The following is a 115,180-nucleotide window of genomic DNA, read 5'->3' as shown; positions in this document are numbered from 1 at the left end:
ATGGGTGTCAGTGGCGGCGCTCGCGCGGCGCGGTGATTGATGCGGAGAGAGTCATCACTCTCCGATAATGACTCGCCGTGTTTAATCATCGTGGAACCGGTCACTGTTTTAAGCACTTTAATCGCCACCGGCTTTCTCCTCCCTCAGCACAAATGCATTAATTAAGGCCCATTCCTGAATCGGAAAGTGGATATTAAATAGTGGCCTTCTGCCCGCATTAACTCGCGCGCGCGTGCGCGTATAATCTGTGCGCGTGTGTGTGTGTGTGTCTGCGCGTGTTTTGTGTGTGTGTATTTCTGTGTAGTGGTGAGCACAGCTAATGGTGAGCACAGCTAACCACTACACAGCTAACCACGACACAGCAAACCACGACACAGAAATACCACGACACAGGATGGGTGGACGGACGGTGCTGCCAGCGACGTGAGCGTCGGGGTCGAGGCGACGCACATCAGCTCGCCGTGTCGACAACGAAGTGACGACGTATTTGCGAAACGACGTGAAGGGGGGGGGGGGGAGGAGACATAACCCGGGGTATCGCTGGACAATAATAGGAGAGAGAAAACGAATACATATATATGTAATGTTCACCCCGCCCCCACCAATGACTCCTCGGCATTAATGCTGGAGCACAAAATCACATTTTCCGGTGGGGAGTGTGTGGGGAGTGGGGTGTTTGGTGGCGGGTGCCGGCAGTTTCAGGCCACTGTCAATTCAATTTGTTTTGGGCCGTGTAAAGATTGCGAGCGTGAGCCCGGCACGCCAGAGAGAACCGCCGTCAGATTTTTATTTTTTTCAAAATGCATTTCTCAGAGAGAGAGAGAGGAGGGTGAGAGAGAAGGGTGGTGTTGGTGGTAGTGGTTGTTGGGGTGAGCGGAGAACGGCGTGGAGAGAGAGAGAGATGCACACACGCTCGCTCGCACGCTCTCACACACACACAGAGAGACTGCAGCGGATCGCAACGGGCACTCAACGGCCGCACGCGAGCGCTGTTGACGTGTGCACGCTGCTGCTGCTGCTGCCGCTGCCCTTTGCAGTGGCGGCGTGTGCTGGCAGGGTGTTAATAATGCAGGAGACCCTGCCACGCGCATCAGCCAGCCCGTGTACATCTTTCTGTCCGTTCGTCCGTCCGTGTGTGTCACGTTTTGGTGTGTGTCTGTGTGTTTCTGTCGGTGTGTGTGTCTGTGTGTCCGTGGCGGTGTGTGTGTGTTTGTGTGTGTCTGTCGGTGTGTGTGTGTGTGTGTCTGTCTGTGTGTGTCTGTGTGTTTCTGTCGGTGTGTGTGTCTGTGTGTCCCTGGCGGTGTGTGTGTGTCTGTGTGTGTCTGTCGGTGTGTGTGTGTCTCTGTCGGTGTGTGTGTGTCTGTGTGTTTCTGGCGGTGTGTGTGTGTCTGTGTGTCTCTGTCGGTGTGTGTGTGTGTCTGTGTGTGTCTGTCGGTGTGTGTGTGTCTCTGTCGGTGTGTGTGTCTGTGTGTCTCTGTCGGTGTGTGTGTGTCTGTGTGTCTGTCGGTGTGTGTCTGTGTGTCTCTGTCGGTGTGTGTGTATCTGTGTGTCTCTGTCGGTGTGTGTGTGTGACTGTGTGTCCCTGGCGGTGTGTGTGTGTGTCTGTGTGTTCCCTTCCGTTGTGCGTGTGTCTGTGAATCTCTTGTCTGTATGTTCACCTGGCCTATCTACTTCGTCCTCCTGTTTGTGTATCCACGTGTGTCTTTGTACCGTGTCTGTGTGTGTCTGTGTCTGTCTGTCTGCCGATATGGCCACTTATCTGTATTCTTGCCTGTATGTATATGTAACCAAGTGAATGTCTGTATGTGCCTGTTTGTGTTGGCGTCCATAGGCGCTCGCTAACAGCACTTGTCCCAACAGTCTGTTATGGCCAATGGGGGTTGGGCGATGGGGGGGGGTGAGGGTGGCTTTCTCTTCGTCTTCAAATTTTTCTTCATGTGTGTGTGTGATTTTCTGAGTGTCTCTTTCATCGCCATCGGCATCAATCCGTACGCAATTCCCAACACCCACGAAGAGCGCCTGGACTGAGAAACCTTAAACACGAGCAGAGTTGTTTTCGCCCCTGACCGGCGATGTGAAATTTTATCATCATCATCATGATAAAAAAAATGAATTCATTACATCCATTCCGTTTTTCAGTTTTAAAGCAATGCGACGTATATGACGCGATGAAAACAAATACGCGACATATGATCGAGTTGGTAAAAAAAAACGTTGAATACATTGGTTTTACAAGTACAAAACTAAAACTTTGCAGGTATAAACAATTATATATTTTTTGAATTTCAGCCAAAGTCGCAAACAGACTTGAAGCCACGTCTTGCACTGCAGCCAGATTACCACCCCCCCACCACCTCCGCGTCGAGGAAGCACTCTGAAGCGTCAGTTTTTAAACGGCACCCAAACACGCGGAAAAACAAACATTCTGCAACAACAAAACCACCGTCATATCCTGAAGAACTGCTTGCATCGTTGGGTTCCTCTTGTCTTAGATCATCCGTCACAACAGATGGGAGCAAATGTGACCCAACCGACTGACGCAGCAGTGATGCAGCGACAGACGAAAAAAAACTGTTGACGGGGTTGTTTTTATTTAGTTCCCCCGACAAAATCGGGCCTCGTCCACGCCGTGCGGTCACCGCAGCGCTCGCCGCTGCCAAGGAGGGGAAGACGGCAGGACGGCAGCTTTCACGCGGGGGGCCCCGCTCTGTTGTTAGGCGAGAAATCACGACGCGTGACATCGACGCGGCGACCGAACATCGGCCAGTCGCATCTCCCCTCCTCCAGAGCGACGGTGGCGCAACTCCCGCACAAGTCTGCCCTCTGGGAAGCGAGTAGTGCACGGGCAGTCCCCGCTTAGCGCGACCTCGCAGAACGCCGATTCGTTGTAGCGCTCTTTGTCCTCGATAACGTTGTAACCACATTTTTTACTGGTAGGAACCTCCTGGTTACACCAGCCCACAGGGGATTATTGTGTCCGTCGTGCAGGGAGGGGTTGGGTGGGGAGGGAGGGGCTGGGTGGGGAGGGTGGGGCTGGGTGGGGAGGGTGGGGAGAGGCTGGGTGGGGAGGGTGGGGAGGGTAGGGCTGGGTGGGGAGGGGCTGGTCACCCCGTGGTGCCCTTATAAAACTCAACGTTTAACCTACTCACGCCGGCTTGTGCCCGCCCTCACAGTCGTGCATATTTGCGGAATACACCACGCCGCCGTTGACCCTGGCCATTGACCGAGCAACCCAACCTTCCTACTAGCTCCCTCCGCAGGAGGAAATGAGTTTTTTAAGAAAATCAAAGCGTATACTGACTGCCATGTGGAGTCCCCCACAAGCAAACTGTGGACTCCATGAGCTCGGCTAATTCAGAGGGCATCAAGCGAACCGAGCAAAAGCTCAGGGCTCTAAACGTACGAAGAGGCCCCGCGTTCAGAAAAATTGATAAAAAATTATAGGTGTGCACAACATATCATCACGAATTGGAATCCTAATAAACGTAACGAGCGGAGTAACGATTGAAATGAATCCAATCACTGTCATCGCTTCTTGTCTCATGCCACCCTCCTGCCTCGTCGACATTTCTCACCTCGACGGATCTACGAATCTCTTTCTCTGCCTCTCTTCCATCGTCTCAATGCCGGGAGTTTATAGCAAAAATTCTACATTTTAGTTTCGGGCCACCATTGGGTTGGCACTACCACCATGCTGCCCCCCCCCCACCCCCTATGGAGTTCCCCGCGGGGGGGGTGAAGGGGGGCCGGTCTCGCGTGAGCGCCGTTCCCGCGCGACGGGAGGGCCAACATAATTACGCGTTACGCGATCGTCACGGCCCATTAGCGTGGGGCCCACGCCGCGGCCGCCGTGATTGATAACGTTGACACGCGCGCTCGTGGTGACGGTTGTGGCGATGGTCGTGGTGACGGTGGTTGGCGGTGTTGCTGGTGGTGATGGTCGCAGTGGCATCGTGGTGGTGGTGTTAGCGGTGGCGGTTAGGTTGGTGGTGGCAGACTTTGTGGTGGTGGTGGTACCATCCTTCATAGGTGCTACTCGCTAACAGCACTCGCCCCAAAAATTCTGCTTAAGGCTATATGGGCGACCTTTGTTTTGGTTGCTCATGCCACTGCTGGCAGAAGGGCCTCCACTAGAATGGGGGGGGGGAGGGCACTAGAGACCCCTTCTACAGCGTATTTGGCCTACTTTTCCACATTGGGGGGCAGACATCGTGCAAGAGTTGCGAAAATCCGCACGTGGCAGGCCTGCCTGTCTGCCTGCCTGCCGAGCGACTGACTAACCGACCGACCGACTCTGGGGAACCCATTCGTACTGCGGGGACAGACGGCGGCGAGGCACATTGAAGGAAACCTCTCCTCCGTGTTTCCAACTGCCGCGCCGGAAGAACGAATCGATCCGCCGACATCTGGATGGCCGGCGGTGGCATCGACGTACACAAACGCAGCAGGATGTACAGCAGGTGACAAGCGCATTTTGTCTTAAGTAAGCAATATAGGTGATGGAATACACTTCGAGTGTAAAGAAGCGTATAAAGTCATTTTTTTTCTTCGCACAGCCGCATGCGGCTTCGGAGCCACGGGTTGCCCCCCCCCCCCACCGCCCCCCCCCCCACCGCCCCCCCCCCCCCCCCCCCCCACGTCCTGCAGCGCACGAGACGCTGATTACGATTCCGCGCGGGTCCAACGACTCGTCACCTGGTGCCGGGCCGCCCCCATTAGTCGATCTCATTTCGGGCGGAGCGCGCGGGGAACGCGGCGGCCTGATGCGGAACGATGATGCCCAGGGCACGGATTCATCCGTAAGCATCAGCGTCTGGCAAATAACAACGCGCGGACACAAAGCGATGATCGGCTGCGCCCCGTTTACGCTCGCCGGGAAAATTGGCGGCGGCGATTAGATTTGCGGCGTGGCTGAAACAAAGCCCGGATAGCTGTTACGCATTTTGGAGTTGATTTCGATTGCCCCGTTGATCCGTCACTGTTTGAATTCGAGGTGAAATTAAGTGACCCCTGGGGAGCCCGTAATTGTAACAGCATCGGGTAGAATAAACCCCGGAGAAAATGAACCACGTGCTGCTTATAGGATTTTGAGGGCCCTCCAGCAACATGCGAGTCACCTCTGACCCAGCGTCATGCGTGTTGGGAGAAGGGGGCGGGGGGGGAGACGGTGGTAGAGGGGAGGGCAGCGAATGAATCCACAGCCCGGCGTGGTGATGGTGGCTGAGGTGAATTAGTGGGTGTTGTAAAATGTGGTGGTTGTGGCGTTGTGTGCAGATGGATGAGTGGGGAGCGGTAGTGCGGTGTCGCGGTTAGCGCTACGCTGCGCTACGAAGCGGGCGACCCGAGTTCGAATCCTGCTCACGGCCAACACCAGTGACGATTATCCGAAGCAATCCTGAGCCTCCCATAGGTCGACTCAGCCTCAAATGAGTACCTGGTGCAGTGTGTAAAGATCGCCACCGGGAATACAAAGGCGGCCGGGCGTGGTGCTACCCACCTCCTCGTGTGCCGTGCCGGCCTTCATAGGTGCTACTCGCTAACAGCACTTGCCCAAACAGTCTGTTAAGGCTATACGAGGGATATTTGTCTTTGTAGAGAGAGGTGGTAGTGGTGACCGAGGTGGTAGAGGTGGTGTGTGTGTAGATGTGGTGTGTGTGTGTAGATGTGGTGTGTGTGTGTAGATGTGGTGTGTGTGTGTAGAGGTGATGTGTGTGTGTGTAGAGGTGGTGTGTGTGTGTCGAGGTGGATGAGTGTGTGTCGAGAAAGGCAGAGGTGGTGATGGTGCTGGGAGGTGGATGCATGGGAGCAGAGAATGTGGTGGTGGAGGTAGTGATGGGGGTGGCGATGGCAGGTCGTGCCATCATCTCGCGAAACAGCAATCCGTCTCGCCCCTGCACACGAGCTGATTTCACCGCTCCATCTCGGCGATTGACGTGCTCTCGGGCTTGAAATAACAAACAAAAGAATATATAGACACACGCTACAACGTAGCATATCCGACCGTAGCGTGTCCGACGTGACCAATTAACCGCCTCCACCCCGGTGCCGCATGTGCGCTGTGGCTATCCTGCTCTGTCGCTGTTCAGACCTTCACCTGCAGCCCGCCCCAGCCCAGCCCAGCCCAGCCGGCTATGGGATGCTGTGCGGTGTGGCCCAGATGTCTTGTGACCCCCCCCCCCCACCAATTAATTGACCCCTCGCGATTTCTCCTCACCTTTCGCATATTAATTTCTGATTTAAATAAACCTTACTTAAAAAAAAACACGTTCAGTTTTTAGAGTATTAATTGGGGGGGGGGGGGGGGGGGGGTCACGAGACATCTGGACCACCCTGTACTAATACTGGACAGTGTTTTGTAGCCGCAAATGCAAATCCCCGACTGCCGCCTCCTCGTCCGCGCACAGCCCGAGGGGGAAACAAACCTCGGGGGCTGCGGCACGCGAGGCCGCCTCCCCCCGGGGGGCTGCGAGAGGGTGGGGGGGGGGGGGCTTCGTGTGAGTCCAGCCCGGGGGGCGGGGGGGCGAGGGGGGGAGGGGAGGGGGGGTGAGGGGGGGGGGAGGAGGTTAGGGGGGGCGAGGGGGGGGAGGAGGAGGTGTGGGGGGGGAGGTGAGGGGGGGACGAGGGGGAGAGGAGGCGAGGGGGAGCGAGGGGGGGAGGGAGGAGGTGAGGGGGGGGGGAGGTGAGGGGGGGGGCGAGGGCGGGGAAGAGGTTAGGGGGGGGCGAGGGTGGGGAGGAGGTGAGGGAGGGGCGAGGGGGGGGAGGAGGAGGTGAGGAGGAGGTTAGGGGGGGGCGAGGGGGGGGGGAAGAAGGTGAGGTGGGGGAGGCGAGGGGGGGCGAGGGCGGGGAGGAGGTGAGGGAGGGGCGAGGGGGGGGAGGAGGAGGTTAGGGGGGGGCGAGGGGGGGGAAAGAAGGTGAGAGGGGGGGGAGGGGGGCGAGTGGGAGGGAGGAGGCGAGGGGGGGGCGAGAAGGGGAGGAGGTGAGGGGGGGCGAGGGGGGCGAGGGGGGGGAGGCGCGAAGGGTGAGAGGCCTGGCACGCCGCTGGCTGCCACCAGCGGCTCTCACGACGCCGGCGGTCTGTGGAGGCGCACGCGCTCCGCTTCATCATCGCGCAGCCACCCGCCCGCGCGCCGCCGTCGGTGATTACCTCTGGCGAGACCTGCGTCGGGGCCCTCGCGTTTCTCACGCCAGAGAGGGGGTCGCCGGTGAACTACAACTTTAATAGCAGAGACAGGGCGGTGAACAAATTGACGCGTACATGGGCGCAGCGGTGAACCGGGTGCGCGCGCGCGCTGCAGACCAACCGAGGCAAATTGGAGCTCGGTGCTCGGCCACGGCGAACGCGTCGGTAGCGAATGAGATCCGGACCGGTCATCGCCCCTGAGCCTGCAACCCACCAGCCCGCACCGACCGGCCTTGCCGAGGTGTGGTCGAACAACCACCGCGCAAATCGACTCGGCGTAGGTGGGGGGGGGGGGGGAGCAGCCTTCACCCACCCGTGGGTTGACAAATCCATAGACTACCACTTTTAGTCTTCTTTATATCAGTAAACAATTACATGTGCCTCGGTCGGGGAGTTCTCAATTCTGCTCACGGATGACTTCACTCAACACCCCTCCCTTATCCCCCCCCCCCACCCCCCGCCGCAAGCTGACGTGCCAATAACGCGTCGCATAAATCCGTCGCAAGTCTTGCCACCGCGCTTCCCTAAGGAGATGCCGCACGCGCATTTCATTTGCAGCGTGTGCCGAGACGCGCGTTGGCAGCACGTCGCCAGGTTCTCGCTCGCGGTCGTAACCTGCGCGCCGTCGCTCGGCGCGACGTCCGACGTTTCGCTGCACGTGCCGGAGCAAGCCGGCGGACCTCCGTATTCGTGCTGGTCCCATGTGCTAGCCCATCCCGAGTTTCACTGCACGTGCTGGGAGCTTAATTCAGGATCGCCTTTTTCATTTTATCGGATGCGAAAATGCGCTCCTCTGGTGTGTTATTTTTATTCTTCGTAATCCAGCGTATATTACCCGTCCCGGGTGGTGGCTGGCACCTTCTTATTGAGCCGCTGCTGCTGCTGCTGCATTTTGCCAGGGAGTTCCCGAATTATACCCCTACGATGATGCAGGCGCGGCGGTTTAAACAAAATCGACAACAAAAAATGGCGTGGATGACAAAGGTCACTCGGGGGAGTTTCACAAGCAGTTCTGCGATATCTTCTTCCGCGGGCCATTCCCTAAGATGGTGGGGTGCTGCACACGGGAAACAATACAATTCGGTGGCCGAAGAAGCTTCCAGCAAGCAGCACGTATTATTATGGTTTGGTTTGCCTTTGTGTATCGTGCATCCTGCTCGAATGCTAACCCCCCCCCCCCCCCATGTATGCACGTTAAATTTCTTCTACATCGGAGGTGCGGGGAGCAGGACAACAAATGGTACGTGAATCGAAACGTCGCACAGATCTACCGGTACGATCTGGCGCCGCCGTGAGATCCGGCGAGTGGCTCTGGAGGGTAAAGCGCCGGGGAGGGGGGGGGGGCTCCTGTCACCCAGACGTCTCCACGGAGTGTCCGTAACGCGTCCTGGCCCTCCGCGCTTTTCATATTAATGAAGTTATTTAATTATCGCGAGAGATTAACAAAGCGCATGTGTGATGGTAACCTCGCGTTGTCACCCCGAACTGATGTTAACAGCTGTGCGATTCAACAAAATTGACAATTTTAAAGATTAATTATCCGTGTGTGAGTGCGCGCCGTGAATTAAATTTCCTTTTATTGGGTTTTTTTTTTCCCCCCGTCGGGTTTTGGCACGAGAGACTGAGATGTGATTTCTGGTCCTGGCAAGCAGCGCAATGCGGGAGATTTGTGCGACACAATAAAAGTAATGCCTCCTGATGGTATATGTATTTTTTTTTTATTCCAGTGCCCCTTTATATTCACTGACACAGCGGTTGTGTAGAAATATTCCTTCGCAGGGAATATCGCAGTGAACGATTGCCAGGTTCTTAATTTTTCCCTCTTTGGCAGCGGCTGGCTGCGTATGGAGCGAAAGAAGTTAAACGCACACACGCACGCACGCACGCAAGCTGTATGTTAGTGATTTTCTGCGCACTTCCTCCGACGTGGAGGCCCAGGGCTCAGCGTCCTTCACCGTGAAAATAAAGGAAGCGTCGGCACCCCGTGACCGCCTGCGAACGGCACCCTCCTGCACGGCCGGCGTCATTTTAATTTTAAATCGAAAACTCATTTCTTTTAGAGCTGCTCGATTCGCACGGTTAGCTGTGTACGGTGCTAAAGACGTTCAGCATACGTACTTAGGGGCCATCCATTTAGTACGTACTCAAGGAGGGGGGTTAACCCAAATGCGTACGCTTGCGTATGGGGGGTCTACTGACACAATGTACGTACGCATAGGAAACGGGGGGGGGGGGGGTGGAGCCTCGATAATAATTTGTCTACATTGGCCTTTAAAAGAGTTAGATAGTCCAGCGGTGTGGACTATTTGTTTGCTTAAACAAGTTAATATTATTAATCCTTGATCGTTTCTGCATGGATTGAATATCGGCCGTTTTATAGGATTTGGGGCGGGGGGGGGGGGGTGCGTCAGGCGTACGTACGCAGGTGGGGAGGGGGGGGGGTGTGTAAAAGTACACGTGCGTACGTACTAAATGGATGGATACGTGATTGTGGCCTTACCTTGGCCGTCCTTCGTGGGACCGAATTGATGGAAAATCTGGCAGTGCCAGATCTATAAAACTATTTTTTTTAATTTGGCCAGGTAAGGCCCACTTAGCTATACAGCTCTTTTTCAGAAGCGACCTCTCCACGCATGAGAGCTCAACGCAGTGGCTTATGATGGGGGAATTTATCGCAGCCAAATAATCAAAGGAGCGAAACAGGAGGATTTCTCCACAAGTCTGGCTGTCGCCTGATAATGCTGGTTGTAATTACTGGCGAAACGTCGTACTCAGATTGTAAATGTTGTGGCTTTGCTCTCCAACACACCGGTGTGCTCTACTACTAACAAATTAACACGTTCTGTTTACGTGATAAACCGTACTAATTGGCTGTGTCGGGTGGTGGCGGGTTTTAACGACACATTTACATTTCTAAGCGATTTAACCCAAAAAAATTGGATTATCAATCTAAACGCGACCACGGGGTGAGAGACACGCAAACTCCAAATATACAGCAGCAGGCGTCAGGGTCGGGATCGAACCCACGACCTCCCGCATACCAGGCGAGGTAGTCAACATCTCGTCACCGGAGTTTGACGGCAGACGTGAGGCGGGTGCTGTGGTCCCCGGGGCTTTTGAGCCACGAACGCAGTCGACCAACAGGGTTCGATTCCCAGCGACGGCTAACATCAGTGGCGAGCGATATCTAAACCGATCCTGGGCGTCGCATGCCCCCTTCCACCCCTCCCCCCCCTCCACCCACGGAGCAATCATCGCGCCCGACGTGCGGCATGTGGTGGGTGGTCTTCATCCAGCAGTGACGCGACGTTGGGCCCTTAACCGACGTAATTAATTTATAGAGTATCGCATTCTTCCCCCCCGCCCCCGCGCCCTCCCCCACCCACAAAAAAAACCGTGTATATTTATTTTCCTTGCTTACTATCGTAACAGCAGCCGTTTTTATGGTTCCCTTGACATTTTTTTCCTGGTCATTAAAGATTCATGGTCCGGCTGCCGTGCGTTTTAAATGGTTTCTGCCTACTTGGCCGTTAATACCGCGAGCTCGCTCAGGAAGCTTCTTCGGAACCTATAAATAGGCGTTGATTTTCGGGGGCTTGCGTGAAGACCGCTCAAGTGTGGCAGTGGTGGAGGGAGGGAGCGTCTTATTAAGACGCGGCGTCGTCATCGTCGTCATCGTCATCATCGCCGTCATCGTCATCATCGCCGTCATCATCGTCATCATCATCGTCGTCATCGTCATCATCGTCATCGTCGTCATCATCGTCATCGTCATCATCATCGCCGTCATCATCACCGTCATCATCATCATCGTCGTCGTCGTCGTCATCATCGTCATCATCGTCATCGTCGTCATCATCATCGGCATCGTCGACATCGTCGTCATCGCCCTCTTCGTCGCTGTAATCTTCATCATCGTCGTCATCGCCGTCGTCGTCATCATCGCCGTCATCATCATCGTCGTCATCGCCGTCATCATCGTCATTATTATCATTGTCGTCATCATCGGCATCGTCGTCATCATCGTCATCATCATCATTGCGTCATCATCATCGGCATCGTCGTCATCATCGTCATCATTGTCGTCATCATCGGCATCGTCATCATCGCCCTCTTCGTCGCTGTAATCATCATCATCGTCACCGTCATCATCATCATCGGCATCGTCGCCATCGTCGTCATCGCCCTCTTCGTCGCTGTAATCTTCATCATCGTCGTCATCGCCGTCGTCGTCATTGCCGGTGCAGCGTGAGTGTGCCTCCCCTAGGTCGACTCGGCTTCAAGGAAGGACGTAGATGAGAGCGAGGCTCCAGCCAAAACAATCTCCCTCGTGCGCCGTGCCGACCCTTCACGGGTGCCTGCCCCACGAGTCTACGTAGACTACACGGTGGGGAGTGGGGGGGGGGGTAAGGTGGTGGTGGTGGGGGGGGGGGCGGTCTGCACGTTCTGCGTGACGACGGAGCGAGGTCCTCACCGAGGTCACTGCGGTGCGGAGAAGTCCCAGAGGCGCACGGTGCCGTCGCGACACCCGGCCACCAGCAGCGCCACGTGACCCGCCACGCTCGTCACGCCCGCTCCGTCTCCCCGCAGGGAGTGCACGCGCGGAGAGAGCCTGCTCGCCTCGCACCCACCACCACCACCGTCGTCACGATCGTCGTCGTCAACATCATCGTCAATGTCATCATTGTCACTTTTGAAGTCTACACCCCTAGGCCCGTCATCATCATCATCACGGTTACCACCATGATCATCATCACCATCATCATTGTTACAGTCACCATGATCACCACTAGCATCAGCATAATATCTACCATCATCATTAGCACGTTCATCATTATTGTAGCCTTCACCATCATCACCACTGTCATCACTATCATCATAATTCTCACCATCTCCACCACCACCACCACTACCATCACCATCATCATCATTATCATCTCCACCTCCATCATGATCAACATCGTTGTCCTCAACCACCTTCATTCCAACGTCCACCAACACCACCGCCATCATCCGATCTCAGCTCAGCAGGTTTGAGCCTGGCCCATGCTTTGATGGGCAAGGACCAGGCACGGGCAGTGCCGGGTTAATCTAGTGTGGGGCCTGTAGCATATCTTATAAAGGGGCCCTAAAAAAACAGAAAATATTAAAACACGCACATTTTTTACTTGCCTAGTAAAGTATTTTTTTATTTCCTATACAGCTAGATAATACGACAAATGGCTAACCTTAAACACCCAGTCGTTCATAAAAGTTGAAGGCAGTATAGTACTATAGTAATAGAGCAAGTGCAGAATCACTGAACCGGAATTGATAGCTTGAAAGCATTTAGCGCGGGGCTCTTGAAAGTGCGGGGCCCGTAGCTACATCATATGTAGCAGCTACATATGTAGTAGCTACATATGTAGCAGCTACATATGCAGCAGCTACATATGTAGCTACTTTTGCACCGAGGATAATCCGGCAGTGGGCGCGGGTTGTCCTAGACCGGGGGCTACATTGTGGGCAGCGGATGGTCAGTCCAGCATTGCTGTGGTGCACTCTGCTGCCACACCTGTGCGCTCCGCATCTTCGCCACGGTCAAACAACCCCCACGACCCGCACGGCATCGAGAGAGAGACCCTCATCCGGCGGTGGATTGACAAGGGGGGCGACCCGCGCACACAAACACGTGCGGCAGATGAGGGGGAAGGCGCCGACCATCCGTGACGGATGAGCAACAGATGAGAACGGCCAATCGCGCGCGTGATGCCCGACGTTTCGCTCCACATGCCGGGAGCAGAACGTCAGACACGCCGCTCGAAATCGGTCGTTCTCCTGTGCGGGGGGGGGGGTGGGGGTGGGGGGGTTGATGAGGGGGGGGGTCGGAGTGGCGCGACGCGCTTGGCTGGTCACGAAATTTTAGTTTCCCGGAACAAGTTGCCGGCAGCACGTGGAGCGGAACGTCGGACGTCGCGCGCCGAGTACCACGTGGCACCACCCGCGAATAACCTGCGCGGCGGAAAGGCCGACTCGTTCTCGCTGCCCCACTCACCTTGCCGACACCACCTCCCGACTGTCCGTCCGGCCGCCTCCTTCATACCTCCCTGACCGCCCCCCCCCCAACTCCTCACCCTCCCCGCACCGGCACGGCGCTCAATTTGTGCGGGGATTTGGAGTCCGTGCTCGGCCGCTGATCCATTACCCCGCGACTCCGCGGCGATGCTCCACCGGGACCCGTCTGGACAGGAAGCCCCCCCCCTACTCCTCCTCGTCCCCTCTCGTGTTTGACGGGAAGGGGGTTTGAAAAGGGGGTCCCCCGGGGGTGCGCTCGCCTCCTCCCACGCACGCCTCCCCGTGGCCTCGGGTTTACACGGCTATGCCACTTATCTCCTCCACACAACAGCTTCCGTAATCCACGGCCGTTTGAGGCTTGGCTCTATCCCCCCGCCCCCCGTCTCTCCGTCTCTTGTCTGTGTTTGTGTCTGTGTGCGTCTTTGTCTCTTTGCGTGTGTGCATCTTTGTGTCTGTGTGTGTGTGCGTCTTTGTGTCTGTGTGTGTGTGCGTCTTTGTGTGTGTGCGTGTGCGTCTTTGTGTCTGTGTGTTTGTGCGTCTTTGTGTCTGTGTGTGTGTGCGTCTTTGTGTCTGTGTGTGCGTCTTTTTGTCTGTGTGTGCGTTTTTTTGTCTGTGTGTGTGCGTCTTTGTGTCTGTGTGTGTGCGTCTTTGTGTCTGTGTGTGTGTGCGTCTTTGTGTCTGTGTGTGTGTGCGTCTTTGTGTCTGTGTGTGTGCGTCTTTGTGTCTGTGTGTGTTTGCGCCTTTTTGTCTGTGTGTGTGTGCGTCTTTGTGTCTGTGTGTGTGTGTGCGTCTGTCTCTGTGTGTGTGCGCGCGAGTGGGGGAGCAGTGGCGCAGTGGTTAGCGCGCCGCGCCAGGAACCCCGGCGAGCCACATTCGATTCGCGCTCGCGACAACCGTCGGTGACGGATTGTGTATCCGTACCGGTCCGGCACTTGCCCTTACAGTCGATGAAGGCTACTCCGGGGGTGGCGGGGGGGTGGGAGCAGGGATCTTTGTCTTGTCTGCACCGAGCCTCGAGAGCAAATGTGTGGCTGGGTGACATTTTCAGGCACATTCAGGCCGGGGCGCCGTGACGTTCGCAGTCTTCGCTGGGATGAGGCAGAGATGAGGGGGCAGAGATGTCTGCTGCTGCTGCTGAGTGGTGGTGGTGGTTGTGCGGATCATCAACGTAAATGTACGCCGTGAGAAAAATCGTTTGCCCGCGGTCCGCCGTGTTGGTCACAGCGCCAGCCTTCGAGTGCTGTCTGTCCTCGTCACTAAGTAGGGGTGAGCGCTCATCCTGACCCCAATGACCCAGTGCAACTGTGGTGTTAATAAAAAGCTATGCTGTGACCTATGACCCCTGACAAAATAAACACTGACTGGATTTTTTCTACCCCCATGCTCAAAAAAAATATTCTTGTCGCTTATTTTGTAGTTTTCAGTTGGCATGATATAAAAAAAAATCAGTTAACATCAGCGATACGTTTTGTTCACGTCACAACCCTTACTCATTGGCTGTCTCCGGTGGGTGGAGGTGGGTTTACGACACATTTACGCGATCCGACCCAAGAAAAACGTGAATAATAATATAGGTCGCGAAAGCGTACGCATTAACACGAGCTGTACTTTTGCTCGACTCGACAAGGGCAAACGTGACGGGGTGGTGGAGGGCACAGCCTAATGGGGCTTCAGTTCGCTCCAGAAAAAAGTTGAGTTGAGAAGAAGATTGACCCCCGTCCGCACGACTGGGCCGGCTGTGACTCGTGATTGATTCTCTCGGTCTCGACGACAGCCCCGTGAGTCGCCCGGCGAGATGCGATTGCGATTCGTTGCTGGGGGAAGACCTCAATTCCGGTATGTATATAGGGACAGTTTATGTATTTGTTTATTTAAAGATTTCGTGACTGCAGGGATTCATATTATTGGTTATTTCGGTAAAGTCACGTAGAAGAGAAATAATAAAATAATATAAATATAAAACAATAAAAATTCTCACGACGATTCGACTGCAACACAAGCAGCCGTCATCAGGTGTGAAATCCACGGCAAGAAAATTTGAAAAGAATTTGAAAAAGAAAAAACTTTTCAAATTTTATTGCTGTGGATTTCACACCTAATGATAATTGCTTGTATTGCAGTTGAAACGTCGTGAGAATTTTTATTGTTTTATATTTTTATTATTTTATTATTTCCCTTCTACGTGACTTTACCGAAAGAACCAAGAATATAGTTTATGTATTTTTTTATTTTTTTGCTAAATAGCTCGTGGTCTTTATTTTCTTTCACGTTTGAGCTTCGGGCTATGACGCTCCTGCGCAGTGGCTCGCTCTTGACGATCGTGTCGGGAGTGCTCGCCTGGTACGCAGGAGGTCGTGCGTTCAATCCCTACCCTGAGGCATGTATATTTGGAGTTTTCCTGTCTCTCTCAGCGTGGTCACAGTGGATTTTTTGTCCGGGCCCTCTCCGTTTTTTCCCCCTCCACATTTAGAATCAACATGCATTCAGAAGAGTATTTGACTGCAATACATTCCCCACGTGACAAGCCGCTTCGTTGAGCTATCATTTGTGGCCAGGTCGCTTCTGAAAAAGAGCTGTAGAGCTCAGTGGATCTTACCTGGTAAAATAAAAAAAAATAGTTTAGAGTTTAGTTTCAGTTGATGCATGTCTGGCAATCCAGCACTGCGGAGCCAACCCAGGGTCAGGAATAATTGGAATTATGTAAGCGACGTTCGACGGAATTACATTCACATTGCCACTGTGAAATAAGCACCACTTACAATTGTGTTTCACCCCCCCGGGAAGTCTGCTTTGGAGGCGAGGGTCGGTGGATCGTGCAGAGATCGAATGGGTCCAAGGGTGGTTCACCAACATGACGGAATGCCACTGCCCGCCTGCCAATCCCGGATGCTGGGGGGCTTGAGCCACCGAGCGGCCTGCAGGCGGCAGTACGGCAGTGGATTCTCGTGTCCATCTGTGCAGAGCTCAGAATGCTAGAGCCCCTTCGTACGTGCGGGCTTTCCCGAGGTAACTCCGGTTTCCTCCCACGGAGGAAGCCAAACACTCGGTCATGGGGATGAGCCAAACATCCAAACGCAGGACTCTCTTCGCGAAGAGTCTTGGCACTCCCCGAGGCTCTCGCGCTCAGTCAGGCCGTGCTCACGGGCAAAGTTAAAGAGATAAATAAATAGATGAAGAGGTGCAGCCCATGCAATTGCCTGCTCATGCCATTGCCGGCGGCAGGGGCCTCCCGCTATTGCTGGCCTCCTCTTCCACGCCGGCTGGAAATCCCGGTGGTTCAAATAACGCCGCATATGAATGTACAATCAACAGGCACCCGCGCAGTGGGAATCAAACCTATGTCGAGACGGGCGGCAACGGACGGCAGCAGCAGCGATGTGACTCGGCATGACAGGGCGCTATTAGTCGCCGAGCCAGGCTTTTGACTCGCGTGCCCCATTGTGTGGCCATTAAGTAAAATCATCGGGTGCGCCGTAATCCATCGCGCTCGGCACAGTGCACGGAATTCATCGCTGACCTATAACTGGGAACGCTCGCCCGCCCGCCCGCCTGCTCGCCCGCCCACACTCTCGCTCTCTCCCAGCTCACCCATCACCGGCGGCGTTTAGTTACGCCTGGGATGGACCCGCGGCCGAGCCCGTGAGGACCCCCCGAACACCGTTCGTCTCCGCGGCCCGCGGGGCCGATCGATGCCCGCCACGTCCGGGCGCTCGTTATCCACTTTAAACTCTCGCTCGCTCGCTCGGAGTGCGCCGGGGAGGCCGGCGCCGGGGGAAAAAGCGTGCGCGCGCTTGCAGGCGTGGTGTCGTAGACGCACGAGACGTGCACACACACGCACGCATGCAAGCGCGCACGCGTATAAGTGCACGCGTGTGTGCGTTCCGACGCGCACGTACGCACACACGGACTTATCGAAATGGAGATGCTTTCAATGCACTCGCACTCGTGCATGCACGGGCGTGAGAGTGCAGACATGCTGACACGCGCATACACGCAGAGGTACACACGAACTAGTATGCATACACACACAGTACCACAGATATGCTTACGTAAAAAAGACAAAGGTTCCCCCATATAGATTTTAACAGATTGTCGGGGCAAGTGCTGTTAGCGAGCACCTATTACGGCCAGCACGGCACACGAGGGTGTGGGTACCCAGCACCACGTCCAGCTGTGTCTACCCAATGCTGATGTTTACCCACCGCAGCACGTACAAACACGTACACATCGGCACACATACTAATGTGCGCGGGCACTTGTGCCAGGTTAAGTGCACTTTGACGCCATGTGGTGTCGACATCTTGCTGGCAGGAGGTCACGGGACAGACCTGGGTGTTAGCTTTTTGACTGAGGTGGCTGACAGTTGCACCACCTGCGCTCCCCGCTATGCCAGCTTGCCGTGTTTTCACCGCCCGGTACTCTGCTCATTGATCTGTTACCTCCTTGCCTCCTGTCGTTGCTGGAGGGTGACTGCCGCCACCTGCCCAGTAGCGTCTTTCACGAGCCCCCTTCCACAGAGGCCGATCTTAACACTGCCTATGCCACTTGCCCCATCGGTTCGCTCCCTTCCATTCCATTCCCCCTCTGGTGTGACAGCCCATCGTTTGTCTATCCCAATGTCGTGCCCGTTTAACCTCCTCCCTTCGGCCAGACGGAAACTGCTTTGCATGTGCGGTGGCTGGGGCACGTGAGCCACACGACGCAGCCAATGAGCGTAGCCTCGCCTGCCCGGCGGAGCCCACTGATTGAACCTTGTCCCAGACCTTTCACGTGTCCGTGAGCCCGTCTCGCAATCTAATCTGGTTAGAACCCAGGATGGATTGCAGGCGGCACATCCTCAGAGACCCAGCGGGCTTCACTTGGTCAAGTTAATGGCTGCAGACGGACTGAATGTCACGGCTCACGGCCAACGAGAACCCTCTTTTAAAGTCCGTGATGAACTATCGCAACTTCGTGGCAAACCATTGGCGGCAGTCGTCATCGCTGGCGACGTGTTTGCCGCAAGCAGCTGCGGGAGCTCGGCGCGGCAGGTCGCGTGGATTGACGGACTTCCTGCCAAGCCGATTGCCGGACGGCGTGTTTCTCCGATGGAGGAAGGCCCCTTGCACCGGCGCGAGACGTCTCAGCAGGCAACCTGCGAGCGCTGCGACGCGCTCGCCACTGGGAAGGATGTTTGACTTTGGTGGACGGACACCAAGAAAGAAGAAGACCCCCAACGCGGGCACTGACTATGCACGTTTGTTGCATATCCTATTGCATGGAAACTATAAACTATGAAAGTAAAGATTTGTGTTATTTTACGAGGTAAGGCCCACTGAGCTCTATAGCTCTCTTTTCTCAGAAGCGACCTGGCCACAAATGGTATCTCGACGAAGTGGATTACCGCCTGGACATTGCAGCAAAATGCTCTCAATTCACGTTTCTAAATGTACAGGCAAAAACCGAAGGACCTGGAGAAAAATCCATGCGACCGCGGGGAGAACACGCTGGTGTCAGGGTCGAGATTGAACACACGCCCTCCTGCACACCAGGCGAGGCATTTGACATCTCGCCACCGTGGCGTCCCGAGTAGATTATGCACGTGCACCGACCGCCCATAACAGGTAAGAGATCAACATTGTTTGGGACCGAGTTAGAATCCAAGCCGGTGGTCATGGGAAAATGAAACGAGACGGAACGCAAACTGAGCAAGTGTCCCGCACTCTACGTTTGGACATTGCTCCGAAAAGTAAGGGATTTAGTTGACGACGCACGGACGAGGGTTAGAACTTGTGTTGCAACACAAATGAGGAGGGATACCCGTATTCTAAATTTAAAATAAAAATTCTTAACACGCATTGTTGGCTCCGAGGGGACGAGATGGGGCAACTCAAGTTCAAGTTCATTTATTTGGTGTAGCCCTGTGAGCCATTCGGCTCTTGAATCGGGTGCAACCGCAACAAACAAAAAACAAAAACATGAACAAAAAACATCTTAAAGTGAATATGTGACTAAGTGCAAACAGAAAATCCAAGAAAAGACAGCAAAATATTGCAGAAAAAAAACACCGTACACCAACGCTGTGTGCAAAAATCCCAGTGGGATGCAAGTCAAACAACAACAACAACCCCAAGACAACTAACATGCGGGGATGAACGCTGACGTTCTCTGACACAGGAAACAATTTCCCCGTCGTTTCACGACCTTTAAAGGGGGGGGGGGGCGGGGGGGGCGGTCCGCATTTTGCGAGCGTAGAGAAGACGGCACGATTACCAGTGCCGGGTGGCCCCGCTGGCGTCGGTCCATCACCGTAGCACCGCCGCCACCGGTGATGTGAAACAGGAGGAGGAGGGAGGAGTAGGGGTGAGGGTCGGGGGTGGGGGGGGGGTTCATCGCTCACCCGTCCAGGTCGAGGCTGTGGCACCACACCTCTCCGTCGGACCAGGCGCTCACCAGCTCCAGCGGCAGCGGCGGCGGCGACGGCGGCGTGAACCCATCCTGGCACGGCCCCGGCCTGGCTCCGCAGACAAGGAGCACGCTCGTCACCCTGTCAGCACCAGGGACAGCGGCAAACACGCGGACCGGGTGACGCGCGGAGCCACGTACCGGCAGAAGTGGGCGCCCCATCCCCTGTGGTTGATCCCCGTCGCGAGCCCACGTGGGCTTACTCAGAGACATGAGCGCACTATCATGGGGACTTCGATTTGAAGCTTTCGTGACTGCAGTGATTCGTCTTCTTGGTTCTTTCGGTAAAGTCACGTAGAAGGGAAATAATAAAATAAGATCTGTCTTTCCGACAGCCCTGTTCTTCACCTGAGGACGGCTGCTTGCGTTGTGGCCGAAACGTCGTGAGAATTTTATTTTATGATGTTTTATTTTTATTATTTCCCTTCTACGTGACTTTACCGAAAGAACCAAGAAGATATCATAGGGACCCCAACTTGATTCCGTGTTTATGTATCCCCCCCCCCCCGCGCACCACCACCACCACAACGCCTTCCCTCGCTATATTACAACTGTTCTGTCAGTGTCGTGTTACGGCACACGGACAGCACAAAGCCGTTGATGTTCCCGTGCTCCTACATCTATGCTTCCCAGCGGCCCTTCGCCAAACCCGCGTCGACCGCCAGCGTGGTGAAGTATGGTCACCCATAGCCGCCATGACCTGCCCGGGTGTGGCGAGGCAGGGAGGGTGGGGCTTCATCCAGCAGTGGGCTGACGTAAGATTGTCTGTGTACGTGAACATCCCACGCGAGTAACATCGTCGTTGTTAACAACATCCGTGTTGGGCACGGATGTTGTTTGTCCATACCTCATTCCGCTGGTCACCGCGTGTTGGTGAAGGGGGGGGGGGGCACACAGGCACGGTGGAGATCTCAATCGCCAATTGATGTTATCCATGGCCAGGATTTACAGTGCAGCGCGCTAACCACTGCGCCACCACCGCTCGACCTTCCATCCATTATTCGATGAATGGGGAGGCTCTCATCCATCAGCGGATTGACAAAAGGCTGTCATCGTTATTTATATAATTATTGTATAATATGATTGGGGTGGGAAAAAAACGGTTTTTTATAGCATTGTGGTTCATGCAGCACCCACACACACGCGCACAGGATCCACACACGTACAAAGAAAAAGATCCCCCGTATAGCCTTAACAGACTGCTGGGGCAAGTGCTGTTAGCAAGCACCTATGAAGGCCGGCACTGTGGCACACGAGGGGGTGGGTGGCCAGCACCACGCGCGGCCGCCTTTGTCTCCCCAGTGGCGATGTTTACACACCGCACCAGGTACTCATTTGAGGCTGAGTCGACCTCGGGGAGGGCCAGGACCGGTTCAAATAATCGTCACTGGTGTGTGCCGTGAAGGGGAATCGAACTCGGGTCGCCAGGTTCGTAGCGCAGCGCGATAACCGCGACACCGCCGCTCCCCACACGCACCCACGTAACAAAGACAAAGATCCCCCGTATAGCCTTATCAGACTGTTGGGGCAAGTGCTGTTAGCGAGCACCTATGAAGGCCGGCACGGCACACGACGGGGTGGGTGGCCAGCATCACGCCCGGGTTCGTAGCGCAGCGCGATATCCGCTACACTACCGCTCCCCACACGCAGACACACACACACGCGCGCACGCATCCACCACACACACACACGCGCACGCATCCACCACACACACAACGCACAAAAGGAATTTCTCGCAACCTGAATTCAGTGTCGGCCGTGACTCGCTCGCGTTTTGCGCTGACGCTGCCGCGCGCGTTTGAGTTATGTTCTACAGAGCCGCCCGTGTCACGAGCGTGTGTTTAAACCCTTTTGTGCATTCGGGCTCCGTCGTGCCCGTGACAATTTCTGTGAACTGCGCGTGACACCCGGGGGCCCTTTTATTTGAGAACTTTCAGTTCCGTGACAAAATACAAAGGGGCCTTTTAAGTGAGAGCGTTTCCAGTCGCGCTGTTATTCACGTGTATTACGGCGTGCACGTGTGCGTGTGTGCAACGTGGGGAGCGGTGGCGCAGCGGTTCGTGCGCTGCGCCGAGAACCCGGCGACACGAGTTCAATGCCTGCTCACGGCCAACACCGGCGATGATCATCTCAACCGCTGCCGGGCCTCCCCTAGGACGAATCAGCATCAAATGAGTACCTGGTGCGGTGTGTAAAACATCGCCACTGGGGGAGACAAAGGCGGTCGGGGGGGGGCGTGGTGTCGGCCACCCACCTCCCTCGTGTGCCGTGCCGGCCTTCGCTAATAGCACTTGCCCCAACAGTTTGTTAAGGCTATACAGGGAGGCTTGGGGATCTTTGTCTTTGCGACATGGGGCATGTGGTTTAGTGGTAATGAAATTAAAGTTGGAGGGGTTACCAGCCCCCCCCCCTCACCCGTCCAGCGCTCCCATTGGCTGTGAGTGCCATGAGGTGAACAGCTGTCTCCAATACCAGCCTTCCCCCCAATGGCATTGCTACTTGGCGGAGCCAGCAGGGAGCACAGGTGGTGCGTCTTACAGTCATCAGCCCTGGCACCTGGGCCTGTCCCGTGGTCTCAAAGTGCACTTAGCCTGGCACAAGCGCCGTGGTGGTGACGTCGCCACCACGTGGGGGCTGTGGAGCAGTGGATAGAGCATTGCGCCATAGACTTGGCGAGTTTGATTCCTAGCCATGGCAGACTTAAGTCTCGAGTAATATCCGAACCGGCCTTGCCTCCTCCACCCTTTACCAACCTTGCACTGACCAGTGTGGTGAAGTATGGTCAAATAGCCCCGTTGAGTGACACGGGCGTGATGCCCCCCCTCCCCCGCCGTGTACCCTTTAATGGGTTGTTGTGGCAAGTGCTGTTTGCGAGTACCTATTAAGGCCGACACGGCGCATGTGCTGGTTGTAAGGCGAGCACCACGCCCGGCCGCCTTTGTCTCTGCAGTGCTGGTGTTTACACACACCGCAGCATGTGCTTATTTAAGGCTCAGTCATCCTTGGGAAGGGCCAGGATGGGCTCATACAACCACCACTGGTGGTAGCCGTGGCCGGGAATCAAACCCAGGTCCGCTGTGGCTCGGGCGCCGCGGTGACGGGATGTGGGGGTCGTGGATTCGATCCCGACACTGACGCCTGCTGCTGTATATTTGGAGTTTGCATGTTCCCTCTCTCTCCGTGGCGGCGTGGATTCTTCTCCGGGTCATCCAGTTTTTCCGTCCACATTTAGAATCGACATCACGCGTTCAGAGTGATTTGGCTGCTCTGAATTTCCACGTGACGAGCCGCCTTCATTGAGCTATCATTTGTGATAGCCAGGTCGCTGGCTCAGTGGGGCCTTACCCGGTTAAAAAAACATATTGTAGAGTTTGTATAGTTAAAGATTAGGCCGTTGTATTGCCACGGTCACGGTTGTAAATTTCCCACATTTGAGAAAAGACCCCGCAAACGACTCGGCCGCAACACACGCAGCGGGCAATCATTGCCGCCAACTGCAAACGCAAAAAACGTTTGGCAGGACCCTCCTGAAAACGGAGTCGCGAGACTCGCTGAGGCCTTCCCAGGTCAACGAACAAAAGCAACAACGATAACAACAACAATAACAACAACAACAACAACAGATGAGCCACCGCCCAGCGTAGCTGCTGCGAGCGCAGTGGCCCTGCACGAGAGCGGTCGGCGCGAGGGTTAAAATAATGAGCCGCAATTCATCAGGGAGCACGGGACGGGAGATTAAACGGTCCCATTGTAGGGATGAGCGTGCGTGCGCGACACGCTGTGCATCAAGCCTCACGACCGCCGGAAGGACGCGTCCGTACACCTCGTCCAGCACCCCCACCCCCACCCCTACCCCCACACCTACCCCCACACCCCGAGCCACCCCGAGCGACCCCGCGCGACCCCAAGGCGAGGACGTGGTAGGCGTGCGGCGCAGGGAACCCGGCCACGTGCGGCGGTCGATTCCGGTAAATATTCCAAATCCTTGGTGGCGAGTGATAACTAAATCGGTCCAATCTAGAGCCGCCCTTCGCTGGCTTTCACTGGCCTTCTCTGACTTTCACTGACCTTCACTGATCTCCACTGGCCTTCACCGACCTTCACTGGCCTTCTCTAACTTTCACTGGCCTCCACTGGCCTTCACCGACCTTCACTGACCTTCACTGGCCTTCACCGACCTCCACTGGCCTTTTCTAACTTTCACTGGCCTCCACTGGCCTTCACCGACCTCCACTGGCCTTCACCGACCTTCACTGATCTCCACTGGCCTTCACCGACCTTCACTGGCCTTCTCTAACTTTCACTGGCCTCCACTGGCCTTCACCGACCTCCACTGGCCTTCATTGGCCTTCACTGACCAGCGTTGAGCAGGAGCCCGTGAGGCTTCCTTTGGGCAGGTGTGAATGGCATCAATCTGAACGTGATCCGGACAACTCGTACGCGAACTCTCGACCACAGTTAACCCGCGCAGAGACGTCAGTGGCGCACGTGGGTTACCCTGATGTTGTCATAGAGACCCATGTTGTCAACTACAGACCCAAAGACTCGTCGACGCGTATACCCATACTGAGAACCATCGACTCGCACAGAGATACCCATAGACTCACGCAGAGACCAATCAATCCGAATAGAGACCCAAAGACTCACAGACACATATGCTCATACTGAGAACCATCGATTTACACAAAGATACCCATAGACTCACGCAGAGAACAATGAATCCGAATAGAGACCCAAAGACTCACAGACACATATGCTCATACTGAGAACCATCGATTCACACAGATACCCATAGACTCACGCAGAGACCAATCAATCCGAATAGAGACCAAAAGACTCACAGACGCGTATACTCATACTGAGAACCATCGACTCGCACAGAGATACCCATAGACTCACGCAGAGACCAATCAATCCGAATAGAGACCCAAAGACTCGTAGACACGTATACTCATACTGAGAAATATCGACTCGCACAGAGATACCCATAGACTCACGCAGAGACCAATCAATCCGAATAGAGACCCAAAGACTCACAGACGCGTATACCCATACTGAGAACCATCGACTCGCACAGAGATACCCATAGACTCACGCAGAGAACAATCAATCCGAATAGAGACCCAAAGACTCACAGACGCGTATGCTCATACTGAGAGCCATCGATTCACACAAAGATACCCATAGACTCACGCAGAGACCAATCAATCCGAATAGAGACCCAAAGACTCACAGACGCGTATGCCCATACTGAGAACCATCGATTCACACAGAGATACCCATAGACTCACGCAGAGAACAATCAATCCGAATAGAGACCCAAAGACTCGTAGACACGTATACTCATACTGAGAAATATCGACTCGCACAGAGATACCCATAGACTCACGCAGAGACCAATCAATCCGAATAGAGACCCAAAGACTCGTAGACACGTATACTCATACTGAGAACCATCGACTCGCACAGAGATACCCATAGACTCACGCAGAGACCAATCAATCCGAATAGAGACCCAAAGACTCGTAGACACGTATACTCATACTGAGAAATATCGACTCGCACAGAGATACCCATAGACTCACGCAGAGACCAATCAATCCGAATAGAGACCCAAAGACTCGTAGACACGTATACTCATACTGAGAACCATCGACTCGCACAGAGATACCCATAGACTCACATAGACACTCATAGATGGACACAGAAACCAATAGACTCGTACAGAAAACCTTCGACTCACATTGAAACCCTTTTCGTCTGCTTACGACTGCCCGTTGATAAAAAAAAAACGATGAACTATTTTTATTTCAGCAGGTTAGGCGCACTGAGCTCTCGAGCTCGCTTTCAGAAGCCACCTGGTCACAAATAAGAGCTCAACTAATTGGCTTATTTGCATGAAAAACTTGTTGCGCTAAATGTGTCCAGCTTCGCTGGTCGGCTGCAGTACGTGGCACGTGGACAAGGAGTCACAGCCACGGTGAGATGCACTTTTTGTTCGCTATTTTTTATTTTACCAGCTAAGGCCCACTGAGCTACGTCGCTCTTTTTGTCAGAAGCGACCTGGCCACAAACGATAGCTCAACGAAGTGGCTCATCATCACGTAGACATTTATAGCAGCCAAATACCTCTAAACGCGTGCCGTCGATTCCAAATGTGGAGGGGAAAAACCGGAGGGCCCGGATAAACATCCACGCGACCACGGAGAGAGAGAGAGAGACACACACACACCGCAAACTCCAAATACAGCAGCAGGCGTCAAGGGTCGGGATCGAACCCACGACCTCACGAATACCAGGCGAGGGAGTTAACATCTCCTAGCCACCGCGGCGCGCCCCCTTCAAAAATGACCACCGTGTCCACATGGCACCCCGAAGACGCCGCCTCCGCCGCACCAGCTACTCAAATAGGAGCTCGCAAACAGCCGAGCGAGCACGTCTCTATCCGCTGGCGTGCCGCGGAGCCATCTGCTAGCCCCCTCCAACCCACACCCCCCCCCCTTCTTTATTGACCCTCAGAGCCATTAGCATAGACACCTTCGAAATGAAAACGAGGAAATGTATTCATATCGGCTTTAAATATCGCACGCAGCCAAATTGCATGCGGGCCCACTCGGCGGCGGTATAATTATTCCCGGAGCGTCTGTAAGCAAGCGAGCACGCACACACACACACAGACACACACACAGACACACACAGACACACACACGCACACACACACAGACACACAGACACACACACGCATACAGACACACACATAGACACACAGACACACACACACAGACAGACACGCGCACACACGCATACAGACACACACAGACACACACACAGACACACACACAGACACGCACACACGCATACAGACACACACATAGACACACAGACACACACACAGACACACACACACAGACACACACACGCATACAGACACACACACAGACACACACACACGCACACAGACACACACACAGACACACACACACAGACACCTTCACCACCCGCAGCCACTACTCTCCTCTCGCCGTCTCTCTCTCTCTCACTCTCCGCCTGTGTTCCTTCCTCTCTCTCCCGGTTTCTCAGCTGGCTCTCTGTGCCTCCGTGTCTCCCCGCGTTCCTATTTCGCTGTCTCTCTCTCTGTTCCTCGCTCCATTACTTCATCCGTTCCTCCGTCGTGTCTCCGCTGCTTCCTCTGTGTGTGTCTCTCTCTCTCTCTGTTGCTTCCCCTTCCTCTGTGCCTCTGTCTATTATCCTTCCCCCGCGTCTCTGTTCCTTCCTCCAGTCCAAATACAAATTCTGATTGTGTGTTCGTCTCTTTCCGTCTCACTGTGTCTCTGTGTGTGTGTGTGTCTCTCTGTTCTTCTCTGTCGCCGTTCCTTCCTCTCTTCCTCTCCGTGTCTCTCCCAGACTTCACTCGGCCTCTTTTTTGTTTGATTGAAAATTAAATTGGACGCACGCCGCGGCACTACCCGGACCGACAAAAATTGTTGAAAGCGTCAAGAGATACGCGGAGTTCTGAGTCACAGAGGGGGAGAGCGAGAGAGCGAGACAGACAGAGGCATCGTATGGAGTTTAGGGTTCATAAAAGAAAGATACACGGGGGAAACTTTTTTTTATTTAAATAACACTCAAACGTTAATGGGGAGCGGTAGTGCACTGCGCTACGAACCCGGTCGCCCGAGTTCGATTCCCGCTCGCGGCTAACACCAATGTCAATTATCTAAACCGGTCCTGGGCCTCCCCTAGGTCGACTCAGCCTCAAATGAGTACCCGGTGCGGTGTGTGGCAAACATCGCACCACTGGGGAGACAACGGCGGCCGGGCGTGGTGCTGTCCAGCCACCCCCTCGTGTGCCGTGCCGGCCTTCATAGGAGCCGCAACTAACAGCACTTGCCCCCAACCGTCTGTTAAGGCTACACGGGGGATCTTTGTCTTTGCGATTGTTCGGAGGGTGCGACCGGGGGGGAGGTGGGGGGGTGGGCTAAAGTGGCGGGTGAGCGGCACGCGCCCCCATACATCACCCGCTGTTATTCCGTCTCATTCCAGAGAGGAGGGAGAGAATTCGCGCTGCGATGCCTCCGACACGGCTGCCCGTGCCGGTGATCCATCTTGTTGCTCCAGTTACGCGGGGGCCCAGGTGCCCCCCCCCCCCCCCCCGTGCCTTAATTTATTGCATATATATATACTCCGTGGCACGCTCGCGCGTGCACAGCTTCATACGACTATCCCGAAATGTTACCACCATCGTAAATAGTTGTAATGTAGACCGGGATTTTTTTGTTATATATATTTGTGTGTGTGTGTGTGGATTTTCTCCGCTGCTGCTGCTGCTGCATCGGTGGAGGATTACATCAAAAGTGCTCGCGAAGAGCAACGTGTAACGAAAGAGTAACGTTCACAATAACGATGATGGTACCTCTTATTTGCCCAGAAATAATAACGTCCTTTATGTTTTGCACAGCCCCTTTCGTCAATCCCCACTGCTGGATGAAGGCCTCCCCGCATCGTGCACGATCGTGGGGCGCTGTTTGACCATACTTCGCCTCGCCGGTCAGTACGGCTCGGTGAGGACAGGTTCAATTCTCAACTCGCCACCGATGTTAGCCGTGGCCGGGAATCGAACCGAGGTTTCGCCGAGTTCACAGCGCAGCGAGTCGCTCACACACTGAGCTCGCGGCTTCACCGCAGTACGACGCCCCTCCGGTATTGTTCTGTTGACACAACGGAGGCACGAGAGAGAGAGACTTCTTTTCGGGACGGGGGTTGCTGCTCCATTGGGATCTGCGGATTCCGTGTCGGAGAGCAACACCGCAGCACTCGGGAGACAAGCTCCACGGCGCGAGCGCGAGGAAGGAACCACACCGACGGAGTGGAACTGACCGGATGCCGTGGTTTTCAAATTAGATTGCCCCCGAAATAAAATGTGATGAACGTGGCGAAACGACGTGGCTAAATTCTTAAATGTCGATTTATGATTTTTTTTTTTTACTAAATTACTAATCCACTGCATTGGTCACAAGTAAGATGGAGCAATTCGGTCCCCTTGCCGATTCGATATCTGGAATCCAGGAAAATGTGTTCATTCATAAAATCTATCATTTTTGCTGTGGATTGTAACCGCCTCTGCAGTTGCTGCAGAGATGACACGCATGCCTCCGATACATATGCAACATATTAACTCGTATCTATTGTCTAGCGCGTGACTCAAGAAGGTCCGTTGCCCAAAACGTCGCCTATTGCCGGCTATCGACTAACGTGTTGAGTTTTGGTTGTTGGCTGCGCTTGTGCACCGCTACCGACACAGCGGCAGCCGCAGCATCGCCAAACAATTCCCCGTTATCACGATCGATTTACAGACTTCATCGTGATTCGACGGTGGCAAGGAGATGTTATCTCCCTCGCTCGGTACGCAGGAGGTTGTGGGTTCGATCCCCGACCCTGACGACGCCCGTTGTATATATGCGTGTTCTCTCTCCCCTCTCTCTCTCTCCCCGCGGTGGGCGCGTACATCGTACTTTGGGGCCACCGGTTTTGCCCTCCGAATTTATATTCAACACGCTTTGAGATGATTTGGCTACTGCTGCTGCTGCAGCTACTACAATTCCCGCATGTGATGTCGGCCACTTTGATGAGATATCATGTGTGGTCAGGTCGCCCCCTGTAAAAAAGAAAAGAGCTCATTGCTCAGCGGGCTTTGTCTTGTAAATAAAATTGTTTAGTTTCGTTTGATCTCCACAACGTGATGGATGCATCATTCCACACAAGCCGAGCCCTGAGCGCTTCACTGTAGCTTTGTCCACTGGTCATTTTCTCTCGCATTACCCCGGGGCTCCCTTGCAAAAAGAGATTGCTGCTGCAACTGCTGATGCTGCATAGGTCAATCTATGGCGTGCACCGACTGGACTTGCAGTCGCATGCCAGACACCACGTGAGATCCATGCGTCCAAGCTGCATCGGACTGTACGAGTGGGTAATTTGCCCCGTTTAAAACAGAGCTTTGACCGAGATGCACGCAATCGCACGGAGCATAAACCACCGTCACGCGAACTCCAGGTCGTCATGCTCGCAGCAGCGGCAGGTTCTGGCTCGGCCGTCGAAACCAAGACGGAGGTCACCGCATCGCGCGGCGCTTTCAGGTGCGCTTCTGCGGCAGTCTGGAACGCTCTTCCATCCGATATTAGGAAGCCACTAGAGCTATGCACTTTGTAAATCGTATACATTGACAAACTTACGTCTTTAAAACTGCTTTGTGTGTTTAGTTTGTTGTCCTTCCCCTGTAGCACGATTGGCTACGTAAGGTGCGAAAGAAGTTCCACATACATACAATACAAACTCACAGGCGTTTTGTCAAACACCCACACTTTGCCCCACTATATGCCGCCTGCCCATCGACTAACTTGTGGCCTGCCCCATTTATGCCACCGGGTAGACAGATGCGTCAGGATTTAAGAAACCTGCACCACACTTTCGACTTAAACTAAAATAGAGGTCGTTTTCAAAAGCGACCTGGCCACAAATGATAGCTCAACGAAGCGGCTCATCACGTGGAAATTTATAGCAGCCAAATACTCTAAATGCATGTCTCTAAACGTATGTAGAACTTTCGAACCGTACGTAGCCAACCGTGCTAATCGGAGGTGTAGATGGAAAAACCGGAGGACCCGGAGAAAAATCCACGCGACCGCGGGGAGAGAGAGACATACAAACTCCAAATATACAGGCGTCGGGGTCGGGATCGAACCCACGACCTCCTGCATACCAGGCGAGGTAGTTAACATCTCACCACTGGAATAACATGCAAACTCCAAATATACAGGCGTCGGGGTTTGGGATCGAACCCACGACCTCCTGCATACCAGGCGAGGTAGTTAACATCTCACCACTGGAATAACATGCAAACTCCAAATATACAGGCGTCGGGGTTTGGGATCGAACCCACGACCTCCTGTATACCAGGCGAGGTACTTAACATCTCGCCTCTTGGGTTCACTCCGTCGCTCCGTCTCATCCGACCGCTATCGTTCCTTCCACCCCGCCACGCGCTCTGCCCAAAGCCCCCTCTCTGATTTTCTCCGAGCAGCCCAACGCGGCGCTGCCTACGACCCGCGCCGGTTCTCCGATCCCACGTGTCCCCCCCCCCCCCCTCCTCTCCCTTCGTCCCTCCGTTGTAACAATTCTGCTCCAACAACAACTCGGACCGGCGAACCGGCGACCTCTGGGTTTGCAGGTCCAGTGCACTGCTGACCGCTTCACCGAGACAGCATACAATTAGCCCCCCTGCCTAATCTCTCTTGTCCAGGGATCCCGTCCGCGCCGGCACCCTGCAGCCGGCTGGGGTCCCGCGCGCACACGTGAACTTCGATTGTCTCGGCTTAACCTCTGAACCCGCGCGGCAGTCGTGCCGAGTACATACACGGAGGCGAGAAGGCGTGGAAACGTAATTACGGTTTGAGTGGAATGAAAAATGATTACGGGAACCGAAAGTGATACGCAATTGAAATATAAAATGTAAAGCTAATTGACACGGAAGTCAAATAATCGTTAAACGCGCTGGCAGAGGAAGACTCAAAGAGACAGCCGGGACAGGCCCTGGCAGCGTTAAGAGCGCCACTGGTTTAATCGAATGTGCTCTTGGAAGACGTCTCAACGCCATCGAGCTGTGTTTCGTATTCAGGGGGCTTTGTTTCGGCGGGAGGGGGTTGGAGGTTGTCCCTTTGCAGTAGGAGATTGATTTTTTTTCTCTTTTCCTTTCCCCCTCTTTCCTGATTGGCATGGTAATTTATCTTTGTTGCAACTTTCCCGCGCCGCATTCACGAGTTTCCTTCGTCACTGGTGTTGGCCACGCGCGCGAAATCGCCAAGCCCCCGTGGCCCGTAGCCGCCGATGCCCTCTCGCCGCAAGCTCATCGCCAACGCCTCTCCCCGCCGCTTTGCCAGACCCCGCAGCCGCTGCACAGTCACACAGACATGCGAGGGACCTCCAAGATCAGCCCCGAACACTCTGCGCTAAACATATCGTTGTTTCTAGATTTGAAGCTTTCGTGACTGCAAGGATTTATATTCTTAGGGTTTTTCGGTAAAGTCACGTAGGTAAAAAATAAAAATTAATAAAAGTAAAATAAAAATAAAAATCACGACGTTTTGGAGGCAACACAAGCTTCCGTCTTCAGGTGGAATTGTCACAGCACGATAGCTGTATGAAGTGAGGACTCACTTATTTTTATTTTACTTTTATTAATTGTAATTTTTTTACCTACGTGACTTTACCGAAAAAACCTAAGAATACATATCGTTGTTGGTGTTGTTGGTTTTTAACGAAACATTTTTTTGTTAAATTCTCGTTTGCCCCTTTTTCCCCCCATAACGCCTGGTTATTTCGTGAGATTTTTTGGGAATCCGTTCGGAAATCTCACCGAGCAGCGCGGCCACCGCGTGTCCGAGAGGGGTGGCGAACTTCTTCTTGAAAACCCTCTGGGTGGCGTTTATATCTGCTACGCTACAAGCGGAGGGGGGGGCGGGGGGAGGAACGGGGGGCACGCGCTCGCTTGCTTGCTCTTTCCCTACCCGCTCTGCCGTAAGATTCATGACGGACGGACCGTTGTTTTTTTTTGGTTTCTACCCTTTTCCTTTTTTGCAGATTTCAGAGCTGGAATTTAGCCACCTCAAGTTCGAAGCCAAATGAGACGTGATGGAGCTGGTGGGTGGGTGGCGGGGTGGCGGGGGGCTTACTGATCGTTTGGCTGTTTCGTTCTCGCCGCTGCTCGTCCACTCTGCCGTGCACAAGAGTTATTGGTATTCTTGGGTCTTTCGGTAAAGTCACGGAGAAAGGTTCAAAGTAAATAATAATAAAAAATAGCAGAAAACTACGAAGTTTAGATCGCAACTTTACCGAAACACCCAAGAATATGAATTCCTGCAGTCACGAAAGCTTTAGGTCAACATTTCATAGCTATTGATTTCCTACAAAGCGGTCCTCATTGTATCGACCATGGAGGGATAATGATGATGGTTATGGGCTAAAGTAAACCCCCCCGACGGCCAGGATTAAAAACTCACATCCTACCAACCGCGAGCCGCTCACTCTACCACTGAGCCCCCGTTTGTAAATCCATTACATACAACATCTATGTTTTTTTTTTTAAATCGACTCTAAATGCGTGTATCACCTTCTTCATGAACCGACATTGATTCTTGGAATCGGTGCATCGTAACACCCGATTGTCTTGGCTGACGCTCGTAAGCGGGTCGTGAGCGGAAATTCCACATTCCTATGGCTGTCTCAGTCACTCACAGAACGATCTGAGATAAAGGAATTGGCAGTGCACTTTTTTGTTTTACCATCACCTTCATCATGCCGGACGGCCCAGCAAGAATATAATTTTCTTCTTTTCCCCTCTCTCGGTGATAATGTTCGGTAATAGTGGCTCGTAACACTTATCAAACTAATTGAAGCAATTAATGGATTCATTACCTCCAAAGGTCTTAACTCGTCAGTCTTCAGACTGTGACCGTCTGTCCCTGCCGCACAATGCACACGCACACAATGACAAAGATCCCCCATATCGCCTGAATAGGCTGTTGGGGCAAGTGCTGTTAGCAAGTAGCACCTATGACAGCGGACACGGAACACGAGGGGGTGGATGGCCGGCACCACGCCCGGCCGCCTTTGTCTCCCCAGTGGCGATATTTACATGTCACACTCGTTTGAGGCCCAGGACCGGTTCAAGTAATCGTCACTGGTGTTGGCCACGAGCGGGAATCGAACTCGTGTCGCCAGGTATGAAGTGCGGTGCGCTGACTCTTACACTTCCGCTCCCCACATCACTCACACCGACACAAAGACAAAAATCCCCCGTGTAGCCTTAGCAGACCGTAGGGGCAAGTGCTGTCAGCGAGCGCCTATGAAGGCCGGCACGGAACACGAGGGGGTGGGTGGCCAGCACCACGCCCGGCCGCCTTTGTCTCCCGAGTGGGGATGTTCACCCATCGCACTCATTTGAGGCTGAGTCAACCTAGGGGAGGAGGCCCAGGACCAGTTCAGATAATCGTTACTGGTGTTGACCCTGAGCAGGAATCGATATTTGGGTCACCAGGTTTCGTAGCCCAGCGCGCTAACATCGCTCACACCCACACACAAAAAGACAAAGATCCCCTGTATAGCCTTATCAGACTGTAGGGACAAGTGCTGTTAGCGAGCAACTATAAAGGCCGGCACGGCACACGAGGGGGTGGGTGGCCAGCACCACGCCCAGCCGCCTTTGTCTCCCCAGTGGCGATGTTTTCACATCACACCGGGTACTTATTTGAGGCTGAGTCGACCTAGCGGAGGCCCAGGTACCGGTTCAGATAATCGTCACCGGTGTTGGCCGTGAGCGGGAATCGAACCCGGGTCGCCAGGTTCGTAGCGCAGCGCGCTAACCGCTACACCACCGCTCCCCACCGACACACACACACACACTCAGACACACACTCGCTCACACACTCGCTCAGACACACCCGCACGCAAGCACGCACGCACGTCGCACCCCAATCTACAGCCGCTTATTTTTGTCAGAAGGTAAATTGCTCCGAGTGCAAAAGGTGTGGCTGTGCATTCACGAGATTGGTGAGCGTTTAATGTGTTTTGACGGAGCCTCGCTATGTCGCGGAGAAGATGACAATGTTCCACGCGAACCCTTCCACCGAGACACGGCGGGTTTTCGGCGCACGGTGGGATTTTACGAACGGCGATGGGGCACAGGTGACTGATTATATTGCAATCCTTATTGTATTTTGAAAAACTAAGTAATGTTTTATTTTATATATATCAGTGTCATCAGCAAACTGCAAAGGCAAGCCTCGGTAATGCGACTGTGGCCGTGCAATCCAAACCATGGAGTCTGAGCTCCTTCAAGGGAGGAGGCGCATTAAAGCCACGAGAGTTTTCTCTCCTGAAGCCCTCTCGTCGCAGCCAGCAGACCTCGACATTGGCACTTAGCTCCTGAACACACTGCCATCATGAGCAAGCATAGAATATGAATGGATTACAATGCGATACATAAATCACATTTTTCACATGCAATACAATTGCAATTTGGATATAGTTGTCGAATTGGGACCGCTTCATTTCAAGACAGAGGAAATATTCATTTGTATATTGAGGAGAGAGGCAATCAGTCATCGTGTCTCCATGTGAGTCTGTTTGAGTCCACGGGTCTCCTCCGTGCGAGCCTACACAACACAATTACAACGTGGATTTATGTAGCGTCCAAACGCGACTGAATCTCAAGACACCGTGCGGACACAGCGGGGATATTTATTTCACAGAGGGGGGCGGTCAGTCATAGGCCTCTGTGAGGCTATGGGTCTCTGTGCGAGTCTGTACTTTACAATACAAAATGGATTTATGTGCTGTTTAAATGGGCACTGCATCTCTCGACGCTGGACAGAAATCGAGAGGAAGAGAGAGAGAGTGGCGCTCAGTCGGCCACAGGCATTGCCGCGCTCATAACAACACAGAAAGTTCTCGCCACAAATGACCCACAGTACTTCGCTGATCTGGTCAAGGAGCATAAACCATCAGCAAGCGAACTCCGGAAAACATTCTCGCAGAAGCGGCTTTTGGTTAGCCGCCGTCGACCAAAGACGGCCACCGCATCGCTCGTTTTTAGATGCGCCTCTGCGGCCGTCTGGAACGTTCCTCGTTCCGATATTAGGAAGTGCACTTTAAATCATCTAGATTGAAAACTCGTTTCTTTAGAACTGCTTTTTGTGTTTAGTCCGTTGCCCTTATCCCCGCACGTCATATGAGCACAGTTGGTTACGTACGGTACGAAAGAAGTTCTACATGCATCGGAGATAAAGGCAAGGCCTTGAGTCGAAAGCACGGATGGGGAGGGGGGGCAGTTCCAAACTAAGGGGGCAGCAGAGGAGAATGAGTGACCTCCCACTGGTTAGAGTGCCCAGCGGGCAATCAGAAAGTCGCGAGTTCAAATCCCAGTCTGGGTTCTGACTCGACACATCATCCTTTCAGGGTCCACAAAACATCTACCACTTTGTGGAAATTCAACAGTGGCTGTCATACGGGTGGATCTGTCACCACCCTGCGGGCGTCACGGTGGCGAGATGTTGACAACCTCGCCTGGACTACAGGAGGTCGTGGGTTCGATCCCAACCCTGACGCCTGCTGGTCGCGTGGATTTTTCTCCGGGCCCTCCGGTTTTTACCTCCACATTTAGAGTCAACATCACGCGTTTAGATTATTTGGCTGCTCTAATTTTCCACAGGATGATGAGCCACTTGGTCGAGCTGTCATTCGTGATAGCTAGGTCGCCTTCTGAAAGAGAGCTGCTGTATCGCTCAGCGGGGTCAAATAATAAAACAATTGCTCGTAGTTTATTTTTTATTTTTAAACATGGAATTTCCAACGCTGCCCGAGGACCACAAACACTCTCGCATTCGAGCGGGAAGCCACCTTGACTTCATTCGGGGCGACTTACTGCTTGGTCGACGCGGCGGCGGTGGAGGACCACACGAGTCGGCGAGTGGGCAGGTGGTGCAGCCGGAGCGTCGCGCCGGCACCGCTCGCCAGCCACTCTCCGGCACAGCTCACGGCCGACACCGCCGCCCCCGCCGCCCGGGGCTGCCGGAGCGCCGGCGGTGCTGCCCGACGTGACGCGTCGCTGCCCGTTGCGCCGCCGTCCGGTGAGGCTCTGCCGGCGACGGTGGCGGCGGTGGCGCTGGTGGAGGCACCGGCATGAAACGTGTGCAGGCAATGCCCCGTGTCACTGCTCCACATGCGCACCGTCTGCCGGTGAGAAGCAACGGAAAGTTGTTTTTTTTGCCGTGGCCGCAACTCTGCTCATGTGCCAGTGATGATGATGATGAATCCTCCCCACGCACCGTCACGATCATCACCCTTCGTCTCTTGGAGCTCACGTCAAGCCACGCACGTGTCGAGCCATCGTGCGTGGAACACATTCGCCTGCTGGAGCAGCACCGGCGGCACTTATATGAGACAGCACGGCAAGTAGGTTTGGTGGCGAACCGTCTGAATGTCAGCATCTCCCCCCCCCCCTCCACACCCACGGGCCAAGTGGCGGTGGGGAGGTGAAAATGCCTTTTGTTAGTTTTGGGCGTCGCGTGTTGATCTCGTCAGGGAGCATAAACCATCACGCGAACTCCGGACATCCTCATCAGTGGCGGCTTTTGGCTAACCATCGAACTAAGATAGTCTTTCAGATGCACTTACGCTGCCGTCTGGAACGCTCTTCCTTCCGATATCAGGAAGCCACTGGAACGATGCACTTATAAATCTAGATGGAAAACGAATTTCCTTGGAACTGCCTGTTCGTGTTGTCGTCCTTCCACCGCACCTCCAATTAGCACGGTTGGCTACGTACGGTTCGAAAGAAGTTCAACGCACACGCGCATTGTGCAACGGTTGTTCCGACATTGCCTTGTATTCCTTTTAGGGCAGCGTTTGTTGTTTTCGTTTAATTGCGCCCGTCCACTGCGGTATCACAAAAGACACGTCCGCTTTCCCCACCACTTCTGCCATCCTGGCAAGCGCCAATCTGCTGTCTCGGCAGGTGACGCACCCCAATCTCCTTGAGATCTACCAACCCCCACCGGTTTTTTCCAATCCGCAGCACTTCGGCGGTGGCCGCTTCCACTCCACCCCCCCACCCCACCCCACACCCACCTCCCTCCCACTCACCGTGCCCAACCCCGTTATCTGTAAATAAAGAAACGCATCTGCTCGCCTTCAAAGATAATCCGGGGATGCGCAATTACCTTGCAGGCGGAGCAATTATTTGCGTCCTGCCGCTGCGACGCGGGACAATTTGGCTGTCGCCCCGGTGCACGTGGTGTCGCGCTGAAACGCTGAGCGCACTTTGCCTCGCATCGCGCGCTGATTTGTCAAAAACAAAAAAAACCTCGAGGGATGGCGACGGCACAAAAAAAAATCATTACGATTTACGATGATTGCGAAATATTACGTGAGATATCGGATGCGATTTACAAAGCCGGTCTGTTTATAAAACGACGAAAAATTCTGACTTTTTCCTTTTGTCCGTTTTGCTCAGTTCGACGAAGCCACCCATTATTTGCAACGGTTGAATTACTGGGCGCAATTATTCAACGCCCCTCTCACCGCCCGGGGCCCCACGCAGCGGTATCGTGATGACCTCGCCGCTGTCGGGCGATCGGCCCGGTCGCGTGCGGTGCAGCCAAAAGCGTTGGTAGCTACTCCCGCCGGCTCGGCGTGGAGGAGTGAATCGGCCACCAACAATACCCGCCCCAGGGAAAGTGGCCACCGGGGGGGGGTGGGAGGTTGGTTGTCTCTTTGAGCTTCTCATAGTGGGAATTCCTCCCACCGACTGCGCAATGAGCCAGGAATTGCAGGGCTGCTCCTTTATCCGTACCCGAAGCCACCCAAATGTAATTGCCATTTAAAAGAAAAACAAATAGCCGTAGCTTAGATTTGTTTCAAGGCACGTTGCTTTGCCGCGCGTTTAAAAAAAAAAATCTAAACACATCTTTTTACCGGTCGCATCTTTGTCGAAAGCGTTTGATGCCACCGTGCAAGTCGGCGGTCGAGGCATCGTGGTAATTATCGCTCGCGCTGCGTTGCGGCTATTCCTGCACTTCCACGCGACCGAAGAGAGGAACAAAGCACGCCTGCATCTCCCCCCTCAGCCCCCCGCTGCCCTGCCCACCCCTTTGTTAGTTTCCATTCCAGCAAGGCCAGCCCCAAATGTTTAGTCGCGTTGCATTGTTGCGCGAGATATCGGCTGTGCCCTTCGTGCCTAACCCAGCAACAGCGAAGCCAAGACAACAACAATAACAACAACAATAACAATGATGACAATAATGTTCCCGCGGCCCACAAGACGGTACAATGAGGCGCACGTGACGACAGAGCGTCAACACGCCCGTCAGTGGCATGGCCCTAAAGAGGAAAATAAATTACAGGTGAAGTTGTGGGCAATGCCCCTTTCTTCATAGCAGAGAGATCAAATGTCTGTGTCACTCGCCACCATCCGGTTTTTTTGTTTTCTGGTCGTCAAATTAATTTGAAATGACAGTCAATGACACCCTGACCGGCGAGATGTCCCCACTATGAAGAAGGGCCATTGCGCCGCCCATTATTTAAACCCACACATTTTCCTGCTGTCGGGCAGCGATATCGACGGATGTGTCGAGTGTTTTTGATCCGTCGTTGCGTGTGCCTGTGCACCGCTGCCCAAACGCATCGGAGTTTATCAGCACGGCTCAACGGGGTGGGGCAGCTCACAAACGGCAGGGGAAGTCACGACGCCCGTGACGGCTCGTACGCTCCCCGCGTGACCCGCACGGCAGCACGTGACAACGCTCCCAGCCCTGTCTCAGCGACAATGCCACAACGCATTTTCACCAGAATATATTTATTCTTCTTATTACGGTGACTCAATGGCGTTCCGTTGTCTCGGCCAGACAGGACGAGGATCTTGAGATTCCCAGAAATCAGCCGGGGGGGGGGGGGGGGGTGGTGAGGAGGTAGAGGCGGCCTCCCTCTCTAAGAGCGATGCGGCAAAGCGTCAGCGCGCTGCCACGAACCAACCGAGTCCGCGATGTGACGGGGGCCGTGGCCGACTCCCAGAGGCCACCCCAGCGGTGGCAGCAGCAGCGGCGGCTGCGACGGCGATTATAGCGTCTCAACCGCCTTGCGGGAATTATCAAAGTTTCCCCTGTCTGCCTGCCCGTTCGCTCGCCCGATACCGCTCACCCATTTGCTCGCCCGCTCGCTTTGCCGTTTGCTCGCCCGCTCGCTCGCTCAGCGCAGAAGTAGGACATCGTTGGCCGTGTGGGGGGTGGTGGAGGGTGGGGGTTAGTGGGGGAGGGATGAGGTCACGGCCAAATTAACCCTCCCAGCGGCACACGGCGACCCCCGGCAAGACGAGCAGAGCCGTCCGTGCAAACGAGCGGCGCTCCGCTCATTATCCCAGGACCGTGCCAAGATTTTTCACACATATATTTATTTTTTTACTTCCAAATAAATAAATAACGCTGATAACAAACGCGCCGAGGGAGATGCACGGCCGTGATGGAGCGTAAGATGCCCACCGCTGGCCGTTTGTTCTGCTTCAGCCGCGAGCGGCAGGGGCCCCCTGGTACGCGTGTGCCGGGCAAAGAGCTTCATAGCTCATCGGATTTCTCCAGGACAAATGAAGATTCTGATTCCACACTGGGTGGAAGTGCACGCGCACGCATATGGGTGCCCACGCGCGCTGCGCTACGAACCCGACGACCCGAGTTCGATTCCCGCTCACGGCCAACAAGCAGAGCCGTCCGTTGGGTATGGTGAATTGGCACGACTGCCCCGGGCCCCGTGCTTTGGGGGGAAGGGGGGTCTGCACTTCGATGTCACGGTGTTCAGTGTAATACATCTGGTTTAAAACTAAACGAGTTTTATTTTACCAGGTATGGCCCATTGAGCGACACATCTCTTTTTCAGAAGTGACCTGGCTATCAGAAATGGCAGCTGAACGAGGGGGCTCATCGCTTAGAAATTGATAGCAGCCAAATATTCTAAACGCGTGACGTTGATTCTAAACGTGGAGGGAAAAACCGGAGAACCCGGAGAAAAATCCACGCGACCACGGGGAGAGAAAACGTGCAAACTCCAAACATAGAGCAATCGTCAGGGCCAGCATCGATCCCACGACCTGCTGTATACCAGGCGAGGTAGCTAACATCTCGCCACTGCGGCGCGCTTAGTTTGACGGTGTCTGGGGGGTGGGGTAGGGGTGACACACAGTGCCAGGATTATCCTAGTAGCAAAAGTAGCTACATATGTAGTAGCTACGGGCCCCGCACTTTCAAGGGCCCCGCGCTAAATGCTTTCACGCTATCAATTCCGGTTCAGTGATTCTGCACTTGCTCTATTACTATAGTACTATACCGCCTTCAACTTTTACGAACGACTGGGTGTTTAAGGGTAGCGATTTGTCGCATTGTCTGGCTGTATAGCAAATGCTAAAATACAATAACTTTACTGTGCAAGTTGAAAATTTGTGTTTTAATATGTACGTGTTTATTTTTCATTTAGGGCTCTTTCCTAACATCATGCTACAAGGCCCCGCACGAGCTTAATCCGGCACTGGGACCACGTGGTGTGATTTGCCCCCCCCCCCCCTCTCTCCCCCTTCCCATGGCACTATTGAGAACCGCCGCCGTCATCATGCCGCGCAGCCGAGGTCCAAACTGATCACTCACACCAAGTGCCACTTCGTAGAGAGGGGAGGCGGGGCGGGGGAAGACATTAGATAGGGAGGGGGGGGTGGAAATGAGACCGGGGGGGGTGTGGGGGTGGGGCGCAAGAGGGGGGGGGGTCACGGCGTTGTGTGTGTGTGGGGGGGGGTTCTACATTTTTCATGCTCATTAATGTCCTCGCGGTAGCCGTGCCCGCGGCCTCCGTCCAGGCATTTTGCGTTAATGTGTCTCTCTTTAGAGGTCCCCCAATGCCGATAATTGATAGCTGGGAGCACGGCGGGTGACATAAATCCAGTTTCCATGGCCTCCCACGGGCAGCTCTTGCAACCCACCCACTCTCCTCCTCCCCAGTGGGCGCGGGCGGGTTACCGGAGGTGTGAACAAGGTGCATGCGCGTGTGTGTGTGTGTGTCTTGTATGCGAGTGTACGTGTGTATGTGTGTGTAGCGGTTAGCGCGCTGCGCTATGAACCCGGCGACCCGAGTTCGATTCCCGCTCACGGCCAACACCAGTGACGATTATCTGAACCGGTCCCGGGCCTCCCCTAGGTCGACTCAGCCTAAAATGAGTACCTAGTGCGATGTGTAAACATCGCCGCTAGGGAGACAAAGGCGGCCGGGCGTGGTGTTGGCCACCCACCCCCTCGTGTGCCGTGCTGGCCTTCATAGGTGCTCGCTAACAGCAATTGCCCCTACAGTCTGTTAAGGCTATACAAGGGATCTTTGTGTGTAGGAGCGACGCTCACAACAACGAGCGGAGCGCCGGGTGGCTAAAGCACAGCAAGTTGGTACAGTAGGGGGCACAGGTGGTGCATCAGCCAGTCATCTCGGTCATCTCGGTCAGTCGACCCATGGCACCCCTGGATCTGCCCCGTGACCTCCTGCCAGTGGGCGTTCGACACTTCACGTGGCCTCAAGGTGCACTTGGCCTGGCACAAGCGTCGTGGTGACGTCACCGCCACTTAGTGGCGTATGGCTGTTGTTGTTGTAGGTGCTGGCTAACAGCGCTTGCCCCTCGAGTCTGTTAAGGCTATCCGGGGTCTTTGTCTTTGTATGTGGGGAGCGGTCGTGCCCTCAGAACCCGGCGACCCAAGTTCGATTCCCGCCCACGGCCAACACGAGGGTGACGATTATCTGAACCGGTATTGCTCCTCCCCTAGGTCGACTCGGCCTCAAAACTAGCACCCAGTGTGGTGCTGGAAACCCACCCCGTCACGCGCCACGCCAGCCCTTAATAGGTGCTCGCTAACAAGAACTTGCCCCAACGTTCTGTTCAACCAGACGGAGCATGTTTGCGAGGGGGGGGGGGAGATGGCGAGGATTGGACAATGGCTCTGCCTGCTTAGGCCGTCCAACCGAAACAAAGGGTCATGGGTAAATCACTGCAACGATAACTTTCGGCATCGATCGGGCAGCGCTGTTTGGCCTTGCGACCCCCCCCCCCCCACCGCCCGTACCCCCACCCCACCATGAGCAGGTTTACCCCAGGGAGGGCAGCGATCGTTGGGAAGAAAGGGAGATCGGTAAAATAGGCTTGGCGACGCTTCGCAGTGGGAATGGATCCCACGGCCGGGGAGGGCAGAGGAGGAGGAAGGGGGGGGGCAGTGGCGGGGGGGGGGCAACGCCTAAGATTTTGTGTGGTGGCTCTGGAATAAAATCAACAGCCCAACAAATAATAACGAAAAAGTGAAATCAACGCGCGCTTAAAATGTTAACGAACGAGCGCCCGGTGTTTGTGTGGGGATGCGGCGGGAAAGGGGGCCGCTGCCGCTAAAGACGTTTCTAATTGAGCTGGCCAAGTGGGTCAAGGGTCAGAGATACAGAGTGGGTCAGGGGTCAGGGGTCAGAGAAAGCGAGCCGGCACCGCCGAGACCCTGCGTTTGAATCTGGGTTTCAGGCGCCCGTGATGAAACTGGCTTCTCAAATTGTGCGACTTTTGTGGCCTCGGGCCCGGACACCAACAGTGGCCTGGAACAAGTCGTCACGCTCACTTTCGACGTAATTTGGCTCGTTTCTGTCTCTTGCAGACGTTGAAAACCGCGTTCGCATGGCTTGCAATGGGCACGAGATGTGTCGTTTTATCGCAGGACCGTGACAAGAAGGCCGACGGCTTGGCTTGGAGGGGGGGTGGGGGGGGGGTGGGGGTTTCATCCAGCAGTGGATTGATCCTGATCATAGCCAAATGTTAACAGCGGAACCCTGAAATCTACTCAGAAAAGTCCCACCTGGGAGCCGACGTTATTTGCCAAACGATTGGGAGTCACGTGGGCAGATTTATTGCGCCGCTCCCTGCTATCCATGTCTGATCGTTACCTCGTTACGGCTCGACCTTTGACCCCCCCACCTGCCCGCCTCCCCTCGCCCATGCATGTCGGGGCACGGCTCGGCCCAACTCTCTGGCTCGCGATGCCGAGTTTGGCGATTGCTCCGATGCCTCGGAGGACGAGGACTGATGGGGGGGGGGGGGGCGGCAGGGGAGTGGGGTGGGGGTCTCGTGAAATGCGGTCGCCAGACGCCGGCGATCGCGAGCCGTAATTATTGGAAGCGCGGGACATTAGACGTTAATTAGGGTAGAGCCAATGTTCATGCTCGCATAGCGGCAATTATTGAATTACGCACTCCCGGCAGACGGAACGAATTTCTGCAAGGCGCTGATCATTAACCGATGAAATGAACCAAAAGTTTAATTTGCATTTGAACGAATTTGTCTCTTCCCCCCCCTCCTCCCCCCTTGTGTGCATGCGATTATTATTATCTTTATTTTATTATTAGAGTGACTGGCATTGTCAGAATTCCGAATTAGATATCTGGATTTGAAATTATCTTCACCATCATTGTTATGGTCGAGTAGAATAATTATTACCGTACAATTGTTGAGATCCGCGATTTTTTCTTGTTTTTTTTTATTTACGATAAATCGACTGTTATGCGGTGCACAGATGTGAGCACTAAGAGAGCAAAGAAGGGCACGGAGCCAACCCATGCTATTCGCAGGTAAACATTCATGCTGAGATGGATGTTGGAAACGTCTCTCCTGAAAAGGAGGAACTGTGGGGAGGTTCGAGCCTTAGCAGGAAGTTACTCGTCTTGCCGAGAAGCTAAGGGAGGCGAGGCTTTGCTGGTTTGGGCAGGCGTTGAGAAGAGACAACGACGATGCAATTAGAAGGGCTGTGGAGATTCGAGACCCACAGACACACACAGAGACCCACAGTCTCGCACAGAGACCCACAGACTCGCACAGAGACCCACAGACTCGCACAGAGACCCACAGACTCGCAAAGAGACTCACAGACTCACACAGAGACCCACAGACTCGCACAGAGACCCGCAGACTCGCACAAAGACCCACAGACTCGCAGAGAAACCCACAGACTCGCACAGAGACGAGACTCACAGACTCGCACAGGGACCCACAGACTCGCACAGAGACTCACAGACTCGCACAGAGACCCACATACACGCACAGAGACCCACAGACTCACACAGAGACCCGCAGACTCGCACAGAGACCCGCAGACTCGCACAGAGACCCACATACTCGCACGGAGGCTCATAGACTCGCACAGAGACCCACAAACTCGCACAGAGACCCACAGACTCGCACAGGGACCCACAGACTCGCACAGAGACTCACAGACTCGCACAGAGACCCACAGACTCGCACAGGGACCCACAGACTCGCACAGAGACCCACAGACATACACAGAGACCCACAGACTCGCACAGAGACCCACAGACTCACACAGAGACCCACAGACTCGCACAGAGACCCACAGACATACACAGAGACCCACAGACTCGCACAGAAACTCACAGACTCACACAGAGACCCACAGACTCGCACAGAGACCCACAGACACACACAGAGACCCACAGACTCGCACAGAGACCTGCAGACTTGCACAGAGACCCACAGACATACACAGAGACCCACAGACTCGCACAGAGACCGACAGGTTCGGTGGATCGAGATGTGAGGAGCGTGCACGTGAAGAGAGTGGAGGCGCGGAATGAAAGCTCACGGCGAAAAAAAGTGTGCAGCCGACCCAACGCAATAGCGGGACTCTCTGGCATTGAGAAAGAAGCGGTAGACTTATTATAAGCGCTGTATATTATCGCTGTTGCTATTAGTAGCGTTGCTTCTGTCAGTATTGCCCTTTATAGAGGTCACGCAACCAGTTTACAAGTCCTGGGGGGGGGGGTGGGGTGGCGGGGGGTCAAACTGATTCTGCAGGGGGTGCTGAGAGGCACGGTAGGGGGCCGGCCGAGGGGGGTGGGGGTGGGGGGGCGAGTGCTATTATATTTAATCTTTAAAAAGAAAGCAAAGCAATCTCCTGCGTGGAGGAGTTGTAGCCGAGGGGAAGGCCACAGGGCAAGCTTCCTTTGACGCGCGGACGACGCTGCCCACGGCTCGCAATGCTGCGCTCTGCGAAGTCGCCCCTCGGCTTCGGTGCCTCTCCCACGCTGCTGAGCGACGCTCGGAGGCTTCAGGTGTTTTAGTGGGGAGCTCAAAGTATCTTGGTCACCCTCCTAAGCTGTGGGGAGGGGCAGGGGGGCGGGGCGGGCACGTGACACTTCCCCCACGACCTCCCCTGTCGTGTCAACTGTGCTCCTTCATTCAGCGAGGTGACAAGTCGTTAAAGAGCATCAGGTGTGCAATTGTTGTTATTGTGACGTCCGCCAAACGGAGGGGACGGATGGTCACAACGCGACGGCTTGAGGGTTCTTTTTTTTTTTACGATCAGTGGAAACAAGAAGATGCTCGGTGTAGTCGGCACTTTGCTTCGTTCATAATTTCGTTAAAAAAAATTTACTTTGCTTTATGTAAACCCCCACCTCTCGCTCACTCTCTCGCTCACTCTCTCGGTCACTCTCTCGCTCACTCTCTCGCTCACTCTTTCGGTCACTCTCTAGCTCACTCTTTCATCCGAAAGTGGATAGATCATGCCTACTGCCGCCGCCACAGCTGATGATGATGATAGCAATTCATATTGTCAGTATCGGTAGTGGAGGTCTTAACGTGTAGCGTGCGGCCCAGAGAAGCGGTCGGCAACCCGGAGAAGGGACATGCGCCGCTCTTTAAGGACCGCTTGTTTATTAAGGACCACCACCGACTCGTGCTCACATCCACTGCGGCTCTTGAGATATTGAACAAAAATTTAACGAGTTCCAAAACAAATGTCTCTTCTTGTTATATTGCTTGCCAACCTCTGGTGCTCTCTTTGTGTCTCTCTCACTGTGTTTACAAACGGCTGAACCGCTACCAAAATATATGCCTGTGCAGAGTCGCGAGCGTTGGTGTCACTTATAATGCCGCGTAGCTTTGCATTTATAAAGCGTCCGTGTGCAGCGGCGCCCCGCACAAATCGCGAATATATTCGGAAGTTCAACACACATACATCGTCCTGCGAGAGACGAGACAAAACAACAGACACAAGTGGCAAAATTTCCCTTTCCTCTGCTGCCACCCTCCCCCCCTCTCCTCGGCTTCATTTTCCACGCAATTGATTCCGGCGCAGAATATCTTTTAAGAATCCGCATCGGGACATTTTTTTTTTATTTGTGAAATGAAATGAGTTTGAGCTCATTAGTGGCGGCGGCGCTTGGAGACAGCTCTGTGTACTTGCGTGTCTCAACCATCACCTCTACCGTCTCCTGTCTCCTCTCTCTCTCTCTCATCTCCCCTCTCTCATCTCCTCTCCCATCTCCCATCCCCCATATCCACTCTCACGTTTCCCCTCTCCCCTCTCCCGTCTCCGTTTCGCGTGCAGCGAGTGAAACCACGAGCGTCTCCCGTAAATAAGCCACGCACTCCGAAGCTGAAGATAATTGCGTTTCAAAGTGACGTTGGCGCGTCAGTGTTAAGAGGTTCGTTTTGAATTGGTGATTGGAACGCGTCCCTCCGTGTTCACTTACCCCCTCCCCCCCAGGCCTCCCCCTTTCGCTGCTTGCAGAGAATCGAGAGCCGCCGACGGAGCGGACTGCCCCGGAATCCGTTGGCTGATATCACATGGCCTTCGCGCAAGCTAAGCGAGTTCGAGCCTGGCTATCCCTCGGATGAGGAGACTGCCTGGGAATCGCAGATATTTGCAGGCTTCGGCCCTCCGCGAGGTTGTCACGGGAGATGGCGGTACAGCGGTAGATTGTTGAATCCACCTGTGCGGAGCTTCCCTTCCCGAGAGCGATTCATAAATGTTAGCCCGTGACGTCGCCTAATTTGCGGAACCGGCCCTGTTCAGATGTTTGTTTTGACGGATGTCTGCTCCGTGTAATATCACCGCACGCGTTGTGGCCACGGGCGTGCCACGCGGCATACAAATGATGCTACTCGCCTGCCTGCCTGCGTGGCCGCCCGGGGTGGGTGTTTTTTTCGGTTTGTTTTTTGTTGCAGCAGCAGCAATGCAACGGCAGCTGCGGGCGGATTCGTCGGCGGGCCGTTGGTTGCCCGAGCCCGTCGACCGGACGGCCGTGCGTGAAGACGCGACGCGCACGCGGGCACGCGGTTATCGCGCTAGCGCTTTACTCACCGCTTGCGAAACCGACTTCGATTAGGCGGCCACGGCCAACATCGGTGGGAGATTCGTCCGAAAACCGGTACCGGCCCTCCCTTTAGGTCGGCTCAGCCATAAATGGGCACCCGGGCGTGGTGCCGGCAACAACACTGCCACCGCCCGCCCCCACCTCCCGTGTGCCGTGCTGGACTTAATAGGTGCTCGCCAATGGCTCTATCGCTAACGGTCCGTCGAAGGCTACGCCCGGGAGCTCTTTGTCTCTCTCTCTCTCTTTGTGTGTGCGTGGCGCTGCGTGTAATCGCGACGCTACGTGAGCAGGCATCGTTATTGTTGTCCATCGTTGAGAAATGAATACGAATCAAATTAAATCTCAGATTTGTTTGTGGCCAGCGGCTGCCGTATCGAAACACCCCAGCCCCCACCTCCCATCCGCAGCCCAGCGATTCCATGAATTGTCCCGATTTAATTTAAGATTTTTTTTTCGTTACCATTGCCACGAATGGTAACGCCTCCAGTGACCGCAGTGGGCACTCGAACTCCTTCTTTCTGTTGTCCAGATGCAAGAGGAATCCACGGCGTCGGCTGTAAACAAACCGTAGCCACGGCGCGTCAGGCGCGCAGCCGCAGGTTATCGAGCCTCGCAAATTCATTTTCTGACCCCGAAATATATCCGCGCACAAACATGCCCCTCGCGCTGATAAAACTGCCCAATTGACTCGCTGACTTATCGCCACGGCCGGGCTAAAGGGATTTCGGGGCGTATTTTAAGGATGTAATTTATATCTTTGGCAGGATCCTTTGATGCGGACAAGGGCCTCGATGAGTTTAAATGTGTGGGTTCTTCTAATCAGGGAGAAGTAATTGCTGCACTTTGAATTAAGTAATGGCTTTTGCAGAAAATAGTTAAATGTCACACCGATGTAGATTTCCATGTCTCTCTGATGAATAGCTTGCCGTGCTAATGTGGGTGTCAAATATTGATGTACATCCTTTTGTCACGACGCTGTTAAAAGGTCTGCCCCGCACCGAATCCAGTCAGGGCGCTAGTTTGACCATACTTCACCACGCTGGTCAGTGCGCAGGGGGTCGATGGGGGCGGTGCCGATGCTTGCCTTGGCCAGGAATCAAACTTGGGTCATCATATTTTTAGTTTAGCAGTGTGATAATAAATAAATATATAGTAGCCCAGAAATGTGTGTAACGCACGTGACGTCACTGCACATGCCACACCCCCCCCCCCCGTCATTAATAATAAAATAATCATGAGCGGAAAGATATTTTTTTTCGCAAAGTCGCTTCAAATATGACGACATTTCTTTAGAGAAAGTGACGTTCAAAAATAAATCTACGCAGCAAAGTGCTACATCCGTACGTGACGTCACTGAAAAAGAGCCCCCCCCCCCGTAATTACTATCGTAAGCAAGACATTTTTTTACGCAAATTCGCTTTAAATTTGACGTTTCTTTATTGCAAGATACTCAAATAAATAACTCAACGCAGACGTTTCTTTACGTAAATATTACAGCTTCCGTCCTAGGACGGGCAAAAGGCTAGTAGATAAATAAACTCCGCAGTTATGATACATGGCATACATAAGATGTAAAGCTATTATATACGAGAGCAGCACTTTAACAAGAGCAACAACAATGTTTGATATTGTATACACACACAGCACGATGACAACAACCGCTGTTCATCACCAAGTGGCGGCCACATCACCCCAGCGCTTGTGCCTTCAGGCCACGTGAGGTGTGGAATGCTCGCTGGCAAGAGGCCACGGGACACACCCAGGTGCCATGGGTTGACTGACCGGGATGATCGTCATCCCTACTGTTTTAATGAAATGTACCGTACTAGTAATGGAAGAACTCCCCGAAGCTTGAACGGGACCGTGGCCAATTACAGGCAACGTCAGTTGAGCGTGGACAATTCGACCCAAGCCGAAACATCACATATAAATAATAATGTTTTAAAATGTATGATTTTTTTCATTTGTTATGATAGAATATAGTATTGTCATCAGTATGACATAAGTATACCAAGTTTTCAGTCGATGCCACATCTGGAAGTGGGTTAAAATTGAGTTACAGGATTTGAGGATACAACAACAACGACAACAACAGCAACAGACAGAGTGAGTTAAATAAAAGCGTGTAATAAAGACAAAGATCCCCCCTATAGCCTCGACAGACGTTTGGAGCAACTGCTGTTATCGAGCACCTATGAAGGCCGGCACGCACACAATGGGAAGGTGTGGCGATGTTTTCGCACCGCACCGGGTACTCATTTGAGGCTGAGTCAACCTAGGGGAGGCTGAGTCAGTACAAAATATTCGCCACTGTTCTTGGTCATCAGCGGGAGTCGAACTCGGGCCGCCGGGTTCGCCATGCGGTGCGCTAACCGCGACACTACAGCTAAGCCACACACCACATAAACATACACACACGCATGAACACACACCACACGAACACACACACACATGCACGAACACACACACACCAACACACACGCACGAACACACAAACACCACACGAACACACACACACCAACACACACACACCAACACACACACACGAACACACACACCAACACACACGCACGAACACACAAACACACCAACACACACACACCAACACACACACACACCAACACACACCAACACACACACCAACACACACACCAACACGCACGAACACACACACCAACACACGCACGAACACACCAACACACACACCAACACACACACACCAACACACACGCACGAACACACACACCAACACACACGCACGAACACACACACATGCACGAACACATTATCAGCGGAGTGGTATTCAGGCGTGGGGAAGATTCAAATTAATTACTGTTCGCGGCCTCGTGTAGCGAAATAAACATCGCGGGAGAGGGCGAATTTATTAAGTGGCAGCGACATTAGTAGCACGACGACGAGGAGAATGAGGAGGAGGAGGGGGGGTAGTCTCGTGGGAGGAGGTGGGTGGGTGGTGGCTGAGAGGGATTACTCCCCAGGGTCAAACCCTCCCGCGCGGCACATCAGTATGATGTCTCATTAAAGCCTTATCATTCTGATTGGTTTTCTACCAAATGTGAATTTTTTTTATTAAATGTCCTTTTTTTTTCAGGAGCAAAACGCATTCCGCCACCACCGTTCTGGAACGTGACGGGCAGTCGTGCAAGGTGGAGGGTTCAGCGTGGAAGGAAAGGGGCCCCCCCGTTCAGGGACAGAGGCGCGAGAAACTGGGGACTTGGGCCCGGCATCATTATTTTGTTGTTTCTTAATATGCAGCTGCGATAGCGGCAGCAGCAGTGGTGACAGCACGGCCACGAAAACCCGCATTGCCGTCTCGTTCCTGTTAATTGACGCATCGCGCCTTGGCTCGCCGCGACCGTTAACCCGCCGGGCTCCGTGGCGCGCCGAAATCAGAATTTAAAAAAAAACCTCTTCTACGTGACTTTACCAACAGAACCAGAGGGTAGAGAATAAAAACCTCTTCCATGTGACTTTACCAACAGAACCAGAGGGGTAGAGAATACAAACCTCTTCTACGTGACTTTACCAACAGAACCAGAGGGTAGAGAATAAAAACCTCTTCTACGTGACTTTTCCAACAGAACCAGAGGGTAGAGAATAAAAACCTCTTCTACGTGACTTTACCAACAGAACCAGAGGGTAGAGAATAAAAACCTCGTCTACGTGACTTTACCAACAGAACCAGAGGGTAGAGAATAAAAACCTCTTCTACGTGACTTTACTAACAGAACCAGAGGGTAGAGAATAAAAACCTCGTCTACGTGACTTTACCAACAGAACCAGAGGGTAGAGAATAAAAACCTCTTCTACGTGACTTTACTAACAGAACCAGAGGGTAGAGAATAAAAACCTCTTCTACGTGACTTTACCAACAGAACCAGAGGGTAGAGAATAAAAACCTCTTCTACGTGACTTTACTAACAGAACCAGAGGGTAGAGAATAAAAACCTCTTCTACGTGACTTTACCAACAGAACCAGAGGGTAGAGAATAAAAACCTCTTCTACGTGACTTTACTAACAGAACCAGAGGGTAGAGAATAAAAACCTCTTCTACGTGACTTTACCAACAGAACCAGAGGGTAGAGAATAAAAACCTCGTCTACGTGACTTTACCAACAGAACCAGAGGGTAGAGAATAAAAACCTCTTCTACGTGACTTTACTAACAGAACCAGAGGGTAGAGAATAAAAACCTCTTCTACGTGACTTTACCAACAGAACCAGAGGGTAGAGAATAAAAACCTCGTCTACGTGACTTTACCAACAGAACCAGAGGGTAGAGAATAAAAACCTCTTCTACGTGACTTTACTAACAGAACCAGAGGGTAGAGAATAAAAACCTCTTCTACGTGACTTTACCAACAGAACCAGAGGTTAGAGAATAAAAACCTCGTCTACGTGACTTTACCAACAGAACCAGAGGGTAGAGAATAAAAACCTCTTCTACGTGACTTTACTAACAGAACCAGAGGGTAGAGAATAAAAACCTCTTCTACGTGACTTTACCAACAGAACCAGAGGGTAGAGAATAAAAACCTCTTCTACGTGACTTTACCAACAGAACCAGAGGGTAGAGAATAAAAACCTCGTCTACGTGACTTTACTAACAGAACCAGAGGGTAGAGAATAAAAACCTCTTCTACGTGACTTTACCAACAGAACCAGAGGGTAGAGAATAAAAACCTCTTCTACGTGACTTTACTAACAGAACCAGAGGGTAGAGAATAAAAACCTCTTCTACGTGACTTTACCCAAAGAAGCAGAGGGTAGAGAATTAAAACCTCTTCTACGTGACTTTACCAACAGAACCAGAGGGTAGAGAATTAAAACCTCTTCTACGTGACTTTACCAACAGAACCAGAGGGTAGAGAATAAAAACCTCTTCTACGTGACTTTACCAACAGAACCAGAGGTTAGAGAATAAAAACCTCGTCTACGTGACTTTACCAACAGAACCAGAGGGTAGAGAATAAAAACCTATTCTACGTGACTTTACCAACAGAACCAGAGGGTAGAGAATAAAAACATCTTCTACGTGACTTTACCAACAGAACCAGAGGGTAGAGAATAAAAACCTCTTCTACGTGACTTTACTAACAGAACCAGAGGGTAGAGAATAAAAACCTCGTCTACGTGACTTTACCAACAGAACCAGAGGGTAGAGAATAAAAACCTCGTCTACGTGACTTTACTAACAGAACCAGAGGGTAGAGAATAAAAACCTCTTCTACGTGACTTTACTAACAGAACCAGAGGGTAGAGAATAAAAACCTCTTCTACGTGACTTTACTAACAGAACCAGAGGGTAGAGAATAAAAACCTCTTCTACGTGACTTTACCAACAGAACCAGAGGGTAGAGAATTAAAACCTCGTCTACGTGACTTTACTAACAGAACCAGAGGGTAGAGAATAAAAACCTCTTCTACGTGACTTTACCCAAAGAACCAAATGATGTTTTTTCCGACAGCCCTGTTATTCACCTGAGAACGGCTGCTTGCGTTGTGGCCGAAACGTCGTGAGAATTGTATTCTTTATTTTGGTTTATTTTTATTATTTTATTATCTCCCTTCTACGTGACTTTACCGAAAGAACCAAGAAAACAAAACCAATCTTTGGTTATCGCATCGTATGATCAGCGGTGGCCTGGCGCGTTTTCACTTTTATTTTTTCACCCACCCCCCCCGATTTCTTAAAGAAGCAAGTCGGCATTGGGACGCTTCACGCATCCCGAGTCGGGGGGGGGGGATGGCGTGGGGGGCTGGGGGTGGGACGAGGGCCACAGGGAGAGAGGGCAAAGCGTCGCGTGCCGTCACGACCCTGGCCGGGAGTGGTGGGGCGTGACCGGCGTCGCGTGCACGGGGAGCGCGGTGCTCATTATCACCGCCGGTGATCCGTCTCACGCTGCCCCCCCACTCCTCCTCCTCCTCTACCGCCTCGCGCTCCTCTCGTTTGTCGTCCTCGTTGTTGTTGTTATTTGCGATTACTGTTATCCCTCGTCGTAATGGAGTGATGGTTAGCAGCGCAATCCAGGGGTCGGCCTGTTCGATTCAGTCGCCCGGTGTGAACGGTCGAGGCGATTTCGATTTAAAGCTTTCGTGACTGCAGGGATTCATCTTCTTGGTTCTTTCGGTAAAGTCACGTAGAAGGGAAATAATAACATAATAAAAAATAAAACATAATAAAACAATTCTCACGACGTTTTCGGCCACAACGCAAGCAGCCATTCAGACGCTGTCTTCCCGACAGACCTGTTCTTCACCTGAGGACGGCTGCTTGCGTTGTGGCCGAAACGTCGTGAGAATTGTATTTTATTATGTTTTATATTTATTATTTTATTATTTCCCTTCTACGTAACTTTACCGAAAGAACCAAGAAGATGGTCGAGGCGATGGCGCGGGTTTCTTAAAATCGCCGCTACGCACCGCCTCTGTCGACCGTGCAGGACGAACAGGTTGGGCCCACGGTGAGTTTGCACGGCTGGTCACCTGTGGTGGGCTAGACTCGTGAGAACTCTCCCACCCCTTCCAAGACGCCTTGGCCAGCGTGCAAATCTCGGTTACACCGTGTGAACATTTGATGGCGAGGGAGCTCCGTTGCGACATTTGACCGTGGGCCAAAAATAAAAAAAAGACTTTGCCGATGAAGATTTCACCCCACATCATAGGACGAGCTGGTACTGGTCTGTTCCTTCATACGCATGGATTGTTGTTGTTGTTTGTTTGTTATCGGGCATCGTCCACGTTCCTGCTACGAGGGGCTGGTGGGTGGGCCGGGTCTCTTCACAGTTGACTTGTGACGAAGCGACTTTATCCCGAGCGGAGTATCACGTCGACCGGAAGGATTTCATCCGCTCGTGAATGGACATTGGCCAACGGTGCCAATGCGGGCGGCAGTAGGCAAACAGGAGGAGTAACTCGGAGAGAAAGGAAGTAACATTTGTAAAAAAAAAAAAGAATCTTGACACTCGCCGAGGAGGATTTCTACCCGAGTGAACAAAGGAGGGTATTATTATTTTTATATATGACAGCGTTTCATATCAGCCAAAGACATGGCCTTGAGCAAATTACCAAACACGCCCCTGCATCATTTCATTGCTGTGTGTCTGTCTGTGTGTGTGCGCGCGCTCGCCGCTGCTGCCGCTGCTACAAGTCGAGGGGGGAGGAGGGTGGTGGTGGGGTCGGTTATTTTTCACACACACACACACATCTCTAAATATATAAATAACACTCTCTCTTAATTCTCGCGCGGAATTAATTCGGCTCGCCGAGGAAGGGAGAGTTTTGCACGGCAGCGGCAGGAGGATGGATGGAGGGGGGAGGGGTGTTTACCGAGCGGGCGGACGAGGACTTTGCAACTTGGCGGCGGCGTTAATCGCTCGGCGCGTGGCTCGCTCACGTTCGGCAGCCTGTTTGTTGCTCGCGTTTTACGCGTCAGGGTTTTTTCGTTCTTTTACACACACACGTTGTGTATATGCAGTGGTGATACGCGCTGGCAGGAGGGATCGTGAGGCAGCGCGTGGTGATTGGTTACATCGAGTGGGTGCTCACATCGCGGTCCGCATAGGCTCCGCCCCCTCGGGAGCGGAGGGCTATGTAAGGCGATGCGCGCTGGCACTCGGAGAGTTGGTAACCAGTGAAGACAGAAGACGGAGGAAGAGATAGGCCCTGGGACCCCTAGCCCCGCTGCCCTTGTAAGGGCCGGGGTTCTGAGAGGCTCAGAGGCGAGGCCTTGGGATTCACGGTCCGACGCCCTTGTAAGGGCTCGGGCTGTGTAGCCTAGTGGTCGAGACCCGTAGTCTGACAAGAGGGGTCTGATAGCTCCCCATAGGGAGAGTGTAGCCGGAGAGCCTGAGTCGAGGCAGAGATAGGTGCGCGTACCCTACGGGAGAGACTGAGTACGTGGCCGAGTCAGGCACGTGTGACATAGGTGTTATCTCGGTTGGGACTGTTACGTGTGCAACCGCTGTGAATAAAGAGTGCTGCCCCGTCAACTCGTCTCCCGCCATTATTGAAGATATTACATATATATGGGTGTATGCGGGAGGAGGGGGGGGTTTTTCAAAAAAATGTGAACGCTTCTGAGAATTCGCAACTATAAACACAATAAATGTCGTGCCTCGGGGCTCTGGAGACCACCTGGAGAAGATTCCAGGCCACGTGTTGACAATGATGGCGAATAAGTAGAGACCCTTTGACTTTTTGAAGCTATTGACATTACATTTCTCTTCTTGGTTCTTTCGGTAAAGTCACGTAGAATGGAAATAATAAAATAATAAAAACATAATAAAATAATTCTCACGACGTTTCGGCCACAACGCAAGCAGCCGTCCTCAGGTGGAGAGCAGGTCTGTCGAGTAGACTCTGTCTATTATTATTTCATTATTTCCATTCTACGTGACTTTACCGAAAGAACCAAGAAGATGAATCCCTGCAGTCACGAAAGCTTTAAATCGAGACATTACATTTGTTATCATGTTACAGTGTATTATTATCCGTTACTTTTTAAATCCTTTATATTAAGTTCACTTGCTTGCTTGCACGCTTACGACCGTGCAAATCTTTAGGTCGTTTTTTAACCCACTTCCCGTGATCCAATCGAGCTGACATTTTGCACACAGACTCGTTGTGCGTGACAATTTATTTTCGTGAATTTTTTTTTCCAAAATTTAACACTTTTTAGGAAAAAATAAATTATATTTAATTACCAATTGCTTAATGGTGGCAGGCAATTATCTGACCCATAGGTGGCAGCCATCTCAAGCCAGTGGATGAGAGGACTCTAGCCGCCACGCATATAAAGGATTTATAGTGAAAAACTTTGTTTTTACGGGTTAATTTTTTTCCATTAAAAACGAAAGTCCCACGTGAGTGTTAGAATTTTTTTGAAGCGCCCTGTATAAGAGAAAGGAAAACATCCTTTGAATATTCCGTTTGGAGTCGGCGTTAAGTGCTCGCCGCGCCTCGTAAATATGATGTATGTCGGCTTCTGCTTGGGCGCTGAGCGTGTGTGTTTTGTTTCAGCAGCAACCTCGCGACGGTGAGAATCTCACGTTTGTCATCGTTCCTCATTCAGCGATCGCCCGGTGAGAGAGCGGGGAAGGTGACGACTCGGAGCATCGCTCGCGCGCGGAGAAATCGTCGAGTGAGCGTGTGTCGGTGGAGCAGGTTGCGCTGCGGTCGGCGGCCCGAGTTCGAATCCTGCTCACGGCCACCAAAGGCGGCAAATGCTTTATCCGGTTCTGGGCCTCTCCGAAGTTAACTCAGCCCTAATTGAGCAGCTGGTGCGATGTGTGAACATCGCCACTGGGGAGACAAAGGTGGCCGAGCGTGATGCTGGGCCATCACCCCCTTTGTGTCTTCATTGATGCTCGCTGACGGCACCTTGCCCCAACAGTATGCTGGAGGCTACACGGGGGTACTTTTTATTTGTCTCTATGTGAGACAGTCCGTAGTAGAGCAAGTAGGTTGCTGCCAAAAGTAGGTGTGATATTTGCCATCGAATAATCATCAGCTTGCCAACATCGATGGCTGGCGGCAATGCTGATGATCATGTCAGTGCTGCTGCCGGTGATAGTGATGCCAATGATAGTTTTGCTGCTGCGGCAGCTAACATGGTGACACAGATGCTGATAATGTCAGTGCCGCTGATGCTGCTGCTACTGCTGCTGATTGCGATATGCCGCGCACCGTAAACGGATCGACACGCAAGGTCCCTTCACGCTCCTCGTGGAGCTGCGAGCCAAGAGAGGACATGTGTCGGCATAGAACCGGGCATGTGACCCCTGACCTTCAAACCCTGACCTCGATCGCCATTGACCGTGTGACCTCTGACCATCGGCGTAGCGTGCTTGGCTTGGACGCTGTCGCAAGGAAGGAAGTGGGGCCCTCTCTCCCCTCCCTCTTCATAGCGCGGCAACTAACCGCGTCCATGCTCGCCCGTGTGGACACCCTTGGGGCGTTTTGTTTCCCGACCGCATCCGCTTGACCGTTGGGTCGTTGACCACCCGCACCCCTCCACTCTCCCTCTTCCTCGTCAAACTCCCACCACCCCGACCCCCCCACCCCCACACACCTCACCACACCCCACCACCCCACCCCCCTCACCCCCACCTCCACCACCCATACCCCCCCACCTCCACCCCACCCACCTCCCCCCACCACCCCCTCCACCTCTCCACCCTCCACCACCCCCCAACCTTCACCCCCCCACCTCCACCCCTCTCACCCCCACCCCTCTCACCTCCACCACCCATACCCCCCCACCTCCACCCCACCCACCTCCCCCCCCACCACCCCCCCCCACCCTCCACCACCCCCACCCCCCCAGGTCTCCTCTCAACGACCGCTCCTCGGCCACGGAGCCGCGGGGGGCTGGGTGGGTGTGAGGGGGGCTGGGGGTTCTTTAGCCGGCAGCGACGTCGATTTCACTGCTGCGAGTGGCGCTGGGGGGCTCGCCTCGAGCCTCGGAGTCCAAAGCCGCGGGGTGGGAAACCTGGCCCTCGCCGAAGGGGAGGTGGGAGCGGCGGTGGTGGAGGGGGGGAAGGGGGGGAGGGGTCCCGCACTTTGTCTCTGACCTTGTCAGCTGACCCCGAGGCGATGATCGACCCGTCCGAGCTGAGGTCGACGGCGAAGACGGCGCGTGAGTGTCCGAGCAGCGAGTGGCGCAGGCGGCAGTGGCGGCCGCTCCACACCTTCACCTGCAAGCGGTCACACGCGGCGGTCACAAGCAAAGACAAAGATCCCCCGGGTAACCTTAACAAGTGCCGTTAGCGAGCACCTATCAAAGTAAATTATTTGTATTTTAACCAGGTAAGGCCCATTGAGCTCTATAGCTTCTTCTTTTTTTACAGAAGTGGCCCGGCTATCACGAACTATAGCCCAACAAGGTGGTTCATCACGTGGAAATGTATCGCGGCCAAATTCTCTAAACGCGTGTTGTTGATTATTCTAAATGTGGAGGGGGAAACCCTGAAGGATCCGGAGAAAAATCTACGTGACCACGAGGGGAACACGGAAAGTCCAATATACAGCAGCAGGCGTCAGGGTCACGGGATCGAACCCACGACCTCCTGCATACCAGGCGAGGTAGTTAACATCTCGCCACCGTGGCGCCCTATGAAGGCTTGAACGGGGCACGAGGGGGAGGTGTGGAAAGCACCTCGCCCCGGCCGCCTTTGTCTCCCCGGTGGTGAAGTGTATGCACCGCATCAGGGTACTCATGTTGAACTTCTTTCGCACCATACGTAGCCAACCATGCCCATCGGAGGTACAGGGGAAAAACAACAAACTAAACACAAAAAGTAGTTTTAAAAAAATGAGTTTTCAATCTCGATTATTGAAGAGTGCATAGCTCCAATGGCTGCCTAATATCGGAAGGAAGAGCGTTCCAGACGGCCGCAGAAGCGCATCTGAAAGAGCGCGATACGGTGACCGTCTTTGTTCGGTGGTGAGCCAAAAGCCGCTGCAAGGAAGTGACTTTTACCGTGAGCAGGAATCGAACCCAGCTCGCAGGGATCGTAGCGCAGAGCGCTAACCACTGCGCCACCGCTCCACCCACGCACACGTGGGAGCGAGTACGCTCGCACACACGCAAAGTTACATAACAAGGATCGATAACGCACTCACACACACATCCACGTGCTCCATCTGCGCGCACGCACCGACACACACGCACGCACACACACGCACGCACACGCACGCACGGACACACACACGCACGCACGGACACACACACGCACGCACACACGCGCTCGCTTTTCTCTCCCTCATCACCACCCACCCACATCTGTTCTCTCCCCCTCCCTTCCGCCACCACCACCACCACCACGCCTCCCACCATTACCCTCATCCACCACCTCCATCTCACATCCACCACCACCCCCCTCCCTATCTCCCCGCAAGGCACGGACACCGGCAGCTTCGTTCAATATCCCATTTAAGTCCCGGTAGAAATTAAAGCCCTATCAGACGTAATTTAAACCTTCACTTAACAAGGCCGGCTTTCCGTCAGCCCCCTCGTAAAACATTTTTTTTTATCACCGCCGGAACGAAAAAAATCGCCTCTCTCGGCCCCGAGCTGCGCGCCGCGGCGCTCTCCGTCGCCGCGACGTTCGGCTCCGGCGGTCACGGGAGCGACGTCCGACCGACCGACCGACCGACGGTTCTCTCCAGAGTGCCGGGAGCATCTTGGGCGAAGTGAATCTTTAAATTTTCGCTCAGCGCTGGGAGCTTCCTCCGGTGCCCTTGCCGGTGCGATTGCATTCGCCCTGTCCCGACCGTCTGGCGGGTACCGCTATGAAGTCGCCGTGGATTTACTCTGCAGCTTCACTTCCTGATGAAGAAGCTCCCGGCCCGTGGGGGCGGGCGGGCGGGCGGGCAGGGGGAGGGGCGAAACGTCGGACATCGCACGGAACGACGCAGAAAGAGGGGCCGAAGGGCGACGGCCGCCGCCGAACGGCCACGTCTTGAGCCGTCCACGCTCACTCGCGCCTATCACGCCGCTCCGCACCACTCCAGATCCTCACCCCACGCCCGCAGCAGCAGCAGCAGCGGCAGCAGCAGCAGCGGCAGCGGCGGCAGCAGCGGCGGCAGCAGCAGCAGCGGCGGCAGCAGCGGCGGCAGTGCCCCCCCCCCTCCCCCCACCAGCCCCTTCTTCCCACCGACCGCCAACCCCTGGCGCTGAGAGCGAAGGGAAGCGGTCGATGCGAGGAAATCGATGGGGGTGGAGGCAGACGTCGAAACTCGATCCAGCATCAGGCACCAAGAGGGGAAAGGATAACCAATAAAGCCGGGGGGCGGGGGGATGGGGGTGGGGGGGCGGGGGAGGGATGCGAGGGGGGGGGCAGTGGGTCAGGCTAGACGGCGCTTAGTCCACCACGGCTTTCAATCCTGCCTTATCGGTCTTGCCGCAGGGCTCCCGGCATCCTCCCCCCCCCCCCCGACTCCTCCGGCACAATTCCAGAGACCTCCCCCCCGAAATAGCAGCAGACACGGAGATCTCCTTTCACTGCTGTCCACTACCCCCCCCCCCCCAACTGCTGTTAGATGAGTCCAAATCACCCGTCGAGTTAAAGCGACGGAGCGGTCAATAGGCGGTGCGATTGCCGCGGCGGCCTCGTGTTGGCCGTCATTCCCGGCGAGGTTTCGAACACTTCTCCGGCGAAAGTTGAGAGCGATAATAATGAACTCTGTCTGTAATGGAGAGGGGATGGGATCGGTGGTGGGGGTGGGGGTGGTGGTGGGAGTGTGGGGGGGGGGGTAGCAGGAGACAGTGGGCAGAACTGCTCGGAAAATACAAAACCGGCGCTGAAAATATTTCAGCTGGCCAAGGCGGCGATGGGGATGAAACACCGAGGCTTGACGCCATCCGCCGCGCGGCTTGTGAACGTCGCCGTCGATTGATTCGACCGCGTCCGTTGCTCGTGCAGCGCTTTTTATTCATTCCTTTCGGTCGTCTCGAACGACGCGACCAGGAGGCCGCGGTGTTCGCCACGCGAGTGAGACGATGAAAGCGCAAGACTTGGCACTATTTGACTGTGGTCAGTGAAGGTACTGTCCGATTGGGGGGGGGGGTGGGTGCTAAGCAGAAATAACCTTTCCCCCCCGACCGCCCCCTCCATTCAAGTTCCAAAATACCAGCGAGATGACGAAACCGACGTAAAGACTCGAGGTGCGGACGTGGGATGTGCGTGCGGCAGGGTGAGATCGGAACTTTGCACCGCGGGAGCCCGTGGCGGTGGCTTGGGATCGGCCTTCATCCGGCAGCCGATGATGCCGACGGTGACGGTGAGAGACGGGAAATGCGGACGCAGTTGCAATGAGACGACAGAAGAGAGAGAGAGGCGCACGGCAAGACGGGAGATGACAGAAAGTCGGTGGCTTTCCGTGTTACTTTTCTCATTACCGTTTTGATTTGAGCTCATCAATCTACGCACCCCGATTACATTTTTTTCGGGGGTCGTGTGGAGAGGAGGGGAGGCTGCGAGTCTATGTAAGTTGAACTTCTTTCGCACCGTACGAAGCCAACGGTGCTAATTGGTGGTGCGAAACCCGGGGTGGGTTCCTCTTGAGCTGCTTGGGTCCCTGAGCTTCTGACCTTGTGGTTCGCTTAGCGCAGCGGTCGGGAACCTATGGCTCGCGAGCCATATATGGCTCTTCCAGTGACGGCATATGGCTCCCAGACAATTTTGAGTTGAAAAAAAAAATCAGTTTGGAACTGATTTTAAAATACTTGTGATATTGCTTAATAATACTGTGTCATTTTAAAGTAAACAGAAATTAGTTTTGAAGATAAATTTCACGGGTCACGCCTGCATGAAGCTCAACCTCACCACGTACGAACCAGACTACAAGGTCATCAGCAAAACCATGCAGCACCAGAAGTCGCATTAAAAGTAAGACAAATTTAATTTATTATACGTTAAAAATACTATATGGCTCTCAATGAAATATATTTAGAAATATTTGGCTTTTATGGCTCTCCCAGTCAAAAAGGTTCCCGACCCCTGGCTTAGCGCCTGCCTGGCATCGCCACCGGTGGCCGGTTATCGCTGCGGACGCTTTCCGGACGAGGTGCCGCCGTGCCGCTCGTCCTAGCGCCTAACGAGGCGCAAAATATTTTTTTAAAAACCTCGCCCGGACAGACGAGGCGGTGAGACGCGGCCGTGCAGAGGCTGACGCCCCGCGTCACCACACCCATACACCAACGTCAAGGGTCTCACTGCCACCCATATAATGCACCGTTACTTCCTCTCTCTCTCTTTAATTTTTTCCACGCTATTGGAATCGATGCAGGCGGCGGTCTCGCTTACTGCGAGCGGCACCGGAACCTGGGTGCCTTCTCCTCCTCCATCCTCCCTCCACCTGCTTCCCCCCCTCTTCCCTCCTCCCCCTCCCTCCTTCTGCTTCCTCTTCCATCCTGCTCATCCTCCCTCATCCTCCTTCCTCCTCCTTCCTCCCTCTTTCTCTGCCTCCTCTTCATCATCACTCCCCCCCTCTTCCTCTCTCCTTCCTCCCCCTTCTTCCCTCTTCCTCCCCCTGCTCTTCCTCCTCCCTCCCCCCTCTTCCCTCCTCCTCCTCCTCCCCAATAGTTACACGAGTCTAACTCAGTGTGTCACGCCACTCAAATAAGCGCGGGCCAGTAATCACTGCTGTTCGATGGCCGTCAGACAATTGTGTACAATTACAATTAAAAGATAAAGTTGCGGCACTGGAATTGCCTGGCAGAAGGGCTGTAAATGTACAAAATAGAATCGTGCGATCGAGCTCAGGGGTCACAGCGTGGAGCCGGCACCGGCAGCCCGTGATTGCGACACCAGCTTCCCGCGTGTCGACAGGCGACGGCATCGCTCTGGGGTTGTTGGAACTCAGAAGTAGTTGTAATAATACTAATAGGGGTTTTCCCCCTTTTTTGCTGGCAACAAAACTGAAACCTTTTTACGAGGATTAATGTCTGCATTAACCACAATACCTGATGTAGATGCTCACCCCGAGCCCTCGTTACTTTGATAGTGGCATTGTCTTTGAGCTGTACGCCTTTTGGCGTCCTCTGGTCGAGCACCAATTGGGTCGAGGATCAAAAGAAAGCCGTCTCTTGGTGTGGACCAATCAGTTTCAAGGACAATGCATTATATATTATCATCGCGTGTTTTTGTTTGCATTTGACTGCAGGTATTGTGGTTAATGCAGGCATGAATCCTTGTAAAAAGGTTTCAGTTTTGTTGCCAGCAAAAAAGGGGGAAAACCATATTATTATAATTTGGTACTGGCAAAGGAGGTCCAATGATGTCAGAAGTAGTTGTGTGATATCTCGTTCCACGGACCACTGCCCAACTAAACGCTGGGTGCTGCACGACCTTACAAGGGTTCCAAATGGACACGCTTATCCCTGATGATGCCTCACGCACGACTGGAATAAAATATTTAAAAGGAGCAGAATAATCTTACGAAAAAATATTTATAGACGATACTGTCTCAAGACACTGAAAAAAAACTAAGAGGGGCCAACGCCACATTATTGCGGGCAGCTTCTCTTCGCCACGCTAAAGCACAGGAGAATACATTTTTATTGGGTTCCACCCCCCTCCTCCTCCTCCTCCACCGCAAGAACCGATGAGCCCCGACTGACCCACCGTTCGGTCGTGGGACGCGCTGCAAATGAGTTCGTGACCGACGGCGACGGCCCAGATCGGTCCCTCGTGACCGCACAGCGTCCTGGCACAGTCGCCCGTGCGCAGATTCCAAATCTGTTGACGAAGCGAGACACGAGACACGGCAAAGGGAGAGAAAAATTGAGCGTTAGAAAGAGAGACGGAAAAAAAACGAACCACCGGCAAACGGCAAGCGCACGCTTCGTGCGGTCACCCCGAGCGAGCGAGGGGGGTTATTTTCTGAGAGATTTGCCCACGTTCTTCCGCCGTGTTCTCCAGATTATGGGACACCGTGGTGGCGAGATATTAACAAACTCACCGGGTATGCAGGATCCTGACGCCTGCATATTTGGGATTTGCACGTTCTCCCCGTGGTGGCGTGGATTTTTTTTTATCTCTCTCTGCGTTTAGAAGCATGCGCTTAGAGTATTTGGCTGCAAGAACTTTCCACGTGATAATCCGTGATGGTGAGCTATAATTTGTGGCTGGCTCAGTGAGTCCTTACCTGGTAATGCAATAATAATTATCATAATCAAAAGCTCTCCCCCTGTCATTTGTGAAGTAAAAGTTTGGGGCTGCGTGTTATGAGTGCGGAGAATAACGCTCGTTTGTCTGCCGGCAGGTGCGTTTCAATCTAGTTGCTCAGAATCATATTTTGCAGAAGACGGTGTACATAACCAGACAGAGGCGAGAAGTTCAGAATCATACTCGGGAAGACGGCTCTCCGAAGCAGACTATTGTTCTGATTATATCACTCACTTTTTTGTTGTTGAAAAATTTGCCCAAAGTTTGGAATGTGTCTTACTCTCCGGAGTGTGTTATTAGCTGGAGAATGCGGTAACTTTAAAACAAAAAATCCATGACCCGCATTTAAAATGGGCAATTATTGCAATAAATTTGGCAACAATTCAAGCTCGGAGAATTCCAGTCTCGGTTTGGCTGTCGTGCGGCGAGTCTCGATCTCACATGCAGAGCGAGTGGACAAGTGCCGCCACCTGACAGGTCACTTGAAGGGGTCTCAGACGTAGTTCTGTGCGATCCGCTGCCGCGGGCCGTTCTTTAACACGGGCGGGGTGGGGAGATGGTTGCATATGACGCGACGCGCAATCGAGATAACATTTTTGGGTGAAAGACAAAAAATAAATCCCACGTGACCGTAGAGTTCACACACTCAGCTGACTCTCACCCTTACAGCAACCGTGCGCTGACACATCATTATTCTAACATTTTATACACACAATAAAACAACCCTCTCTACTTCCGCAAGCCCGAGACGATAAATGCGAACGATACTCAACCTGCAGAATTAACCACGAACGGAGGGTTATTTAACCCCCTCCGTGGAACGGCCGCGACCTTTAACGCCGACCGGTTAATCCGCAGTCCGCGGAACGGCGCCACTTGAACGGATTGATGGGCGACCGCGTAACGCGCCGTGGCCCGGCTGAATCACTGTCCGCGCGCGGCGACACCTTATCCTCACGGAAGAGGAGCTCATTTTGCCGTAATTAGCTATGGATTTTCTCGGCTCCTACCACCACCCTCCTCCCGTTCCCCCCTGATCGTAACGGAGCCGCTGCTTAATTAGTCCGCTCGCAGCGGAGAGAAAAGAGAGACAGCGCGCGACCGGCGCCGCGATGGTGGTGGTGGTGGTGGCAACCACGCTTCGTGACACATGTGCTTATCGTTTGAACTTCTTTCGCACCGTATGTAGGCAGCCGCGCTGATGGTGAGATGCAGGCGTGATGGGAGCCGAGTCGAGGACGACGTCAGTGCGTATTGTTTTAATGCTCAACAAACTAAACGCACAAAAAGCAGTTTGAAAGAAACGAGTTTCCGATCGAGATCATTTAAAACCGGCCGGAACCTCGGAACCGTTGGGCGCTTGAACTACGGCCGAGGTTGGCGCGTTGAGCGTGGGGGGGGGGGGCAGGGAGTGGGGGGGGGCGAGGGGACTGGGGCAGCTCTGAGCAATTGCGTCTCGGGCTGAGCTGGTGCGAGACGGTTACGACCCCGAACCCGATAGGTAAATCGTTTCCCATCCGAGGCCGAAGAGCCGCCGGGTCGCGAGGTCACCCGAGGCACGGAGAGGTTCAGCCCGGAGGAGATGTCGTCAAGCCCTGTGCGCCTCGTGTGACAGCGGGCTGTGAAAGGGACTTTCTCATCTCGCAGAACTTTGCCACGATACTCACTTCAAGTGGCCTTTGCAAGTTTGCCAAATATAAAGATCCCCCTCCGTATAGCCTGTGACAAGACTGTTGGGGCCAGTGCTGTTAGCGAGCACCTATGAAGGCTGGCACGGCACACGACGGGGTGGGTGGCCATCACCACGCCGGGCCTCCTTTGTCTCTCCAGTGGCGATGTTTACACACCGGTCCAAGGTGCTCATTTGAGGCCGAGTCGACCTAGGGGATGCCCAGGACCGGTTTAAATAACAGTCACTGGTGTTGATCGTGAACGAGATTCGAGCTCTGGTCGCCAGGTTCGTAGCGCAGCGTTCTAACCGCTACACCACCACTCCCACACGCGCACACACACAGGTACACACACACACGTACACACACATACATACACAGGTACACACACACGTACATACACACATACACACATGTACACACACAGGTACACACACACACGTACACACACATACACACACGTACACACACACAGATACACACACACGTACACACACACATACACACACGTACAACAACAACCGCCATTCGCCACTAAGTGGCGGTGACGTCACCACGATGCTTGTGCCAGGCCAAGTGCACCTTGAGGCCACGTGAAGTGTCGAACGCCCGCTGGCAGGAGGTCACGGGGCAGACCCAGGTGCCAAGGGTCGACTGACCGAGATGACCGAGATGACTGGCTGATGCACCACCTGTGCCCCCTACTGTACCAACTTGCTGTGCTTTAGCCACCCGGCGCTCCGCTCGTTGTTGTGAGCGTCGCTCCTCCGCCCTCCGTTGTTGTTGGAGGGCGACTGCCTCCAACTGCCCAGTAGCGTCCTTCACGAGCCTCCTCCACTGAGGCCGATCTTGACACCGCTGGTACCAGTCATCGGCAAGTCCACTCAGCTCCACGTCCTCCTGTACTACATCACTCCATCTCTTCTCCAGCCCGTGCCGCGCCCGTCTAGCCCCCTCGATCCGGCCGAACAAAAGCTGTTTAGGCATGCGGTGGCTGGGCATGCGGGCTACATGACCCAGCCAACGCAGCCTTGCCTGCCGGAGGAGCTCACTGATGGGACTTTGCCCAGATCTTTCAAGGATTTGTGAGCTCCTCACACAATCCAGCCTGGTTAAACCCAAGATGGATCGTAGGCAGGCCAGCCTAAATGTTTCCAACCGGCGAAGATGCTCCACCAGGGGGGTCCACGTTTCGCAAGCGTAGAGAAGGGAGGGAATGACCGTGGCCGAGAAGACCTGAAGCTTCGTGCGGAGCGACAGACCAGGTAGCTTCCACACAGCGTTACGCAACCGATGAAAAGATATTGCCGCTCGACTGATTCGGAGTGAGACCTCTGCTGATAAACTGGAGCCGGTCATAAGCACACTGCCCAGGTATGGGAAACTCTCCACTCTCTCCACAACTGCCCCATCACCAATTGGGAGTTGTGGGGGTGGAGTGTCCGATGGTACAAAATACCCAGGCAGGTGCTTAGTTTTGGTGGGGCTGATGGTAAGGCCCCACCTCTTAGTGGCACGCTCCAGTCTCAGCAGCAGCGTCTCCAACTCCTCTTCTGAATGAGCAGCTATTACCAAATCATCGGCATACATAACGTGGTTGACCAATAGGGAGCCATCCCTTGATCGCACCCGGGCATCGATCAGCCTCCCATTATATCTGTACCAAATGGAAATTCCCCCGGTACAGCTATTGAAGGCTTCACGAACTACGCGGTCAAAATAGATGTTAAATAATGTGGGAGCCAGAGGACATCCCTGTCGCACCCCAAGGTGTACAGGGAAAGGCTCCGACTCCCGGCCACGTAGTTTTACCCGGGCCCGCTCACCATCATGAAGGTCTTTAATGATCGTGAGCAGAAGGTCAGGGACTCCGAAAGCACGAAGAACAACCCAGAGCCCAGTCCTACTGATGGTATCATAGGCCTTGACCAGGTCAATAAAGCAGAGATGTAGGTCTTTTTGGAATTCCCTACACCTCTGCTGTAGCAGACGGACAGAAAATATGGCATCTGTGCAGGACCGCCCTTTCCTGAAACCGCATTGGGGCTCCGCAAGCCTCTCCTCAGCGTGCCTAGCAAGGCGATGTTGAATAATCCTTGCCAGGACCTTACCCGGCACACTGAGGAGTGAGATGCCCCTGTAGTTGTTACAGTCGGTACGGTCCCCCTTCTTAAAGAGGGGAACCACCAGGGCATCCTTCCAGTCCTGCGGAACCCGTCCAGTGGTCCAGACTGTTGTTATGATGTCATATAGGGCAGTCTGTGCACAAACGCCACCCTCCCTCAGCATTTCGCTTGGGAGATCATCTCTGCCCGATGCCTTCCCTGGTCTCAGACTCCGGATCGCCCTCAGTACTTCCTCAACAGCTGGCACCTCAGCCAGCCACTCACAGGGGGTGACCTCTTCCAATATTTGAGGCACCGCAGCCTCAGCAGGGTTATCACCACTTTGTGCCATGATGTTTTCCTGGCTGAGAGAATTTCCCTCCCCCAGGACCTTACAGAAATGCTCAGCAAATCTGCAAACCTGTTCCTGGGGGTCGGAGATTGGATCACCGTTTTTTCCTCTAATGATGGTAATAGGTGTGGCGCTGCAGGTTACTTTTTTGATGGAGTTAAATAATGATTTGTGATCACGGGCCACTGAGGCAGACTCCATCTCCTCAGCAACCCGCGACCACCACCCATCCATACAGCGCCTTATGGCTCTCCGAACTTCCGAGCGAAGGCTGCGGTAAACCTCCTCATTCTCTGACGTGGGATGCTGTAGGCGATGAGAGTGGGCCTGACGCTTTTTCTCAATTAACCTGAACACCTCCTCTGTCAGCCAGGGTTTCTGGGGAGGTCTGGACCGCGTACCCAAAGCAGCCATTGCAGCTGCATGAGTCACAGTCTTAAACCTCGCCCATTTCCCCTCGACATCAGGTGTAGTGGGGGACGATGCCAACCCCATCTGCAAGCGATGATGAAATTCTCGCTTGCAACTTTCATCAGCTAACTGAGACCAGGCCACTTTTGGTTGGAATGGGATCCTGGGTGTACACCCACCACCGGAGTGGAAGAAAGGCAGGCGCATCTTACAGATGACTAGTCGATGGTCAGAGGACAGATCAGCTCCACGGTAGGTCCTGGTGTCAAGGACATGGGTTCGCATCCGCTGGTCCGTCACTATGTAGTCCAGCAGATGTTCTTGCTTGGACCCGGCATGTATCCATGATGTTGTGTGGATGCGCCGATGCCGGAAGAGCGTGTTGGTAATTACAAGCTCATGGGCTGCACAAAAATCTAGCAGCCTCCTACCGTTATTATTGAGCTGATCTGGCCCATGCCTTCCAATCACTCCAGACCAGGTACCAGCATCATGACCAACTCGGGCATTGAAGTCACCCAACAAGATGACTCTGTCCCGAGTGGCCACTTTAGCCAGCACCTGTGACAGGAGGTCATAGAAAGAGTCTGACTCATCGGCTTTGCCTGCATCCCTCCACGGATGTTCGTCTTCGGTGGGGGCATAAGTAACCACGACCACCACTCCTCGCCTCTGGTTGATGGGAAGGCGAGCCCAAAGTATCCTGGGGCTTACAGCTTCCCACACCTCACCGCCACGCTCCCACGCCCCCTTCATTCTTTTGTTCAGAAGAAGAGCCACACCCTGTTGTTTGGCAGTCTCCTGCCCCGAGTAGAGGACTGTCCACCCCTCATGGTGGCAGGAGCCAGAACCGGTCCACCGGACCTCCTGAATGCCACAGAGATCCAGGCGGTACCGGTCCAGCTCCCGACAGAGGAGTGGCAGCCTCTCCTCCGCAGTGAGCGTTCGAACATTCCACGTGGCCACACGTAGTGGTTTTTTGTTGTTTCTGGAGGAGCCCCGAGGGTGAAAATTCAATCTCCTGGCTCCGCCAAATGGGGTTTGGCCAGGAGACGTCATAAAAGCCTGACCCCCCGGGGCCTCCGGCACAAGCTTATTTGTTACAGGTTTATGTTTAATTCGTGGTTTAGTGGTGGTTAATTGAAGGTGGAGGGGTTACCAGCCCCTCACACCCGTCCAGAGCCCCCGTTAAGCCACTGTGGTGGTCACAGACGCCATGAGGGGAGAGGCCAATGGGCATTGGCCCTCCCCCCACAGCACTGCCCACGACAGTGTTGCCCGTCCGGCACCGCGAGGAGGTAGGAGGTTGTTTTGCCGGACACACATGTACACACACGCGCACACACACAGGTACACACACACAGGTACACACACACGTACACACACACATACATACACGTACACACACACAGATACACACACACACGTACACACACACGTACACACACACGTACACACACGTACACACACGTACACACACAGATACACACACACGTACACACACACATACACACACGTACACACACACAGATACACACGTACACACACACAGATACACACACACATACACACACGTACACACACACAGATACACACACACGTACACACACACGTACACACACACACGTACACACACATACACACACGTACACACACACGTACACACACACAGATACACACACACACGTACACACACACGTACACACACACAGATACACACACACACGTACACACACACATACACACGTACACACACACAGATACACACACGTACACACACACAGATACACACACACACGTACACACACACAGATACACACACACACGTACACACACACAGATACACACACACGTACAAACACACGTACACATTGCTGTGAGGCTGTCAAAACCGAAATGTTGAATTCTCAGAGCTGGAATTTAGCCACATTAAGTGAAGAACCAACCATCCATGAGATGAGGGGGGGGGGAGGGGGGCTGTTTGTGCAGACGTTGACGATCGGACGGAGATCATCAACTCGCTAACCGCGAGGACGCGGTTGAATGACGGGCGGCTAACGCCTGGAGTTCGAACGCGGGGATCTCAGCGGCACTCGATGCAGTCCATCAACAGCCCCCTTCAATTGCGTTCTCCTTGGGCTCTGGCGCAGTACCTGGGTCAATGCGATCAATGGGACGCGCTCTGCAAAGTGGACAAATTATCAGGGTCACTGCACACCGGCCCTTTTAATTGCTCGGTGCGCGTGAAAGTTCAATTCGGAGGCAGTGGCAGACGAAGGTGGAGCAAACACCGAAAAGTGCGCGAAGCGGCGACGGGAGGGATGGATGCGTGCGCGGGGAGTGGCGTCCAGAGACGGAGAGAGGATAGCGTGGGTTAGGGGGTTGGGGAAAGTAGGGCAGGGTTAAAGATGCCGTTCGCAGCGTGAAGTGAAGTAGAGTGCACGTGGGCAGGACGCGTCACGGCTCGAAGTGACGATGGCAGACGGTCAAGATCAGTTACGGAGTGGCAGCCGAGGGATGGAATGCGTGCAAGAGGGCGAGGGGGGTGGAGCGATGAAGCGGTTTGCCGCTGCTGGGCGGACGGTCGCATCGCAGTACCGTGAGAAATGTTGACGGCGTGGGGCGGCCTTCATCCAGCAGTGGATCGAGCAAGGCTGATGATGTATGTACGTGCAACTTCTTTCGCACCGTACGTAGCCAACCGCGCTAATCGCAGGTGCGGCGGAAGGGCAACAAACTAAACACAAAATGCGGTTCTAAAGAAATTCGTTTTCAACCTGGCTTGATTTTGAAGTGCATAGCTCCAGTGGATTCCTGAAGGAAGAGCGTTCCAGACGGCCGCAGAAGCGCATCTGAAAGCGCAATGGACCATAAGGGGAGCGAAATAAACTTCCACGTTTGTGCGTTCCATGACCGTGGCGGGCGAATGGTACGACACACACACTCCCTCCCACTCCCTCCACCTTGCGCTAATCATCATATCGGTCGCGAAAGTTTATTTCTTCCCCAGATTCAGGGGCACCCCGTTGGTCTGGGTCCCCCCCCCCACCTCCAGCGAGCATCCCCACGGACCTGCCGTGCGTCTGCCCTGGTCCGCGTGGCTGTTAGGCAGGAGATTTATCGCGCGGCCTCCAGGCTGAAAACGTTGAGGCTGCTGCTCGTTTGTAATAAATGCAAGGTAAAAGAATACAGTGCGCTTTATAGATTTCACCATCACCGCCGCCGCCTCATCCTCCCTCTCTCTCGCTTTCTCTGCCCTCCATTGCGCACACTTTACGGCGTGGCAATGACAAAGACAAAGATCCCCCGTATAGCCTGTAACAGAGTGTTGGGGCAAGTGCTGTTCGCGAGCATCTGTGCTGGCCGGAACGGCACACGAGGGGGTGGGTGGCCAGCACCACGCTCGGCCTCACTGACGATTATCTGAACCGGTCTTGGGCCGACTCCTAGGTCGACTCAGCCTCAAATGAGGACCTGATGTGGTGTGTAAACATCGCCCACTGAAGACAAAAGCAGCACCACCAAACAAAGACAAAGATCCCCAGTATAGCCTTAACAGACCTTAGGGGCAAGTGCTGTTAGCGAGCACCTATGAAGGCCGGAACGGCACGCGAGGGGGTGGGTGGCCAGCACCACGCCCGACCGCCTTTGTCTCCCCAGTGGCGATGTTTACACACCGCACCAGGTACTCATTTGAGGCTGAGTCGACCTAGGGGAGGCCTAGGACCGGTGCAGATAATCGTCACTGGTGTTGACCGTGAGCGGGAATGGAACCCGGGTCGCCTGGTTCAAAGCGCAGCGCGCTAACCGCTACACTACCGCTCCCCCCCACACACACACACATACGAGCACACCCACGCTTCCACTGGTTCACTAGAACCTATAAAATAAAAACTCAACAGTATATTAACTCGAAGCACATTACGCACATAATGACGCTCGTCTCACATTCCGAGGCCAGGCGAGAATGATTGAATATCTCAATCAGAGTCTGGTCGGAGCGTCTCACAGCACCGGCGAGCTGGAGTCGCACTGCGCTCATCGGCCAACTACTACTGGTCCTGAGCCATTCTGTGGACACGTTTATCCGTAGATCAATCACCGTTCATTGATTGAATGAATCAATGAATGTCATCGATACAAAATAATATGAATAAGTGGTCATAATAAGAACAAAATGTTTAACACGTAAGAGGCTTTCACGACCAATATTATCCATAAGAGGTGTTTTTTTTGGGGGGGGGGGGTGGACAGCGTAAATATAAACTTGTCGTTAAACCCGCCACCACCCGATACAGCCAATTTGTAAGGTGGGGAGAGAAAACCGGAGTACCCGGATAAAAACATCCACGCGACCATGGGGAGAGACACGCAAGCTCCAAATATACAGCTGCAGGCAACAGGGTCGGGATCGAACCCACGACCTCCTGTATACCAGGTGATGTAGTTAACATCTCCTAGCCACCGTGATGATGATGAGAGAGAGAGAGAGACACGCAAACTCCAAATATACAGCAGCAGGTGTCAGGGTCGGGATCGAACCCACGACCTCCTGTATACCAGGCGAGGTAGTTAACATCTCATAGCCACCGTGATGCTGAGAGAGACACGCAAACCCCAAATATACAGCAGTAGGCGTCAGGGTCGGGATCGAACCCACGACCTCCTGCATACCAGGCGAGGTAGTTAACATTTCCTCGCCACCGTGATGATGAGAGAGAGACACGCAAACTCCAAATATACAACAGCAGACATCAGGGTCGGGATCGAACCCACGACCTCCTGTACACCAGGCGAGGTAGTTAACATCTCCTAGCCACCGTGATGATGAGAGAGAGACACGCAAACTCCAAATACACCGCAGCAGGCAACAGGGTCGGGATAGAACCCACGACTTCCTGCACACCAGGCGAGGCAGTCAACATCTCCTAGCCACCGTGATGATGATGAGAGAGAGAGACACGCAATCTCCAAATATACAGCAGCAGGCGTCAGGGTCGGGATCAAACCCACGACCTCCTGCACACCAGGCGAGGTAGTCAACATCTCCTAGCCACCGTGATGATGATGAGAGAGAGAGAGAGAGACACGCAAACTCCAAATATACATCAGGCGTCAGGGTCGGGATCGAACCCACGACCTCCTGTATACCAGGCGAGGCAGTTAACATCTCCTAGCCACCGTGATGATGAGAGAGAGAGACACGCAAACTCCAAATACACAGCAGCAGGCGTCAGGATCGGGATTGAACCCACGACTTCCTGCACACCAGGCGAGGTAGTCAACATCTTGCTCCATCGCAGACAAGGCCCCGTCACGGGGGAGCCGCTGACGCCGTCGCGCGCACCTTGAGCGTGCGGTCGCGGGAGCCGCTGACGAGGAGGCCGTCGCACAGGAATCCGAGGCCCCGCACGGGGCCGCCGTGGCCCGAGAGTGCGGCCACGCAGCGGCCGCTCGGCGCCTCCCACACGCGCACCGTGCCGTCGCGGCCTCCGCTCGCCACGCTCGTGCCGCGCACGCAGACGCACGTCACCCTGCGGGGGGGGGGGGGAGATGTGGGGGGGGGGGTGAGAGAGCGGGGAGAGATGGAGAGAGATGGAGAGATGGAGAGAGAGAGTGGGGAGAGGGGGGGAGAGATGTGGAGAGAGATGGGGGAGAGATGGGGGGAGAGGTGGAGAGAGATGGGGGAGAGAGAGGGGAGATATGGAGAGAGAGTAGGGAGAGAGAGGGGGAGAGATGGAGAGAGAGAGGAGAGAGGTGGAGAGAGATGGGGGAGAGAGATGGGGAATAGAGGGGGGAGATGGAGCAAGAGGGGGGGAGATAAGAATTATGTATTTGCCCAGGAAAGCCACACTGAATCTGAAGACATTTCCAGGAGGGTCCTGCCGTTACATTGGGATGTTTGGCTAGCACCAAGTACATTGCACGTGTGTTTATTTATTGGAGAAAATCAGAGACCCCGGGGGGAACCCACGTGGCGCAAGGAAAGAGCATATACCGACTCCACAGAGGAAGTTTCGAATGTCAGAAATCGAACCCAGGCCCTGTTTGGTGCGAGGCACAAGGATTAGTACCACGCATCAAGACGGCAGCGAGACACGCAGCGAGGGGAGTCGGGGAGATGCAGAGACGGCATGTGAAGTGGGAGTCGAGTCGATATCGGTATGTATGTAAGTCTAACTTCTTTCGCGCCGTACGTTGCCAACCTTGCTAATCGGAGGTGCGGGGGAAAGGGCAGCAAACATAACGCAGTTGTAAAAAAATGAGTTTTGAATAAAGATGTAAAAGCGCATAACTCCAGTGGCTTCCCAATATCGGAAGCAAGCGCGTTCCAGACGGCCGCAGACGCGCGCGATGCGGTGGCCACCGTCTCGGTTCGATGGCGGAGCCAAAAGCCGCCGCCACTGCTGCTTCGAGGGTGACCGGGAGCTCGCGTGATGATGCTTTTCATGCTCCTCCGACGAGATCGGCGAGGTGCGATGTCCCCCGTGATGGGTCACGGTGGGACTCCTTCTAGTTCCGCGCGGCAGGGTCAAGGGGTCACACGGGTCAGAGGACCCCATCATGTCGCGCGTCATTGGCCAATGCGACCTTTTGACATTTGGCAAACAACAACAACAAAAGCGCTCGCAGTCACCGTCGTCAAGCACGCGGCAGATCGCCGAGGGGGGCGTGCGGGGATACTCATTGCGTGGCGGAGTTTGTTTGGATCGCGCACGAATTGAACTGAGACATTCAGAGGCGCGGGGGAATGAGTTTACGGGAAAGAGAACGAAAAGAGGGAATTGGTTCAATCTTGATTTGAAGCTTTCGTGACTGCAGGAACCCATCCTCTCTGGTTCTTTCGGTAAAGTCACGTAGTTAGAAAAATAAAATACAATAAAACAAATCACAACGTTTCGATCGCAACACAAGCAATCGTCATCAGGTGGGACCACTACAGCAAGCACAGATGTGTGAAAACCCTCCCCGAATGAACCAAAGAGTATGGATTCCTGCAGTCACGAAAGCTTAAAATCAAGATTGAAAAGAGAGAAGTGACGCCACGGACGCCCGCCATGTGCGGCGCAGTGAGAGTGGAGGAGCGAGTGAATACCAGACGACCGGTGTTGTTACAGGGTCTCTATGCGAGTCGGTGGGTCTCTGTGTTAGTCTAAGAGTCTTTGAGTGAGATTATGGTCTCTACGTGAGTCTAGGTCTATGGGTCTCTCTGTGAGTATATGGGTGTCTTAGTGAGTCTATTGGTCTCTGTACGAGTCTATGGATCTCTACGTGAGTCTGTGTGAGTCTATGGTATCTATGTGATAATTTGGGGTGTCTGAGGGAGTGTATGGGTCTTTGTGCGAGTCTATGGGTCTCTATGTGAGTCTATGAATCTACGGGTCTCTCTGTGGGTATATGGGTGTCTGAGTGAGTCTATGGGTCTCTCTGTGAGTCTATGTGTCTCTACGTGAGACACTTGAGATTATTGTTGCGTGTGAGTGAATGAGTGAGTGTGTTTGTGTGCAGACGCGCTGTGAAACATCGAGGATGAAGGCATCCGGGCGCGTGGCGTTGCCGCCCCCCCTCGTGTGCCGTGCCGGCCTTCATAGGCTGCTACTCGCTAACGTGTTACACAGACGATCTTTGTCTTTGCACTGGAGAGCATTGCAGTCGTCCATGTAGCAGTATAGCCGTCTTCCCCTTTCCGCCACCGGCATTCCCTCTCCAGCGTACACACAACGATCTCAGAGCACTATGAGACCTCCTTTACCAGTGGCAAAATATATTCATAGGTTTTTACCCTTTAAACTGGTACAAAACTGACACCATTTTGACTGCTTGTGTTACGGTTATTGCAAACATGATGCCTTGTATAAAGGTGTCAGTTTTGTACCAGTTTAAATGGTAAAAACCTATTACTAGATCTCAAAGCACTTAACCTCACACGGGCTGCCTTTCGATGGCAATGGAAACTCTTATCGCAAGAGAGGAGGGGGGGTAGGCTGGGTGATGCCCAGTCAAACCCAGACTGGGATTCGAACACACAAAGGACCACCGGTCCCCGGCACGCTCGCGAGCTGTAATTGAAGGCGCTGGGGCCTATAATTGGCTGTTTTGGAACGTTTTTAAATGCAAACTGCACCACGGTAATCTCCGCATGCATAATACATCGGCGATCAATCCATCGCGTGAACGTGTGTACTTACCTGCACCCGTAACTCAAATGTTTACGCGCGCGTGCACACGTGTCGACATTCACACGAAGGCCTACAGCGACATACACCAACAACAAAGAGGCCCCCGGTGTTGCCTTGAACGGGATGTTGGGGCAAGTGTTGTTAGCGAGCACCTATGAAGGCCGGCATGGGTGGCCAGCGCCACGCTCGACCGCCTTTGTCTCCCCAGTGGCGATGTTTTACACACCGCACCAAGGTTACTCATTTGTGGCTGAGTCGACCTAGGGTGGTGTTGGCCGTGAGCGGGCATAGAACCCAGGTCACCGCGTTCGTGGCACAGCGGGCTAACCACGACGCCAGGGACGTGCGGTCAGGTGAGGCAGGGGAGGCAGAGCCTCACCTGACATACTCCAATGATAATAGCTGTTACGAAAAGTAAAAAAAAAGAATAATCAAATAAAATTAATATTAAGATTGTTCCACTGATCTGTGTTATAAATGTCATTTCTGTACGATTCCAATCATTTTTATAGTCAAAATCGCCAAATTAGCGGAGCTGCAAATACCGGAAGAGACGAGAGGTGAGGCAGCGACGAGCTCAGCCTCCCCTCTGATTGCGCAACCCCACAGTAACTGGACGGAGCGCGGGCAATAAGCGCGTGCCTGTTAATATCTCAGTATGTCACCAACGTAATGTTTGTAGACCCCTTCATTTCCTGTCCTCGCCTTCCATACTCCAGGTAACTTATTTCACGTATGTGTATGAAGATATTTAGGCTCGCTGGTCTCGTCATGAAACTGCAATGAAAAAGCACCAGGGGAGGCAGCCATCACATCTGCCTCACTGAGGGGGACGTGTCTAACACGCCTCCCTCAGTGAGGCCACGCCCCCCTCAGTGAGGCCACGCCCCCCTCCGTGTGTGAATCTGGCTCTGACACGAGCCAGTGGCCAGTGCTCCCCAGCCATTGACCTCACCGCACATCACTGCACTACGCTACCACTGCCCACAGACACACACGTAAGTATACACCTCTATCCATACACACACACAGCGTCATCATCAACCATGTTCTTTCCGCTGCTGGATGAAGCAACCCCCCCCCCCAAGCCATCACCATCTCTCGCAGTCCCGCGATGTACCAAATTCGCCCAGAACCGGCACGCGAACTGACTTCATCGCTCCATCTCCACGAGGACGGCTCCCATTCTCGCTTTCTTTCTTTACACACGGACACCAAAGAACCCACAACTCGCTTACACACAGACCCCACACAACCACCAACTCGCCTACACACAGACCCCACACATCCCCCAACTCACTTACACGCACAGCGACCACGACGGACATGACGACAGCCGCCGTTCGCAAACGAAGCGGCGGCGACGCGATTACCCACAGCGCTTCGTGCCAGGCCGGGTGCACTTTGAGGTCATCGCGACAAGCATCGTGCACAGAACTCGCTGGCAGGAGGTCACGGGATGGGCCCGGGTGTTACGGGTTGGCTGACCAGACGATTCCGTTATGGGGTTAACTGACCGGGCCATTCTGTTATGGGGTTAACTGACCGGGCCATTCTGTTATGGGATAGCTGACCGGGCGATTTCGTTATGGGGTTAGCTGACCGGGCCATTCCGTTATGGGGTTAACTGACCGGGCGATTCTGTTATGGGGTTAGCTGACCGGGCCATTCTGTTATGGGTTAACTAACCGGGCCATTCCGTTACGGGGTTCGCTGACCGGGCCATTCTGTTGCACTAACACCCAAACACAAACGCACGCGCGCACGCACTCTCCCTGGACGTAGCAGAGGTGGCGTGCTTATCTTCAGAGTGGAGGATTGTCTGTGTGCGTGCGTGTGTGTGCGTGTGTGTGCGTGTGCGTGTGTGCGTGTGTGTGCGTGCGTGTGTGTGCGTGTGTGCGTGTGTGTGTGTGCGTGTGTGCGTGTGTGTGCGTGTGTGTGTGCGTGTACGTGCGTGTGTGTGCGTGTGTGTGCGTGCGTGGGGGGGTTCTAATTCTGCCTAGGAGCCCTCATCACCGGCACCCTGCTAATCGAGTTGTTGGCACGCCATAAAAAAACACCGCGGTGTCTTAATTTAATATCATTTTCCGGCGAACAACTCAAACAAACCGTAATTAAAATCTTAATCTCTGAAATATCTTCGAGGATTTTTGCGTTACGGGACGTGGGAGGGTGGGGCTGTGCACCCACCCACCCCTGCCGAGTGACAATTACCGATTTACAAATTTGTCATCCAGACCACAGGCGTTCTCAACTGCTCACTCCGCTCCAAAGGAAACTGAAATATTCCCTTCCGGCCATCTCAGGCTGTCCGCGCTGCGCCGAGGGACCCACACACACATATGTAACGCGCACATGGCCCGCTCGCTCTGAGACAGAGAGGTTCTGGAGAGGCGCCCAGACACCACGGCGTTGGCCGTGAGCGGCAATCGAACTCGGGTCGCCCGGGTTCGTAACGAGGCGTGCTGACCGCTACACTACACGCGTACAAAGACGCAAAGATCCCCCGTGTAGCCTTAACAGACTGTCAGGGGGGGGGGGGGGCAAGCATTGTTAGCAAGCACACACACTCCACTCAAACACACTCCACTCCACTCGCACACACACTCCACATACACACACTTCACATGCACACACTCCACTAGCACACACTCCACTCCACTCGCACACACATACTCCACACACACACTCCACACACACACACTCCACTCCACACACACACACTCTAATCACACACACCCACTCGCACACACACACTCCACACACACACTCCACACACACATACACTCTAATCACACACCCACTCGCACACACACTCCACACACACACTCCACACACACACATACACTCTAATCACACACCCACTCGCACACACACACTCCACACACACACCCACACACACACACTCCTCTCACACACTCCACACACACTCCACTTCACTCACACACACTCCACACACACACACTCCACACACACACACACTCCACTTCACTCACACACACTCCACACACACACACTCCACACACACACATACATACACTCTAATCACACACACACACTCCACTCGCCCTCAAACACACCACACACACTCCACACACACACTCCACACACACACACTCCACACACACACTCCACTCGCCCTCACACACACCACACACACTCCACACACACACTCCACACACACACACTCCACACACACACACTCCACACGCACTCCACACACACACACACACACTCCACACACACACACACTCCACACACACACACACACTCCACACACACTCGCACACACTCCACACACACACTCCACTCACACACACATACACTCTAATCACACAAACACACTCGCACACACTCCACACACACTCGGCGTGCACCGCTCTTAAGCCCCAGCGGGCACTCTCCTCTGCCCGTGCGCTCTGCTCCGTGGCGCGAGATCAAATTCACAGTGGCGTCTACGATTCCGCATAAATCGCATTTCAGGAATATAAAAAAATGCCTCGGGCATCTGGTTACTGCTGTTGAGGTTTTTTTTATTCAGGTTTCTTTTCTTCCTTCCAGGTTCCCGTCTGCAGCCGGCTCGTGTCGACTGACCGATTTCAGGATATATTCGTGCAATTACAGGCGGCATTGATTACTCTCCAGAATGCTTCTCCTGTTTCCACTTTTCCAGTGGAGCGTAGAGAGAGAGAAAAGGTACCGCGCATTATTCGTAGGTTGATAGGACGGGCGAGGGTCGGGCAACTTTCCTCTCGATGATTTATGGCGAATGTCCCCCACCACCCCAACCGCTTATAGTATTGCATTCTGCGTATTCGTGGTAATAATTGGACGGAGCGCGTTTCTTGTTTAAATCAACAGCATGCCAACATTGCTGCGTTATCTCGAAGCTCAAGGTGGCAAAGGCGCAGGCCCTGCAATAGCTTCGTTTACGCCACCGCTGGCCCAAGGGCTCCTCCGCCGTCGGTGGAGCTCCCCGACAGACCCTTCCCCTGGGCGTTTTGGCCTACTCTTCCACACAGGTCACGCCTCTCGGTCGAGTTTGGGAATTAGCCCACACTTCACCCCGCCGCATGGCGTGTGTGACATGCCGGTCCACTGAACCGTGGCTGGGTGGTGGCCGGGAGGGGGGGGTTATAGAAACGCTGCTTCATCTGCCGTGTGGAGAGTTGTTATAACGCTCTGACCCCGTGCCCCCGTACTGGACATCTGTGCAAAAAGAGCTTCAACGCTCATCGGATTCCTCCTGCTGTCTAAATCAATATTCTGGATCGAACCAGCGACCTCAGTGAGCTGTTGAGGGCTGCACTAGCAGACACCTAAAACACGGCCAATGTCAAGTTGTCCGGGGCTAGGCTTGGCACTGTTTGATGATCGGACAACACGCAGACGGACGGACAGACACACGGACAGATACATGGACACACGGACAGACGGACAGACACACGGACAGATACACAGACAGACGGACAGATAGACACACGGACAGACACACAGACACACGGACAGACACACAGACACACGGACAGATACACGGACACACGGACAGACGGACAGATAGACACACGGACAGACACACAGACACAGACAGACGGACAGATACACAGACAGACGGACAGATAGACACACGGACAGACACAGACACACTGACAGATACACAGACACACGGACAGACGCACGGGCAGAGACAGATGGACGGACAGACGGACAGACGGAGCTTCGCGCAACAACAACAACAACAACAAACAAACTCGCAACCTTAATTGGAAAGAGTAAAAAAATAAAAAAAATCGTGTTTGCACGCCGCATGGCTTAGCCCGTGCCGCGTGCGGGGGGGGGGGGGTCCCGGGGGGGTGGGAATGGGGGGAGGGTCCCGGGGGGAGGGGGGGGAGACTGTGACGTACGTGCCGACGTGCCCGCTTAGCAGCAGCCGCTGCCTGTAGGCGCCCTCGTCCCAGTTGCGCCGCGTGCGCACCGCGCGCCAGTAGGCGGCTCGCCAGCGCGTCGACGAGGACGAGGACATCGAGGAGGAGGAGCTCGTGACGTCGAGCGCCGTGACTGTCGAGTAGACAATAAACACGATGATGATGATGACGGCGGTGATGATTATTAAAACATTTTTTAAATGATTTTAGCGCAGTTAAATTTCGATTTAAAGCTTTCGTGACTGCACGGATTCATCATCTTGGTTCTTTCGGTAAAGTCACGTAGAAGGGAAATAATAAAATAATAAAAATAAAACATAATATAATAAAGTTTTATTTTTATTATTTTATTAAAATACGTAAGTATTGTATTATGTTTAATTTTTATTATTTTATTATTTCCCTTCTACGTGACTTTACCGAAAGAACCAAAATGATTTAGCGCAGTTGTTAATTGCAGAATTCCCTAAGGCTCTCGATCGCCAAGGAAGGCGCCCGCTATGTTTTTTTTCCGCAAACGTAGCTAGCGGCAGTTTGAGAGTAGAGAGGAGGGAGAGGGCGATGTTTATGTGCGTGCACGTGTCATCACAAATTACAGGTTGAGTTTGTCCACATGCGGCACATTCGAACATTCGTAGCACGCCGCGGGAACACGTGCCGCTCCCCTCGCCCGCGTGAGCGTCGCTGGATCGTTACCGCCCACGCACAGGACAGACGAGCGGCGCATTCACAGTTTTTAAACACGCACCGCAGTTATAACCGGGGCGGCTAACCGGATTCGAGCCGCGAGGGGCGGGGATGATGGGGTCACGGCTGCACGAAAATACAAATGCAATACCCAATGCAACTTGGATTTCTATGCGAACTGGAGAGACGCGTGCTCTGCGGGAACAGTGTGCGTATTTATTTTACGCAGAGGCCGCAGTCGGCCACAAGCAGAGGGGTCGACAAGAGGGGTGATCTTGAACTTGTCATAGAATAAGGGGGCCGTCCATAAATGACGTCACGCGATTTTGGACGATTTTTGACCCCCCTCGTCACAAAAAGTCAGACCCCCCCCACAAAGCTCTGCCCCCCCAAAATAAATATAAAACATGCTTCAAATCGCTTTAAACTATTGTCATTGTAGTGCGTAGTTAATGTGGCGCTGGACTCTGATGTTGTATTTATTTATTTAAAGTTGCGCATTTTGATGCGACGTCACATTTCTCAACCCCCCCCCCCATCGTCACACATTGTCACAAATGTCTGACCCCCCCCCCCTAGGTGCGTGACGTCATTTATGGACGGCCCCTAAGGGCAGGGAGTCGGCAGCGATAGACTCTTGCTTAGGCCCCCGTCTTCAAGGCAAGCTGAGTTGTATCTTGGGCACGAGCCCCAACTCGGGTTGCTAGTTGTATCTGTTTACTCACGATCGGCCCTCTTACTCAAGGTATCTTTTATATAATAATAATAATATTATCATTTTAACACGTAGGTTTTCGCGACCAATATTATTAATAATATAGGTTTTTGGGTCAGATCGCGTTATTTTATAAATGTGTCGTAACCCTCCACCATCCGACACGGCCAAACAGTAAAACAAGTGTCACGTTTTTCAAAGGACAAAATAATTATTCTTAGGTTTTTTCGGTAAAGTCACGTAGGTAAAAAAATGTAATTAAAATTAATAAAAGTAAAATAATATAAAAATAAAATAAAAATCACGACGTTTCGGAGGCAACACAAGCTTCCGTCTTCAAGTGGAACCGTCACAGCACGCTTGCTGTATCATTTACTTGATACATTTACTTGATACAGCTATCGTGCTGTGACGGTTCCACCTGAAGACGGAAGCTTGTGTTGCCTTCGAAACGTCGTGATTTTTATTTAATTTTTATTTAATTTTACTTTTATTAATTTTAATTTTTTACCTACGTGACTTTACCGAAAAAAACCTAAGAATATGAATCCTTGCAGTCACGAAAGCTTCAAATCTAGGACAAAATAATTCCCCTCTTTGCCGAGAATCACTGCACCAGATTGAATTAAATGATGACGTCACCCTGCTGCTGCTCTATTTAAGACCGGGAGCAACAGGAGAGCTTCACCATTCTTGCCCGATGAAGCTGATTGTAATTGCCAGCGAAACGTCTTACGACTCAAATTTTTAAAATGCTCTTGATTCTCTCTTCAATACACCGGTGGGCTAAAGAGGTGAATTATTTTGTCCTTTGAAAAACGTGACACATTTTTTTACTGTTTGGCCGTGTCGGGTGGTGGAGGGTTACAACACATTTATAACTAACGCGATCTGACCCAAAAACCTATATTATAAGTATTATCATTGGCGTTATTATCAGAAGGGTCGTGTCAACTGTTCGCAAATAGGGCGAGACGTGACGATGTGTAATCCCAGTTGAGTCATTTTCAGGCAATATTTCAGCATTGGAAAGTTTGGCCAATAAGTGCAGTGAAATAGTTTTTTTTTACATTGTCATTTGTCCTAACAACTCTCTGTAAGTCTTCGCTGGGACATGAATAATCCGTTTCATATATATATGTCAGTTGCGCAGCGATATTCCATCACCCAAGATGTTGAATTGCCCTTCTCCTTCCCTCTCCCAGCATTGTGACATATTCTGCTTCCCGATTGCCATGCTATCTCCCGGCATTGTTTTTAATTCTTTAATTTTGGTTGTGAAGCCTCTACCCCGCCACCGCCCCACAACGGCCATTCCCAGTGTGAATTCAATCCCTCCACTCACCCAGACCATCATATTTCACGAGACGGGTCTACTGAAGCCAAAACGTCCCATTCCTTCTCAGCGACGACCACAACAACAACAGCAACGCGTCGCTGTTATTTATTTACTTGGCCTGTTATTTATCGCGGCTGGCGGCGGCTCACTGAAAGCGACTACTTTTTAATCTCGGTCGCGAAAAAAGTTGGCAGAGGCTGGTGGTGGTGGGGGGGGGGGGTTTAGGTGGAGGGTGTAAACCCTGAGACGAGACGTTAATTTGTCTCGCTCTGCTGCGTCTTGTCGTGGGGGGTGGAGGGGCACGGGGGGCATCCCTTATCGCTTGGGAGTGCGCGCGCCCACGTGGGGTTGAGTGGCACGAGAGAGGCACCTGCGCCCAGCCGCACGCATCCAGGAAACCACAGGGAGCCGTGATCGCAGAGACGACGCCAGGCCCTGCTCACCTGACAACAAAAACAACAACGAAAAACCACAGAGCATCGCGATGACGATGGCGATGATGATGATGATGATGACGACATTTTACCGCGTGGCATTTCACGAGCAAAAAGTGCAACGTTGGTGAAGAGGCGTAACGGGAAGGTAAAGGGGCAACCCTCCAATTGCTTGCTCCGGCCACTGCTGGTGGGAAGGGGGGACGTTCCACTCGAGGGGCGTTATAGATAGAGAGAATCTCGTGGGTACTTTGGCCTACTCTTTCAGGTAAGGCCAGACGTCGTGGAAGAGGTGGAAAGAATCCACACGTTACCCCATCACACACGCCCCCCCAGCTGCCGATCGACTAACCGCGGTGTTGCGCGTCGATGATACCGCTGGGTGAACTCAGCGACCCGAGTTTGCCAGGCGGGTGGCATGAGTGGTGGGTGGCATGAGTGGAGGGTGGCATGAGTGGCGGGTGGCATGAGTGGAGGGTGGCATGAGTGGTGGGTGGCATGAGTGGTGGGTGACATGAGTGGTGGGTGACATGAGTGGTGAGTGGCATGAGTGGCGGGTGACATGAGTGGTGAGTGGCTTGAGTGGCGGGTGACATGAGTGGTGGGTGGCATGAGTGGAGGGTGACAACGGATCCCTCACACTGGATCCTCCCTCCCGCACTCCCCCACCTCCCACACTCCACCAAATCCTCACGAACCAGCGCGGTGAAGTATGATCAAACAACCCTCGCCCCCCGTGGCTGATGCGGGGGCGTGGAGACGCCTTCGTTCGGAAAAAAACTAAACTAATACTTCCCCCCCACCCCAGCCACCGTTGCCTCCCCCCCCCCCAAACAAGAGGGAATATTTTTGTTCTTGCGGTGTGACTTTGTGTATTTCTGTCTCCTATGTGACCGATTACATCATCTTCGCTCGCTCTATGAGGATCCGCAGCGGAATACGAATGCGCGGAGCGTGCCCGTGTGTGTGTGTGTGCTCGTGTGCGTGTGTGTGTGTGCCCGTGCGTGTGTGCCCGTGTGTGTGTGTGTGCCCGTGCGTGTGTGCCCGTGCCCGTGTATGTGTGTGTGTGTGCTCGTGCGTGTGTGCCCGTGTGTGTGTGTGCCCGTGCGTGTGTGCCTGTGCGTGTGTGTGTGTCCGTGTGTGTGTGCCCGTGCGTGTGTGTCCGTGCGTGTGTGTGTGTGCGTGTGTGTGTGCCCGTGCGTACCCACGTGTATGCGGGCATTGTGCGCGCCCGTTAGTCATGTACCGCGTGCGATATCTGAACGGATCCTGGGCCGCCCCTAGGTCAATTCGGCCTCGAATGAGTTCCTGGTGTGCGCGTGGTGCCGGCCACCCACTCTCCTTGCGTGCCGTGGCGGCCTTCATAGGTGCGCTACTCTCCAACCACACTTAGCCCCGAAAGTCTGCTGAGGCTATACGGGGGGTGGGATCTGTGTCTCTGGGGCATCGTGCCCACGCGTGAACTGTCGAGTCTGACAGATTCATTCCCTCGCGCTGATCAGGGAAATAACATTGACGGTGCCATTATTTTGCGCTGTCCTTTCGGACATCACGCGACGGTCTGCAATGCCAGCGTTTTTTTTTCGTGTTTTTTTTTTTCAAAATTTTTATTTCGTATTCCGTCGACTCAACTTCTCCCTATTATTAGTATTGCCTCATTATTTTGTTTGAGCTTGTTTTTTTGCCGACTTGGCTAATTTTATTGGAGGTGATTCATTAGTTGGCTTTAATCCCCTTCTTGCGCGGCGAGGGTCGCCGCCGGGCGAGGAAGAGGAAGAGGAGGAGGCCGCGGAGTTCATTTTCACGAACAAAAAATTGAATTCAGGGTGACTCATCGCTCTTCACATTTCGCTATCCGTTCGTTTCGATTCGTGTTGTTGCGCGTCCGCGCTACCGCGGCACGCTGCCTCTCTGCGCTGTCCGTATCATCGTGCCTCACGGTGGCATTGCGCTTGGATTTAAGAGTTTTTCGCATCTCATGCAGGGTTCCCACTCCCGCCTCCCCTGACCCCTGGGGCATAGACGGAGTACAACTTCTATACTTGGGGGTGGTGGCAGGGGTTCGCTTTGTCCTTCACATGAAGAATTACGGGTGCATATAATTTATATATTTGTAATCTTAATTGTAAACTAAAATAAACTCACGAAGGGGCCCAGTTTGGGAGGGGCTCCCCCCCCCCCCCACCGTGCCCCCCGCAAACTCGACCTTTGCCCCTGGGCACGTGCTCAGCCCGCTTTGTCAACCCACGGCTACCCGGGTGAGGGCAGCATGTGGCGGTTACTTGAACGGAGTCGGGTGGCCGGTGGCGGCTTACGCTCCCAGCCGCAACAAGTGGCTTGCCTGTAACACCGCAACTGTGGAGGCAGCGGCGACGAGGGTTGGTGGTTCACCGGGCACTCGTGGGTGCGTGTCGACGTGGTGCCGTAACCCCATGGCTCATTATCTGAACCGGTCCTAGGCCTCCCCGAGGTCGACTCAGCCTCAAATGAGTGTCCGCTGCAGTGTGTAGTAAACATCGCCGCTAGGGAGACGTAGACGGCCGGGCGTGGTGCTGGCCACCCGCCCCCTCGCGTGCCGTGCCAGGCCTTCATAGCTGCTCGCTAACAGCACTTGCCCCAACAGTATGTTAAGGCTATACGGGGGGTCTTTGTCTTTATACCCTGGCTCGCCAGGAGAAGGCGTCACAACTGTTGGTGCCGGTCCACCGGCTGGTCGCAGCCTTCCAGCGTTGTCTGTGGTTCCTGGGCGATCGTGAGATGCAATGTGCATGACTGACGTTGCTATATACAGGGTGCTACCAAAAATGTTAACACTTAGATGGGACTCTCGTTTTCAATGGAAAAAGAACGGATAAAACTCCTTAACATGATAACAAATGTGATGTTAATAGCTTCAAAAAGTCAAAAAGTCTCCGCTTTGTGCACCATCACTGTCAACGCGTGCCTGGAATCTTCTCCAGGTGGTCTCCAGAGCCCGGAGGCACGACATCTCTTGTGTTTATTGTTGCAAATTATCTCAAGTATTAACATTTTTTTGAAGCACCCTGTATCTTAAACTAAACTCGATTGTTATAATTAAACTTCCCCACGCTGGTTCAGTGCAGGTTTGTCAAGGTGGAGGGAGTGCAGAATAACTGCGTGCCCACAACACCTGCTCTGACCACCTTCTACGGCATGATGGTCCCCCATCCGATCACTGTCCAGGCTCAGGCCTTGCTTCCGAGGTCTGACCACTTCGACGTAGGCTTCGCTTCTGCGGATATCATTGCGTGTTTATTGTATAGCGCAAAAGACCCGTAGTCTCCAAATGAGCTTGCACCGCCAATGTGATAGCCACAGACGGTTCAGTTTCGAGCGCACGACTGTAGCGGGGGAGATGGTGTTGGGGGGGGGCAGGTGCCTGAACGTGAAGCCCAATCTTGTTTGGGGACGATGACAGCAACGGCATCAACATCAGCAGCAGCAGCGGCGAGTTGGCAAATCAACGATTGGAGAGGCCGCGGTTGCACGAGGACGATGATGATGGTGATGATGATGGTGATGATGGTACCCCCACCCCCTTTCCCCCTCCCATCCGCCCACCCAAACCCTTCCTTGCCCGGTGAAAACCCAATTCTTCAGAACTGCTCTTATTGTGCGTGTTTAGTTTGCTGCCCTTTCCCCCACGCAACCTCCGATCAGCGCGGTTGGCAACAGACGTTCAAAGTTAGTCACGTGTCCCCCATTGCGTAATCCCAAGCGCCACGCGTCCCTGCAGGATCCTTCGCCTGGTCATAAATAAAGATTTATGTCCCTTATATAGGCGCTACGACTACGCCATCGCTGAGTTATAAACTACCGCAAATTATTCCCTTTGTCGGCGTGTAACTGCCGTGACATTCACTGGAATGTGGGGATGTTTTTTTTTTGGAACGTATCATCTAAACGTTACTTGTTTTCTGCGTGCGAAACGACGCCCACGTTTTACGTTTGACACGAGGAGTTGTTTGACCATACTTCACCACGTTTGTCAGTGCGGCTCTGTGAAGTAGGTGGGGGGGGGCAGTAGCGTAGCGGTTAGCGCGCTGCGCTACGAACCCGATTCCCGCTCGCGGCCAACACCAATGACGATTATCTGAACCGGTCCTGAGCCTCCTTCCCTGGGTCGACTCAGCCTCAAATGAGTACCTGGTTTGGCGTCTAAACATCGCCACTAGGGAGACAAAGGCGGTCGGGCGTGGTGCTGGCCACCTACCCCCTCGTGTACCGTGCCTGCCTTTAGACGTGCTCACTAACAGCACTTGCCCCAGCGGTTTGTGTGGGCTATACCGGGGGATCTTTTGTCTTTGTGAATCAAGTGTCCAGAAACCGATTCAGATGCCACTCGCCACTGGATTTTAGACGCGACCAGGAATCGCACTCGGGTCGCCGGTTTTATTAGGGGTTCCACGGTGGCTAGGAGATGTTAACTACCTCGCCTGGTATACAGGAGGTCATGGGTTCGAACCCAACCCTGACGCCTGCTGCTGTATATTTGGAGTTTGCATGTTTCTCCCCGTGGTCGCGTGGATTTTCTCCGGTTTTTCCCCTCCACCACTTAGAAAATTTTCCACGTGATAAGCCACTTCGTTCGGCTATCATTTGCTTCTGAAAAAAGTGCTCTATGGCTCGGACGGGGCTTTGTCGAGTATAAAAAAAATTACAATTAGCGCGATTCGCTCACCGAATGATGACTGCGGGGTGTACTAACCACACGCTAAAACCACGCGCCGTCTACTCCACCCACACAGCGGACGTTGAAGATGCTCCCTGACGGCATTCGCTTCGCAATCGTAAAGCAATTTTAGGTTAAATCTAAAAAGTTTACTTTTTTAAACTCGCTTTGACTTAAGATTATTTTAGAGTGTTATTTTTTTACAATATATATTCCTTCGCTAGCAATTTATTACGATGCCATTTTGTTTTGTGTGGAAATTGCTTTTATTGTTCTTGCGATTTAGTCTTTGAACAACGTTTTCCTTTATCTGCACAGCACTTTCATGTGCATCTTTTGCACGAAATCGTGCTCTAGGAATAGAGACTTGACTGATTGATTCAGGGTCCACATTTGCCAAAGAGGAGCACTCATCGCCGTCTACTGGCAGACAACGACTCTTGCGTTTCCCAGCTGGTGAAACAAACATCGACTCTGCTACCTCTCCGCTTCTAGATTTGAAGCTTTCGTGACTGCAAGGATTCATACTCTTAGTTCTTTCGGTAAAGTCACGTAGGTAAAAAAATTAAATAAAAATTAATACAAATAAAACAATAATAAAAAATCACGACGTTTCGGAGGCAACAAAAGTCAGATTTGCAGCAAATTTGCAGAAAATCTGACTTGAGTTGCCTCCGAAACGTGATTTTTTATTGTTTTATTTTTATTAATTTTTATTTCATTTTTTTACCTACGTGACTTTGCCGAAAGAACTAAGAGTATACCTCTCCGCTTGTCAAGTTAATATTTTTGCTGAGCGACAAAAACCGCGACGCCGCCATTCCTCGTCAACCCACGCTTCCATCTCCCCGTGGGCACTGGTTGGCCAACGTACGGTGCGAACGAAGTTCAACGCGCGTGCGAGCAGCCTACAAAGGGGCCGTCCATAAATGACGTCACGCGATTTTGGACGATTTTTGACCCCCCGCCCCCCTCGTCACACGGCGTCACAAAAAGTCAGACCCCCCCCCCTCAAATATGACGTCACAAAGCTCTGCCCCCCCCCCCCCCCCCAAAAAGAAAAATGGGTCCCGCCGCAAGGCGCCCAACGGTGCCTTCCCCTACCCCATCCTCCACCCCCTCCACCTCCTCCCTCTCCGATTCCCTCAACCTCTTCGTGGCCCGGTGCCCGCTGCCCCTCCCGCTGTGCTCACCCCAGCAGCTTGGAGAAGGTCCCTGGGAGACAGGAAACTCAGGATTCGCAGGGCCAGGCTCTCCGGCAGCAGAGCCACGAAGTCCCGGTGGTTCTTCGCCTGCGGGGAAAGCGACAAAGGGGGGTGACGGTGATTGACACGACCACTGCCCGTACGGCTACTGAATCCGACCGGTCCTGGTGGTGGTTCTTGTAGCGGAGTGGGCGCCACGGTGGCTAGGAGATGTTAACTACCTCGCCTGGTATACAGCAGGTCGTGGGTTCGATCCAGATCCGGATGCCTGCTGCGGTATATTTGGAGTTTAAGGTGTCTTTCTTTCATTATCATCATCATCATCACGGTGGCTAGGAGATGTTAACTACCTCGCTTGGTATGCAGGAGGTCGTGGGTTCGATCCCGATCCTGATGCCTGCTGCTGTATATTTGGAGTTTAAGGTGTCTTTCTTTCATCATCATCATCACGGTGGCTAGGAGATGTTAACTACCTCGCCTGGTATACAGCAGGTCGTGGGTTCGATCCCGATCCTGATGCCTGCTGCTGTATATTTGGAGTTTAAGGTGTCTTTCTTTCATCATCATCATCATCACAGTGGCTAGGAGATGTTAACTACCTCGCCTGGTATGCAGGAGGTCGTGCATGTTCTCCGTGATCTACAGATTTTTCTACAGGTCCTCCGGGGTTTCCTTCCACTTTTAAAAACACGCGTTTAGAGTATTTAGCCGCGATACATCTCAACATGATAAGCCACTTCGTTGATCTATCATTTGTAGCCAGGTTGCTTCTGAAAAGAGCTACGTAGCTCAGTGGGCCTTACCTGGTCAGCGGTATTGGTGGCCACGAGCGGCAATCGTAACTCGGGGGTGGCCGGGCTCGTAGCGCAGCACGCTAACCACTGCGCCACCGCTCCCCGTTCGGAGCGCGCGTGGCAACTGGGCTGGCCACGCGTTTGCTGCTGCGAGGCCCGGCGGGCGTGGCGCTGCTGCTGCTGCTGCTGGTGGTGGGATGCCACCAGCTGGTCACCCGTGGGTGTTGGCAGGCCCACGTGCGCCGCCGTCGCCACTGCTCAGTATGTAAGCAGTCCCTCGCCTCCTGCCCTGCCTCTCTTGAAGCCTCGCTGCCTCTTCTCCGTTTGCCCATTTCTCTTCCTCGTCCCTACCCCTACATTTCTCCCCTTTCCCTAACGCAGCACCCTCTGTCGTGGCCACCCATTGCTCATCTCTTGCACGCCCCTGTTTGTCCATAATAACGTTTTTATTTTATTTAATTAACGTATCGTTAAACCCTCCACCACCGACACGACCGATTAGTAAGGTTTGTCACCGAAACAAAACGTGCCAATTCGTCACTAGTACACCACACCGGTGTGTTGGAGAGTAAACCCACAACATTTACCATTCGAGTACGACGTTTCGCTGGCGATTACAACCAGCATCATCAGGCGATTTGTGAGAATTGTGAAGAAGTCCTCCTGCTTCGGTCCTTAAACAGAGTGAAGGTGATGCCATCACTGTGAGCCTATCGGGTGCGAAGCCCAGAGGGGGATTAATGCAACTGGCGAAACAGGCAACTCGACATACGGACAGGTTTGTTCGTATCTTTGAAAGTTCGTAAGAAGAGGCGTCCCTCTATAACTCTCGCATCAAGGCTGACCGATGATGATGAGAACCCGAGGGCTGGCAGAGGAGTTGCTGACAAGACGGTTCGATACGACCAAACTTCAAAAACTTTTCTCGGAAATGACGTTTAAATTCGAGTGACGTTTCCACTCAATGCGTCCCCCCCCCCAACCACAAAGGTGGTGACATCCTTGTCAACACGTGGGCAATGTTGCTTGGCGGCTGGTGTCTGTCTTCGGCTCCTCATTCTCTTACCACTCTCTCTCTCTCTGCGGCTGCACTGCACCACGGACCCCGGCCACCCGAGTTCGAATGGTGTACGGTGCTTTTTCTGCAATATTTTGCTGTCTTTTCTTGGATTTTCTGTTTGCACATAGTCACTTTAAGATGTTTTCTTGTTCATGTTTTTGTTTTTTTGTTTGTTGTGGTTGCAGCCGATTCAAGAGCCGAATGGCTCACAGGGCTATACCAAATAAATGAAACTTGAAAAAAATTGAAAACTTGAATCCCGCTCGTGACCGGTAAAACTGACGAAACATCCTAAACGCAGTGCTGGTGGGCCTACCCCTAGGTCGACTCAGCCTTAATTGAATTCCTTGGGGGATGGAGGGGGAGCCGGTCGGCCGGGCGTGGTGTTGGCCATCCACCCACCTATCCCCATGCCGTCGTACCACGCCGGACCTTAATAGGTGCTCGCTAACAGCACTTTCCCCCACAACGTTCTGCTGAAGGCTATACGAGGCGTCTTTGTATTTGTCAACCCTTTCGCCTGTATATTTGCAGTTTGTATGTTCTGCCCTTGGGCGCACGGATCTTTCTCAAGGTCCTCCTCTGGGTTTTTCCCCTCCGCGTGTAGAATCAACGTGCGTTAAGAGTATTCTGGCTGCGATACATTTCCACACGATGACAAGCCACTCCGCTGTAATAGCCAGGTCGCTTCTGAAAAGGACCTTTCTTTAAATTTTGATTAAAAGCTTTCGTGACTGCAGGGATTCATATTCTTGGTTCTTTCGGTAAAGTCACGGAGAAGGGAAATATTAAAATAATATAAATATAAAACAATAACAATTCTCACGACGTTTCGACTGCAACACAAGCAATCATCATCAGGTGTGAAATCCGTGGCAAAAAAAATTATTGCTGTGGATTTCACACCTGATGATGATTGCTTGTGTTGCAGTCGAAACGTCGTGAGAATTTTGATTGTTTTATATTTATATTATTTTATTATTTCCCTTCTACGTGACTTTACCGAAATAACCAAGAATATGACCTTTCTTTACATAGAGCTCAGCCGTGGGCCTCTTACCTGGCCACGTAACGTAAACATTCTTTTCGCTTATTCTGGAGGAAGCTCACAACTCACCAGAGGTCGGAAACGGGTTTTGATTCCTTACCCGTACCCGTTACCCGGCCGCACCAGGGTCGCAAATGGGTACCCGTACCCAGCCGGGTACGGGTACCCGTTCCCTACCCGTACCCTACCCGAAATGAGTGACAAACGGTTACTCACCAGTGACTCACGGCCTACCCGTACCCGTACCCGGCCGCACCAGGGTCGCAAACGGCTACCCGTACCCGGCCGGGTACGGGTAGCCGGGTATCGGGTAGGGTACGGGTATCGGGAACCCGGTTGCGACCTCTGCAACTCACCGCGAGGAGCGTGGACAGGAAGTAGAGCTGACGCGGGTCCAGGACTGGGAGCAGCCAGCGGAGGAAGCGGTTTCGCATCGCGTCTGTAACTCGGTTGGAAAACAAAACACACGAAGAGACCCACGAACGGCGGGACCTGGAGCGGTTGTTTTTTTTGTTATTCATCAAATGTTGAATTGTCACGCGAAGAGAGGGAGTCTGTCTGGAAAGTTTCAGCTCGTTGGGCTTGCAAAACTTCGTTAAAATCTTCGTCAAAGATTTGAAACAATGTCAACAGACTAACGAGGCAAGTTCAATAAAAGTGTGGAAAAAAACACAAGCCCACTCCGCCCACCCCACACACACACGCAATCTATTCGGTTCTATACATAAACTTTCTGGTTTATCAGAATCAGCATCTTTGTTTAGACTTGGAGGAGGACGGCGATTGGGCTATGAAGCTTTTTTTCGCAGATGCCCGGTATGGGCGGGTCAGCAATGTTACAAACAGTCGGGAGTGTGTTTAGCTATTGATGGAATGGGGTTTGTCCGTTACTCAATAGCTGCTGATTGGTAACCTTACTAATTGGCCGTGTCGAGTGGTGGCGGGTTTAACGACACATTTATATTTACGCACTCCAACCCAAAAACCTCTATTACTATATGACTATTATGGTAACTTTTCAGACGTCAATTTAACAAAACACAAAAAATCACAGTTCATCAGGAAACGTTTTAAATGTAATTCTAATCAGAATTACTCTTATTGTCATCTAATTCAGCCTCTCTCCTGGCTTCTCTATGTACGTGTCATTAAGAAGGGTCATTGCCCGAAACGTCGTCTAGTATATACACACGGTATTACTGTCGGCTGTGCTTGTGCACCGCTGCCAGTGCAGCAGCAGAAAAGCAGCGTCACCAAATCATTTGTCAAGTTAAGACGGCGGCATCTCGCGGGACGTGCACGTGGTGAGCGACGTTGATCACGTGTAATTCCCACCAGGAATAAACGAACAGCAACAGTTGTTGGTTTGCGAGGGGGGGGGGTGCAGAGAGTGGTTATTTAAAAAAAAATAACACGTGTAGCCGAGTGGATCAGTGGGTCAGAGATCCAGCACCGCTGAGATCCTAGTTCCGAATCCACGCTGAGATTCTAGTTTAAAATCCACGCTGAGATTCTAGTTTCGAATCCATGCTGAGATCCGAGTTTCGAATCCATGCTGAGATCCTAGTTTCGAATCCAAGCAGCCACCCGCGGTATATATAAACCCGATTCTCGAGTGTGATATCGAGTTGATGACGATCATGATTTCAGCCCGGTCACCAATGACTTTTCCAAAGACAAAAAAAAATCCCTGACCTTGGTGAAATGAATCCTATATTACTGCGCCCTACATCGCTGTAATCCCACGAGGATAAAATAAACGTCGGTGTGGACAAAACGAAGTGAGATGGACGTGGCTGGGTGCCAAAGTAATTTCCAGAACAGCGTTGCTGACTGTTCCAGCTGGCACCGAGGCACTCCTGCTCACGGCGGCTGGCTAACTCTGGAGTCCCTGGCTCACCTGAACACTGCACACAACCTTCCGTTCACTCTAAACTAAACTATAAACTGTTTTTTTTTATTTTACCATGGTAAGGTCCACTGAACTATGGGCCCTTTTTCAGAAGGGGCCTGTCTATCACAAATGACGACTCAACGAAGTGGCTTGTCATTTGGAAATATATAGCAGTCAAATAGCCTTAAGCGTATTTTGATTATAAATGTGGATGGAAAAACCGGAGGACCCGGAGAAAAATCCACGCCACCACGTGGAGAGAGAGAGAGACATGCAAACTCCAAATATACAACAGGATCGAACCCACGACCTTCCTGCATACCAGGCGAGGGAGTTAACATCTCGCCACCATGGCGGCCGTACTGCATAACCGCTAAGGTGTGCGGAGTGCGGTAATGTGTGGCCCACTGAGGGTATTTCAAATTCCTACTCGGCCCACTGATCCTTGACCCGTTGGCACAAAAATGGCTTTATCAGTGCCACACACAGGGTGGCAAACGCTTCGCAATGATTTTCTTTAAACATTTTATCTCAAGATTCCAATGTGTGTGAGAGATAGCAAAGTCACCGGGACAAAAAACCTCACTGAATAAGGACGATCAAATATCGTGGAATGTTTGCCAGAGAAGACTTTTTTTTGGTGGGGGGACGGACCCCAATGTGATGTGAAACTTCTACAAATGTTAAATTAAATACGCAGTGCGTCCATACGATATACAGAGTGTACGCTAAGCCTTCGGTCCATGATGGACACTGCTAATGGTGGACGCTGCCCATGGAGGACTCAACCCATGGTGGACACAGCCCAGGGTGGACACGATCCATCATGAATACTGAAAAAAATTGCCACCCCAGATGGTTTCCACGAACCCCCCCTTAGTGCACGCACTCCCCCCGCCCCCCACGCCAAACCCCCCGCCCGTGTGTCAAGATCCAACCGGCCCCCCACTCACCATCCCAGCGCCGCTCGTAGCAGTGGAACAGACGTCGCTGCCGACGAGAGAACCCCCCCCAAGTGGGGGGCTCCACGGCCGGGGAGCGGTCGTTGAGGGCCACCTTCCCCTGCCGAGCGCGGGGAGGAAAGATGAGACCGAGAGGGGAGGGGGTAAGGGTTGTGGTGGTGGGGGGGGGGGGGGTGACGAAGAGAGGGGAGTCAAACGACGTTTCACGGCTGACCTGGGGCACCAAGGGTCTCTCGGTCGTGGTCTGGGATGGAGCGGTGGCGCAGTGGTTCACGCACTGCGCCAGCTGCGAGTTTTACTCGCCACCACGGCTAACATCGGCGGCGAGCGATATCTGAACTGTGCTCCCCAGGGGGCCAGCCTCTCCGCGCTGACTTGCGTGGCGAAGTATGGTCAAACAGAATGGTCGAACAGTCCCCCGTGAACGACATGGTACATGGGAAGGCCTTCATGCAGCAGTGGATTGTCGTAGGGCCAGAGGCTTACGAACACGTGTCTGCAGGCTCACGCGGGCTTGCTGCTACTCGACAATACACTTTGCTTTTCATCTTGCCTGACGTGTTAAAACAAAAAACGCGTCCTGTCTTGTCCTGTAATTTTCTATCATTTATCGCGTTATATTTTTCTGACGGTTCCCAGTTCATTGCCCGGTCGAATTTTTTTGTATTTGTTTCATTTGGCTCTGCGTGAGGGTCAGTTCAATGCATTCACATCTTGATGTGCACTCAATATATATTCCTGGACATCGATGAAAAAAAGTGCTTCACAGCTTATCGGATTCCTCCGGCAATAAATAAAGGCTCTGATTCCGGTATCGGGCGGTGCAGGTGGCCGCTTTCACCCCCGGCTGCTGACGCTTGCAGGCCGGTGCGACGTGGATTTATGGGGAATAAAAAAGAAACATGCAAATCGCTAAGTTCCTGCGGGGAATCTGAGACCAGCATTTCCGGCCGTGTGGCCAAACACCGACTCGTGTGAAGTGGGGCCCAGTAGCTTGCGGTTATGATTAATTGCTCGGCGCGCAAGGAAGGAAATTACGTGCAGTTAATTGCCGCTAGATGGATGGGTTTGCGAGCGTGTTGTAATCAATACACTGCACAAGCACAGTCAGTGAAATAGAGAGTGGGAGAGAGAAAGAGGAAGATTGTTACATCACCATCATCATCATTCGCAATATATTGCCATTGTGTGTCAGCAGCCCAGTATTCCAGATATGAGGGCGCCATGGTGGCGAGATGTTAACTACCTCGCCTGATGTACAGGAGGTCGTGGGTTCGATCCCGACCCTAACACCTGCTGCTGTATATTTGGAGTTTGCGGTGTCTCTCTCTCATCATCGTCATCACGGTGGCTAGGAGATGTTAACTACCTCGCCTGGTATACAGGAGGTCGTGGGTTCTATCCCGACCCTAACACCTGCTGCTGTATATTTGGAGTTTGCGGTGTCTCTCTCTCATCATCGTCATCACGGTGGCTAGGAGATGTTAACTACCTCGCCTGGTATACAGGAGGTCGTGGGTTCTATCCCGACCCTAACACCTGCTGCTGTATATTTAGAGTTTGCGGTGTCTCTCTCCCTGTGGTCGCGTGGATTTTTCTCTGGCTCCTCCTCATGTTCCCTCCACGTTTAGAATCAACGTACATTTAGAGTTATTTGGCTGCTATAAATGTCCACGTGATAAGCCACTTCGTTGAGCTATCATTTGTGATAGCCAGGTCGCTTTTGAAAGAGCTACATAGCTCAGTGGGCCTTAGTTTAATGTCTCCTCCTGTGTCACCATTGGCAGTAAGGACTGCAATCAGAGGCAACTCACAAGAGCCCCGTTCGAGAGGGTATTTGGCCTACTCTTCTACGCTGGCTAAAAAAATGTTTTGCAAAGGGGTGCGAGTACCCACACTTTACCCCACTACGCCATCGACTCACCGCGTTTATACCACGGTGAGAGAAGGAGGCGGTGAGGGAGGGAGGGGAGTGAATTTAAAGTGACTCGCCTTCGCAGTTTAAAGCGCCGCGCCACGGGATAAGGATCGGGCCCCAAGTTATTAAATTTTAATCGCGTAAGTGGTTGGCGTGGAATGATTTCCCCGCGTTGCAATTTGATGAAGTGTGGCAATCAACGCTTCGGTTTAGAATGTTTAGTATCAATTATTAGTGTTGGGTTGTTTTTTTACAGCGGTGAATTAAGCAGACAACTCGTCCCTTCAGAGATCACTCGAACCCGCTATGCAAACACGGGACCTTCGTCACCATCGCCATCATCAGTCATGTTCCACCCACTGCTGGATGAAGGTCCCCACGAGCATTCGCCATCTCTCACCGTCCCGCGATACGAGGGATGCAAATCTAACTCTGCGGCGATGTTGACGAATGCGACGACGCGTGGACGGCGAGCGTGAGAATCGATGCTCATCGATGACTCCATGCGCCGTTGAAAAAAAACGCTCAGAAATATTGCCATGGGACACCTCCCTTGCCAGTATCAAAATATAGGAATAGGTTTTACCCTTTCTGGCAATAAAACAGCTGTGTTAAGATGTTAAAACACCAAACTGAAACCAATTTCAAGGAATCACGTCTGCATTAACCACATATACTTGTGGTGAATATGCAAAAAAAAACATGCTCTAGTAGTATATGATGATGCATTGTCTTTGAAACTGATTGGCCCACACCAGAGACAGCTTTCTGTAGAGCCTAGTCTCAAACAGTTCAAGTATATGTGGTCAATGCATGGGGGGTGTGGGTGGGTTGGGGGGGGGGTGCATGGGGGGTGTGGGTGGGTTGGGGGGGGGTGCATGGGGGGTGTGGGTGGGTGGGTTAGGGGGGTGGGTGCATGGAGGTGTGGGTGGGTTTGGGGGGGGGGAGGTCTTGAACCGTTCAATTTTGATGATCTCCCTAATTCACTGCCGGGGTGGGTGGCGGGGTGGGGGGTCGAGCAAGGAGCCGAGCCGGGGATTTCAGGGCCTATTTAATCAGCTCGATCGAGATGGACGACGCGCGCAAAACACGGAGAGGCGCGGCTGATAAGGCAATTAGACGCCTGCCCGAGATTTACATTCGTCGCGTGCGCGCGCGCGCGTGAGTGAGTTCGTGCGCGCGCGCTCGCTCGCAATAGGCACCAATATTCCACGGCGCGCCGCGTGGCAAGGGAGCTTGCGGGCGGCCTGCTAACGGTAGATCCTGAAACCCTTAGACGCACGTGGTCAAGGGTTTGATGGATCTGAGAACTGAGGGACGATCGTCATCGTGGTTACGTGTTCATGTGCTCTTGCGAAGGCGAATGATGGCTTATGTCGGTAACCGTTAAAAGAGGTCCGCGTGGCTTATGTCGGGTAACCCTTAGAGAGGCCCGAGTCGGCAACCTGCTTCTCCGGAGCTGCAAGGCTCCTCTTCAAGGGCTGCTTCGTGCCGTTATTTATTTAGGACCCACCGGCTCGTATTCGCGTGCATTGCGGCCCTTTGAAATATTGAGTTTCTTACCGAATTCAAACAAAAGAAACGTCTGTTCTTGTTATTTTGGTTGCCGGTCTCCCCTACGTTAGGAGAGATCTCCGTTGTAAGCGATTTGGCCGTTCGCTGGCTCTCTGTGTCGCACGGTTGGGGATCTCGGCGAGAAGCGTAAACCACCACCATCACCACCACCATCACCACCATCACCACCACCATCACCACCACCATCACCATCACCACCACCATCACCACCACCATCACCACCACCACCATCACCACCACCACCACCATCACCACCACCATCACCACCACCATCACCACCACCATCACCACCACCATCACCACCACCACACCATCACCACACCACCACCATCACCACCACCATCACCACCACCATCACCACCACCACCACCATCACCACCACCATCACCACCACCATCACCACCACCATCACCACCACCATCACCACCACCATCACCACCACCACCACCATCACCACCACCATCACCACCACCATCACCACCACCATCACCACCACCATCACCACCACCATCACCACCACCATCACCATCACCACCACCATCACCACCACCACCATCACCACCACCATCACCACCACCACCACCATCACCACCACCATCACCACCACCATCACCACCACCACCACCACGTCAACTCTGGTCGTCATCCTCGCAGCAGCAGCAGCGGCTTTTGACCGCTAACCATCGAACAAAGACGGCGGTCACTCCATCGCGTGGCGCTTTCGGATGCGCTTCTGCGGCCGTCTGGAACGCTCTTCCTTCCGATAATACGAAGCCACTGGAGCTATGCGCTTTTTAAATAATCTCGATTGAAAACGAATTTCTTTAGAACTGCTTTTTGTGTTTAGTTTGTTGATCTTCCCCCGCAACTCAGATTAGCACGATTAGCTACGTACGGTGCAAAAGAAGTTCAACATACAATGCACCCTTAGTCGTAACTTCTTTCGCACCGTACAAATTCAACATGGAAAGGCGCCCCGAGCCGGGAATCTAACCCAGGTCCTCTTTACTGCGAGACGCGTGTGTTACCAGCGCTGCCGACGCCGCTTGCCGCCGACGCGAAGAGGTGAAGTGTCATCGATGCGGCATTCAACTCCATGTGGACATCCCACGGAGATGGCCCCCGCGTCGTACGGGCTCACTACCGCCGCGCGCGCACGCACGGAGCGGCGACCGCGTAGTTTCCGTAACGAGTGCGGCGACACGCAACGCCGCGCGCGGATCCCCAGGGGTTTGCGAAATCGGCAATATTAAATCGACGAGATTGAATCCCATTCACGACGAGTTATTCATTATTACCTCCCCGTGTGCGCTGACCCCCCTCCCCGCCATTGCGCGCTGGCTAACGCGCACGTGCGCGTACACGTGTGCGCGGACGCATTCGTAACGCACGCTGCACGGTTACCTAATCATCGCCAGAGTGTGACATGCGAGCCGTCTGTTTTTGCACCCTCTGGCCTTGATAAGCCTAATTGCATATAAGCAGGCCGACGCGCGAGTCTGCTAACGCGAATGTAAAATTAATGATGAAAGCCACGGCGGCGCGCTCGTGGCGATGGCAACTCCTTTTCATTAGTTCGCAGAGTTGGCACTTAGCCAGATTAAGTAACGAACCCATTTCTTTTTTCATTGTTTCTTTTATTTTTTAGTCTGCAGTTAAGTCACCGGTGACCATCAAATCGCAAAATTTGAGAACGCGGTTTAGTCACTGCCGGCTGAAACTTGAACTCAAATCCAGGGTCTCAGCTGTGCCGGCGTTGAGGGGATATTGGAAACAAGAGGCCCTAATTAATGTCCTTGCCCCAGGACCCAAGCAAGCAAACCAGGATTCCTAAAAATAACAATTTTATTTTACCAGGTAAGGGCCACTAAACTATAGAGCTCTTTTTCAGAAGCCACCTGGCCACAAATAATATCTCAACGAAGTGACTTGTGTGGAAATGTATAGCAGCCAACCACTCTAAACACATGTTGATTCTGAATGTGGAGGGAAAATCCGGAGAAAGACCCGGAGAAAAATACACGCGACAGCGGGGAGAGAGACACGCAAACTTCAAATATATAGCAGGCGTCAGGGTCGGGATCGAACCCATGACCATCCTGTATACCAGGCGAGGTAGTTAACATCTCCTCGCCACCGTGATGATGAGAGAGAGACACGCAAACTCCAAATATACAGCAGGCGTCAGGGTCGGGATCGAACCCACGCGCTCCTGTATACCAGGCGAGGGAGTTAACATCTCCTAGCCACCGCCGATCACTCAGCATAGCAGAGACAGCGAAGCGTGAGTCGACTGCCCCCTCACCGTGCGCGTGTGCAGCGCGGGCAGGACGAGGCCCCCTGTCCTCCTCAAGCTCGGCCCCTTCTCGTCGCCTCGTCTCGTAGTCCCAGCAGCAGCACCTGCAGCTGCTGCCCGCTGCCAGTCGACATCTCTGCAGTGGAAGCAAAGACCGAAAGCACATCTTTAACCGTGCACCCACGCTACTGACATACAAATAGCGCCTTGACCAAATCGCGCCGGAATACCGCCCGATCTCGTCAGATCCCGAAAGCTAAGCAGGTTTTTTTTGGGAGGGGGCCTGTATCAGCGCTTGTTGGGTGAGCGACCGCCACGCGCACGTTCGTCGCTGCAGCGAGGCTCCGAGGGCAGCGGAGGGCAGCTCAGCAAAATCCTCAAATTGTACCGCACGTCCTGTGCTCCCGGCTCTGTTCCCACACATTCGCCGACGTGGGTCCGTGGAGGGGCTATTTTAAGCACGGTCCTTTAGGAGGTGGGACTACCCACACTTTACCCCTCGCCGCACGTGTTAAACCTTCCGATGCCGTGGCGGGCCCGTTTATCCTGCCGCGTGGAACAGACGTGTGTGGGCAGCGGTAGGCGCGATGCGCTGCAAACCCGGCGACCCGAGTTCGATTCCCCCTCACGACCGATAACAGTGGTGAATATTTGAACCGGTCCTGGGCCTCCCCTACCTAGGTCGACTCAGCCTAAAAAAAATTAGCCGTACCGGCCTTCATAGCTGCTCGTTAACAGCACTTGCTCCAACAGTCTGGTTTAAGGCTACACGGGGGATCTTAGTCTTGGTTTGTGATGTCCAGAGATCAATGTAGCTTGAAAGTACAAACAGATTAAATTGGAATGGGCCTAACTGCTTTATCGTCCATGAAGCAAACAAATGGCTCGCGGAGTCGTAAATTAACGTCGACGCTTGCTCGGCAATTGTTCTGCACGAGAACAACAACAACAACAAACAAACAATCACCCCGCTATGTTATGTAATCATTGCCTTGGGACTCATCTGCGTTGCACATTAATACGACGGTTAAAGCTGCCACAGTCCGCAGCGCTGCCGTGCTTAGTAGCAACAATAACAGCAGCACGACTGCACCGGCAATCCAGGGGTTCGCCAGTTCGACTCTCATCTCCCAGTGCGGCATTTGAAACGATGGGGGGGGGGGGGGGCAACGCGTCTTAAACTCACACCCCCACCCGCCCCAACCATGTCCACACAGCGGCAGATTTTATTTTTTACCCCCTGAGCTATGCGGCTATTTTTCAGAAGCGACCTGGCCACAGATGATAGCTAAACGAAGTGGTGGCCTTATTGCGTGGACATTTTATAGCGCAAATGCGCACTCTAAATGTGACCACGTACGAACGTGCACGCCTGCGTTTTAGTCGATCGCGTGGAAAAGCAATCCAATAAAACAAAACCCCACGAAACCCAACCAGCCCTCTGAGAAGCGATCCCCTCGAACTCCTTCTCGTGGAGGTCATTCCGCGGGCAGTGGCGTATTACAAACTAAACTACGAAGCGATTGTGATTTAAAGCCTTCGTGACTGCAGGGATTCATATTCTTGGTTCATTCGGTAACGTCACGTAGAAGGGAAATAATAAAATAATACAAATATAAAACAATTAAATTATCACGGCGTATCGACTGCAACACAAGCAATCATCATCAGGTGTGAAAACCACAGCAATAACATTTGAAAAAAGTGGTGCTGTCCGTGGTGCTGACGTTAAGAAAAAACCGCCACTTTTTTCAAATTTTCTTGCTGTGGATTTCACACCTGATGATGATTGCTTGTGTTGCAGTCGATACGTCGTGAGAATTTTATTGTTTTATATTTTTATTATTTTATTATTTCCAACTTAGTGGTGCACGAGCACAAATATCACAAATTCAACACAGCCGTCAACAACACGTGGGGCCTCAATTAGTGCTGCCTTAAAAAGATGATGAAGAATAAGAATTAACAAAATGCATCAAGCAACGTTTCGGGGCAAGGGCCCTTCTCAACGGCACATTGTCTGTGTTCACTGCTGAGGTCGTGACGGGTTTCGTATGCCCCCTGCTGCAATGTGCACCGATGCCCATTTTATTGCAGGCTATATTGGCACATACAATAAAGATTGATTGTACGTATGAGGGATGTATGAATGTTGAACTTCTTTCGCTCCGTACGCAGCCAACCGTGATAATCGGAGGTGCGGGATTGATTGATTGAGAGAGACCAGAGAGGTCACCAAGGGCCATCGCCTATTATGTAACCCACATTTATACTCTTTGGTTCTTTCGGTAAAGTCACGTAGAAGGGAAATAATACAATAATAAAATAAATAAACATTATAAAATAATACAATTCTCACGACGTTTCGGCCACAACGCAAGCAGCCGTCCTCAGGTGTCAATCCCGGCGTCACCTGTGTGCGCATGGGGGCCTCTGGGCAGCAGGTGGCGCCGTCCCTCCGCGCTCCCCGCGCTCCGGGAGGAAGACGCTGGGCTCGCGGTAAACCCACGTGGCACCACCGGGTCCGCCACGTCCCACCCTGCCCCTGGCTTTGCGCGTCCACTCCGTGCTGACCGGAGCAAAGGAGAAGCCGGGGAAAGCCCTTTGCCCTGAATCAAATAATAAGAGACGCGAGGCAACAAAGGGCAAAGATCCCCCGTATAGCCTTGACAGACTGGTTGGGGCAAGTGCTGTTGGGGAGGAGCACCTATGATGGTCGGCACGGCACACGAGGGGGTGAGTGTGGCCGGAACCACGCCCGACCGCCTTTGTCTCCCTAGTGGCGATGTTTACCACACACCGCACCAGGTACTCATTTTAGGCTGAGTCGACCTAGGGGAGGCCCGGGGCCAGCTCACATAAAACCGTCACTGGTGTGACGGTTTTATGTGAGCTATAAATGGATCATCCTTTATTGTAATGTATTTGAGAGCACAGCTTAAAATTACACCTCCATCGGCAACAAAAAAACAACGTGAATTAGGTGGGCCCGGGCGACTCGGGAGATTAATGCCGGGTTAGTGCGCTGAGCCGACACGGCCGAGAGCCCGGCTTCTAATCCGGGTTCCGGCCGCCCGCGATTAAACCTGAGTGGGTGGGAGGGGGGGTCTCAAGGGAATTGTTGACAAGGATGGTGTCAACCCAGTGACCAGTGACCCCGTAGAGAGGAAGACACCAGGATGCGTTTGGCGTTGCACTTAATTTTGGCTGAATTTCTGTTTCAAGTCTAACGACCGCCTGACACACTTCTCTTGAGATGGCACTTTATTGAAGACACGTTCACTTGACATCAGGCGGAGACCCCCACCGCAACAGCCCCGAGTCTCCCGCGCATCTCCCCCTTCCCGAACCTTCTCGCTGACTCTGGACGCTCGCTCCACCGGCAGACTCCACCGTTTGCACAAATGAACCACACAATGCCTTTGCCGATCTCGTCAAGCAGCATAAACCATCACGCGAACTCTGGTCATCCTAGCAGCAGCGGCTTATGGCTCGCCATCAAACAGACAGTCAATGCATCCCGTGCTTTCAGATGCGCTTCTGCGGCCGTCTGGAACGCTCTTCCCTCTGATATTAGGATGCAACTGGAGGTATGCATTTTAAAATCTAGATTGAAAAGTAATTTTTTTAGAACTGCTTTTTGCGTTTAGTGTGTTGTTGTCTTTCCCCGGCACCTCCATTTAGCGAGGTTGGCTACGTACCGTGCGAATGAAGTCCAACATATAGTACCTACATTAAGGCGGGTTCTCAAATGTAGTCAGTTGATGGTCTCAGTCTGGTTACCAACGACTTAGATGGAGACTCACAGACTCACACAGATATCCACAGGCGATGACAAAGACCAATAGACTAACATTGCCTGCGCTGTGATTACACCGGCTTCTCATCTGTAGCGAGCTCATGATCTCAGCCCAGGCCATTGATGAATGCACGGTATTGCACTGAATTTAACTCAATTTCAGTGCTGGGAATAGTCATGCATTTTTGTTTTAATAGTGTTTCAATGCATGGTATGCTTCCAACAGTAAATGCACTGCCTGGCATTGTAGGTGGTACACGTCCTTAGTTACAGAGCCGATTGTTGGAATTCCACCGGATTGTACATTCATTATGTTTCATAAACTCAAGAGGGGTGTTTAATCATTGTGTAATGACAGTCGAGTCTACATTCTGTGTGAGTGGACTAGTGGCCACGGAAGGTAATGACACGGGAGTCAGCCTGCAGTGCGAATGCACTAGTGGCCACGGGAGGTATTGACAGGGGAGTCAGCTGTGAGTGCGAAGGGATAGGTGGCCACGGGAGGTATTGACAGGGGTATCAGCTGTGAGTGCGAAGGGACTGGTGGCTACGGGAAGTAATGACAGGGGAGTCAGCTGTGAGTGCGAATGCACTAGTGGCCACGGGAGGTATTGACAGGGGTATCAGCTGTGAGTGCGAAGGGACTGGTGGCTACGGGAAGCAATGACAGGGGAGTCAGCTGTGAGTGCGAATGCACTAGTGGCCACGGGAGGTATTGACAGGGGAGTCAGCTGTGAGTGCGAAGGGACTGGTGGCTACGGGAAGCAATGACAGGGGAGTCAGCTGTGAGTGCGAATGCACTAGTGGCCACGGGAGGTATTGACAGGGGAGTCAGCTGTGAGTGCGAAGGGACTGGTGGCTACGGGAATGATCGAGAAGAGAGCGCGGTCAGGCGAAAGTCTCTGTGTAAGTCATTGGTAACCGGGCTGAGACCAACAACTTGCTATATTCGAGAACGCGGCTTGATCACGGTTGGGTGACTAAAAAAACAAAAACTTGGGCTGGAATAGCCAGGTTCTCGGCAGAGCCGACTCATTGCCCTCGATCGTCACACTGTGGGAGCCCCGGTGATGAGTGGCTGTAGGGGGTAGGGGAGTGGCTGTAGGAGACACCCACCCGTGTACATGGCGTGGCTGTAGGGGGTAGGGGAGTGGCTGTAGGGGACACCCACCCGTGTACATGGCGTGGCTGTAGGGGGTAGGGGAGTGGCTGTAGGGGACACCCACCCGTGTACATGGAGTGGCTCTAGGGGGTAGGAGAGTGGCTGTAGGGGACACCCACCCATGTACATGAAGTCGCGGTGCAGCGCGGGTTGGAGTGCGGTCCAGAGCAGCTGCGCTTGGGCCGGGCCTCCCCAGCGCACGAGCTCACGGAGCACGGAACAGCGCTGCGTGCAGACCGCACAACGTGCACGCGCACACACACAGTTCAGAACACCACGCATCCTACACACCTGCCAGAGTGACACACACCTGCCAGAGTGACACACACCTGCCAGAGTGATACACACCTGCCAGAGTGATACACACACACACACCAGCCTGGGTGACACACACACACACCAGCAGAAGTGATATACACATCAGCAGGAGTGTCAGCGTCATAGTCCAAATTTGCTCAATGAAGTAACAAATGGCACTGTAAATGACTCAATCGAGATTATGCAAAGCAAACGCTGGGCAGCAACCTCCCGAGAAAGAGTCATTCGATTCAGCGAGGCTTTTCTGGGTAAGAAGAGCATCATACGAATGACAATTTACGTACTTTATGCGAAATGTACAAATAACTTTAATGCTGTATATATGGCGGGGGACGGATCCGCGAAGGAGGTGTATTGTTCAACCATTTATTTTGACCACTTTCATCTCTCCAAAGAAACATTCCACATTGTTCAGGAGAAAGCTCGCCTCGTACGAGTTTTTGGTTTGTTTCGGACGACACTTAATCTTCAGCCCATCTTTGCTCCCTTTGTTGCATCTTGCAATCATGTCCTGTCGATTGTTGCCGTGGCAATGCAACTCGAACAGTGTAATCCGAACATCCGAGATGGTTATTACTTTCTCTATTTATTAAAATGCTCCTAATTCTCAAATTCAAACTTCGGGAAAACATTGTCCAAATCCCACCCTCAGTAGCGCCCATGTCATGATTCGTATTTCATCTAAGCATCCGGGCTGTATTGTCTCTGCGTGGCGCACGTGGTGTGGAGGCTGCCACCTACTACCGTTAATACGCGGTAACCGGTAACCTTTGGTACCTCATTTGCCAGTAAAAAATATGATAATTGTTTTTTTACCCTTTTATCTGGCAACAAAACTGACACCTTTTTTACGAGGAGTCATGTTTGCATAGACAACAATACCTGCAGTCATAATGCAAACAAAAAACATAACTCTGATAATGTATGCATACATTATCAGAGTTATGTTTTTTGTTTGCATGTATGCATACATTATCAGAGTTGTGTTTTTGTATTATTTCCCTTCTACGTGACTTTTCCGAAAGAACCAAGAAGATGTGTCGCGTTAGTTTGTATCGTTTCTTGTATATTTCGGTCTAGTTCGCGAGCCTAACCGTAGCGTAAGCGAATTGTTTTTGTTCTCACGCTCTGCACGAATCGTGACGAATCGTCTGCTGCAAGCGCTGGGGTTAGCAGTGGAGGGGAGCAAATCATTTGGATGACTTCAAAAACAGGCGTCTATTTTTATTTGCCTGACATTTCTGCCCGTGGAGTTGGGATTGCGATAACGCGCGTGCGCGTAACAACAGTACTTGGGAGTGGTCCCATTGTGTCATCCAGGCCGCCACAGCTTGCAACATCCTCTCGAATTCACGCTGCTGCTGCTGCTCCTGCTGATGATGATGATGATGCGGCTGCTGCTGCTGATGACGATGGGGATGTTTTGGGTCTCTGCGTTTTCCCGACGTCAGGAGGTCGGTCCCACCATTCACAAATCTTAGCCCCCGCAGTACATTCACCATCACCGTTGCCATGGCACCTGTGATACGAGGAGATTAATGCAGTGCAGGTTTCAAGGTGGCTGGCGAGTAGTCTCTGTCAGTATGCGCGCGGTCATTGATGGCTCAGAGAGTGGCTGTGGGTGAGAATTGACAATTTCGAAATTGAAAAATTAATTTCACAATTGCAAGATTTTAAATTGAAAATTACGACGTGATCATTGACAATTCGTTTTTTCGACATTGAGAACTCAATTTGTAATAATTGAAAAATCACACTTGATAACTAACTATTCAGATTTAATAATTGGACACTTGTAGCAAATTGTGACATTTTTTGCGTGACCCTATTTTGCAGCTGATGAGACGCACCGCCGATGTGTATGTATTATAATTCACTGTGTAACAAAATGTGTATTTTTTTTGTTCCTGGGTAGTAAGTGTTATTTTTCCAATTGATTATGCCTCAAAAGTACAGAAAATGTCTTATGCCTCCAAAGTACATAAAATGGCTTTTATTCCCCACAAACTTTGCTTTTGTGACCAGGACATTGATATTCTTAGGTTTTTTCGGTAAAGTCACGTAGGTAGAACATCATAATTAATAAAATAAAATAAAACAAAAATCACGACGTTTCGGAAGCAACACAAGTCTCCGTCATCAGGTGGGACCGTCACAGCCGGATCTTGATGCAGCTAATCCGGCTGTGACGGTCCCACCTGATGACGGAGACTTGTGTTGCCTCCGAAACGTCGTGATTTTTGTTTTATTTTAATTAATTTTGATGTTCTACCTACGTGACTTTACCGAAAAAACCTAAGAATATGAATCCTTGCAGTCACGAAAGCTTCAAATCTAGAATAAGGACATTGATATATTGAAATTTACCTATTTTCAATGAAAAAAACGTGGTGTGCATTTGTGTCATTCCTTCACGTCACAAAAGCAACGTTTTTGGGGAATAATAGCCATCTTCTTGGTTCTTTCGGTAAAGTCACGTAGAAGGGAAGTAATAAAATAATAAAAATAAAACATAATAAAATAATTCTCACGACGTTTCAGCCACAACGCAAGCAGCCGTCCTCATGTGCTTGTGTTGTGGCCGAAACGTCGTGAGAATTATTCTATTATGTTTTATTTACAGCCGTCCTCAGGAACCAAGAAGATGAATCCCTGCAGTCACGAAAGCTTTAAATCGAAAATTATGTAGTAGTTTTTAACCCCCCCCTCGCCCCGGCATCTCTCTAGCCACCCTGCGTGTGTCCACCCACAGCAGCATAAATGGGTTCACCACAGTAAGTCGATGGACAGGTCACGTGTGCTGGGGTAAAGTGTGGTTGTACTCCCACATCTTCCAAGACACCAAGCCAGCATGGAAGAGTAGGCCAAATACCCTTTAGAGGTAATTTATAGAGCTCTCTCTCACTCGTGGAGGCCCTTCCGGCAGCAGTGGCGTGAACATTTTTTTTTAAAGATCTACAAGACTGCGTAATCACGGAAAGGCAAACCGTGCAATGACTGGAGTTGAGAAACATTGACTTGGGGTGACTCAGAGTGGAAATATCACCGGATGAGACTCTGCATCGGTTCCAAATCCAGGCGCACGCAAACATTTGTTTGACCGTCACGTTGAATTTACGCGATGGACGTGACCTTTGTATTTTATACATTCAAATTATTACAATCAAGGTGACCTCTCGTGCAATTATAACATTTATAACGAGCGTCTGGAACTAGCGGTAGCTTATACCGCTATTGTAACTTTGGAGAGAGCTATTGGAGGACTGCTATGGTGAGGGCTGCTGTTTGTTCAGGGTTACGGGTCAGGCTGGCTGGTAGGGGCATTTACTAACAGCAATATGCGTCGGTCAGGTGGCGCGCATTGTTGAGCGCACTGCGCTACGAACCTGCCGACTTGAGTTCGATTCCCGACCACGACTATCGTCATCGGCGAGTGATATCGAAACCAGTCCTGGGGTCTCTTTCCCCCGTCCCCGATCCCACCCCCATCCCATGACCGACACGGTGTGGTAAAGCCTTAATCCAGCAGTCAAATTACCTAAAGGATGTGCAAAAAATGAATGGCACGGATGAAAGCGATTAAAATATATAATTAGCCTTAATTTGAACACGGAATAATAATTTTAAAAACTTAGAAACGGAACATGACATTATCAACGAATGCACACACTAATTATATTTGCACATTAATTCGGAGTTGCGATTAATTACCTGTGTCGGTGTTCAAGATCTGCCACCTCGCTTCCTCACCAGCAACGGCGGTCGTCACCAGCGCTTAGTGTAAGCGAGATGTATTTAGATTCTATTTTCTGAGAGTTCGACTTAACGTCTTAACGCTGCCGTGGCCGTATCTGCAAACTCGCAGGGGCTTTCAGCAAATAACACTCTTCCAACTATTCACAAACACCGCTCGCTACATACGCTGCAGCCTCAGAATTCCGTTCCCTAATATTATCGGAAAACGATGTACCTTCTTCCCGTCCTATCTCTCTATCTTGTACTCCGTGGCTGTATTGCCCCACTATCTGGCCGCTTTGGTGGCGCTTGCTGTTGCGGCTGCGGTAGTTACTGTTGACTTAGCCGATATGTGTGTGTGTGTTGTATTCCTGGCAACCGCGCTTGGACTGAAAACATTTGTGACAAATTTCCCCCCTCCTCCTCCTCCGAGCCGTCCCATCGCCTTCCCCCCCCAACCACCCCACCAAAGGATATGGGAAAAAGATTCCCCGTAATAGCCTTTAACAGACTGTAGGGGCAAGTGCTGTTAGCGAGCACCTATAACAAGCCGGCACGGCACACGATGGGATGGGTGGCCATCATCACTGCCCGGTCGCGTTTGTCTCGCCAGTGGCGATGTTTACACACCACACCAGGGTACTCATTTGAGGCTGAGTCGACCTAGGGGAGGCCCAGGATCGGTTCAGATGTATCGTCGATGGTGTAGGTGGCCGTGAGCGGGAATCGAACTCGATCACCAGGCTCGTTAGGGGCCATCCATTTAGTACGTACGCATGGAGGGGGGAGGGGGGGTTGACCCAAATGCGTAGGTTGCGTATGGGGGGTCTACTGACAATGTACGTACACATAGGAAACGGGGGGGGGGGGTAAAGCTTCGATAATAATTTGTCTGCATTGGCCTTCAAATGAGTTAGATAGTCCGGCGGTGGACTGTTTGCTTAAGCACGTGAACATTATTAATCCTTGATCGTTTCTGCGTGGATTAATTATCGGCTGTTCTATAGAATTCGGGGGGGGGGGGGGGGGCAAAAAGTACGCGTGCGTACAGGGAGGGATGGGGGGGGGTCAAGTTTTGACAGATTTTTGCGTAACCTACTCAATGGATGGCCCCTAGTGCGTGCAGCGTGCCAACCACTCACACCACCACCCACGCCGTCACATCCATTGGCTGTGCCGTCGCTTAGCAAAACGAGTGGGAGGACGAGAGGCTGGTGCGTGGAGAGCGTGACGCCAAACAGCGGGAGATGACGCCACTCGCAATTTAGCACTGCGCGCTAGCACAGTGGCATACAATATTTAAATATGTGAAAAAATAACTTGATACATCCGTTAATATCACCGGATGTCCTTGAAAGGACATGTATGTAACAGGCGACGCTTCGGTCAAAAATAATTTTTTTATATAGCACTTTACAATCCGGGGCCTGATGAGAATTACATTTTTTAAATGTTGTCCTGATGACCAGCTTAATTTTTTTTTATATCTAAAAAAAGGAAGAGGAACGCCTCACTGAATCTCGTGATCATTTTTCAGGAGGCTCCTGCCACGTCTTCGCAGCAGCGGGAGGAGGGGAATGATTGATATTTATAGAATCCCAATTTTGAGTGGTTTGCGAGTACATACATTTTTCAATTTTGGACCCTGACACCGACACATATCGGCCCCTTCTTGCGAATGACGTCATCACGAGGCCTTCAACGTTCACTCTGTGAAGCAGACGACACGTATTTTCTGCCGGCTAATTCGCCCCGTGGTATTAACTAGGGCGGCCACTGCATTCGAACTGTGGACCACACTGCAACAAGCGACGAACGCCCTCATACATTCCTTACCATAGCGAACTTTACCAATTGATATACAAGTTAATTTTTATTTCATTTTACCAGGTCAGACCCACTGAGCAATATAGCTCTTTTGCAGAAGCGACCTGGCCACAAATCTCATCGAAGTGGCTTATCACATGGACATTCTATCGCAGTCAAATACTCTAAATGCATGTTTCAGAATGTGAAGGGAAAACCCGGAGGATCCAAATGATAGATCCACGTTACTGCGGGGAGAACATGCAAACTCCAAATATACAACGGGCGTCAGGGTCGGGATTGAACCCATGCCCTCCGGCAAACCAGGCGAGGGAGTTAACATCTCGCCATCACGGCGCCCACATTATACCTGTTTATTCGTATTGTATATGTAGCAAGAGACGTGTAGACATTCACGCACATATACCAATGCAAAGGCACGAGAAGATAACAATGGATATGCACGCGTACATACAAAAGACAAAGAACCCCCGTATAGCCTTAGCAGACTGTTGGGGCAAGTGCTGTTAGCGAGCACCTATGAAGGCCGGCACGGCACACGAGGGGGTGGGTGGCCAGCACCACGCCAGGCCGCCTTTGTCTCCCCAGTGGCGATGTTTACACACCGCACCAGGTACTTTTTTGAGGCTTAGTCAACATAGGGGAGGGCCCAGGACCGGTTAAAATAATCGTCACTGGTGTTGGACGTGAGCGGGAATAAAGCCAGGGTCGCCAGGTTTGTAACCCAGCGCGCTGACCGCCACACTACTGACACACACGTACATAAACACACGTACCTATACACACGTACATATACACACGTACATAAATAAACGTACCTATACACACGTACATATACACACGTACATAAATAAACGTACCTATACACACGTACATATACACACGTACATAAACACACGTACATATACACACGTACATATACACACGTACATAAACACACGTACCTATAAACACGTACATATACACACGTACATAAACACACGTACATAAACACACGTACACAACTAATCGACACATTGACATGCACGCGCGCATATCGCCACTCACCCAAATTTGCTACAATGGATATAAACAAATGGAGACAAAGGCGGTCGGGCGTGGTGCTGGCCACCCACACGCTTCCTGATGCTCTGCGTACAGCACTCGTCCCAAGGGGCTGTGGGTGGGGAAACATTCACACCAACAGACCCTTGGGGCGAGCAACGAAACGGTGGGAATTTTGACTTAAAGCTTTCGTGACTGCAGGAAACACATTCCTGCGGAGGGAGCTGGTAGGAACGTTGGGTTGCTCGGTCAATGGCCAGGGTCAACGACGGCGTGGTGTATTCCGCAAATATGGCCGACTTTGAGGGCGGGCACAAGCCGGCGTGAGTAGGTGAAACGTTGAGTTTTATAAGGGCACCACGGGGTGACCAGCCCCTCCCCACCCAGCCCCACCCCTCCCACCCCCCACCCAGCCCCACCCTCCCCTCCCCACCCATCCCCTCCCCACCCTACCCACCCAGCCCCTCCTCACCTTCCCCTCTCCACCCAGCCCCACCCCTCCCATTTTTGGATACACGACGGACGGACGGACACAATAATCCCCTGTGGGCTAGTGGAACCAGGTGGTTCCTACCAGTATTAATATTATTTGGGTCTTTCGATAAAGTCACGTAGATAGAACAATAAAATAACAAAAATTCAAATAAAGTGAATTAAAATATTTTTTTAATATCACGATCGCAACACAAGCAATCGTCATCAGGAGAAATATTGGCATATCGAACATCACCGAAGAGGTCCGCGGATGTCCTCTCGGACCCTGAAAGCCCCTTTCACTCTCGCAGCCAATGAGCGATATGTGTGTCATCACACCAGCGTGGGTGGGAGCGCTCGCGCACACGTGCCCGCGCATGCTGTCACCCAGCCTACGTAACAAAGAGTTCAGTACGGT

General features: G+C 52.8%; 1 protein-coding gene across 1 annotated transcript; it reads right to left on the bottom strand.

Annotated features, from left to right (window-relative positions):
• Positions 1 to 1,975: 1,975 nt before the first annotated feature.
• On the bottom strand, positions 1,976 to 111,703 carry LOC133350219 (F-box/WD repeat-containing protein 7-like). Its single transcript, XM_061564325.1, has 17 exons — positions 111,394 to 111,703; positions 108,975 to 109,201; positions 107,484 to 107,589; positions 104,817 to 105,012; positions 102,413 to 102,539; positions 96,606 to 96,714; positions 94,115 to 94,197; positions 90,845 to 90,943; positions 84,895 to 84,967; positions 81,763 to 81,916; positions 74,026 to 74,212; positions 63,598 to 63,711; positions 58,042 to 58,164; positions 36,153 to 36,460; positions 19,614 to 19,760; positions 11,655 to 11,792; positions 1,976 to 2,707 (listed from the first exon to the last, which is right to left on the bottom strand). The coding sequence occupies exons 2-16, from the start codon at positions 109,194 to 109,196 to the stop codon at positions 11,660 to 11,662; spliced, it is 2,181 nt and encodes a 726-aa protein (XP_061420309.1). The 5' UTR covers positions 109,197 to 109,201; positions 111,394 to 111,703; the 3' UTR covers positions 1,976 to 2,707; positions 11,655 to 11,659.
• Positions 111,704 to 115,180: the final 3,477 nt, after the last annotated feature.

This window comes from Lethenteron reissneri, chromosome 33 (genome assembly GCF_015708825.2).
Source record: "Lethenteron reissneri isolate LAM-NWPU_2019-01 chromosome 33, ASM1570882v1, whole genome shotgun sequence".
Lineage (NCBI taxonomy): Eukaryota > Metazoa > Chordata > Hyperoartia > Petromyzontiformes > Petromyzontidae > Lethenteron > Lethenteron reissneri.
Note: the sequence above shows the minus strand (reverse complement) of the source record. Positions and strands in the feature narration are given on the sequence as shown.

Coding starts and splice junctions, on each gene's coding strand:
- LOC133350219 (XM_061564325.1), bottom strand. CDS start 109,196: ATGGCAACGGTGATGGTGAATGTACTGCGGGGGCTAAGATTTGTGAAT. Junction 96,715..102,412: donor CCGCGCTGCACACGCGCACG/GTGAGGGGGCAG, acceptor CGCGCTCGGCAG/GGGAAGGTGGCCCTCAACGA. Junction 11,793..19,613: donor CACAGCCTCGACCTGGACGG/GTGAGCGATGAA, acceptor CGAGGCGAGCAG/GCTCTCTCCGCGCGTGCACT.